At 39.0% G+C, this 144,179-nt stretch overlaps 1 protein-coding gene across 9 annotated transcripts; it reads right to left on the bottom strand.

The window, feature by feature from the left end:
* Positions 1-29,629: 29,629 nt before the first annotated feature.
* On the bottom strand, positions 29,630-128,282 carry ELAVL4 (ELAV like RNA binding protein 4). Of its 9 annotated transcripts, none has more exons than XM_063427792.1 (9): positions 127,848-128,282; positions 81,856-82,096; positions 61,447-61,533; positions 54,894-54,997; positions 50,256-50,409; positions 47,272-47,497; positions 35,910-35,948; positions 32,615-32,692; positions 29,630-32,219 (listed from the first exon to the last, which is right to left on the bottom strand). In XM_063427792.1, the coding sequence occupies exons 1-9, from the start codon at positions 127,893-127,895 to the stop codon at positions 31,892-31,894; spliced, it is 1,305 nt and encodes a 434-aa protein (XP_063283862.1). In that variant the 5' UTR covers positions 127,896-128,282; the 3' UTR covers positions 29,630-31,891. The 9 variants fall into 9 exon arrangements, with proteins under 9 accessions (XP_063283862.1, XP_063283861.1, XP_063283866.1 ...); XM_063427791.1 differs by lacking the exon at positions 127,848-128,282 and adding an exon at positions 127,316-127,445; XM_063427796.1 differs by lacking the exon at positions 127,848-128,282 and adding an exon at positions 120,966-121,051.
* Positions 128,283-144,179: the final 15,897 nt, after the last annotated feature.

Raw genomic sequence — 144,179 nt, 5'->3', positions numbered from 1 at the left:
AATTGTCCTCTATGGCCCATATCAGCAACCTTATCTGAAAGAATGCTAATACTAATACTATTCATTTCTCAGTAAAAGAAATAATGAAAGGGAACGAAAATTGGGATAGTTCATTTTCTTTGTATATTTTTTTTTTACTTTTTGCCTCTTTCTGACTATATTGCATCATAAATATAACTTGAAAAGAAAAACACCTTAAGTCATTACTGCCATTAGTTCCTGTTTTCGTAAAATGGCAACTCTTCTAGATTTGACTGCTGATTGATGAATTTCCAAGTTCTAACTCTTTTGTCCCCCCCCAAAATGTAAGTAATGCTTAGCTTCACCTACTCCACACCAAACCAGGAAGTCCCCACCCATTTTCTACATTGGATAACACTTTTTTCTAAACACAGTCAGTGGCACCCTCTATGTGTCTCTGGCACTAAATTGTGCAAATACATAAATATGTAAATTAACATGTAAAAGAACAAAGAGAGAAAACACTCGTAGTGTAGTATTTAATGCAAAAAAAAAAGACAGACGCACAAAGGCACAGTACAATCCTAGTTGTGGTGAAATAGCTTTGTCCTTCGGGGTCATTTATCTCATTGTGGTCCAGTAAATCTCCAGTAAACAGACAAAGTGAATAACATTGATTAAATCAATGTTGGGATATGTTAGGCAGCAAGTGAACAGTCAGTTCTTGAATTCTTTAATGTGTTGGAAGTAGGAAAGATGGGCAAGCGAAACAATTTGAGTGGTTTTGACAAAGGCCAAATAGTGATGGCTAGACTTGGTCAGAACATCTCCAAAAAGGCAAGTATTGTGGGGTGTTCCCTTTGTATGCGGCAGTTAGTACCTATAAAATGTGGTGCAAGGAAGGCCAAACAGTGAACCGGCGTCATTGTCGAGGTCCACCAAGGCTCACTGATGCATGTGTGGAGTAATGACCGGCCTGTCTGGTCGGATCATACACAATGTTTACTGCAGCTCAAATTGCTGAAAAATATAGTGTTGGGCTTGATAGAAAGATGTCAGAACACACAGTGAATTGCAATGTACTGCGTATGTGGCTGCGTAGGCACAGACCTGTCAGAGTGCCCATGATCACACCTGTCCAAACAGGCCTTCAATGGGAATGTGAGAACTGGACCAGGAAGCAATGGCAGAAGGATGTCTGATCTAAATAATCACATTTTCTTTTAGATCAGTTGAATGACTGGGTGCAACTGTGTCCTTTATCTGGGGAAGAAATGGCAGCAGGATGAACTATGGGAAAAATGCAGGCCGACAGAGGCAGTGTTATGCTCTGTGGAATGTTCTGCTGGTGAATACTGGGTCCTGGCATTCAAGTGGATGTTACTTTGACACGTATAAACTACCTAGAGATTGTTGCAGACCAGATACACCCCTTCATAGCCATGGTGTTCCCTGATGGCATTGTCCCTTTTCATCAGGATAATGTACCATGTCACACAGAACAGAACAAACAGAATGGAACACACAGAACACATAAAACAGAACACACAGAATGGAACACAAAGAATAGAACAGAACACACAGAACAAAACACACAGTATGAAAAACACAGAATGGGACACACAGAATGGAACACACAGAACGGAACACAAAAATAGAACAGAACACAAAGAATGGAACACAAAGAACAGAACACACAGAACAGATGACGCATAGCAGAACACACAGAAAGGAACACACAGAATGGAACACAAATAACAGAACACGCAGAATGGAACACAAAGAATAGAACAGAGCACACAGAACAAAACACACAGTATGGAAAACACAGAATGGAACACACAGAACAGAACACACAGCATGGAACATAAAAATAGAACAGAACACACAGAATAGAAACACACATAACGAAAGACGCATAGCAGAACACACAGAATGGAACACACGGAATAGAACAGAATAGAACAGAACACACAGAATAGAACAGGACACACAGAATAGAACCGAACATACAGAATAGAACACACAGAACGAAAGACGCATAGCAGAACACACAGAATGGAACAAACGGAATAGAACAGAATACACAGAATAGAACAGGACACACAGAATAGAACACACAGAATTAAAGATGCATAGCAGAACACACAGACGTGCACTGAGCAGTTGCTTTTTCTCATTTGTAAAGGTCACCGCTAACATTCTGAATGGTAATGTGTAGCCAGATCATAGATCTTTTATCTATAAATCTATGGCAGGTCTGCTGTGCTTTCAGAATTACATATGATTTTGCATTGTTGTAGCTGGATTTCCAGCAAATGTAAAGATCAAATTACGCAGATTCACAGTTTTCATTCTGTGCCGGGCTGGTTGTGACATACACAATGATCTGGTCACAAAAAACAACTATGGTGAAATTAGACATTTCAGAAAATGTCAACAAAATATACATTTAGTTTTTTACAGAAACCACTTGAATTAACCCGTGGACTGAGTCCTTCTAGTTCGAAGACCCAATAAAGGCCCAATATAAATTAAGGAAGGACTATCTGCCTAATTAAAATCCTCTGTTCACAAACCTTTCTTTCCTCGGTGCAGGATTCTATTGTCAGGCCAGGAGAGCTATACCGGGAATCTGACAACTGTTTTACCTGCTACAATGGATCAAGAGATGGTAATATTGTTAATGAAGAAAAACAACACAACAGTACATTTTCTCTGATGAACCACAATCAATAGAAAGTCATCTACAAAATAAGGTCAATCTGAAAACCTGCACAGGGAACAGTGGGCTTTAAAGTCCTTCAATGTGGCACCAAGATTTTGGAAGCTGCAGTCTTCAAAACCCTTCCTAAAATCCTAGAGTTTGAGGGTGAACCCTCTATTCTACTAAAAGCCTATAAAAGTCTTTAGGGGGGAGCTTGTCAGATACTAATTCAGCTCTCTTCCTGTGTGATATGCTGGGAGAGGAGCTGAGCGGTCAGCTATATTACATTACTCTCTCCCCAGATCCTCTTGCGTTTCAATAGGAGAAGGGCTGGGTTAATTACTACAGCTGCTCCTGGCCTTGAGTGTACCTTTGACTAATCTCAGGTTTGTACTGAGATTAGGGTCCCCGTACTACACAGTGTCAGTCACTCTATACATTACATGTATACATTATACACACTGAACAATCCAAGGGCATAAAGTGATTCTTAACTCACACCCGTCACTCAAACCACAGTCATTCTTCAGTCTCCTATGTCTGGACCTTTATAAAGACCATTTGAGCAAGGAATCTGTGACCTTTAGCACTTCTAAAAATTAGAGTGGACCTCTCCTCTATTACAGTAAAAGCAGTCACAGGGCTTGACGTCATGAGAAGTGTCGTGTCTGTGTGTGAGTATGAGACATCCACTCTTCATCTGACGTATCTGAATTTAAATATTTAGATGATGTTTTATTGTCACATATAGGCAGCATACTCCATTGTTCTGTCTAAACAGGAGAAGAAATTATTGATTGTACGATCCCGTCACCTATATCGTACTCATTCCGTTTCCGTCAGCGGCCTTCCTGTGTTAAGCCCACTACTTTGTGCAGTTTGCAGATATTTGACCTCGAATGATACAGTCAGCGCACCCCAGATATGCACTCGCATGAGTTTTATTAATCAGTCGAGCTTCATTTCGTAAAATGGAGAAAGCAGTGGCCTTTCATTTGGTTGGTTTGTACCCAAGGAAATTCAATTCCGAGATATCTCTAGGAATATAAATCCTGTCTCGGTTATCCTGCAACTGTTTCCTTACTCAATAACGGGACAATTTATTTCAGAGATGTTCTTGGTTTGCAGGTAGTCCCTTTCCTGCTGATCAGGCGAGGCCTTTTCATTATGTTTTTCCATTGCTTCTTTTATAGCCACTCATTTTAATTTTTATCGGAGTTCTGATTGCTGCATGCAGAAATAATCAAAACATTCTCTCTTTCTCTCTCTCTCTCTATATTTAGCAAAAAAAAAAAAAAAAACAGCCTCTCTTGGAATTATCCTAACAGCTGGACTTTTGTGATGTCTTGTGTAATATTTCCCAAAACGATATAATAATAATAATGGTAATAATATTAATAAGATAATGAAAAATGTAATTATTCACAGTGCATGAAAATACACCCTATGTACTCTTCCACCTATCACTAATCTGTCTGCCTGCCTGCCTGCCTGTCTGTCTGTCTGCCTGCCTGTCTGTCTGTCTTCAATGTCCTGGCAGTGTCCTTACTGGCCGGCATAAGAAACACATGAAAAAATTAAATATTTTCTTTCTGTTTTATAAATATCTCAACCCATGGGTAGCATCCAGTTAGTTATTAGGTTGTTCGTAAAGCCCAAAGGTGACAAAATCTCTTTAAATACCCACATTATGTAGGTTACCATCGTAATGGCCTTCTGATCTACACACAGCTTTTCATACACAAGTGACACAATGTCAGATAATCTCAAGAATATTCTATTGTTTTTAAAGAGTTAAACGAATGACAAATCAACATGAACTCAGCAAAACGTAATATATCCCACAATATAATGGCAGTACTGGGAGCTATATGGTTTGGTAACTCATAGTCTTTTAACATTAGGCACTATACTATCCTTTTTTTTTTTTGTCTCTTTTCAAATTATATTTATTGAACAGTTTTAATAAAAACATTTCACAAAACTATTAACAGAAACACAACAATGTGAAACAATGGAAATATGAGTACAATAAAAAGGGGAAGGGTGAAAACATAATAAGGTTTGTCATATGCAGTGATGTATTTAGCATTAGGCTGGCAAGGCATGTGGGCGGCACTTTCGGGGGGGACACAAAAAAGCTGCCCCCCAAACTCCCTGGCAAATGCCTTGCCAGTCTCTCTTTCTGGGGGGGCCCAAGAGCTGGCCGGCTGGCATCCACTGATGATTGAGGCAGCTGTGCGAGGGAGCCCTCTCCCTGCTCAGCTCCCTCGCGAACACGCAGTGATGCCGGAGGCGGAATATGAGTGTGAGTGTGAGTGTGTATATGTGTTTGTCAGTGAGTGTGTATGTGTGCTTGTCAGTGAGTGTGTATGTTTGATTGTCAGTGAGAGTATACATGTGTTTTTCAGTGAATGCCTGTGTCTGTCAGTGAGTGGGTGTTTCTGTCAGTGATCGGTTGTGTCTGTCACTGAGTGGGTGTGTCTGACACTGCATGTATATATGTTTGTCAGTGAGTGTGTATGTTTGTTTGTCAGTGTGTATCTGTTAGTATATGGTTGTCACAGTATGTGTGTCTGAGACTGAGTGTGAGTCTGTGTTGTCATTTCTGTCAGTGTGTGTCTGTCAGTGAGTATGTATTTCTGTCAGTGTGTGTGTCTGTCAGTGAGTGTGCATGCATTTCTGTCAGTGTACGTGTCTGTCGGTGAGTGTGCATGTGTGTCTTGTCAGTGAGTGTGTATGCGTGTGTCAGTGAATGTGAGTGTGTGTGTAACTGTGAGTGAGTGCAACTGTGAATCAGTGAGTGTGTATGCGTGTGTCAGTGAATGTGAGTGTGTGTGTAACTGTGAGTGAGTGCAACTGTGAATCAGTGAGTGTGTATGTCTGTGAATGTGTATGTTTCAGTGAAAGTGTGTGTTGGTTAAACAGTGTGTGTGTGACAATGACTGTATCTGTCAGTGAATGTATGTCAGTGCATGCATTAGTGAGGGTGTGTGTCTGTCAGGAAGATAAATTTGGAAAGGGGGAGTGAGGAGGGGAGTGCCCGAATTTTGCCTAGGGCAGCACAAAACCAGAATACACCACTGGTCATATTGTGTTATATTTACCTGACCTATAGGTAGGCTGAATAGCTGAATAAATACCTTAATATAACTGTTTATCTCTACTCCCTCCCTAGGCCCATTTTCAACACCATCCCTACTGCAAGCCTCTACAATTCTACTCGGCTCAACCCACCCACCCGCCCCTCCTCCTGCCCACCCACCCGCCCCTCCTCCTGCCCACCCACCCGCCCCTCCTCCTGCCCACCCAGGTTCCCCCTAAATTTATAGCATGCTCCTCTAGCTGTGTAAAATTATCACTCACTTACCTCGTCATTCCCTCTATATTCTACCAATAGCTGCAACTCTCTGTTTCCTTGTTTAGCCATCACTTCCAAATTTCCCCTGCTACCTCTTGTCTCAAATCCCCACGGTATCCTTTAGATTGTAATCTCATGGGCTATCTACCTATGCACTTTTTATAAAAGAGCTTAAATGGCTAGATTTCAGCTTACGGGCAGGGCCCTCTCTACCTTTTATATTTGTGTGTGTATATTGTATGTTCTCCACTAATTGTACAGCGCTGCGGAATCTGTTGGCGCTTTATAAATACCAGTAATAAATAAATAGCTAAACATTCAGATGGAGAGAGATGAAGTGGACCATGACTGCTAGTGTGCAGGTTACCTGTGAGGTCAAAACATGTTCAGTGACATGATGAAATAAGGCATGCACTGTGAAGAGTTCATTTGTCTACGTCTCTGCTATGAACAGTCAGGAATCCTGAATAATAGAAAGCCTATAAGTAATTTTTGTGAATATGTTCTTTAAATTGTTTGTTTCCAAAAAGTTTTTGTGTTTTCCATGTGGGACAAGACAAAAACAACTACAATATAATTGTCATTGTAAATATCATTTTAGGACTGGAGTCACGAGTCTATATTTTGTCATAGTACAGATGTTATTTTTTTTAAATGTAATACTGAATTTATTACTTACCTGCTGATATTCCTAAGGGGTTTGTAAAGCCACCTTTAGGACAGCAGGAAGACTGGGTATAAGCCATATTGGCTTTTTTAAATGAAATGCTGTGATGCTACCCCCTCTGCTCCGCTCATATATTGGAGCTGTCATTTCTCTCCAGCATCAAAGAGAGCTATGTGCCTGTTAATCTCTACTGAGTGTGTTCCCCTGGAAAGTAGTTTGTGTGCGAGCTTCACAGTGTGAATTGATGACATTTAATTAGAAGACTGTAAGGAAATGTGTGTATTCCGCCGCAGAAGGCATAGCCCAAACTCTAGTAGAAAAGGAGTAGACAGGAAGGGACAGGAAGACATGTTAATGGTCCTTAGTATGACTTAAAGGGACAGTCCAAGAAGCAATTTCAATTATTCAATTATATGAAGTCCAGCATTATTATGTAAAGGGTGCAGACACTGTGTGTGTACACTGCTATTCTGAGAACTATTGCATTGGAGCTGTGTGTCCTCTGTCTCTCTCTGTGCGAAGCATCTGATCGGATAACAGTCATCAGCATTGCTGACTTCCGAGTAGGATTTATATTTATTAAATTATTGTGTTCCTTTAATGCAGGGGTTCTCAACCCAGTCCTCAGGACCCCCTACCAGTCCAGGATTTGGGGATTACCTGGGTGTGTCTAAGGTGTTTAGAAAAAGGGGGAAAAAACACCTTAGACTCTAAGGTGTTTTTTTTTTCTTTTTCTAAACACCTTAGACACACCCAGGTAATCCCTAAACCCTAGACTGGTAGGGGGTCCTTGAGGGAAAGGTTGAGAACCCCTGCTTTAATGAAAGACCTCTACGTGGAATAAAAAAAGGCAGAAATGCACCCGAATGTTTAAAACTGGTCAACAAGTGGAATTCAGGAACCCAAAAAGTAGTCCCAGCTTTTGTTTAATGCACATATTTGGATTTAAAAATACAAACCCCTCAAAAAAATTGATAAAAAGCACTTTTAGAGAATAGCGGCAATTCTGTCCCTAGGGGTTAAACCTTCCCCAAATATAACCGAATAACCCAAGACCAGCATACAACAGAGCGGGAACTAGGCAGGGGAAGCCTTTATAAAGGTATCTGTTACAAGATGTTTCCATGTGGCATTTCAGTTTGAACAAATTTCGTCCATGCAATCGTTACGGAAAAAACTATTTGAACCAGAAGGGCGTGAAAACTGGCCAATTTATATATATATATCCAGTTTGGGATTTTGTACGATTGCTCTAAGCTGAGACGATTCACAATTGGTTTGAAACCGAATGCACAAGCCTAGTGTGAACTACATAGAGTTCGAAAAAAAAGATCACCAGGCTCTGTAATAGGCAGAAATGCATAAATAATCAGGAATTGCTTACCTAATACTCCAGCCAGAACACAGAGCGAAGGGAGAGAAAGCTCGGGGAGATACATGTATCCGGTTAATAGTAGAATGCCATGGAGAACAGGATAGAAAAAAATACAAAAACTGTCATAGAGTCTCTAGGTTGAGTAATCCAGTCTGCACTATTATTTGTTTTGGTTTGTTTATATATATTTTTTGGTACCTTGTAATTATGCAGTGATATCAAGTTTATATTTTTAGCTAATTATTGTACCAGGTTAGCAAACCTTCTTTATTAATTTGTTTATTTTTTTTTATTCCCATATTTGGGATTGCTTGCCTCTTCCTTCTCCACACCTATAAATAAGAAAAACTTGTCGGTAAATAAGAGTCTAGATGGACTCTACCTTTATAAAAAAAAACTCAAATATAACAGATCTGGTTTAAGGGCTTTTGAGCCAGAGCAACATAAATCCACTGTAATTATTGCAGACTTGACAGGTAACCTATCCTCAAGGGGTTAAACTTCTTCAATCGTATGGTTATTCATCGAAACACAACAGCCGTATCCTTAAACGAAGAAGACACTTTCACCAAAGTTTATCCATCACTAGCAAACACACGGCAACCGCACCTGATAATTCCGCTACTTTTTTCATGTCCTTTTTATTAATGAATACACAATTGTCTCCATATTAAAATCTATTTGAAATAATGAGTCTTTTTTTAGCTTCAGAACTCATATTATTTCAAAAAGAGAGAAGATTTTTTTTTGCATATTTTTTTTTTTCCTGTGATCTTTCAGCGCAAGAACAAAACCACATAAACGAACATAAAATATTAATGTCAGAATCATAGAAAACCTATTGCAAAAATGACATGGAAATCTCTCTCTTGGTGAAACTGAACGGAAACATTTCGAGATTAAATTTAATGGTCATTCAAATAAGTCCAGAAGAAAAATCATATGGGAAAAAAAGCGTGATCAATATTTATAAACATTTACTTTTTCAATATGTGGAAAATCAACACAAAGTATTCTCTGTACTGGAATTAAAAAGCCTGCCTGGCAAAATATGTTTGCCTTCGTTTTTAGTGCTTACGAAGAGAAACAAAGACAAACAGAAGAATGGATTATAATAAAAACACACAGTTTGAGTGGAATTAAACAATATATCGTTTTCATTTGTGGGGTCTATTCACTAAGCAGTGGCTTGTTGAATGACTTTTCAAATTAAAACCGTAATAACAGACTTAAAAAAGAAAGAAGTTAGCTGAAATAAATGTATTATAGTTTCAGTGACTTTTTTATTACGATCTGAATTTCAGGGAATTGATAACCGAAACGTAGCCAATAGCGAAACCTATGTCACATCAATATGCTGTTTAATGTACACACGATGAATCAGGAGGAGATGTGTCCTAATGTGTTTTATATTCCACCTCCTATAGACTGTAAGCTCGTTTGAGCAGGGTCCTCTTCAACCTATCGTTCCTGTAAGTTTTCTTGTAATTGTCCTATTTATGGTTAAATCCCCCCACTAATAATATTGTAAAGCACTACGGAACCTGTTGGCGCTATATAAATGGCGATAATAATAATAATAAAGTGAGATAAAAGAAATGTGATGCAAAGTCCTAAAGGTGGGGATTCCGTTTGAATATTTATTTGGATTCCACAGTGATTGCCCCACTGTTAGAAGGTGCAACATTTTAAGATTAGATGGATACATTCAGGACTATAGCTTCCAAGTTGGGAGAGAATTATGAAAAACAAATGGCCAGGTAAAAATGAACATTGTAATTTAATTGACAACTTGCTAACATTATAAAATAAATCCCAATGTGTCTTTTGCTATCATGTAATGGTGGCAGACAACACTGTTTTATAGATGGACAGTATATGAGACAGAGAGGGGTATTTTTTATATACACCCCTATATACCTATTATCCCTTAATAGGGAACACATGGGATGGGCGGCAGCATTGTAACAAGGCCTCATTAGAGATAGCTTTGCCAGAAGCTCAAGGAAGCAGGCTGAAGGGTCAGTGTAGGACCCGTTTTAGGGGGGTCTGCCTTGACGTTGGCAGGCGGGCATTCCCTCCAATGGCCATTGGAGCAACTAAATGACCTCCATTTGTCTAAATATACATAGGGATTAAGGAGAGAGCGCAGGTAACGTTTTTCTTTTCTTTGGTTTTTACTATATATGGGGGCTGATGTGTACTGTAGTCATTGCTGCCGGCCCAATAGTGATGGGAGTGAGCGCAGGACTTATCTTTTTGTATTAGTATATAGTAGAACGCCTAAACGCAAATGGCAAACTGCTAATAGGGCAGACAGTTCATAGCTCTCTATAATCTCAAATTACATTGCGGGTTACTACAGGACTAGACACGCATAGCCTATTGCCCTGCCCTCTCCCATAGCACAAAACTAGGTTCTAGGCGAGATACTATATACAGGACATATGACAAGTGGTAGCTCACGACACACGAAAATTACTGGATGTATGTCTAGAACAGGGGTCCTCAAACTCCGGTCCCCCAGATGTTGCTGAACCAGAACTCCCATTAATCTCTGGCTAGCTATGTAATTCAAATAATCATGGGAGTTGTAGTTCAGCAACATCTGGGGGGCCGGAGTTGAGGACCCCTGGTCTAGACCTAAAGAAATCTGCAAGCATTACCTATAGGGATAGCAGTGCAATCCAGGCTTATCTACTTAATGGTGCTTTAATTTCCCCTCTTTTACATAATGCTATCTCTACGTTTTTAGAACCGAGTTAATGGCTATTATATAGCACTACTAGAAAATGGGGCAGATTTTATAATTAATTATCTACTTTCCCTATGGGGCAATACTGAATAAAGCCCAGGAGATGGTATTTTCTATAGATATATCTATTAATACTTCCTACTCGGTCTTGAGACACTTTTGTAACACACAAAATATTCACTTTAAATAATGTGTATATTCTTGAATTGCTTGTGATTTAGTCATTTTTTTTTGTTTTATGCAATAATACCAAATAAAGATTAATATTACTTATCCACACATGAACAGGAAGACTCTCAATGGTGAGAATTTTTCTGAGTTTTCAAAAGAGACAAGATGTTACAATAATTCGGAATAATGAGTATGGGCTTCAGGTAGAGGGAGTGTCAAAGGGTAGCATTAAAGGGACACCATAGTCACCAAAACAGCTTTAGCTTAATTAAGCAGTTTTGGTGTATAGATCATGCCTCTTAAGTTGCACTGCTCAATTCACTGCCATTTAGGAGTTACATTACTTTTGATTTTTGTTAATGCAGCCCTAGCCACACCTCCCCTGGCTGTGTTAGGCACAGCCTGCATAAACCCAAAATGGTTTCATTTTCATTTTAATTACTTTAAAAGTTTTCATCTCCTGCTCTGTAAATTGTACTTTAATTACATAGATAAGGCTCCTTCAGGGTCTAGCAAGCTACTAATAGAGCAGGAGATAACACATTCAAAATTAAACATAATGTGCAATATAGGAAGTGTAAACATTAGATGACTCTTTACAGGAAGTGTTTAGGAAGGCTGTGTAAGTAATATACAGGGAGGTGTGACTAGGGCTGCATAAACAAAGTGATTTAACTCCTAAATGGCAGAGAGTAGACCAGTGAGACTGCAGGGGCATGACATGTACACCAAAAAAGCTTATATACACCAATTAAGCTAAAGTTGTTTTGGTAACTATAGTGTCCCTTTAAAATTCAAAGTTAGCCTTGATATAATGGCCCAGCTATTGCAAAAAAACTTTTCATTTCTGTTATGCAGAGAATGTACAGTATAAGCAGATTAATCAGGAGTTGACTGTTTGAAATGTTTAGAAAGTGAATTTTATTGCGAGTTTCATTCAGTTGTGGTTGAGTGGGAAGTTGGAGAAAGTGTCACATTTAAGACCTCTAACAACCACGTGTTAGAACATGCAGTATGTGCTAAATGGCCCGAACGTTTCTCAACCTCTTGCAGATGAACTGCAGGGTTCTCCAGTTCTTTCTGCACTAAAATGAAGGATCTCCTTTCGCAGTGTGGACATCTCATTTTCTGCAGCAGATGGCTCTGTGTGGGAGTCTTGCTGAGGATCTCATACACATTTCTAAGCTTCAAAAGTTAATTGTGTACCTCGTGTTGACTTCGATACAAATCATTTTTTCTATGCAGGCGAATTTTTGTACCTTGTCTGGAACGAAGGAGGATTTTTTTCAAGGAATTTTTTTTTTCTTTTAATTGCTTATAGATAGGGGCACTAGCTGAACTATTCACTATTTCTCATGTGGTTAACCCAATCAGAACGGAAGATTAGCTCAAAGCCCATAATTAATCTGCATCAGAGGGGCTGATATTTTGCTTAGATTTGTATAGAAACCTTTCCTTTACAATTAAATGAGTAAAAATATTGCAGACATATATCGTGTTATGATGAATGCTGTCTCTGAGCAACAAGTTAAAATTAGATAGTATCCAGTCATAATATATGTGGATTAAAGGGACACCAGAAGAACAAAAAGTATATTGACAAAGTGGTTTTGGTGCATAATTGTTGCCTTTTAGATTTAGATTTTTTTTTTCCAAAATGTCAGTGTTTATGTTTGTTGTTGAGGCTGTGGGTTTGAAGACAGTCCTCAGTCTTTCGGAACTTGAAGGACATCACATTCAGAGTCATCGTGCACCTCAGAGCACGGTCACGAACGCATGCACCCAATGCCCCCAGTGCCGGTGTACAAGAAGCATTGGATTGGGTAAAAACCAGGAGACAGAGCAATTTCGGATCACTTTTTTAAAAGGAGGGGGGCAGTGATCTAAGCACATTAAAGGGACATTATAGTCACAATACTATAAGCTTAATGAGGCAGTTTTGCTGTGTAAATCTTGCCCATGCAGTCTCACTGCTCAATTCTCTGCCATTTAGGAGTTAAATCACATTCTATACACAGCCCTAGTCACACCTCCCTCCATGTAACTTACACAGCCTTCCTAAACACTTCCTGTAAAGAGTAATCTAATGTATATACTTCCTTTATTGCACATTCTGTTTAATTTAGAATGTATTTTCTCCTGTTCTGTTAATAGCTTGCTAGACCCTGCAGGAACTTACTGTATGTAATTCAAGTTACATTTAGAGAGCAGGAGATCCAAGCTTTAAAAGTAAGTTACATCTAAGTGAAAATGAAACCATTTTGTTTTCATGCAGGCTGAGTCAGTCACAACCAGGGGAGGTGTGGCTACGGCTTCATAAACAGAAACAAAAGTGATTTAAATCCTAAATGGCAGTGAATTGAGCAATGAAACTTCAGAGGCATGAGATATATACACAACAACTGTTTCATTAAGCTAAAGTGGTTTCTGTGACTATAATGTCCCTTTAAGAAACACTCTGTTTGTGACAAAAGCCTTTTTTTTTTAAATACTTTAGTCATGTGTTCATTTTACCGCAATTTCACGCTTACTCTTTAAGTGCACCCATACATACTATATATCATGTTTTAATATGCTTTCTATTGATACCATACTATATGTATGCATAACTCAATATTAAATAGGAATAAAATATAAACAAAATAAAACAACATATTATTTGAAATGTTTTACATTTAATAATTTGTACACACCACGTGCAAATAAAGCAAACTAACTCAAAATAGATTCACTAATTAGTCCTCATTATTTAAATGCCCAATATGTCTAGGATTTCAATTTATTTGTAGGAGTTATAAAATAAATATTGCAAGAAGTGAATTACTGTTTTAAATCTAAAACGTTGCAAAATGTGGCATGCTGAGATTACAACTTTTATAGTAGTCTCAGAATCCAAAACCACTACACAAAAGTATATATTTGGACAAAGTACATCCCCCCGGCTATATAACTAAGAGCATTTTGACACTTTTCATTTAACTATTTGTTCCGTAACTAAGTTAAAATGTATATATAAAAAAATTACACTGGTTTTATTCTGGTTAAATTCTGGTGACTTGACTCCACTCTCACCTAGGGAGGGTGGGCTACATTTGGCCTAGGGGCAACTACAAACAAATGGGCCAATTTGAGGCCATGCAAGCACAGTGTCACATTACACTCTACTCCCTTTCTTAACCCCTTAAGGACCAAACTTCTGGAATAAAAGGGAATCATGACATGTCACACATGTCCTTAAGGGTTTAAAGAGACACTCCAGGCACCCAGACCACTTCTGCCCATTGGAGTGGTCTGGGTGCCAACTCCCACTACCCTTAACCCTGCAAGTGTAATTATTGCAGTTTTCATAAAATGCAATATTTACCCTGCAGGGTTAAGTCCTCCTCTAGTGGCTGTCTGCTAGACAGCCACTAGAGGGACTACTGTGTTCTTAGAACACGAAAAGTGTTTTAAGCGACGCTGGACGTCCTCATGCAATGTGAGGACCTCCAGCGTCGCCGAAGTCCCCATGGGAAAGCATTGAATAATGCTTTCCTATGGGGAGGTCTACTGCCCGTGCGCATTAGTTCTTCCCCACTGGCTGACGTCGGCGGGGGAGGAGAGTAGGTAGAGCCTTACCCAGCGCCGAGGGACATTGGCGCTGGACTCCGGTAAGCCACTGATGGGGTTTTAACCCTTCAGCAACTTGGGATGGGGGGTGGGAGGGAGAGGGGCACTACTGATTTCCTGGCACTGGAGAATCCTTTTAACTTTATATGAAATGTTGTATGTTACTACTGCAATAACTGCAATCCAATAATAATAAAATAATAACAAATGTCACACTGCATTATAATCAGAGAATAATAAGAGAGATTCGGAAGGGATGTCCGTAACTCAGAGTTGTTGATTCCTACATTTAATTTTATTGTTCACATCTCATACATAGATTATTGTGATACATAGAGATACATATACATAATATTAAAAAGCCAGTGAAGTGACACTTATCACCAGAATCTTCAAATCAAATCGTGACAGATACATTATGTAGTATATATCATATGCCAATGTCAGAATTGAACCCACTGAACGGCAAGACAAGGCTAACACATTTACTACTAAAGGAAAAAGTACTTCAAAGCTCTAGCCAAGAACGAGGCACTAAACCAACACAAGGTCGAAATGCCGTGTTAGTTCTAACAAGGCATTACTTGATTTTGATTGGACGTAAACAGGTTAAACATTATATATTTAGGAAGGTAAAATTATCCTGCAAATGGAGATATTTATTGTCTCTTAGTAAGGCAGTTGGATGACTGATATATCTGTGTATTCACTGGATGTCAGTAGGCAGTTTAAATATCATTAATCATGTTGGTACAGACAGTACAGCCAGGCCTGGCACACTCCACTGCCTTAATGTGATCAATAAATGGGTCAAGAAGGAATATAAAGTGTGTTTTATGCATCCCATCTACCGGCACCAATACACGGACATTAAAACTTTCGCTATTAGAATGGCGGTGACCTTACAGGAGTGAAAAGATCAAGGACCAGCACCGCTGACTGCCGACGGGGTAAGATGAAAAACAATTTAGAGTCTGTAATAAAAGACAGAGGAAGAATCGTGCAAAACATTTGCACTTATCGCTCGTAGAATGGGACTTATGGTACTGTTGTTTTTTTCTCTCTGCTGTGATACATATGTGAAAGAATAGTTACAATTTCCTCGGTGCGCTTTACACGTATTTGTCACAAAAATCATGCATTTTGTAAAAAAAATAAAAAATCATGGATATACTTCACAGACTTTTTATAAAAGCACGCAATATTAGGGTAAAGCCCAATGCAATCTCCTTGGCTCTGCTGCTACACACGCATGTAACTTCTCATTTGTATCATAAATACACTTCATATTCATGAGAGGAGAGAGCTTTAAAAGCAAAATATAAGAATAACCGAAAAAATCACTGTTTATTAAAAATACAACAATTAATATCCTGCATGCATTTAGCTATGCATGTTTTCATTGCGGGTATGTCTAAAAACAGCTTGCACAACTTGTCTCAATCCTTTGCAAGTCCTCACCTTCTAACCCCACCCAGACTTTCTGTGGCTGTCCAATCACATACTTCCCAATGCAGCTCAATGAGAAGTCTTTGCAAGGCAGGTGCTCTGGGAAATTGCGGCCTCTTGAGTTTATCTTCACTGAGCTAAACAAACCAGGAAATAATGGCAACAGTGTGTGATTGACAGCCAGGGGGTGGGGGGGGGGGGGGGGGGGGGGCGCAACAAGGTTAATTGATAAAACTGTCAATTTCTCTTGAAATCTGCACAGAGGAATTATTCACACATGAAGTATACCAGCAAGATAAAGTACTTTAGGGATCTGGAATGTCCCTTTATTTTTTTCTCGAAAATCCATGAGTAATGGCTCTTTAAGTAATGACAAAACATGCATGAAGATTTGTGTTGAACAAAAAAAGCCACCACCACAGGTTGGGGATTTATGGGATATACTAGGCATGTGCATGGGGCAAATTTTTGGTTCGGTTCGGCATTCCGAAATTCTGAATTTTCGCATTTCGTGGCTTCGGCAATTCGGCACTTCAACACTTCGGAACTTCGGCAACTTCGGAACTTCGGCACTTCAGCACTTCGGAACTTCGGCACTTCGGCAGTTCGACACTTCGGAAATTCGGCAACTTCGGAACTTCGGCACTTCAGCACTTCGGAACTTCAGCACTTCGGAACTTCAGCACTTCGGAACTTCGGCAACTTCGGCAACTTCGGCAACTTCGGCACTTCGACACTTCGGAACTTCGGCATTTCGGAACTTCGGAATTTCGGGACTTCGGCAGTTCTATTGCAGCCGCTTAGTAGATAACTCCCTAATTCCCACGGTATTAGGGAGTTATCTACCAAAAGGCTGAAAGACCTAAATTGGTCTTTCAGACAAATTTACTAATACTAAGTAAAAATGACTTAGTATTAGTAAATTTTGCCCCTACTCGCTATACCGCGAGTAGGGGCATGTCTAGTAAAGCCTGTGGCTGCTCACTGTATTTAAAAAAAAAATAGGGGGCCCTAAAGTAAAACGATGGGGGGACACCTATTGTCCTCTCCCCTGGCCCCCACCCCTGAGTGGTGGGTGGGGGCCCTAAATACTAATAAGGGGGGACCTAATGTCCTCCCCCCTGGCCCCCACCCCTGAGCGGTGGGTGGGGGCCCTAAATAGTAAAAGGGGGGACCTGATGTCCTCCCCACAGGCCCCCACCCCTGAGCGGCGGGTTGGGGCCCTAAATCCTAAAAAGGGGGGACCTAAGGTCCTCCCCCCTGGCCCCCACCCCTGAGCGGTGGGTGGGGGCCCTAAATACTAATAAAGGGGGGGACCTAATGTCCTCCCCCTTGGCCCCCACCCCTGAGTGGCGGGTGGGGGCTCTAAATTCTAAAAATGGGGGGCCTAAGGTCCTCCCCCTGACCCCCACCCCTGAGCGGCGGGTGGGGGCCCTAAATACTAATAAAGGGGGAGGACCTAATGTCCTCCCCCCTGGCCCCCACCCCTGAGCGGCGGGTGGGGGCCCTAAATACCAATAGGGGGGGACCTATTGTCCTCCCCCCAGCCCCCACCCCTGAGCAGCGGGTGGGGGCCCTAAATACTAATAAAGGGGGGGACCTAATGTCCTCCCCCCTGACTCCCACCCCTGAGCGGCAGGTGGGGGCCCTAAATACCAATATGGGGGGACCTATTGTCCTCCCCCCGGCCCCCACCCCTGAGCGGCGGGTGGGGGCTCTAAAAAAAATGTGTCCCCCAGGTGACTAGGGGTCCCCAAACCTCTAGTCACCCCCTCCCCCCCCAAAAAATGATCCCCCTACCTACCCCCCTCACCCTAAAAATAATGAGGGGGGAACATTTAACTAAGAACCTGTAAAAAAAAAACTTACCATTCAATGTTTTCTTTCTTCTAAAATCTTCTTTTTTCAGCCCCAAAAAAGGCCAAATAAAAAACCATAATAACCGACACAATAATAAAAAAAAACGAGTGCAAAAAATAATAATCCTCTGCGCAGACTAAGCTCTGCAGGGCGGGGGGAGGCTTATAAAGCCTTGCCCCGCCCTGCAATTAGACTCAGAGCACTCTGATTGGTGGGTTTAAGCCATCCAATCAGAGTGCTCTGACAGGTAAATGAAGAGACTGACAGGTAAGTCTCTACATTTATCTGTCACAGCACTCTGATTGGTTGGTTTGAAATCCACCAATCAGAGTGCTCTGTGTCATTTTACACAGCGTGGGAAAGTTCTTTGGAATTTTCCCACGCTGTGTAAATTGACTCATAACTCTCTGATTGGTGGATTAAGTAACCTTAGGTCCTTAGGTCCCCCCCCTTATTAGTATTTAGGGCCCCCACCCACCGCTCAGGGGTGGGGGTCGGGGGGGAGGACATTAGGTCCCCCTTTATTATAATTTAAGGCCCCCACCCGCCGCTCAGGGGTGGGGGCTCGGGAAGGGGGACCTTTTTTTTTTTTTTTTTTTTTTAACTGTGAGCAGCCACAGGCAGTATAGTGAGTAGGGGTATAATTTACTAATACTAAGTAATCTTTACTTAGTATTAGTAAATTTGTCTGAAATACCAATTTAGGTCTTTCAGCCTTTTAGTAGATAGCTCCCTAATGCCGTCGGAATTAGGGAGTTATCTACTTATTCATTCCTGTCATTACATTGACTGGCCAAGTAACTTACATTTTATATGATGGTATGTTACTTGATTGTTGTAAGTGTTGCAAATGCTTACAGGTGAATCCTGGCTATGTTTGTATACTTTTTATTTAAAATTGTATACAATGTAACTTGTAATTTTTCTTCTTTCACTGGGTAAGTATATTAGTAGGCAATACTGTGCTTCGGAACTTTGGCACTTCGGCACTTTGACACTTCGGAGCTTCAGCACTTCGGCACTTCGGCACTTTGGAAATTCGGTAATTTCGGAACTTCGGGACCTCGGCACTTCGGCACTTTGGCACTTCGGCACTTTGGAAATTCGGTAATTTCGGAACTTCGGGACCTCGGCACTTCGGCAATTCGGCACTTCAGCAATTCGGACATTCGGAAGTACCCGAATGTCCAAATTGCCCGAAATTAGTTTGAATACATATTCAGAACGAAACGAATTGCACATGTCTAGGATATACACAATCCCCCTACTGGTCACAGTGAGAGGACTAGCAATGGCTGAGACAATTCATTTACTTCCTGATCTCTGCAGAATGTGCATATTTGTAGCATTCGAAGAAATTTCAGACTTCAACTTGAGCTTTGGATGCCTTTTTAACATGTTATTTTACTGATACTTAATATATCTATAACAAAACATAATTTACACTGAACATCCACAACATTAAAACCACTAACAGGTGAAGTGAATAGCATTGATTATATCGTTACAATGGCACCTGACAAGTGGTGGGATATAGATAAGGCAGCAAGTGAACAGTCAATTCTTCAATTTCCTTTGTTAGAAGCAGGAAAATGGGCAAACTAAAAGATGTGAGTGACTTTGACAAAGGCCAAGTAGTGATGGTTAGACGACTGAACCAGAGAATATCCAAAATAGCAAGTCAGTGGTTAGTACCTACCAAAAGTGGTTCAAAAAAGGGCAACTGTTGAACCGGCATCAGGGTCATGGGCGCCCAAGGATCATTGATGAATGTGTCTGCTCCAATCACACAGAAGAGCTACTGAAGCTCTTGCTGAAACTTGTAATACTGGCCATGATAGAAAGGGGTCAGAACACACAGTGCATCACAGTTTGCTGTGTGTGGGACTGCATGGCCAAAGACTGGGGCAGAGTGCCCATGATAATCCCCTGTCCAAAAGTGCCTTCAATAGGGATGTGAGTGTCAGAACTCAACCATGTAGTAATGGATTAAGGTTGCCTCATTTGATGAATCACATTTTCTTTTAGATCAGGTGGATGGACAGATGCATGGTTCACAGGGCAAGAGATGAGAGTGGGATGCACTATAGCAAGACGGCAGGACGATCCTGGCAGGGCTATGCTGTGGGCAATGTTCTGGGCAATGTTCTGCTGGGAAACCTTGGGTCCTGGCATACATGTGGCTTTTACTTTGATATGAACAACCTACCTAAAGATTGCTGCAGACCTTGTACACCCTTTCATGGCAATGGTATTCCCTGATGGCAGTGGCCTCTGTCAGCAGGATAATGTGCTCTGCAACACTGCAAAAATTGTTCAGGAATGGTTTGAGGAACATGACAAAGAGTTCAAGCTGTTCTTGGCCTCCATATTCTTCAGATATCAATCTAATTAAGCTCCTGTGGGATTTGAAGAAACAACAAATTCAATTGATGGTAACCCCACCTCACAACTTGGAGAACTTAAAGGATTTGCTGCTAATGGCTTGGTGCCAGATACCACAGGATACGTTCAGAGATCTCGTGGAGACAATGTATTGACACATCACAGCAGTTTTGTCAGCACGAGGGGACCTATATGATATTAGGCAGATGGTTGGAGCGGATCAGTGTAATTTCTGAAACCATATTTAATAAATGTGTTCTTGAGATTTCCTGTACACCTTAAAACACATATAAATGAACTGAAAAACTAAAATAATAATTCATTAACAATTACTTTTCATAAATCAGTTTAAAACAGCATTTTGAACATATTCATATTATAGTATAGTATGTGTAGCAGAAGTTACTAGACTTGTGTATTGTGAGAAAATACAGTTCTATCAAATAATGATTTTTTCCAAAGGTAGAACATTTTTGTGGGACATCTCTATTTCAGCAGGATGTCAGTTCGACTTGGCCAAATATCGATTCAGGAGTCAAGAGAAGAAACCAAAAAGGTGCAAAAATTAGCCAATCATTGTTCTGCAAAATATACACATAATAGAAACATAGAAACGATGGCAGATAAGAACCATTCGGGCAATCTACTCTGCCCAATTTTCGAAATACTTTAATTAGTCCCTGGCCTTATTTTTATATCTAATATACAGGGTTATTCACTAAACACCGGGTTTGAGAAAATTAATGGAATTCTAACCACATTGGCAATTGGCAGATGTATTAATGCCAAAAACTGGTCAGGATTCGGTAAGTCTGACAGATTCTGTATCATTCGTTCTGAAGCATTCGGAAATACAGTGATGCGAACCAAAATAAAGCACAGGAATCTGACATTTATCAAAAAATGCATGGCGACTGACTATGAACCGAATAAATCCAGCAGGATAAATAAATAAATAGTTAAATAGGAGAAAAAACATTTGTTGCTGTACAGGTCTATTTTGACTTTCGTGAATAGTACCGATAATATTATGTGTATATTTTGCAATATTTTCCTGCCATTTGGTTCACAGATTAAGTGAGAAAAAGCAACCAACAGAGGGAAAAACAGGAGGGACAGAAAAAATAAATATATTAATGTATTATATATTTTTTGTGAATTATATATATAAATTATTATATTATAAATATATAAATACATATGTTTAACTGCTCCTCATTTTTTTCATTCTATTGCTCACTTCTTACTTGATCTGTAAATAAAAACATTTAGTGACTCTCCTCCTAACCATCAAACATCTTATTTTCCCATCAATCATCTCAAACAAATCTCTAAGTCTAGTAATTAGCATTTGAAAAGCTGAGTGAAGGTGAATTTTTTGTGATGTAACTTTTCATAGTCTTACTGATAGCAACTGCTAAAAAGAAAAGGAAAGAGAGCATGTGATGTCTGCAGCTAATCAGATTAAATGACTTGCAGATCAGTTCCCCTTGGATTTCCTTTATGCAGGAAACATTCTACATGTTCTCAGCCATATGCATGGACCATCATTATGAGTTCAACATTGCTGTGTTTTACAGTGCAACTCTAAAATAAAATTTATGGTTAACTGTGAACAATTTTTCCTCTACTCTAATTACTCTAATCCCGAAGGAAGGGAAGGACCTGGCCAACTGCTCAAGTTACCGGCCGATCTCCCTCCTTAACACGGATCAAGTGGGCTTTATTCCAGGCAGAGAGGCGAGGGATAACTCCATTAGGGCCCTCAATATGATCCACGTAGCATGGAGTACCAACCGAAGAGCCCTCCTCCTCTCTATTGAGGCCGAAAAGGCATTCAACCAGGTGGATTGGAAATTCATGCTGACGACACTTCGTGCAATGGGTTTAGGACCGAATATGCTGACCTGTATTGCCTCCCTTTACACGACACCCACTGCCAGATTACGGGTCAACCTTTTAATATCCGGAATGGCACAAGACAGGGTCACCCTCTGTGCCGCCTACTGTTGGCCCTCTCCCTGGAACCTTTCTGGTTGGTGGAACCTTTCTGGATGATGGTACATCGGGATTCTCCTGCGGACAGCAAGAACAGTGGGTAGCTGCCTATGCCGACGATCTGCTTTTTTTCCTCGATAGCCCGTTAATTTCACTACCAAACCTGCTTGCCAGATTCCTGGAATATGGTCTCCTTTCGAACTTGAAGCTCAATATAGATAAATCAGAGGGTCTGCCGATCACCCTCTCCAGAAGGTAAACAGACCAGCTCAAGGTGCAGTTCCCCTTTAACCCCTTAAGGACCAAACTTCTGGAATAAAAGGGAATTATGACATGTCACACATGCCATGTGTCCTTAAGGGGTTAAATGGTGTGTGAACCAAATTAAATATCTTGGTATATGCAGTGGTGTATCCTGGTTTTGTGCTGCCCTAGGCATATACGTCATATTCCGGCTCCGCCTCCCAGCTTCACTCTGCGGCGCGCCAGAGAGCTGAGCAGACAGCTCAGAGGAAGTGCTCCCTCGCCGGCCGCACACCAGCGCTGCCTGACCGCCCATCAGCCCGCCGGCAGCCCAGCATGTCTGTTAGCCGCAAGGCTAACAAGACATTTGCCTTGGGCATTTGGGGGCGGCTTTTTTGCCGCCCCCTGGAAAATGCCGCCCAAGGCAAATGCCTTGTTTGCCTCGCGGCTAATACGCCCCTGGGTATATGGCTAACCAAATACATGATGCACTTCTATCAGGAGAACTTTGCACCCATTCTCCACACCTTACAAGCTGAATTGGCGACCTGGGGCAGCCTCTGCATTTCCTGGTTCGGAAGAATCAATGCCTTGAAATTAAAACTGTTGCCGCGACTTCTCTACTTATTTCAGACCATTCCAATTTCTATACCTAAGGAGTTCTTTCAATCACTCATCACTGCGATGATCAAAATTGTCTGGATATCGGAACCACCCAGAGTAAACCGGGTGCTCTTGTCTCTCCCTAAACGAATGGGAGGGGTGGGCCTCCCATCGATTCTTCTTTACTACAAGGCCACCCATCTGCTACGTATAGTGGATTGGCACACAAGGAACCCTGACAAGCTCTGGAGAGGATTGGAAAATGCTCAAGTGGGTCAGAAGCTGCCCTCAGTGGTATGGACGACAAAACCCCTCAAAGACCCCAGAATAAGCTAGAATCCCGTTATATGGGCCACCTTGAAGATATGAATGGCCACGCGGATGGATGGTGCACTCACCACGATCCCGTCCCCCCTTACATCGCTTACTCACAACCTTGACGTAGCAGACAGTCTGATACCCAGAGATGTCGCAGGCCTGGCAGGCTCAGACTGAACTTATATGAAACAGCTCTGCTCCACTATGAAGTTCAAACCCCTTCTGGAATTGGCTCCTCAAGGCACCGCCTCTCACATGAGGAGATTTAGGTACCATCAGATTCAACTCTATTACCAGTCCATCACGGGCAAACATTTGGTCCACAGGGAGTTGACCTAGTTCGAATGTCTATGTGCATGGAGAGACCGCCCCCAAAAAGGGATAACGCTCCTATACTCCCTGTTGTTCACCACAACACCATGCGCTCCCCCGAAATATATGTTCCGCTGGGAACAAGCCAAGGGCTGCACGTTAACAGACCCACAATGGGAAAAAATACATATCCTAGCGCACCAGGGCACAATCAGCACCAAAGTGCTGATTATGGGGGATCTGACGTGATGGTGAAGATGTCTTGTAGGCACTGGACACACTGGTATCTGGAGGTGATGCAAGCTCTGATAGGTAGCGGGATGATGCGTGTAATGTGTTTTTTTTCTCTCTCTTCCTCCCCGGCTTTCCTCCCTCTACTTTTCTACTTTCCCCCCTCCTCCTCTCCCCCCCTTCTTTCCCTTCTTACACAGTGCTACTGGGACGGCCTGGGATCTGAGCGGCTGGGATGGAGGGGGGGGGGGGGGATTTAAACTCCCTTGATTTTTTCCCAGACCAGCCTGCTTTGGCTAGTGTACACTGCTCGGCGACTACACCACCTAACTATCTCACGCAACCCTACCTGACTGCAGGATGGTAGCAAATAATATCGCTCTATACATCAACTTTACAAGGACTGATTTACCAGACAGGCACAGAGGCCCTCTGGGCTGTACTTTCTAGATGGCTCCCTCTCTAGGTCCTAGTGGTTTTTGTAAAGGGTTAGATGTGGGGCACCATAGTGACCAGACCTTCACCTGCACTAAGGATCTGAACCATGTTGATGTTTTACTACTCAACGTCTAAAGCCAGGACCGCGCCACATGAGAAGTTACACATTTAGTTTGAACAAGCATTGTCACAGTTGCTCTACTTCTTCTAGTCTGTTAGTACCATGTGTTTCCCACCTGCAAGTGGCTCAATGTGCATGAACTACGCTCATTTGATATTGTGGCGGAACCAGCCTCGCCACTGGGCATTGGAGAAGACTGATTGCCAGCCTCCTGCCCTGTCACTATGGCCACTATGTTGAAATGCTTGATTTTCCCCTGCAAAGACCCAATAGCCGGGTTATTTGGCACTTTACCTATGTGAGCAGTGTTACCCCAGATAACTATGCCATGGAGCCCATTCGTATAACGAAAGACTATGTGAAAGACTTTGGCTCCATGGCAATTGAAATGTATGTATGTGATCTGAGCGCCATTCAGTAATAATGTGCGCTCAGATCTAAGCTATCTGGGGATATGTTGATTGTACCTGTTTTATGCAATAGCTGCGCAGTTAAATATTTGTATGTATTTTATTGTATTTTGCTACTATGTGGCTAATGGAGTTTTGCCTCTGTCCTTGGAGATAATTGGATTACTTCCCAATTATCTCCAGGATAGAAGACTCTGTGGAACAGGTTTTGGGCAGAAAAGCCATGCTTCATTTGGTCACAAAGGACGTTGATCTAACTTTTGACCCACTGAGCCAATTTGTATGATTGTATGTGTGTATTTGAAGTATGCTGATTCTGAAAATGGAAGTTTTATGTGAATGTGATGCATACTTTTAAAGTTATGAATATTGTGTAAAACTGTGTATTTTCCCAGGCAGAGGGGAGGATTTTGTGTGGGAGTGTCTGAGTGTATTGTACATGTTTATTGGTTGTTTTAAAAAAAAACCTGTGGGTGGTACTAATGTGTAAGAATGTGTATATAAGAACAATAAACCCACAGCTCTGCCAGTTCTACTTCACCCTCAATTTGGAGTGCCGTCTCTTATTGGGGGAATCTGCTACAAGGGATTGCTATGCTCTGCATACTCTCTTGCTAAATCACTGCTAAGCTCTTGTAAGAGCTTGTTCCTGTCTTGCTCTCTGGAGTCTACGGTGCTTATGGTGTCGGCTGGAGTGCTTGGAGCCCTCAGGAAGCGCTAGGAGCATCCTTCAACGGAGGTACCCAGTCGGGGTGCCAGGTGACCTGTACAGATATGTAAATGGAAGAAAGAAAAATAAAGATAGTCTAAAAACATGGCACCTGTCCAGGGGTGGGATATATTAGCCAGCAAAGGAACATTCCGTTCTTGAATTTCCATTATTGGAAGCAGGAAAAATGGGCAAGTGAAAAGATCTGAGTGACTCTGACAAGGGCTTAACTACTGGGTCAGGGCATCTCCAAAACATCAAATCTTATTGGGTGTTCCTGGTATGCAGAGGTTAGTAACTAACAAAAGTGATGCAAAAAAAGGACATCAGGTAAACCAGCGTCAGGGTCATGGGCGCTCATTGATGCATGTGGACAGTGAAGGCTAGCCCTTCTGGTCTGATCACACAGAAGAGCTACTGTAGCTCAAACTACTTAAAAAATGAATGCTGGCCATGATAGAAATGCATTAGACCACCCACTGTGCTTAACAGTTTGCTGCATGTGGGTTTGCCAGGCTGCAAACCGGTTACAGTGGCCATGATGACCCCTATCCACTGCCGAAAGTGCCTTAAATGGGAAATTGATAATCAGAACTGGACCATGGATCAGGTGGATCGCTGGGAGAATGTGTGCATCATTTACCTGGGAAAGAGGTGACAGCAGGATGTACTACAGGAAGAAGGCAGGCCAGCGGAGACAGTGTTATGCTCTGGACAATGAAACCTTGGAAGTGGATGTTACTTTGACACATACCACCTACCTAGAGATTGTTGCAGACCATGTACATCCCTTCATGGCAATGGCCTCTTTCAGCAGGATAATGCACCCTGCCACACTGCAAAAATTGTTCATGAATGGTTTGAGGAACATGACAGCTGTTCAAGGTGTTGCCTCTGCCTCCAAATTCCTCAGATCGCACATTCAGATGTGCTGGAATAGCAAATCAGATCCATTGAGGTCCATTACCTCGCAGCTTGCAGAACGTAAAGGATTTGCTGCTAATGTCTTGATGATAGATATCACAGGTGTATCAGAACTTTTATGGCTGATCAGTGTAACCTTACCTTGATGCCAGAAGAAAGTACATTCACTCATACATTTAAAGTGAACCTGCCATTCATAAACCACGTACATGACATGCTTATATACTTATATACTTTGGGTGCATCTTACTCTGTTACATTGTATATACTTTCTTTCTGTTACATTATGCATTGGATAAGGAAAATTTGTATTTTTCGGGTGGGAAATACAACCATCTTGTGATGAGAGTCCTTTTCGTTTTAGAGTATATTCTCAAGGGTTAGGCCATTGACAGCCGTGTTACTTGTCTTAATGACATTAGGCATTAGGCTTTATTTTTGTCCAAGAGCCTTGTAATTAATTTATTAAAATGCATACTTACCTGAAGATTGATTCCTGGATTGACTGTGCATACATCCCTGAGTAACACAGTTGGCACCACCCATTTTCTACAGTGAATTGGTATACCAAAACAAGGTTACTTGCCATAACGTCAAGGTCATTTCAAAGTGAATTCAAAGTGAATTTAAACATTTAGGCCAAATTAGAAAAATTATCTATGTCAATTCTGACTGCTTAACGGACATCATAGTGGTCAGTAGGGAATGCTTTCATCTATGTTTTTCTAGAACTTTGACAAAAACAATATATAGATCAAGCAGTATGCTCTTTAAATGGAAATACACCCATGTTACGTATGACAGGCATTCTCTAAATTGAAAAAGCACAATAATTGACCAGGGTAAAATTGTATTTTTCTCTATTGGGTTTATTCAATCAGGATTTTCTGGAGAATTGACAAGTGAAATTTTGGGGCTATTTCCCCATTAGGAGGCTTTGGCCAAACCTTCAATTTTACTAGAAAACTATCCGTTCACCTCTAGACTCACCTAATATCTACAAAACATGTCCAGGACTTGTGTTGCATTTCCCAAGAAAAAGGTTACACAAATGTAAGAATGTATGAAAACAAAACATTTGTCGTTAAATAAATTTACTGAGTGCATGTGGCCAATATTTGAATGCTAAATCCTTTATACACATTTCTCACAGTTGCAGAAAAAACATAGCGTATCGTACAAGCTGATTTCCGCAAGGGTATTTAAAAGTTTTGCTTTTGTTAAAAAAAAATGTTGTTAACAATCTTTGTACATTTGGCACAGTTATTGTATTATTAATGTAATGTATATAAAGAAAGATAGACCTTAATACATTAGTGAAAAATTAAGATTAAAAAAAATCGACAGATTAAATATTTTTTTGACGCAATATCTATTATCAATTAAAAATATGTATAAAATAAGAAATGGGAATTGGGTAGTAATAAAAGTTAATTTTAATGTCAAGTGGACCTAATGGATTTAGTTAATAGCAAACCTATTAAATTCAAAACTTCTCAGGCAAGATTAAGATTCCAGGACACGCAAATTGTAAAACTGAGAAGCGAAAAACTGGAAAAAATGCCAAAGAATAAACTCTTCTAGTGTAATATTTATTAATATTGCCTTGAGGAAGGAGGTGCAGTCCTACGAAATGCATAGGCTTTTGATACTGCCATAACCAACAATTGTGGATTTGCCCTGACTCTGTATTTTCAGTGTTCTGCCTGCGGGTGCTTGGTTGTGGGCTCTGCTGAGAGATGCAATAGGCAAACACTGCTGGAGCACAGAGGGGGCATTACAAAGATACAGTGTGATATTTTAACAGTTACCTTCAGGGGGTGGTGGGAATCTGGTTTTTGTGTATGTTCCTGCAATATTAATAAATATTGCACAAATTTTATTGCACTTTTATTCCAGAAATTTGCTTCTAAGTTTAACTAAGTATGAAGGATACACTATTAGGTAGGGATGTGTATGGGGAAAAAATTCGGTTCGGTTCGGCACTTCGGCAATTCGTACATTCGGACCGAAACGAATTGCACATGTCTACTATTAGGACAGGCTGTAAACAATACACAAACCCTGAAAAAATATTTTAATTACCTGGATATAACTCTGATTACATTGCTCTGCTACTGAAAATAGTGATTACTACTATACTAAATAGATTTTTAACATACTATTATTTTACTGAGTATTTTAATGTAAAATTTACTACACAATATTTTTCTGCAGAGTGCATTCAAAAGTTTTTGACCTAATTACTATGCTGTATTTTTGCATGCTCAGATTTTTTATAGTTTTTGCACACAAAAAAATAAATGTTTGCAGTATCCTGCGCCATAAACCTGCCTACTCATGCCAGAAATACTTTCTTATCAAGTGTAAGCATACAGCCCAGCCACTGACAGCACTGAGTGAGCTGCTTTTAATTCGCAGCCCGGCTGCAGACAGTCAGGGAAACTACAAACAGGTAGTGATATCCTTACCATATGCCTTAATGGGTATCCTCTGCTTCTCACGCAAGTTGCTTTGTAGTTTAGATCATTCAGTTATGTTAGTGGCTGCGCTGTGTGCATACATTTTATAAGGAAGTAATTTTTCTGGAGTGAGGGGGCGTGGCTAAAGAGGCAGGCTAATGGTGCATCAATCTGCAAAACATTTATTGATTTTTTTTGTGCAAAAACTATAAAAGATTTGAGCATGCAAAACTATACAGCATATTAATGAGATCAAAACCTAGCAAATGCTTTGTATCGGAGCCTGGAGTGACCCTTTACGTTCCTCTTCCTTTGATAGATTAGCAACTCACCCAATATCATTGTTTAATGAATAAATTCCCTTTATAATAGGTGGGCCACATACATGTTATGGTCACATTCTACGTAATCGGTTATGTGGTAAGACAGAAACTTTGCGTTTTAGCAGGCTGAGAACATTCTAAAATTTGTAAGGACCATGAAAAGACTACCACTCAGAAAACGTGTTCTACGTTAAACAAAACTGAATTTTATTTAAATTATATTTTGCATGACGGTGTTTTTGTTTTTTTTAATGTGTTTCGGCCTAATACGAAGATTTTCGCCTCCAGTATTAAAACAGATACGTGCATATAGTGGGCGGAACACTGAAAAATAAATACGCAAAAAAAGCACATTATATATATAACCATAACAACGTTTTATTACCATTAAGACTAAACTTGTATTGAAAAGATTGGATATAACAAGACAAGAAAAAGCAATAGCAAATTGAAACTATCAACTAGATTATGCATAGCGAGTAACTTTTTCCTAGTTCTCAGGGAAGAGCAGAACTTTTTTTATTTTGTTTTTGTTTTTTTTAAAATATAGAACGGTACAGAGCACAAACATACTAAAATTATCAGTGCACTGGATGTGGGAGAGCTGCCCAATTTGTCTTCTGTTCCCGTAGCTCTGTTTGTTTTTTTTGTATCCATCAGAATAACATTAAAATAAAGACCCAGTATTTTGTTGTTGTTGTTGTTGTTGTTGTTGTTCTACTGTGCATTAAGAAAAAATATTCACGACAAACATGACAACATATCAAACAATATTTCTACACGAGTTACCTTGATACGCTTGTCAATCAAGTATAATAAGAAAACATTTTAAGACATATACAAACATAACTAGCAAAAGAGTACAACTTAATAATGAGTTAACAGAAAGAAAAAAATAACTTTATATATATATATATATTTATATTATATATACACGTACACACACAAGAAATGACACAATAATATGCATCTTCCCATAGTTTAAGTAAACAAATAAATAGACTAGCATACCTGCCATATTTTGATATTGGCTGAATGCAATACATCAGCGATAAATTAAAAATGTGTTGCAAGCAACATAAAAAAAACAAAACAGTGTTTTTTAAAATGTGCCAACGCAGCCCAGGTATATTGGAGTGGGCCATAAAGTGAATTGTAAAACTCTTAACAAATTGAAAGCAAATGTTTCTTGATTCTAAACACATTACATTTAACTATGATTACTAAGATATGAAAATGGTTTTGTAGCACCTACTACTCAAACTAAGGAAGTTTTTGCCCCACCCAAAGAAATTAAGTTTTCTTTTGTTCTGCTGATATCCCATACTGATGACTTAAAGAAAAAAATTGTCTAGCAATGTACCTCTTGCTTTTTTGGGGTTTGACTGTGGTTTTGGGGACCTGTACAGATCACTCTCCCTTATTCAATAAGATTGTTTGCAACATGCTATGAAAAGATACGAATATCAACCGCTTGTAACCCATCTTTCAAAAAACATTCTACTAATCCAATGTAAAACACGTCTTGTTCTCTAAAAAGATACCAGTGCAGTATGAATGACAAAGTCGTCAGTTTCCCCTAAATTAGCCAGTCAAAATATTATTTTATTTTTTTTTTCTCAAATCCAGATTCTCTTGTAAAAATTCTTTATATTTTATAAAAATAGATTTTTCTGGAAACCCATTTTCAGCAAAGAGACCAACTCTTTGGCAACATTGTTCATTTATTTAAATTGTTTTGCGTCATCAGGTATTTTGACCCCCAATAATTCCCCCCACAATTCTCCTTTCAAAATCAATACCCAAGAAACAATACAATTAATTGCAAAAGTAATTATTTTTGTTCCCTTTTATTTGCACAACTATATTGTTTCTTTCTTGTTTTTTTTTTCATTTAAAAAACAAACAAACAAACATTAAAAACTCTTTCAAGTACCGGAACCTTTGCTACATTCCTGCACTCAAAGGGTTACTGGAAAGGAGGGGGGAGTGGGTCATCAATCTGAAAGGATTCATTTTGTGAACAGAAAAGAAAGCTGAAAAGAAAAGAAAAAAATATTTTTTTCTTTTCTTTATTGTGTTACATTTGTAAAAATTGTTTTTGTTTTTTTTTTCAAGTTTTTTTAAATCTTTTTTTTTTTAATTCTTCAAATGAACTCATGGTCATCTTAAAAACAGCCACCTTCAAAGAAGGTGTAAAACTAGCCGGCTGGGTTAAAAAAGCCCTGCTCATTGTAATCTATGTATATTATATTCAACGACGACAGCTATGAAAGAACATTCAATGCATCAAAGTTTTTTTGTTTTGTTTTTTTTTCTAAGCATTATAAAATCCTTTCCGGTTTATCACAGGATATCCAATAGTAATACTTAGGCAACTTCGGCTTATAAAATCCATGATTGGTTATAAGCCATAGAAAGTTTATTTGTTTTTTTTGTTTGTTTTTTTGTCTTCTCTTTGTTCGTGAACAGATTGGTTGACATGGACTGAACTGAAATTCAAGACTTGTGGGTTTTGTTGGTTTTAAAGGAAACTTGCAAAACTCTGTCTCCCAGGCGATATCCATTAAGGCTGGCGATGGCCATTGCTGCTTCATCATAATTGGTCATTGTGACAAAGCCAAATCCCTTGCATTTGTTGGTGTTGAAATCACGGATGACCTTCACATTGTTGACTGCTCCAAATGGGCCAAAAAGCTGCCACAGAACACTCTCATCTGAGTCGGGAGATAGGTTGTAGACAAAAATGCACCATCCAGTACCCGTATGCCCAGGAATATTCATTCCCACCAGACTTGTCATCCCATCAATGGTGATCGGTGAAAACCTAGGTAAAGAGAGAGTTCAAACATGAATAATATTTTCACAATGGTAACACATAGAACAGGGTTAGGGATAAATTAGTCAAAGGAAAGGAAATGGTATGTTAACATGGAACGATTCTTGTGATGGAAACTTGTATCCCAAAGAATAAAAAAATAGCAAGAAACACATAGATAATTCCAGATATAATTTCCATATAATATCTATAATATGCCCATCCACCTGAGGGGCTTTGCAAGTGGCCTATATTAGCAGAAGGGTGGGCAGCTATGATTTAAAGTAGAACCTGCCTCCCAAACTTTGTGGGCTTGTTCCTAGAACACAAAAATCATCCCATAAGTCTGAACATAATGTCTGATAAATGTATAAGTGGTGAGATAAGTAGATTTTAGTTTTTACCTCTTGGCTTCCGTAGTGATGCTCTTCCTCCCAACGTCATATTTTAAGGAAGTGTTGTAGGAGAGGTGCTCAGCATAACTAAAGCCACATGAGATTTGCATGTTAGTAAATATGTCATGTACACCTCTCTGACTACACTTCAACTGATGTTGAGTGGAATTACTTCATGTATAACGTGTAAAGCTCTATTTTACAACCACAAATTATAGATCCATAATTGTGTTCTAGGAGCCTGTCCCAAAACAATTTTTGGAGGAAAGGTTTTTTTGAATCTAATATAGATTGATCAATATGATAATATCAAAATGCTAAAATAAGTGATGTGGTTTTTAATTCCTTCTCTGGACAATGAAGAAGGCTCAGAGCAAAATTATGTTTCACATTTCTAAAGCCATTAAAAAATGTATTTGTTTGCAATATCGATTTTGGGGTCTTGGTTTAAATTAAAATCTGATTTATACTTCAATTAAAAGGAACTCATGATGATCAAGACAGTTGAGACAATGCTGAGTACAGAAATAATATATATAAATTATTAATATATCTGCTAGCCATAGGCATTGGTTTTAATTCTCTTATATGTGACATGGGGTAACTATGACAAACTCCTTCGAAACCGCTATAACGCACTGGTTCCTTCACTTAATAGAGAACTTGAAGGAATTGGAGCTGTCAATCATCAAGAAGATCTGTTAATTCAGGTCTTTGATCTTAAGTAATTCTACACGGAGCACTGGTTGAGTTGGCTAGTGTGTTATGTATCGATGTTACACAATCTATATTGTGTTTGTGTAACTGGTGATCTGACGGTCAAGTGAGAACGATTAATTCATCTTCAAGTCAAAAGCAACAGCTCATTCTACTGAATTATAACAGATGGCCAATTTGATGACAGATCCACTGTTAATGAGTCTGTTTGTGCTATAATAGAGCATTGCTGTCTGTAATGAGAGCGAACACTACTTATATCACTCTCAATCTCAAATGGAAATCAATAGCTAATTAAGAGATATATGTGTATATTTTGGAAATTGGTTAAGGGACATAAAAACATACAGTTTCACTACTAGCTCAATCTTAGTTCCTATCAATTGTTCTCCATGTAAAAACCACCTATTACACATCAATTCTATACTAGAAGTTTGTAATATTACTTTCTATACCACACCATTTTCAATGAAATAGCTAAATACATTCTCTATATAACATATACAGTTATGATACCTGCAAATTAAAGAAAACTCCTGGCCAATTAAGATGAACACTGCTATACTGATCATTTTTTATATTAGACAACAGAAAAAGTGAAAATCCTGTAAAATTATACTGGCTAAATTTAGAGAAATAAAAATATGATTTAACTTGTTAGGCCTATAGGTGACACAACATTCCAATATGGCAAAGGAAAATATCTTAACCCGTTCTATATTTAAAATCAAATATAACTGTTATGTAACATTGAGATTGAGTTTTAATTATAAATTGGAAGACCAACACTGCAAATATATTGCAAAGAGTTTGTAAAAAGACTTTATATGACACAGTTGTAGTTATTGTGACAAGGCAGTGCATCCTCTGTTTATCCAGTCTACACCAAAAACATATGCCGTGGGATGTGGGGCAATCTAAGGTCTCGACTTAATATTGTTGGATAAGGTTTCAAAATGATTTAATATATTCGGATAAACTTTTAATAATATTTTTTCTTCCGCATATTAAAATATCCAAAAATAGGTAATATATAAAAAAAAATATACCAATATATCAAAAAAGACCAAGATTACGTATTTTTCAGAATATTAAATCGTTTTAAATGTTTATCCAAAAATATGAAATCATTTCAAAACACTTATCTGATAATATTAAATTGAAATTTTGCCTTTTAGCTGAAAACAGCAAGGTAATTTGTAAGTATAGGACTCGGCTAAGAGGTTTTACCTTGACAGGGCAGGTGAGCTGATATTTTAATGGCCATTGGAGTGATGCTGAAAGACCTCCAGTTATTTAAATGTCCATAAGGATTTATGAAAGTGTGCAAGTAACCTTTTTGGTTTGTGTTCTTCTGTGTGTTTGGGCTGATGCCCAGGAGGAGTAGCCCAGGATTACAGGTATTCTGAGCACAGGGCTAAATTTTGTTTGTTAATATCAAAATCAATGTCTAAGTCCTCTGGCACAAAAAGGGTATACACATGTATCACCTTAGGGAGCAATGATCTATGCAATTTTTTGCCTAGACGCTGGCATCAGATTAATTCATGCATTTTGTTTAGGTTTTGTTTTCCATATACTTAAGCGATTGGGTATTACATTTACATATGGGAATTAAATGATGTTTCTGATTTTTAAAATGTGTTTCAGTTAAATCCGTGGGAATTTGCATATCTCCAGCTAAGCCGCTTTCATCGGTTTTACAGAGATTTTATGTTTTTGTTTGTGTCTAGTCTCATTGGCACACTCAGGCAACGGAATTTTGCAGTTTAAAACCCTATGCGTTTAAGTCTTACAATGAAATAGGTAATTTGGATATTGATTATATTAGTAAAGAACGGAGGCTGTGAATGAATAATTTATCATTTCCATTCTCAATTAACGGAAATATGTAAATTCTATGACAAAGCCCTTTGGACTATTGATTTTTTAGGGAAATTAGATATTTAAACGATCCTGTACCCTTGAGCTAATTTTCCACATCTTAAAAAGTAGAGGTGGAAGAAAAATCAATGACAAAATGTGAGGATAATTCAAACCATGAATGACATGAATAATTGGAGTATACACTTTTTGCCAACCCTACTTTTTTAAAGAAAGGGTTTTGTGTGAATTTTAAGTGATATAGCCCTAATTAGTCTATCAAATGTTTTAAATGCTCATAATGCAAGAGTCTTATTCTTTATCTCTCTGAACTATGTAAAATCCTTAATTAAAATGTTTTTTTTTTTAAATACTGTATGCACAATTTAAATTATTACTAATCAGTATAGCTGTTTCACCTTAATTCCACCAGGAGCTCACCTGTAAATAAAGGAAAACGGTGAAATTAAAACACACAATGTATACTGCGTCCTCAACAAAACGAAACCAACAGAAGTCTCAACTTAAAAGAACAGAATTAATCGCACATGCTGGTGGGAAAAAAAAGGAGCAATTAAACAAACAAAAATAATTAAAAGAACAAAAACAAATAAAGTTAGTGAATTGAAATAAAATCGATATAACTGAACAGATGAAAAGAAATAAATCGTAGCACCAATCTGTGCCAACATGGACATCTGTCATTCTGTGAAATTCTAATTACCTCTTAACGCCATAGGCCATATTAAGTAAATTGTCCAGCCTGAAAGAGAAGGAGTGTCTTTGGGTTAATGTTGTACAGATGGTAAGAGAGCTCAATGGAGCTGTTATTCATGAAGTTCCTCCTCAACAGAAAGAGAGATCTTCTACCGCTTGATTAGGCTGCTGCACTCTAGCTTGTAAGAGTTAATCACGCAGCATAGAATGTTCTAAAAGAGCCATCACTGAAAAAGTCATTCACTTTTTTTTCTGGTTTAGAATACACAATATAATGCATATAGAAAAGTATCTATATGGCACAGTTTACGTCCAGACCTTAAAGGGCAGCTCTCATCCAATTTTCACTTCTGTTTTTTTTTTTTTTTTTTTAAGTTATTACAGCTAAAAACTAATTTTCTTTTTAATGATGTATACTGATTTTGTTTTTTGAGAAAATTTCCCTCTAACAATAATCAAGCTGAGCAGCCACGTTGGGTCAACTGCTACTCATCTTAACTAGCCAGCTGCGTTAGTTTCACATGGAGTAATCAGCGGGCACGTTAGTCTAGAGTGTGACCCATCATGGCTTCTAAGCCAGATAGAAAGTGACATTATGTAACAAAACACCAATATAGATTTTTTTTTTTTTAAAGTATCATTAAGTTACATTAAATGCAATAAACTGTTAAAAAGACGAAGTGAAAGTTTAATGATAGTTGTCCTTTAAGAATTTTGGGCAGGCAATTACGTGACTCAGTCACTTCTTCTCAGGAGCCCAACCATATATCATTCTATAACAATGTATTCAAGACAAAACTGTGGTTCTTAACTCTCCTTTACTAAAATATGGGCACCAAGGGAAGAAAACTGGACACGAGTACTAGATTCAGTCCTTTCCCACTGACTGGATAGGGCACATATTTTAATCAGAAGCTACTAGGTAGTTGCCCCCCCCCCCCAAAAAAAAACCAAGAAAAATAAATCTGTTTCTTCATCAGAACAGTTTTTTAATAAGAAGGATCATTTTGACTGTAGCAAGAGTCTAATGATCAATGTGTTTTTCAGAATAGGTAGAATAGGTTTTAGTATACATTACACCAGGGCTCAATATGTCCATAGACCCACTAGCCATTGATGAGTAGATAATCACCCCTCGTGAGTGTGCCATGGACCTTCCTGGCTCGGAGTTTCCAATAACTTTTAGACCTGGCTGGTGGAGTAGGTCTTTAATGAAACCTTGAACCTTTCATTGCATTACGTTTGTAGAATGGGATATATAATTTTGATCCGTGCCAAAAAAATATCCCAAAAATATATTTATAAAAAAAACAATATTAAACTTGCCAAAAATGATACAAATGAAGTAACAGTTAAATGCAGCAGATCCAATTTTTTTTGAGAAGTTTATACTTTTTTATTTTTTTTAGACATTGTGACTGTCAAACCACTTTTTGGGATTTGGGATGTCTTTATTGGAATTGTGTTACATTTTCCTAAATTTTGGATAATTGCTATTATATTATTTGAGAAATGAATTGATAACCGCTTCTCCAGTAAATATCCTTTAAGACCTCCTCTTTAATTGTAAGCGTAACTTGTCCTTAAGGGACCACTCTGTTGCCTGGACTTTACTGATCATGCATCAAGCTGGCATAGTGTCCTCATTTAGAACCAGCGTTGCAGTATATAACTGCTATTACAAAGGCATTTTATGCTAGCATACAGTCTTTTAGAAACTGGATTATAATAATGACCTTGGATTTTATTTATCCTTGATGTATGCAATATGTTATCACTGAACTTGCGGAAACGAGTGTGATAGAGTACGGAGAACAGACCAGGGGATATTAGACTTGTGCATGGCGGAATCATATGTTTCGGCCAAAGCATTTTGTCTGGAAATTAAAAACTTTTTTGAGATGGTAGAATGTTGTGCATTGTCAGTGCAGCTTATCAGAATATCGTCCACATAAAAGATCTGGGAAGTCGAATCAGGCGAACCAAAGGGGCATGATAATGGGCCAATCAGCGTACTGCAAAAAATATGCCCAATATAAATTGTATGTAAATATTGCAGTACACCAATAGAGACATTTTTCGATCATTTGGTTTATAGATGATGTGAGTGTAAGTAACCAACAGAGGGAAAAAGAAAAAAACTCCAACAAATAAAAATAAATTTAAAAATATAAATATATGTTTATTTTTAAAATATAATATGTAGGGGGCGTGTCCTGGAAGCGGACCGGAGCAGTCGCATGTAGCTGGAGCTCCGTGCCGCGACGGCTAAATAGGAGTCATATCTACAGAAAGAAAGCCGACTAATATACAAAAAAACGCTATCCGACGACAGCATGTCCCAGACAAAGGGCAGGAGGACCGGGGAGAGGGGAGAAAAGAACAATTTCTTTGCCTCGAGAGCAGGACAAGGAAAGGCCTCAACCCTGACAGAGCACGTCCAAGATGGCGCCGGCGGGGAACTCGAGACAGAGCCCCTGCAAGGCGAAAATGAACAAGACAGCCCTCTAACCCACAAAACCCTGAAAAGGCTTCTAGAAGAAATGTCCGACAAAATAGTGGGGAAGGTGGACAGAGCCATCAAGGACCTAAGTAAGGAGATACAGGAGATTGGTCAGCGCACATCGCGCACAGAGGATCAGCTCTCAGAAATGGCGGAGGCCCACAACTCCCTAGCTGACACTGTGGAGGGCCTGGTTGCGAGAATGGACGCCCAGGACCTCAAAGTTGCGGACATTGAAGATAGGGCACGCCGCAATAATCTGAGGATAAGGGGTGTGACAGAAGAGGTCAAGACAGAAGACCTCACCGCCCACATCACCGGCTTGCTGAGAGAATTGGCCCCGGATCTACCACAAGACCTGCTCCTGCTGGATAGGATCCACAGAACCGCCAAACCGAAATTCCTACCGGCTGACACTCCAAGAGACATCCTACTACGCATGCACTATTACCATGCCAAAGAGGCGATACTCAATGCCAGCAGAAAAAGGAAAGACTTACCCACGGCATATAAAGGGACCACCATCTACGCGGACATATCATCATTTACCTTGAGGAGACGACGAGACTTTCGAGACATAACCACGGCGCTCAGGGACAATCACCTCCCATATAGATGGGGCTATCCCACCAAACTTCTAGTGCTGAGAGAAGGGAAAACTATCGTCATGGGCTCCCCGGAGGACGGCCACAGAATCTTGCGGGAATGGAACCTGGCTGCCATATCGACGGAGGAACAAGAGGGGAATAGGACCAGGGCCCCGCAGGAATGGAAGAGGGCGAAAAAAAAATAAGAGACAGAGACTTTACCTGTGGAGGAGGACTGGTGCTTTAAAGATCGAAATGGTCAACTAAGGGGCAGGGTAACGTACTAAAATGTAACTAGCACATGATATAACTAGTAAACTCGTGAGTGAGTAAGAGGAGCAATAAGGGCTTCTATAAGTAAAGCCATATACGTTTAAAAAAAAATAAAACAAAAAAAAAAAAAAAAAAAAAAGAAAAAATAATAATAATAATTTTAAAATGATAAAAATGAAAATAACACAAAATGATCCCAGAGTAACAGAGGGCCCAGAGAGTTTAGACCTTTATCTCCCACCCTGACCAGCCGTTTGAAATATGCCACCACGACCCATCCACATGGCCGAGATGCGCAGCTAGTCAAGCATCCACAGATGCCTCATCCCCGGCAGGGACTTATTGTAGCGGTAGTTAATCCACATAGAAACACTAGATAAGAATAATTCAAATCTAGTAGAATCAAAAAAAAAAAAAAAAAAAGGAAAGAAGCATATAAATAAAATAAAAAAAAAAAAAAGAAAAAAAAAAAGGATGCAAAATATAAAATAATGGCAATACCTAGAGGAATGCTCAGTGTTAGATTTGGGCCCAAGGCTTTTGTGGAAAGTTGGATTTCTTCACTGTATAAAACCAATATAGCCGTAGAGGGAGACAGCTCCCGCAGGAAGCGAGGCTAGAGCCTCTACCCCCGAGGCACGTACATGCAGTGCCACGCCGATAAAACGGCAACACCAACTAATAGGAATGTTCATGTATATATTGTTGTTTATGTATATATTGTTGTTTATGTTATTGTACTGTTGAATGTTATGCTTCACCAGACTTTCACCCCATATAGTGGGTTAGGTATTACTTTAATGATATTAAGGTTAGTGGGTAACCCGACTCCAACACTTACAGGGGCACCAATGGGAAATGCAACCGGCCAGACCACTGGTACTCAACGCTCCGAAACCTCAGAAGGTAGAATACAACACACACACAGGGCTATACTGCTCGGCTTGATCAAGCTGGGAAGAGCAGGTACCCTCCTAACAGTAGACCAACACGAGAGAAAAAAAGCACAACTCACTCACAAGCCACCGTGAAGATATGCACACTTAATGTCCGAGGCCTCAATTTACCTGTAAAACGTCATTTGCTCAACAGGGAAGTTAGAACCCTAGGAGCGGACATACTATACCTCCAAGAAACACACTTTAGACACAACGATCATCCAAATATATTACCCATAGAGTACCCTCACCAATACCATGCTACGTCTCCCACGAAGTCTAGAGGAGCTTCCATCCTAATACACAAAGCAGTCGCATTTACACTACACTCAGCAGACATAGACCCGAACGGTAGATATGTCATAGTCCAGGGGCTGGTCAATGATATCCTATACACCATTGTAAATATATACTCCCCAAATACGAACCAGAGAAATTTTTTACACAAGATCCTAACCAGGATAAAACAGACCCAAGCAGGGATTACAGTGATAGGGGGAGATTTCAACCACATATTTGACCCACAACTAGACACCACTCTTCCACCCCACCGAAAACACCACCGCCCATTAAAGAGACAATGCAGAGCTATTGTAAAACTCCTACACAGCCACCATTTTTACGACGCGTGGAGAGTATTGCACCCGACAGACAGAGCGTACACCCACTTCTCGGCAGTGCACAACTCTTACTCCAAAATAGACGGATTCCTACTCTCAGGAGCCGCGCTAGACCAACTCTTACACAGTGACATACAGCAGATCACATGGTCCGACCACGCACCAGTGACTATAGAACTGAAAAATAACTATGACTTTAAGCATCGCAGCCCGTGGAAAATCAACAACTCCTTGCTAAAAGATAGGGAATTTGTTAACTCCCTAGAGGGGGACCTAAAAACATACTTTCACCAAAATGACACAAAAGACACCACAGACGCTACATTGTGGCTAGCGCACAAAGCGGTAGCGCGAGGCCTGCTAATTCGCAGGGCATCCTACCTAAAACGAACTCGCCAAACCCAGCTAAGGGCATGGCAGCGGGAACTGTACGAGTTGAACAGCCTAAACCAACAGACCCCAACGGTTGAAACGAAAGCCAAAATACAACAAGTCACACAGCTCATACACAAACAAGCACTAGATACGCTGAACTACCACATGCAGAAGCTCAAGATCTCACATTACACTCAAGGCAACAAGGCAAGCAAATTACTAGCGCAACGACTAAAACAGAGACAGGCATCCCAGAAAATCTCATATCTCACAGACACATCGGGGAAAAAAATCTCTACGCCCAAGGGAATAAGTGAGGTGTTTGCCACTTATTATTCCTCATTATACAACATCCAGAAAGAAACAACAGTAATTCACCCAACGAATGTTAGCATAGGAAGCTACCTAGACGGGGTACAACTACCCAAGCTTACACCACAACAACAGGACACTCTGACGGGACCGATAGAGGCCCAAGAAATCATGGACATGATCAAGACCCTCCCGTCCGGGAAATCCCCGGGACCAGACGGGTTTGACAACCAATATTATAAGCAGTTCACCACAATTCTAGCACCCTACCTAGCCAGAATGTTCACAGAAGCAGCCCAAAATGGCGAACTCCCCAGAGACGTACTGTCTGCCCATATTGTCACGCTCCCCAAACCCAACAAGCCTCCCACAACTCCGCAAAATTTCCGTCCCATCTCCCTCCTCAACACTGATGCGAAGCTCTTCGCTAAACTATTCGCAAATAGGCTGGGAAACATCTTACCACACATCATACACAGCGACCAGGTGGGATTCGTCAAAGGGAGACAGGGAGCAGAAAACACTAGAAAGGTCATAAACATCCTTTACCATCTAAAAGCCCAGCAGAAAGGGGGACTGATGGTCTCCCTCGACGCGGAAAAAGCTTTTGACCGCCTGCACTGGGGGTTCCTGCGTGCAGTGTTAAGCAAGTTTGACATCCCACCTGGCTTTGTGTCAGTGGTGCGAGCCCTCTATAGTGAACCCTCGGCAAGAGTGCTTAACGCAGGGTTTCTGTCCGAACCGTTCAAGCTCACGAATGGTACAAGGCAGGGTTGCCCCCTGTCCCCACTGCTATATGTCTTGGCATTGGAACCGCTGGCGGTGAGGATACGCGACAATGCAGCAATACATGGTATAGAAATAGGGGGGAGGGAGTACAAAACCAACCTGTTCGCAGATGACATATTGCTTACTCTTACACAGCCACACATATCACTACCAAACCTACTGCAGGAAATCAAGAACTACGGGGAACAATCGTACTATAAACTAAATGTCACAAAAACCCAAGCGATGGGGATAGGATTACCGCACAGCTCTATAGAACACCTCAAGCTCTCATTCCCACTGGACTGGAGAGACGACCACCTCACATTCCTAGGTTTGAGAATCCCGAGAGACCCGCAAGGCCTCCAGGAACTCAATTACGAGAGATTATACAGAGAATACAGCGACACACTGAAAAAATGGGAAAACACATATATGTCATGGGTGGGGAGATTAGCGGCGGTTAAGATGATGTTATTGCCTAAGTACCAATACTTACTAAGGACACTACAGATCCCCCTCCCCGTTACATACATAAAACGGATGCAAAATACAATCACAAGTTTTATATGGGCACACAAAAAAATAAGAGTAGCGACATCGATTCTAACCAAGACTGTGGACCAGGGAGGGCTGGGGTTACCGGACATGAGGATGTACTATAAAGCGGCGATAATTTCCACGGCCCTGCAAGCCCACGCAGCCGAAAACCCACCACAGTGGGTAAAAATGGAATCGGCCTGGACAATCCCCAAAGGCATTAAATACCTCTTATGGGTGCCGCACAACCGACGACCACCGCTCCCACACATGCCCACCACCACAGACACCCTACTCAAAATCTGGGACAAGGCTAAATCGCAACTAGGTTACACAAAAGCTTGGTCATTGGCTACCCCCTTATTCAGCATTCATATTGCGTACCCCACCTTCGACCACCGCAAATGGATAGAAAGAGGATGTACACTAGTCAATCACCTATACAGCAAGGGACACATGAAACAATTCCCAGAACTACAAGTAGAATATAACCTACCACTAAACACGATATTCTCTTATTTACAATTGAAAGGAATATTGGCAAACAACACCGACCCGACCACCCCGATAACTGCGAGAAGAATAGAGCACGCATGCATATCAATGACCTTGCCCAAAAAACCTCTTTCACTCATTTATGCAATACTAAATGACCCGAGCCAACAAAAACAGGGTGACACCTTTAGGGTAGCATGGCACAAAGACATAGGCAAGGAATTCTCAGACGACCAATGGTCCAGAGCCTTTACGGCTCACAAAGGCAGGTCTAGATGCTCATCCCATCTAGAACTTATGCGCAAACTACAGTACAGATGGTATCTAGTGCCAACCAGATTGGCGCACATATACCCGGGCTCCCCCAAAACATGCTGGAGATGCTTAACAGGAGAGGGCACCATGCTCCACACCTGGTGGACATGCCCGGCCATTAGGGAATACTGGAGGAGAGTGGAGGAGACAATACAAGGTGCACTACAAGTTGAATTCGAGCTAAGACCGGAATGTGCCTTACTACTCATGACATTAGAAACCTACACAAAAACGCAAGCCAGCCTATTGTTCCACATAGTAATAGCAGCCACCCTCCTAATAGCAAGGAGATGGAAACAAACACAAACACCCAAATGGAATGACCTGATACAACAAGTATCACTTAACTTGACTTATGAAATAGGGACCAACCAGCAATCCCAAATAGCAAAACACATCATGCAAGCTAGACAGGAGTGGGAGGTCTTTGTGGAGAAGCTAAGACCTGTGGACGAGCTGGAGCCGTGAGGGGGAAAAAAAAAAAAAAAAAAAAAAAAAAAAAACTGAGAGGAAAATCATTAACAGTAACGGGTAATCGTAGGAACTAGAGGGAGGCGAGGAGTGATGATTCCGGATAAGTAAGATAGAGGTTTACGGAACGCACCCACTACTATACCTGACCCAAAGCATTGAAGAAACAGAACCCACACTGTACATAGTTGAGGGGAACCAGGCCTAACTATCGCAAAGAACAACAAACACGGCAAGATAGCCGGAAGCTTCGTAAATCTGTAGAAGGGCTCTAGGTACTCCCCATCCCCCACACCCCCCTCTGTCTTCCACCCCCCATATACCCCCTTGTTAATACACCCCATACCCCCATCCCGGAACTACAAGCATCAGATATGTTCACTAACGAACGAACGAGAATACCCGCAGAAATTGGTGCAACCACCTCAGCACGCTCCAGGAGCTGCTAACACCCAATAAGCACAAAGCATAATTGTACCACATTACAGTTAGTTACTAGGTTGGCTAGTCAATCAGCAAAGGTTCCAAGACAAGTCGATAGATGACTCCAAATAGGTATAACGTGACCTATGTACTTATATGTCTGTTGTAATCTAGATGATAATCTGTATGACACCCAAGGAAATTCTCCAAAACACATAAAGTGTCAAGCTGACTTTCAGTGTCGAACGAATCTGTCTACATAGAACGAACATGTTGCACTTATGGTGATGTTGTGATGTTATACCAGGTGAACTATGTCAATTACCAACGTATGCCAGACATGTGTAAAATGTTCATCCTTCCCCCCCCCTTTTTTTCTCTTCTGTATCCCTTGTTGAGAATCATGACAAAATAAAAATTGTCAAATTGAAAAAAAAAATATAATATGTAAATCTAGATTTTTTACTGTTGTTCCTTTTTTCCCCTCTGTTAGTCACTTCTCACTTGATCTGTGAATAAAATTAACATTTAGTGACTGTCCCCTAGCCATCATCTTTATTTTCCATCAATCATCACTTTTTTTTGACACTATGAATAGAACTCTAGACCACGAATCAAAGAAACACGCATGTCTGTTGCGCGAGTTGTTTGTTTTGTGATTAGTCTATATGGCCATCTTCAAATCTGGAATCCTATGTTCACATGTTGTTTAATCTAACTTAATATATTTATTGAAGTGGAATAAAAGTTAGGTTACCAGTGAAGGTTAAACATAATGTGAGATCATATCTGACAATGTCCATGTACAACGCCAATGTCAACGATGACATTTTATTTTTCTAAATTCTTGTAGATAATTGGTAAAATGTTTCAAGTAGCAATGTTTTCATCCTACCACTGATCTTATTTTAATTATTCCCTGGCCATAATTACTGCTATACAATTTCAGCTCATTTTCTTTTTGTATCAAGAAAAATAATAACACCACCCATTTTTTTTACACGTAAAGTGTCTTCTGACTGGTGAGAAAAGGGAATTCTAAAATCTGTTACTCTCCTACACTAGCTACTATTTTGCTATTATTTTGCATAACAATATATTTTCTTTCGGAGGGCCAGGGGAATTGGGCAAGCTGGTCCTTAGCAGTTATACCGAAGACAATGTAAGGATGCGGACTATATATGGATTCTGCATTTTATATAAATAAAAAACTATTATTTTTTTATCACTAAAAATTAGTTATTTGAAAAAAACAAAAACAAAGAAAAAAAAAGTGCAATCATTCATCTTCCCCAACAGTGTCTGTATCCACAGACATTAAATAACAGATTTCAGCTTCTCAGCTCAACCCATCAGCTTTCTGAAGCACCGCATGAGAATACTGGAGAAGCACTGATCAATACCCCCTGAAACTTGGCAAGAAGATTAGTTGTCAGCCTTGAGTAAAATGAGCCTTTGAACAGTTCTCAGTAAATAATCGATTTACTGTACACAGAGACCAGGAGCCACCCTGCATTATGCTACATTATCCCACTGATAGATTGAGATAGTGGCCTTTCTTGAAGACACACGGTTAACCCATTACGTGCTGCAAAAAAATGGACTGAGAATGCTGCGTTGCCAAAAATAGTCTTCCAAACACTTGGAATAATACTGCTACAATTTTTACTTCCTTTCCCCCGACCCCTGCAAATAACCTTGCAGTTCAACAGAGTAGAGATTTTCTCGGTGATGTATATATATTATCATCATTTGATTTGCAAATAAATTACTGTCAAAAAAATAAAAAAATAAATATGCATATATATATATACATATAAAACTACATGTAACCACCAACACTTAATACAGACATCCCTGTAAACATTTCGGCTACAGCACAGAAATCGGCTTGAAATAGCATACCGTTGCCTAGAGCGTAAACTCTTTATTATTGACCTGTTTCCAAAAAGGTTGTGTTATAATGCCAAGCTTGTGAACCCCCTTCTTATGATTGTTGTCCTCTGACATTTAGTCAATTCAATTCAGCATGCATCTAACTGAATATGCTGTAAAATGTTTTTTTTTGGAGACAGTAAATGGCAACCACCTTTAAGTCAGAGTTTACTGTCAGTCCCTCTCGTGTGATTAGATATTGTTGATGGCATCAGGTAAAGAGACACTTACGTGATTACATACTATTAATAGGTCAAACCATCTTCTTCTGATTTGATTACCTATTGTGACTGGGGTCATGAAAGACCCTCCAATAAGATTGTATACTTTTACAGGATCAGACAAAGCATCTCTTAAGTGATTGGAGCAGTCCTTATGATATGATTAGATATTGTTACTGGGGTTAGTAAAATACCTTTTCACATGATTTGACTTTACCCATATTGGGCTGAAAAGAATCCTTATGTTTTGTGCCAGTTTTTGAAGAGGGGTTAGCACATCCAAGGTTTAAATACCACAAAATGAATATCCAACGGACCATGCTGTTATTACATATATTCAAACCATGTATAATTGGTGAAATTACTCTATAAACTCCTCCTACTTTATTTTGGTAGGATTAAAGGTTTAATAACAGTTTGAACAAAGAACGATGTGGGTTATTGATGTTAGACTAATGACTTTGTATCCATCCAAACAGAATTCTATTCTTTGTCTTCGTACAGTGTATTGTTCATATCACATGGTATATCTAATGTCTTTACAGTAATAATATTTTATTTTCTGTATGGCTTGTTTTGATGCTGATATTTACCTGAATCTCTGTGCCTGGTGGTGGAGAGGTCCTGGGTAACGCCGGTTGGGTGACTGGTAGAGTTGAGAGAGCAAGGCTTGACTTGTTTTCTGACTGGGGTTGTTGGCGAATTTCACAGTAATTGGTTCCGTGGCTCCGCTTGGCTTCTGTCCATTCAGACCCTTTATGGCTTCCTCTGCCTCTATTCTCTTGTCAAAACGGATAAACCCCACTCCTCGAGAGACACCTGTAAAAAATGAATTAAAAGGGTTCTCTAAGCCTGGTATTTTTATATGGTTTCGAAGAAACATGGAAAATAATAGGTCTGGACAGAAACTATTTGAAGGACACTTTTTAAATATATTTTATTTCCCTTTAAACAAAGATGTAATCAGCTATAACCGTATAGCTTTTATCCGATTTAAACTGATTTATGATCTCCATAGATCTGCATAAAGGCATGGTTTCAACATAGCACTAGCTAAATTGGGTGTTACACTATCGTAATAATGGAACATAAATTGCATATTTTAAACCTATTTTGTTATCAAAGACTAATGTTATGTCAGTAAAGTACCAGCACAGCTTGTTGTACTTTATATTAACAGACAGATGTTCCTGCTTATAAGCCTTTACTGTAAAAGTGACATTTTATGCAAAATAAAATATTTGCTTGAATATATGCATTAGAACGTGGAGGTGGTAGGGATTATCGAGAATTCTTATTTGAAGAGTTTTGGGGTTTTTTTCACGATATTTCTTTTTACTTTCTAACTTGATTATTGAGGCTTTTGAAAAACACCACAGTGATAAAATAAACAAATTTGGAGATGGTAACAACCCAACCACAGGAGCTAAAATGAGCTTAAAAACAGACCGTTTCCGATTTGAAGCCACAATAGTTATTCTAAGAGTCTCTGTTTCAGCTATTTCTCCATGTTTTTTTTTTGGCTTGATATTCAATTCCCTTATCAATTCTTCGCCTATCCTAATATTAAGTAGGTAATGCAGATGTGTGTGGTACATGTGTATATTTAATATTAACAAACAATGTGCTCTGCATCATTTAGAAAGGACGTGTATCCCTATCTCCTTAAATTTGGATGCCACATGCTCCAAAAGTAAAACAACAAAAAAAAACTGATTGGTATTTAATGTTCAATAGAACATCAATAAAAATACTTTCAACAGACTTCCTGCCGTCCACGAAAAAGCCACCCCAGTCATATCAGCTTTCAGGCAGTGGTACTAAAATGGGTCATAAGCAAATGTGTATCCCTTTAAATAACTAAATGGGGATTTATTTTCTAATATCAAAATATGCTCATCTGAAAAGTAAAAACAAGAAAGTCACCGCCATCTAATTCTCAGCCATCTAATTCCCATAGTGAAGGTTTTATTTTAGAACCTTTAGCTTATTTCCAATATCTATTTTTACATTGCAGCATCATTCACAAATACCACAGAGGGAGATGTTGGGTGATAAAGGATAAACAAACATGAATGAAAGAAATGGACGGAAAAATTAGAGTTATAATTTAATGAAGGCATCCAATGGATAAATATATATTTTTTAAAAATAGTACAAATAAGATTATGGAAAAATGTGATTCTAACAGACTTGTGCATTTGGATTTTAACTGAATTGTGATTCGTCTGAATTTTGGCGATTTGTCTGAAATCTCACACTCTAAAATGCAAAATGGACAATCGTGAAACAAATTAAATGGACAATGAACACAACCATTTCGTTATTTTCGTGATTCGGAGTTCTGTCCTTGGCAACAAAAAAAAAGATGAAAGATGGTTAGAGGAAGGCCTTTTTTTCTTACAGATCAAGTGAGAAGTGACCAATAGAGGGAAAAGAAGGACGAACAGAAAAAAATAAATCTATATTTAAACATTATTGATTTAATAAATATATATTAAATCAATATCTTTTTTTTTTTTTACTGCTCCTACCTTTTTCTGACAAATCGATTTGTACAAACCAATTGTTTTTACTCTGCATTTTAATATCCTTCTAAATGTCCCTCTAACCCTCCACAAAAAAAGTCATTATTTTTAATTTAAGCTTAAATTTGAAAAAAAAAGGGATTTTTAAAAATAGTTTGGACATTTGGAAAACCAGTGCACAAGATCAATTAGCGAATGAAATGCCGTTATCCATCATAAATCTAAATGTTACAGTTTATCCAGACTAAGTAGGAATATATCAATATGGTTTGTATAGTATAGTGACATCAACTAAGTATCCTCTCTGCAATTGCTTTTATGTCACCATACCCAGGTGATCGTGTTAGTTTGGGCTCTTAATGTGACTGATAAGAGATAATAGCAATGACCTATTTGTGACAACAATATCACTTAACTGTTTATCGTTTTTTGCATTGTTTTGCTTTTCATTTAAGCTGCCGGTTCCCCCATACTGAGTCTGTTTCTGAGACAAACCAGACAAGAAAGTGCTGGGTCTATCGATGATCGTCACCAAGCAGTCTAGGTGAGGGTTAAAAGAAAAACGTATTTGCTGCAATATTAAAATTTAAAGAAGTGTGCTTCTGGTGACTAAATCAACCAAAATTGGTCCTCAACTCTATTTTCTAACAGGTTTGGGACTAATTCCAAAAATGTAAAATTTTTCTAACATTAGATTTTCCTGTTGGAAATTTGGCGTAAAATAAAAAAACTCATACATTGAATTTAAAACATTTTATTTTTTTTTTAAACTGGTGCCTATACCAAGCCCAGTTGACCTTGTATTATATAGCTTGCCCTTCAAATTCAAAAGCTCAAATTCTCTATTTTTCTGGGATTTTAGGCAACAGGACTTAAGCATTCTAAAAGGTATATTTTTCTTGTTTTTTTTTCATCTACATTGAATAATGAAACATTTTGTTTGTAACTAAGTATTCATCACAACCCGCATATTTTTAATCAAACTGTACGTTACATTGTCCACATCATCCTTGCAATAAGTATTGGTTTTCCTGTGAGATTGATCATACCTGTGACTTGATCGACTAAAATTCTTGAGGTGATGATGCGCCCGTACTGTGAGAATAATTGTTCTAGCTCCTTTTGTGTCATGGTTTTTGGAAGGCCGCTCACATACAAATTAGCGTCACGTATTGATGCAGAGCTGGGGCGGGCGTAGGAAACCTAGCAATGAAAGGTGCAGAATTGGTAAGCACAGATCAATGTGAAAGGAGATAATGACCCAGAACAATCGAAACCTGTTTACAATACTTTGACCCATTGATACAATGTTTAAGCTCTTTCGTTTTTTTTGTACAGGTGAAAAGTCAGTCCTTGTGGACTTTTCAAGGATTTCGATTTTTTTTCAGAAAATCATTAAGTACACAACCTTATTTATTGCCACAAATATACCTGCCGTAATGTTAGAGCCGTCACAATAAAGAATAATTAATCCGCAAGTATTGATGAGAGCGTAGCATTGTGCAGACCTGAGAAGTCACTTTAACACAGGAACGTAGTAATTTAGGTTGGCAAAAGACTGTCACGTTCAACCTATTGCACATGCCTATTGCTTCTGATTCGCAAGAAAAGCAATTCAAACATCGATATATTTTACAAAGGGAACTTGAAAACAGGCCAGAAAAAAATCTAAACCGTCTTGATTTTTGTGGCTTGACAAGCTATTAATGGGGAATCCAGGTTGTTAGTTCTGGCTACCTATTTGAGAAAGACATGCCTGTCTTTAACTCAGACCTTTACGTTCCAAACACCATAAGCTTGTCCTATAGCAAGAGGAAAGGGGGATTTCTGGATCAGTGACCCACTGATATTGCTATACATGGTAATTTGCAATAGTTTGTCTGCCCAGTGCAACATCTCATTCTAAACCATTAACTTTGACTTGACTCCTCTTTAGCAGCCTCCATAACAATGATGGAAATCATTAAACTTTATTTATTTCTTTATTACTGGTATTTATAAAGCGCCAACAGATTCTGCAGCGCTGTACAATTAGTAGAGAACATACAATATAAAAGAGGTCAAGAGAGCCCTACCTGTAAGCTGATAACTAGCCATTTGAGCTCTTTAATACAAATTGCTTAGCTAAATAGTCCATGAGCTTACAGTATAAAGGATACAATGGGGATTTGAGACAAGAGGTAGCAGGGGAAATTTGGAGGTGATGGCTAAAAGAGTTAACAGAGAGAAGCAGCTATTGGTAAAATGTAAAGGGAATGGAGAGGTAATTGAGGGAGAATGCTAAATATTTAGGGGGAACCTGGGTGGGTGGGAAGTGGTGGGGGTTGTTGGATTTGCTGCAGGATGTTAAATGCAGAGCTCCACTGAGTATGAGTGTGAGATGAGGCCTGAAGGACACAGATGGAACAGTTATATTAAGGTATTTGCAGCTGGGAGGAAAATAGGTAAGAGGGAGAGGTGAGGGAGGGGTAGAGTAGCCATGTGTTATATTCTGTTGAAAAGTTTAGCAACCAAATTCTATCACCCAAAATATTAATAACTGTATACATGAAATATTGGTCATAAACATTAAATTACAATAATACAACCTGCATGCACAGAAAATTACAGTGGCAAACTACAGGGATAAATGGTAACAATTCTGTAGTAACACATGATAATATGGTAGCAATGCAAGAATAAATGAGATGCAGTATCTTCCAAGCTTCAGTCAATACCTGAGGGGTGTTGGATTTGCTGCCGGATGTTAAATGATGTTAAACTTGAACATTTGCTAAAATATGAGCTATAATGTGGATGGGCTAGAATGTCATTGCATGCAGTAATGTAAAGACTTCTCTGTACCTACCCAAACCATTAAAAACAACGCACACCCTTAATTCTCCTTTGTCTAATCCCCACTGATCCAGAGTCAGTAGGCAGCTAACTTCATACCACTGCAGCTGATGATTGGCTATTGTAGGCTTGCTATTTGCCCACTGAAATCCATTTCATTGAGCTCTGGACAAAGTACCTTTGTGGGTCCATGCCTTTTAAATGGCTGATAGTGTGTGTTGCAATGGACATTTTATATGTGTTCCTTGTATCAGCACCCGGCAGTCCAATTCCGTGAGCTTGTGTGGTTTACATCAGTTAAGCTGTTTTCACTTTACAATAAAAGCTTTTACAGGTGACTGGGGCAGCTCTAGTAGGTAGCAATCTTGCCTTAGATATGTAATAGGTGCAATCCCGAGACACCGATCCTGAGAACCACAAGTTCTGTTACCGTACATTCGTTTTGCCACTGTTTGCCCATGGAGATTGCATAGCTCTGTGTTTGATTTGATATACCTGCCAGCAATTATTGAGCTGAAATAATGCAATTCACAAATTAGAAGGGCTGGATTCTGACTACGTAGTGTCAATAGAAAGTCATACCTTAGCAAGGTTATTCACCAAGATGGCAATTTTTAAAAACTTACAAGGAAAATGCCAATTTTTGTCAAAATATCCAAGCTGCAGAAATACAAGAGTTTCACAGTCTTTTTGTTAATAATTTGGTCTTGAAATTTGAACTTTCCTGGCCATTTCACAACTACTCACTGCAAGGTTTAACGTGTACGGGGTTATTTGGCAGATTCCAAATCTCTTTCTACAAAGTTAGTTCTGCTCAGCATTAGGGATTCAAGGGATCTACTTATCACCTATCTACCTGAAAGTTACTAGCTCAACTTCAACTCACAGAAAGCGTTGTTATTCTTGCATTTATTTATTGATTTTATTTAGAAAAATTAAAGCATGTTAACACCCATTGTACAGCGCTACGGAATGTGATGGCACTATAAATAATAAAATAATAATAATAATTTGCCATTTACAGCTATTTATTGTGGACAAAAGCTGTCATGCTTCAGATTTGTGTTGGTACCTGGAGCGTCCCTTTAATAATAGATTTTTAGTGAATGGCACCGTTTACATGTATGTTACAACAGTTAAGCCAACTGAGAGTACTGTCTAAAACAATGACTCATTTGTTTGTAGGGTGTTCCTGTTCCATATTCATTTTAGATTAACTGTTTCTTTAAATTAGGTAACGTTCGATTGCAAAATGGCTGTTTCTCTAAATAATGTGGTTTAGTGCAATGTCTTGCTCGGCAGCTTAGCAGAGATGGCTGCGTTGTTAATTTACTGTCCTTTTGACAAGTTATTCTCCGTGATTTTAATAATTTGATACATTTTTGTGTTGTTGAGAAAAACGTATTTTGCAGAATCTGTTCCTGACAATTTGCAGAAGAGCAAGCCCCCAAGTAACCACACATTGCCCCCAGCCATAAATGATCTGCTTCTTTCTTTATCTGTTCTGGGTGCTTTAAAAATAGCTGTTGACTCAACACAGAAGATGTGACTAATGTCGACTTCAGCAGGATGGATGAGGAACGACAAACTTGCATTTTTGTTGCGATTGGCTGAATATGGGTCTTTCAGTTCAGCAACACTGCTAAATGAAAATATTGCTTGTAAACTGTACTTCTATAAAACACACTCTGGAAATGTCATTTGTGGGTCACCCATGCTTTTATATTGTCAGACTGTCACAAGGTTTGTGGAAAATGCAAGGAGGTTTACGCCGGCAGAAAATAGGACAAGGGCTAGACATTTAATAATAATTTTTAACACTGAGATAAGTATATTCTATCTACAATGGAACACTGGCAACACTGAAATGGAAACATTAAAGCGACTAAGCAAATTCATTCTCAATTTTATATTTTTTAAATGTTCTGGTTAATTTGCGATTTTAGAAAAATAAAAGAAAAAAATAAAACCCAAGTGCAAAAACAAAACAGCAAAAAAAAAAAAAATGGTAACATTACGACTAATGTAAAACATTACAGTTGTTTTCTTTTTTTTAAAATAAGCAATTATCATGATGCCCCTACCTGCCCCCCATCCAAAAAACAAAACAATGGAACATAATGAAAAGAATTATACAGTGATTTTACCTATTATGGTAAGACGGTATCAGCAGCATTTTAATGGTTTGCAATCAGAAAGAATTCTATTTTCCAACATTAGTTTCGATTTAAGTATGTTGGGTAAGCTTGTCAAATGATCACAAACTTTTCAAATCATTTTGAAAATTTGTAGTTAAATCAATTAAAAAGTTTTCTGACAGACTGTAATTATTTGGAGAGCTTATCCAAAAGAATTACATTGAGGCGATTGGTCATACTTACAGGTATGAGATTTTTTCCTTAACAGGGTTATCCAGTAGAGTAAGAATTCAATGTGAATTCAAAGTTAGTTTCAAATTTAAGGTCCAAATAGAGAAACTGGAAACATTCTCCAAATCAGCTAGGCTTTCAGTTTGCCTTCTGTGGCCTTAAATTTAAAATTCACTTTGAATTCTCACTTTAATATATAACTCTGTTGTTATTAGATGTGAATTTCAAATTGTAGTACAAAAAAGGCAGATGGTAGAATTCTGCAAGCAAGCTACGTTTTGAGTTCAGCCATTTTAGATTTGAAATTCCCTTTGAAATCACCTTGAATTTCCAACAATTCACAGTCTAGTGAAAAACCTATACATGTTCTGGGTCCTAAACAAATTGTGTTCCTTTTGTTAACAGTAGCAAAAGAATAATTGTAATTTGTAATACATTTCCCATCAATCCCAAAACAGAATTCAATTTAACACATTGTCTTACCTTGATGGTTTTGGTTTGTAGTCTTAATCCATTTAAGGTGTTAATGGCTTTTTCGGCATCCTTTGGATCAATGTAGTTAACAAATCCATACCCTAGGCTCTGCCCTAGAGGGGAATATAAATGGACAAATTAAGGATCAGCCATGTTATTGGTATGTGGTTTGTATTAACATGATCTGCGTCAAGGTCAGAGCTACCCTCAAGGTCAAAGCCTTTCCTTACTTCTGCAGGCAATAAAGACACTTAAATAAATTGATAATATTGTCCGAATCTTTCAGTGTATGTTTTTATATCTATCGATATACGTCATGCATTCATTGTATAGTTCTCATGAATGAATTTATCTATAGAATTATAGTTTATACATTGTTTCCTATACGTTCCTGTCTGTCGGGCGAGTATTACCTTTTCATCAAATAACACTTATTTACTAAGGTAATAACAATGCAACCATATAAATTAAGAATGGAAATGGCCCAAAACTGTGTGTTCGTGTGTGTATGTGTGTGTGAATTTTTTTTTTGCCAACATTATTCGCAGCGCCAGCCATCTATTTTTAACCAGAGTGCGCTACTTAAGCATGCATATTCTCAATGCTGAGTGCGACAAATTGATATCAATGTAAAATGTGAAATACACAAAGCATCACTTGAAATTTGTTTTACAGGCTGAAAACAGGCCGGTTACATAAAACAAAGCTCTACCGAAAAGCGTTTTTGCTCTGTAGAACACAATTCACAGGATTATCAACAAGCTGACATTTCCTTAGCACAGTTACTTGAAATAGTGCGAGTCGCTGAATTAATACACGTAAGAAATTCAAATTGCTACATTTCCCCCTAGATCCCATTAACGGTCTTGCCTCCCTATGACCATTTATAAAATAGTCCATCAATATAGGATATGGTACATCAATGTTTGCTATTTTAAAGACCCGTTTCCACTGGTGGTTTCCTATGTTTTGTGCTGAGAGCATAATCATTTGCTAAGCATAAATTGTTAATCAGATAATTGCAAATTTAAGGCCAACAAAGTAAAAGTGGATAAAATTACCCAAGTCAGCAATGTTTCACCACAATTCACAGTTTATACATTAAATAGGCTCTGTCACTACAAATAAACTTGATCTAATTTGCATCTAAATAGTTCCTTGTGTCTAAATCTCTAGGGACTACTTTTCCTTACGTAAAGCGGCAGGTTGACAAAACTGGACAATAGGCGGAGTTTAAAGCAAGGTCTGTTTCAGTTGGCAATCAAATATTTACTCAATCCAGTAAATGAATCCCAAAGAAGGCAAACAGCGGCCATCTTGGCAAAGGAGAACAATATGGCCGCACCCAAGTATTGAGATCCAGCACATGGAAGACACCATAATAAATGTAAAGGCAAAGGGGGGAGGGAGGTATAATCATTAAAATACTAGGGATATAAGGAAAGGAAAGTGAAAATAACATGACAGAGTTACTTTAAATGAGGGAATGAATCATTAAAAGGACACTCCATTATTTTAAAAGCGTTTTATAGATAATGCACTACTTGGCAGACATTTCTATGGATCAGATCATTTCCTAGAGGAGGAACAGTGGAGACTGCATCTGTTATCATATATTTAATTTGTGGTGAATCTTTGCATTAAGTATATGGTTGAGGCTTTGATTTAAATACATACAACACATAATCAGTTTCTGCTCTACAATTGTGGGTGTTTTGTTTTAATGTAACGTGACCATAATGACCTTTTAAATAAATATGTTACTCCAGCATAGGGATGTACAAAGACTGTCCCAGCTGTGTCCAAGTGAGCCCAAGCCTTGGGGCCAAATGGTCCTCTTTGTTATCTATTTAAGTCTTTACAGGCACTTATCTGCGAGTTTGGGTTACCTTGTCATGTTTTTGAAGAAAAAGTAATGACAAAATCATTTGTGCAAAACAATTATATTTCCTACCTCTTGTCTTTATTTTGTTTAGACAGTAATTGCCTGTGACTGTACATCAGAACGTAACGTGCAGCTCAAGCTACCTAAAATGGCACAATGGCTAAAACTAAAACTGTAGTCTCTGCCATTTCTGACAGGCTTATTTTAATTAGTTATGATCTGAGATAGAATGGCGTTTGGTTCTAATCATTAAGAGGAACGTTTAAGTAAACTGAAAGCTGAATTGCAAAATTTAGACCAAAATAGCTGATTTGGGGGAAAGAAAATCCCGAACTCAGCCATTGTTACAACTTGGCTGCTCAAGCTTAAAGTTTACAGTTCGGTTTTCAATTCTTCACCATTTGTTGTTTGGTATATAACGCCCATCTGTTTCTAACGTAGCCCAATGTAAGCATGAATAAGATATAAGGTTAAATATATATTTCTCAGTTACCCTTATGTTATATAACGACCAGCCATTGCAATGTTTCGGCCATTCTAAGATTATAGCTAGATAAATAGCTGCGGTTTGTTACACTGTTAAACTGTTAGATTGATCTTGTCTATAATTTATAGAAGCCTGCTTTCTCATGCAGTTTCATCCAATGCCAAACTGGAAAACCTGTAATAACTGAGCATTCTCAAGGTTAAGGGCTGCCATAGTAATGTGCACTTATTTACACCCTTATCCATCTTCTACAGTTACTGTTATATAACTACAGCTTTGTGAATTGTATATAAATCCAGTCAAAGTCTATTACGTTGTGAGGGGGGATCGTTCAATACCCATTTCTTTGCAATATGCTGCAAAATATTCTGCCATTAAAAATTACATTAAACACCTGAAAAAAACATGACAATTGATTTAATATTTTGAGTGTCAAAGAAAAGCACCGATACTACATGGTTGAGAAGGCTTTCGAGGACCAGTACACCCAGAAAAAAATATTCAGTGAATACTTTATTGTGTTGAACAAATAAAAAGCAGGTCTCTTGAGTTTTTTACTTTATGGCTTTAGACAAATTAAAAACCACACAATAACGTCTAAGCACCATAATCTAATGTATTAAACTAATCACTGGTATTGCATCACATGGTTAGAGGTGATTAAACAATGAATTCTGTGCAGTATTGTAATACTGAACAGGACGATATCTCGAGTGCTATATTTAGTTCTTTAAAAAGTGTTGTGTGTTGTGCGTGGTGGGAATGGTTCATTTTAGGTTCTATCTCACCTATGATCTATGATGCCTCTTTTATCTAGTAAGTTACTTTGAATATCTACGTGGATGTGTGTCTGACACTAATGAATGCATTTGGTCTGCTATTTATTATATTCAAGGTTGGGTTATGTCATCATTTGCTGCTCTTGGTCTCTAATCGATGACCAATTCTTGAAACTCAGGCTCTCCAAAATATGACTTAGTTTTTGCACATATCGAACATTATTTTGGTAGCTTTCTTCTGGACAACTCGATAACCATCAACCATACCCCAAATGTTGGTTGCCTTGATATCAATACTAACTCAGAACTGTGCTTCACTTGCACCCAAAACATCTTCTAGATCTTGAAAATCTTCCACCTCTCCTGCTCTAACACAATATACACACGTTGCTCTTTTCTCCTACCAGCAACTCATTCAATCATCCTCCACTTGCCTCCTTGCAGTCTATAATGAATCCTGTGCTTGTGTAACGTACGCATCACTTTTCCAGCATCTCAACTTTCTGAGTGTCCTTACACTTCCTTGCATTGGTGTATATTAGTAAACGTAACATGCTGAATCTCCCCTACTCAATGTACTCTTAATCTCATCTGATAGAATTCAGTTTTACTGTGCTCTAACTCATACCTCCAAATATAGTATAGGAAACCTTCTACTCTCTATGTCCTCTTATCACGCCTATCAGATATTTGTATACCCTCCCCAGTAGAACAACATTAAAATATTAATTTTATGTTTTGTGTAAGCTATAAAAATATCCCTCCTTGCAGCAGTTTACCCAATATCATCTAACTCGACCCCATGATTTGTTTTAAGCCTACTACATCTTCTAACATTTAAATATATATGATACATAGTTCATATAGAAAATGTATTACAAAGAAAAGATTCTTTGAAATCATAGTCCAACCTCAAATTTTAGAGCAAGATGTTACCTACCACAATTATAGTGTATGTGTACATAGCTGAACTATCAGTCCAACAGAACTATAATTCTAATAATCCTGCAAAATAAAATGAGCATTTATACAATCTCTATCTATGGCATCACACCCTGTCTTTGAATTCTGTTATCAGACCAAAATGCAATGGCTTCCTTACTTGAGAACGTAAAGATAATCCACTCCCTCACCTGTGCTCAAGCATGGATATCTGATCCAATGATAATAAAAACATTGAAATCCTCCGAGCCAATAGGACATACACATACATAAACTGTATATTAAACAAATTAATAAAATCTGCCACAAATTCTAACAGTCTAACATAGTCTAACATTGTTTGTTTTCAAATGACCTTGATGATGCAGTACGCACACATGTACTCGTTGCATATTTATATAACCCTGCAGATAAGTTCTGAATATTGTTTACATAAACCATAGGGTTAATGAGTGCTATGTACCCTCTATATCGAGGGACATCTCGCCTTTCATCACACATTGCAGTAATTGTGCCTCTCTAAATTTTCTACCAGCGTGCATCTTGCACAGTAGACATTACAGAGTCCCTGCTCTACAAATGGAATCTGGTGATATGAATAATGCAGATAACTATAACTATGTCATAGAGTGGGAGCAGGCAGCAGATGTGCAGAGAGAAGAGTCAGCAGTGTAATTCTAAGGTTAAAATAATAGAATCCACAGGGATCAAAAGGTAAAAATAACCAGGCTCTAGCGCAGAGGCAGCAGAGTCAAACTAATTCTGCCGGTTACATGTATTTTGCTGATAACACACAGTCCTTGTACAATGTCACCATGAGACTGACGGCTTTGCAAGGCGAACTTCTAACGCTGATAAAAGGGAGATATGGGCACATGCAATGCTTCTGCAGATTTTAATTCTAACATGAATATATCTCTGTAATTGACATGCTTTTTTTCGTGCATCCCTGCTGACCACAGGATAAAAGGCAGCGAATGAGATGAAGCCATGAGATGGGGAATGATGGCTGTTTAACCTTTCACTGCAAAAAATGACAAACAATACACAGAACATGCCTTGTAGGGTGAGCGATGGTGTGTAACAATGTATGCAGTGTTCCATGTAAAATTAGATATTTAGCATTTAAACAATTACAAACACACACTTCAAATAATAACAATCTTAATAAAATACATTCGGCAGCTTGCACACCTATGGGTGTCCACATAAAGAATTTTTCAGGTGCCTGATTTTAACTGTTTCAGAGCAGGGATGCTAAACTTAGAGAGAACCCCAAATAGATTTTCCTACAATATGTAAAATGCTTGCTAATCAGTGCAAGAGTTAATATAATAATGGGATGTCATTACTTCCTAGGCAACTGTACAGATCCTTCCACCAGATCCGGTAAACAACTTGCACCAGTTCAGATGAAAAATGCTTCTCAGCAAATTATAATTTTTTTTTCCTCTCATTTGCTTTCTCAGTAGCAATAAAAAAAAAAAAAATATGCTTACAAAATTCAATTTTATTTTTTTCTATTTTAATTCTGCCTTATATATGCAACTTTAACAGTGGCACACATCTACAGATACAGAGAAGAAAAAAAAATAGCTGGTTTATGGCATAACAAGAAGGTTAATTTTAATAATTTCTGAGGATTTTTTTAAATATTATTAACCCTTCTGTAACAAGCGTTTAGGGAAATACCTTTGGATTTATTGATTAAACTGCCTATTCTGGGGATTTGAAAACTGATTTGAAAAATGTTCATGCTGTAACAATTCTGCAATTCAGCTTTCATTTCATGTCACTACAGTATTTAGTGAAAAGAAACGTACCTTTTTCAAGCCTGGGGATTCACTGATTGGTTGAGAGCGTCAGCTGACTTCTCTCCCGTTTTTTTTTAAAGAACCTTCCTGTTTAGAGTTTTTTTGACAAAGGGGCAGAGAGGCAGGGAGATTCGGCACTGTAACAAAGACTTTGGGGTTAAATCGTTCTAGAGCGGTTTAACCCCCTACGGTGAGCCAGCACAAAGGACCTGCTGACATCATAACAACTTCATTGAAATGAAGTTGTTATGGTGCCCACATTGTTTCTTTAATTCTAGTCTGTTTAGAACCTCTCTCAGTATGTACTGCAAAAGACACTACAACAGGATGACTATATGTTTCATGCAAGTGAATGTTAACCATTCACACTCTAGCTGTTGTGGACTGCAATTCCTATGATGCTCAGTTTTGGCCGTGTGGTGAAAGTAGCCAACAACGAGCAATCACTGCTGTACCAGTTGAATTTTGACAGGTTCAATGCTCAGTTTAAGAACATAACAGGCAGTCTCCCCCCTACCCCCACAGTCACACACACACGAAAATAGTCTATTAACCACTACAGTGCCAAGCGATCTGCAACGCTTCACTGACACGCTGCAGAGCCCTCAGGCACTGAGCTAAATTAAACTAAAAAGCAGTAACAAACACTACTGACCTTTCCCAAAGATAGGGCCCTCTTCAGTAAGGGGTTTCCATTTTGTGCCAGTGGCTAAATCCTTGAAGTGTTCCTCGAATTGAGTGCCTATGGCAAAAATCCTTAGTGAATAGGGCCCAATAAAAAATTATCGCTCTGTATATAAAATATATATTACACATGTACAATATGAAACTAGCACATTCCCACCTAGCAAAACAGAACATGGGAATATTAGGAAAAAAAAGCCCCTAAGATAACGATTATACACAAAATAATTCCACTAAATTTCCAGTGGTAAATCCACTCTGATATTTCATTTATTTTCAATATTTAACACAGATGTAACAACGTAACAAGTAATTAAGAATTATTTAAACACAAGTTCCTACATCCCTGTTGCTGGTGATAACATAAAAGACATCCACCCCCCAAAAATTCAACATTCACCCAGAGCTGATATAGTTTGCTAGAAGACAGATCATCCCCTATATACAGCCTGCTTTTCTCCAGACACAATGGGGAGATTTATAGAAGATACTCGCAGAAAAAATAGGGCAATGTCCTAAAAGTGAAGCAATCACCATAGCAACCAATGTAATCAGCAGGAACGTTCCACTGGTTACCGGGGTGAGAGCTCCAATTTTTAGACCTTTGCCCCACTTTTCAATTTGTGACATATTTACAAATCACCCAACATGTGGGAAACTGGTTTCACCCCATTAGGCTTCCAGCAAAATTATACTCCAGCAAATGCAATTACCTATCCCAAATGTCACCCATAATGCATCTGATATCTAATTAGCATTTTATAATGATGTCACCACAGTAGGAAAAAAAATGCATACTGTAAAACATTTTAAATTACAAGGCTCAGGGTGCATGTCTCCATTGTTTCCCCCACCATATGCTTGAGGGATGCCCCATATGTTGTTTTTTTTTAAATCACTAATATTGCTGAAGAATACAACAATCTGTGAATGAATGCCAGTAAGATTTTTGAATTTCAAATTTTAACTTATGCCATCCTACCACTGACACTGTCTGGGTTATTCAATACAGTGAGAAATTCCAGGAATTCAAAGTCATTTCAAAGTAAATTTGAAATTTAAGGCCATAATACTGAAACTGGATGCATAGCTGAGTTAGAGAAACGTTCCAGTTCAGCTATTTTGTTCTTAAATTTGACATTAGTTTTGAGTTCACATTGAATTTCAAAGCAATTCTTACTTTAGTGACTAACCATGTGAAATATAAGCTACAAGTAAGCTAGCTGCCGTGGCTATCTGAAATGGTATTTGTCACATCTCTAGAATCGACTTTTTTTTTCATGCGAGGCTGCATTTGGTTGTAAATACATTTCTAGAGTTCATTTTATTTTTAAGACTTTTTTATTAAATATGCTGGCTATGAAAACTGGGAGTTATTCTATCTATTTAATGCTCATTCATTGACTTCTGAATGGCTACCAGCAGCATCCCACATACTAAGCTTTGCAGGATATTTTACCCAACGCTACCACCATAATCATCAGGAAAATAGCACAATCCAAATGTCAGGACAATTTAATCCATGCATTTGCTGGAGATTTCACTGGTACATTGTATGGAGTAAATATTTACCTACGTAGATGAATGCATGTGTGGAACGTTTTAACCTAACATGGAATGGCCAGAAGGTACAACCCCAGCAGTCACAGGATTGTAAATCTCACAATACATCCACAAACATAAACATTACGGCTTCTGTGGATCGTCATGAGCGTGTGATCAACCCTTTGGTTAATCGACTTAAAATATCTCTACATTTTATTTTCTCCTTTTGCTCTAATAAGAAGTGCGTTGGTAAAACAAGGACCGATCTTTGGTCTTGATTCCACGGACAAGGGGAGAATAATTGTTTCAAAATGTTTCATTTTGATTTAATTTGACAGAAAACCACTTATGCCTCGGATAAGGACAGATACAGAATTTTTGGAGTTATTTTATACAATAGTTGGGCCGCTTGACATGTTTCATAGATTTGATGGTCTGTCACAGGAGAAGGAATTTTTGTAATCGTTTTTTTTTTTCCTTTTCTGTAATCTTTGCTCTGTGAGCTTGTTCGACAAATGGGAATAAATCGAATTTGATTGTGGGAAGAGCGAAAAAAAGAAAAGACAATGGAAAGCAGAATTTGAAACACAGAAGGAGGTGGAGAAGCAAAAAACGAATAGAAGATGAATGTTAGAATAATACCAGTAATTACTGCTGCCAATCTGGGTTTGCAAACAATACAGTGGTCCTACGCAGAGATTTTGGGCTGAATTGATAAAGAACCAATATATATCTTAACTGTTTCTGATCTGCACAATGCGAGATTGTCCCTGAGTGCTATCACACAGAATTAAAGGAACTCTCCACTGGAAACAGTAAATGGAACTATTTAGTATATATAACCCTGGTGGAAATATGCATGTATTTATTTCAAATTCATGTTACATTTGCAAGTCCATCCCTTTGTCCCCAGCACAGGGTTAAGTAAATTGTCGGGAATTCCAAGTGAATTTTAAGCCAAAATAGTCAAATTGGACACATTCTCCAAGTCAGTTACATTTTTATTTGAGCTCTTTTGGCCTTAAACTTTGAACTCAGTTTGAATTCCCAAAAATTCATTCTTTAGAGAATAACCATGGCAGGAGCATCATTCAGTCTTTCCCAGTGTTGGAGGCAGGGGCAAGGAAATGTGAGAATTGCTTACATGAACCTGCCCCTTGCGGTCACAGCCATTTTCTTCTGGCTGGTCCTCATCTGCTCTTGACAGAGCACCAGAAGCTGACTTGTGCTTGGACAAGAGTACAGCAATGAGGTCTATGGTGGATCCCGCAAGACCGTGGGTCCTCCATAGATACAGCTAATATCTCTGCAGTCGTCACTGGTGACGGTTGGGAGATTGAAATTGCTAGATGATAGTAGCTCCACCCAGTGTCTAGCGTGTCAGGTGTAAGAAAAATACTGAGACAAAGTAGTCCTTACTTTGTCTCAGTATATTTTTGACTGGGTTGGAATTTCAGTCATCTTATCTTTATGGAATACTCATGTTGCGGGGGTGGGAGGGGGTAGGGGTGAGAGTGCTGATTTAAGACTTTGTTTACTAAACTATGTAATGTGGTGACTCCAGAATCAACTAGAGTTGGAGATCCTTTTTGGGACGAACTGCAATTTGTCAGAATTAGGGCTAACTGGGTGACTGCTGAATTCCCGAACTCCGAGGCAAAATGTACCAAAATCATGGACCAAACAAAATGCACAATGCCGAACATGTTTCATTCACAGATCAAGTAAGAAATGAGCAATACAAAAAGGGAGAATCAGTAGAAATATTATATATTTCTATAGTTGTACATTATATATTTAATTAATATATAATACATAAATATATGAACAGAAAAATAGCTTTACTGCTCATCTTGTTTCTTCCTCTTTGGTTACATTTTCTCACGTAATCTATGAACAAACTGGCAGCCTATCATGTTATATAATGTATATATTTGCAGCACACTGATTGGACCATTTATTTTCTTCTTAGTCGGTTTCCAAATTGGAATCTCAGTACTGAAATTCTGCCAAGCCAAATTGACATTCAAACAAAATTCTGGTATCCGGAAAATGCTTGTTTTCAGTAAAAATGTCTCGGACGAGCTGAATTTTTCGATGTGTACAGATCTAGAATATCAACTTGCAAATTAGTGTCTAATAATAATAATAATAATAATTAATTATTGTTTGATTATTTATAAAACTGTAACGTATTTTGGAAATCCTATTTAACTTTACATGTTAAATGTTATAATCCAATTTCCCTGTTCTTAATTTTTTTTATTTAATTTTTTTATTTTTACAGAACTAATGCTTGGTAAGTCTCCTTGAGCTACAATATATAATTGTTCTCTGGGGACCCGTTTGTTATTAAAATATTTGCCATTTTAGCTTACTTGTTTTTCACTATTTTGTGAGCAATCAAATGACTTCAACAAGTGCCGCTGTCACAGCCTGATAGCCGAGTCCAGTTCCTTTTAACTGACAACATGTTGGCAAACTGGTAAGTTTCAGTGGCTGTTGGCACACTAAAACATGCTTAACGCACACACCATTGCAAGATAGCCTCGATAAATATAAACAGGCATCAATCATTTGGAGGGGCCGTGTAAATATATATTGTATTATAGTGGAACAATATAAACATACTGTATCTGGGATGCCCCAAGCAGTTTACCAATTTACACCCTCCCAAAAACAATTCTTGTTTAAATGATTTATATTAAATCAGCCCAGATGCTAAGATAGTGTTTTCCCACCCTCACCACGTTTGCCAGTGTGCACCTAGTCAAAGTCCAAAATTCACTGTCATTTATAAAATGGCTGTATACAGATTGAGATGGTGTAGTATGGTGAGATTTGACTCCGGTTAAGTATTTGTGTTTAGGTAACTAGAGTCTACATGGCTCACTGAGTACAGAGCTTTACTCTAGCAGCTCGGTATGTGTGAGGGTGTCACCTTCTGAAGACGCATGGGGTTCTCAAGTAAATCCACTGTATGCCAGAGAATATTTTAAAGCTCATTTTAAAGTGTGTTAAATCACAGTGAACTGTTTGAATGTCATGTCTTGAAATCTGCACATGCCTACATCGTCTATTTATTAATTTATTAATAGATTAGTTGCCCATTTGATATTGTGGCTGAATGAGAGTTCAAGTAATGTTTTCTAATAACAGGCATTGTTAGTAGAGAGGAAGTACGCATTTTAAAGTGGCCCTAGCTTCACAGACAGAAAGTTACCTTATCATCAAAGGCAAATATGGCAACTTCCTTCATGTAGGCGCCAGGGGCCATTTTTTATTTTATTTTCCTTTTAACAAACACATATTAATATTTCAAGAACCTCAGTGTTCAGTGTATTTTAGAGAAAGCCATTTTAATTACAAACTCCCACGACTACAGTTATACAGAGAAATGATCTATTGGTCCCATAAGGTGGACAGAACAAGATTACATGCCTTTTGAGTTAGTGGAATATATTAATGTCCGTGGTATTCTAATGCTGCTCACGGGCTGTGTTTTATTGTATGTTATTAAGAACGTCTTTTCTAAATTCATGTACGGTATCGGTCTGCAGAACATAATAGGAAGCTCCCTGGTGGAGAACAATACAGTAAATATAATTTGTATTGGAGGATATAGCTCTATGCACCGCTTTAACCCTTTAATATCTTAGAAAACACAGGAACAGCTGACTGAAGATTTAATTATAGGACACTTTGACTACAAAGCAATGACAAGGAGATTTGTTTTTATTGTGAAAAAACAAACATATTGCCTGCTTGGTAGGAGGTAGAAGGGGACATATGGACAGCTATTCACTAAGCTGGGAATTGTGAAGAGTTGAAGATTGTAAGACAAAATAGTAGCTTAACAAAATGTATCTAATTCCACTATTTGCATCTCTGCTACTTTGGTCTAATATTTAAAATTCCCTTCCAGATTTCCGTATTTGCGGAGTTAGTGATTACCGCTGTTTGCGTTATGCTAAGCAAATATACGCTGAACATGGCACTCCTTTTGTATCCCCTGTTTGATTTTAGTCTCTATATTACATTCTTTCTCTTGATTCTTAAAAGGCTTTTCCATCACTAATTGACATTGCAAGTACTGCAACTCCCATCATGCGTAGACAGGCAAAGACACCTCTGTGTAGAGATAATGGGTGCTTCTTCCGCAATCGCCCTTACATCGTAAGGATTAGCTGTCTTTTATTAGACAGCTTGGGTAATTAGCCTTCAGTAATTATTTAACCTATGTTTCTTTCATCACACTACTATTTATTAATAAAGATTGTAATTTTCATACATTTATGAATATATTTTTCAATTCTCATAAGTGGTGGTTCTGCACTGACAAAGAACATGGCTGGTGACTATGGTGGGAACACCCCTGATCCTGAAGGGGCTGTGACTTGACCAGGGCCGGTGCAAGGATTTTTGCCGCCCTAGGCAAAAAATTTTTGCCGCCCCCCCATATGTCCAGCCCACCATGTGACATCACAATGCCCCGCCCATATGCTCTGCCATATGGGCCAACGCCAGTCTTCACAAAGTGTCTTATCTGAAAAGACAGTGTGTTTACATTAGAAAGCCTACAGGCACAGGCTATAGACACCAGAACCACTACATTATGCTGTAGTGCTTCTGGTGACTATAGTATCCATTTAATGTGAGGTAAATTAGAGATTAGTGCCACTAATAATATATTGGATTGCCTACTTACCACCAGATGAGGACAAGAGGCTGATGATGGGCTCAGTCTGGCTCCACAGGTCTGGTGTAGAAGAGGCTCTCTAGAGACTGTTTTTAACAGTGCTCACAACAATTAACGAACAGGAAGCAGCTCCATTTTTTAGGGCCCCTTACACAGCTCAAGGTCTGGGCCCCCAGGGGGCATACGCCTACAATGCCCACCCATAAATCCACCTACATGGCCCATCCGTGAGTTGGGGATGTTTTATGTGTGCAATTTGTGTAAGGGATGTAGTGTGTTTATAGGGGATGTAGTGTGTTTTTGCTTGTAAGGAATGCATTGTATGTTTCTGGGTGTGTGTGTGTGTGTGTGTGTGTGTAAGGGGTGCAAGGTTTGTTTCTGTGTATGTAATTGAATGCAGTGTGTGTCTGTAAGGGGTGCATTAATTATGTAAGAGAACGTAAGGGATGAATTGTGTGTTTCGGGTGTGTCTGTGTGTGAGTAGGAATGCATTGTTTGTTTCTGTGTGTGTGTGGGGGATGCATTGTGTATGTGTGTAGTGTAAAAGAGAGGGTTTGTGGGGTAGGATAGGGTCCTTATCCCCCCCTCCCTCCTATAGTGCTCCTTATCCCCCCCTCCCATAGTGCTCCTTATCCCCCCCCCTCCCATAGTGCTCCTTATCCCCCTCCTCCCATAGTGCTCCTTATCCCCCCCCCTCCCATAGTGGTCCTTATCCCAACCATCCCTCCCCTAGTGGTCCTTATACCCCCCATCCCTCCCCTAGTGGTCCTTATACCCCCCTCTAGTGGTCCTTATACCCCCCCCTCCCCTAGTGGTCCTTATACCCCCCTCCCCTAGTGGTCCTTATACCCCCCTCCCTTAGTGGTCCTTATACCCCCCCTCCCTTAGTGGTCCTTATACCCCCCCTCCCTTAGTGGTCCTTATACCCCCCTCCCTTAGTGGTCCTTATACCCCCCCCTTAGTGGTCCTTATACCCCCCCTCCCTTAGTGGTCCTTATACCCACCCCCCTCCCTTAGTGGTCCTTATACCCTCCCCCCCTCCCTTAGTGGTCCTTATACCCTCCCCCCCTCCCTTAGTGGTCCTTATACCCTCCCCCCCTCCCTTAGTGGTCCTTATACCCCCTCCCTCCCTTAGTGGTCCTTATACCCTCCCCCAGTGGTCCTTATACCCCCCTCCCCTAGTGGTCCTTATACCCCCCTCCCTTAGTGGTCCTTATACCCCCCCCTCCCTTAGTGGTCCTTATACCCCCCCTCCCTTAGTGGTCCTTATACCCCCCCTCCCTTAGTGGTCCTTATACCCCCCCTCCCTTAGTGGTCCTTATACCCCCCTCCCTTAGTGGTCCTTATACCCTCCCCCCTCCCTTAGTGGTCCTTATACCCCCCCCCCCTTAGTGGTCCTTATACCCCCCCCCCTTAGTGGTCCTTATACCCTCCCCCCTCCCTTAGTGGTCCTTATACCCCCCCTCCCTTAGTGGTCCTTATACACCCCCCCTACCTTAGTGGTCCTTATACCCTCCCCCCTCCCTTAGTGGTCCTTATACCCTCCCCCCCTCCCTTAGTGGTCCTTAAACCCTCCCTCCCTCCCTTAGTGGTCCTTAACACCCCCCCCCCTTAGTAGTCCTTAACACCCCCCCCCCCCTTAGTGGTCCTTACCCTCCCCTCCTGCCCATGTAGCGTGGCCGGGCGGCGCGGAATGCGGGACAGGAACCATTGTTTCCTGTACTCGGCCGCCGGCGGAATGACAGGAAATGCTCACTGAGTGAGCACTTCCTGTCATTCCGCCGGCGGCCGGGTACAGGAAACAAAGGTTCCTGTCCCCGTTCCGCGCTGCCCGGCCACGCTACATGGAGACCGGCAGGAGGGAGCGCTCTGCGCTTCCCTCCTGCCGGTCACTCAAACCCGGCCGCCCTCACACAGCAGTGCTGCGCCGCCTGGGGCTTGCTAAAGCGCTCAGGCGGCGCAGCATGAGGAGGCGCACCGGGGACAGGGATCCGGCACCCCCTAGTAAGTTGCGCCCTAGGCGGCTGCCTAGGTCGCCTTACAGGTGGCGCCGGCCCTGGACTTGACAGTAGCGTCCACTGATCTATTATAAACATTGCATTCTAACTAGCAACGTCTGAATATCCCATGCAAACCTTTGTCAAGCAGCTCTTAAAGGATAGTCTTTCATCAATACTCCCAGAATGCAATACTGAACCTGGAAATAAGAATGGACAGCAATCCCTTGTTAAGATTTCCAACACACATTTCTGTGTTCTGACAAGCTGTTTAAAATATAGCTTTCATGGCAATGCATGGTATGATATGGGGGGATATGATAGAAACATTTAAATACATAAAGGAAAAAATCAACACAGTAAAGGAGGAGACTACGGTATATTTAAAAGAAGAAAAACTACCACAACAAGAGGACATAGTCTTAAATTAGAGGGACAAAGGTTTAAAAATAATATCAGGAAGTATTACTTTACTGAGAGGGTAATGGATGCATGGAATAGCCTTCCAGCTAAAGTGGCGTTTAAGCATGCGTGGGATAGTTTATAAGTCCGCCCATTGTAAAGCCCTACGGAATTTGTTGGCGCTATAGAAATGTAATATTAATAACAATACTCATAAGGCTATCCTAGCTATAAGATAAGGCCAGGGATAATGAAAGTATTTAGAACATTGGGCAGACTAGATGGGCCGAATGGTTCTTATCTGCCGTCACATTCTATGTTTCTATGATCCAAATGCAGCAACGACCAACCATGGATTGTGCAGTAGTAGTTGGGAATGCCGTAAGATTGTATTAGTAGTTTGGAATGCCGTAAGACTGCCCCGTGGTAGTTGGGAATGCTGTAAGATTGTATTAGTAGTTTGGAATGCCGTAAGACTGCCCCGTGGTAGTTGGGAATGCTGTAAGATTTTATTAGTAGTTGGGAATGCTGTAAGATTGTATTAGTAGTTGGGAATGCTGTAGGATTTTATTAGTAGTTGGGAATGCTGTAGGATTTTATTAGTAGTTGGGAATGCTGTAAGATTGTATTCGTAGTTGGGAATGCTGTAAGATTGTATTCGTAGTTGGGAATGCTGTAAGATTGTATTAGTAGTTGGGAATGCTGTAGGATTTTATTAGTAGTTGGGAATGCTGTAAGATTGTATTCGTAGTTGGGAATGCTGTAAGATTGTATTAGTAGTTGGGAATGCTGTAGGATTTTATTAGTAGTTGGGAATGCTGTAAGATTGTATTCGTAGTTGGGAATACTGTAAGATTGTATTAGTAGTTGGGAATGCTGTAGGATTTTATTAGTAGTTGGGAATGCTGTAAGATTGTATCAGTAGTTGGGAATGCTGTAGGATTTTATTAGTAGTTGGGAATGCTGTAAGATTGTATAAGTAGTTGGGAATGCTGTAAGATTGTATTAGTAGTTTGGAATGCTGTAAGATTGTATTCGTAGTTGGGAATGCTGTAAGATTGTATTAGTAGTTGGGAATGCTGTAAGATTGTATTAGTAGTTGGGAATGCTGTAAGATTGTATTAGTAGTTGGGAATGCTGTAGGATTTTATTAGTAGTTGGGAATGCTGTAAGATTGTATTAGTAGTTGGGAATGCTGTAGGATTTTATTAGTAGTTGGGAATGCTGTAGGATTTTATTAGTAGTTTGGAATGCCGTAAGACTGCCCCGTGGTAGTTGGGAATGTTGTAAGATTGTATTAGTAGTTGGGAATGCCGTAAGACTGCCCCGTAGTAGTTGGGAATGCTGTAAGATTGTATTAGTAGTTTGGAATGCCGTAAGACTGCCCCGTAGTAGTTGGGAATGCTGTAAGATTGTATCAGTAGTTGGGAATGCTGTAGGATTTTATTAGTAGTTTGGAATGCTGTAAGATTGCACAGTAGCAGTATGGAATAATTTACCCATGATGTGAAGGAGGCTGTATCTTTATATAACATCTGTTTCTTCTTCCTGCAAGATACAGGAGCTAATGTTTGCAGTTTTCTTCCAGTGGGAAAGCTGTTTGAAACGATTCTCCTGCACAATCAGCTATCCAGGGACTTAATGTTCCAGTCAATGATCCCAGATGCTTTCTATATATGCTGTCAGGTTTTCTTCAGGAACCAGTCCTGCTGCTAAGGGGATGGGGGTAACATCATTATGGGCTGATCTGGTGTTTAAACAGCACTAATTCCAGTCCAGCTCTGCATTTTAATGGCAGTCACCTAACCCAAAGACAGCGGTTTTTATAAGAACATTCTGAGTAGTTAATTTGAGAAGCACTCGCATTATTGCATTTGTTTGTTTGTTTGTTTGGTATTATTCACCCATTTATTTCTACAGATTAGGTTTAAAACACGATCAAATAAAAAAGAACATAACACGACACTCTAAAACTATCCACATGTGATTTACGATAGCAGGGTCTTTTCTTGCTAGCTCTCGCTCTTTCTCTGTCTGTCTGTGTATGTCTCTCTCTCTCTCTCTCGCTCTCTCTCTCTATATATATATATATATATATATATATACATTTTATTTAAAGATTTAAGGAGATGTGTTGTGAGTGATCTCTTGGACCTGGAAGAACACAAGTGGTAGTGTTGGTTATACTGCAATAAGAAATTTAGGATAGTGTTTGTTTTATTTTAATAGGATAATGGTTTGAAACTCACCTTATTTTCAGCTCTCCACGGGTCCACCAGCGCTGGCCCTGCCCCCTTGGTGACATCATCAAAATTGCCAATTTCCCCATGGGGAAAGCATTGGATTGGCTAAAATCGTCAAGGGGCGGGGCCGTTTTGGCAAATCAGCACCTCCTCATAGAGATGTATTGAATCAATGCATCTCTATGAGGAAAATTCAGCATCTCCATGCAGAGCGTGGAGACGCTGAATGGCAGGGCTGCTTACTGTGCAGCCCTGAGCCAGGAAGCCCCTCTAGTGGCCATCTAAGGAGTGGCCACTTGGAGGTATCCCTAGGGGCAATGTAAACACTTCCTTTTCTCTGAAAAGACAGTGTTTGCATGAAAATGCATGAAGGGAGCTATTATACTCACCAGAACAACTACATTAAGCTGTAGTTGTTCTGGTGACGATAGTGTCCCTTTAATACATAGTTAAAGTAATTTAAAGTGTCATGCTCGGTGCATATCCCCTGATTGTGCACTCTCTGGTTCACTGATTGTGACAAAAATGCTGGAACCAGGCATCTGCAGCAGTAACTAATATATAGTTGATGTATTTTAAGACACTGTTTATTGTAAGGTCCTTGATTTTACACTCTACACTTATTTTTGTTTTAAGCTTTTTTTTTTAAGGTTTTATAGAGACAAAAGCTTCCATGAAATGTTTAGTCGTTAAGCCTTGGGTTTCAGTTGTCAGACTAGATATCTAAAGCTAAAGCTGTGGGCAACCTGGATTCGACTTGACTCCACCTGGCAGAGTTCAATACTCATCTGCTTGCTCTTCCACGCTCTGCCTAGTAAATTCTCCATCCGTAGAAAAACATAAAAAAAACTAAAAAGCTTCAGTAGCCATCGTAGGTGCTGTAATATCCTATTTATTTCAGGATAACCTTGTAGTTTTTCATAGACTTTATATAGAACTCAGCAGATCCTGAGCTTCAAAGACATTCTACTGAGTTCAGCTGCGAAGCTCTGGAGAGGAAGCTCACGTTTGATTTAGCAGAGATCAGAGATGATAATTCTTGGATTTTTGTCAACAATTATCATCTAATAATCAAACTCAACTCAACTGGAGGTTTAATAATTAAGCAGCTAAATGGCACATAGCCAAGTGTGCTTGTCTGTAAGTACATCTTGCAGGCTTACGTGCCACACTGTACTTTCTTCTGAAATCCCAGACATTGCTCCTTGTTATTCGTGTTCGTGTATGTGGGGTGTTTCATGAACAGCTGCCTTCCCTACCCCCTCCTGTGCAGACAATTCTGAGCTCATACATATTTTGCATCGCCTCTTTCTATATTGATTTCGGATGCAGCTTGTGTAAATATATTGATGCAGTTTCCTACCAGCTGACCGGATCGTTGAGATGGATGTTGAAGGAAAGGAAATTAAAGAGAGGCGTTATTTGTATGCACAGTCTGATTGCACGCAGCCTACAACGTGCATTATATTCTTATTATTTCTCTAAGAAACCAACTTGCACACATTGTCTTTTATGGGAGCTCATAAAATAGATGCATATTTCACAATCCATCTGGGTATCTTTTTTCTCCAATAGCTTATTTCTTGCAGTATTGCAGCATGGGTACAATGCGATAGTAAGTTGCAAAATGTTTAATTTGGACATGAGCTCTAATGGAGAATCTTTCAACACTTCCCAGGTGCTAGAATGAAGCACTGGACGTATTGAGCCTTATGGACAACAATACAGACTTTTAACCATCATAGTATAAAATTTGTTTCTCCGGTGGTTGAAGACCAGTGTTGGAGCAAAGGGGAGTTCAGCAGGCCTTATATTTATTTTGCATAGAAATATAATACAAAACGAAATCCGCCCGTTGTTGACAAGGATGTAGGACAAATGAGGTTTAATACATTTATCTTACCAGCAAGTAAGTAACAATGTTAAAACTAACAACGTTATCACTTACTTCCAAGAGAAAAACCCACGCTCTCTCAGTTCCAATAGTCATTTCTGTCTATAGCGAGTGGGGCTGAATATATATATAATAATATAATATATTCAGTATATATATATTGCCTATTCCTGGATTTATTCTGCAAGCAATGTTGGAGTTTCCTGTTGGTTTCTTTGCTAGTGGAACATTAATTATCACATATAGTAAAAGGAAGATGAATGGGTAACAAAGGTGTATACGATGGGCCTAAAATGACGAGCACGCAGAGCCTATACGTACCACTGAGCCATGTTTTTTTAATTGTGTTTCTGCTGAACAGGTAAGAAAGTTTATCAGTTTCCCTTTTGGCTGCAGTACAGCTACAATGGTTCAGCAGAGACCAGTTTTGCTGTTAATTTAAAAAGCCAGAATTAATTGCATTGTGAACTGGAAGGTATAATAAGCTCACTTTATTACTACATTGTTTTTTTTTCCCAAACTCCAGCCCAGCATCTTTCTAAGGGAACAATAGAGCTGAATATAAAGCAGAGTGTACGATCCTGCATGAAATTAAAGCGATTTTTCTAGAGGGAATGTAATCACGTTGTAGCCAACTCTGATCCGCCTAAAGCAATCTATTTACCAAATCAGGTGAGGGCTGCAACTAAATCCTACATTTGTAGATAGTGGGGATATAATCAGCCAATCAGGATCTACCGGAAGCCAGCAAAGATGCTACTGTCCTTTAACTTTGGAAATTCGACATTGCTGAGTTCACTAGTAAAGGTAATGCTGAACTTGGCAATAACTCACTGTTACTACGTTTGCTACCAATAACTCACTGTTACTACGTTTGCTGCCAATAACTCACTGTTATACGTTATACGTTTGCTACCAATAACTCACTGTTACTACGTTTGCTACCAATAACTCACAGTTACTACGTTGGCTGCCAATAACTCACTGTTACTACGTTTGCTGCCAATAACTCACTGTTACAACGTTGGCTACCAATAACTCACTGTTACTACGTTTGCTGCCAATAACTCGCTGTTACTACGTTGGCTGCCAATAACTCACAGTTACTATGCTTGCTGCCAATAACTCACTGTTACTACGTTTGCTGCCAATAACTCACTGTTACAACATTTGCTGCCAATAACTCACTGTTATACGTTGTACGTTTGCTACCAATAACTCACTGTTACTACGTTTGCTACCAATAACTCACTGTTACTATGTTGGCTGCCAATAACTCACAGTTACTATGCTTACTGCCAATAACTCACTGTTACTATGTTTGCTGCCAATAACTCACTGTTACTACGTTTGCTGCCAATAACTCACTGTTATACGTTGTACGTTTGTTACCAATAACTCACTGTTACTACGTTTGCTGCCAATAACTCACAGTTACTACGTTGGCTGCCAATAACTCACTGTTACTACGTTTGCTACCAATAACTCACTGTTACTACGTTAGCTGCCAATAACTCACAGTTACTATGCTTGCTGCCAATAACTCACTGTTACTACGTTTGCTGCCAATAACTCACTGTTACTACGTTTGCTACCAATAACTCACTGTTACTACGTTAGCTGCCAATAACTCAGTTACTATGCTTGCTGCCAATAACTCACTGTTACTACGTTTGCTGCCAATAACTCACTGTTACTACGTTGGCTGCCAATAACTCACTGTTACTATGCTTGCTGCCAATAACTCACTGTTACTACGTTTGCTGCCAATAACTCACTGTTACTACATTTGCTGCCAATAACTCACTGTTATACGTTGTACGTTTGCTACCAATAACTCACTGTTACTACGTTTGCTACCAATAACTCACTGTTACTACGTTGGCTGCCAATAACTCACAGTTACTATACTTGCTGCCAATAACTCACTGTTACTACGTTTGCTGCCAATAACTCACTGTTATACGTTATACGTTTGCTACCAATAACTCACTGTTACTACGTTTGCTACCAATAACTCACAGTTACTACGTTGGCTGCCAATAACTCACTGTTACTACGTTTGCTGCCAATAACTCACTGTTACAACGTTGGCTACCAATAACTCACTGTTACTACGTTTGCTGCCAATAACTCGCTGTTACTACGTTGGCTGCCAATAACTCACAGTTACTATGCTTGCTGCCAATAACTCACTGTTACTACGTTTGCTGCCAATAACTCACTGTTACTACATTTGCTGCCAATAACTCACTGTTATACGTTGTACGTTTGCTACCAATAACTCACTGTTACTACGTTTGCTACCAATAACTCACTGTTACTATGTTGGCTGCCAATAACTCACAGTTACTATGCTTACTGCCAATAACTCACTGTTACTATGTTTGCTGCCAATAACTCACTGTTACTACGTTTGCTGCCAATAACTCACTGTTATACGTTGTACGTTTGTTACCAATAACTCACTGTTACTACGTTTGCTGCCAATAACTCACAGTTACTACGTTGGCTGCCAATAACTCACTGTTACTACGTTTGCTACCAATAACTCACTGTTACTACGTTAGCTGCCAATAACTCACAGTTACTATGCTTGCTGCCAATAACTCACTGTTACTACGTTTGCTGCCAATAACTCACTGTTACTACGTTTGCTGCCAATAACTCACTGTTACTACGTTGGCTGCCAATAACTCACTGTTACTATGTTGGCTGCCAATAACTCACAGTTACTATGCTTACTGCCAATAACTCACTGTTACTATGTTTGCTGCCAATAACTCACTGTTACTACGTTTGCTGCCAATAACTCACTGTTATACGTTGTACGTTTGTTACCAATAACTCACTGTTACTACGTTTGCTGCCAATAACTCACAGTTACTACGTTGGCTGCCAATAACTCACTGTTACTACGTTTGCTACCAATAACTCACTGTTACTACGTTGGCTGCCAATAACTCACAGTTACTATGCTTGCTGCCAATAACTCACTGTTACTACGTTTGCTGCCAATAACTCACTGTTACTACATTGGCTGCCAATAACTCACTGTTACTATGCTTGCTGCCAATAACTCACTGTTACTACGTTTGCTGCCAATAACTCACTGTTACTTCATTTGCTGCCAATAACTCACTGTTATACGTTGTACGTTTGCTACCAATAACTCACTGTTACTACGTTTGCTACCAATAACTCACTGTTACTACGTTGGCTGCCAATAACTCACAGTTACTATACTTGCTGCCAATAACTCACTGTTACTACGTTTGCTGCCAATAACTCACTGTTAATACGTTAGCTGCCAATAACTCACAGTTACTATGCTTGCTGCCAATAACTCACTGTTACTACGTTTGCTGCCAATAACTCACTGTTACTACATTTGCTGCCAATAACTCACTGTTATACGTTGTACGTTCGCTACCAATAACTCACTGTTACTACATTTGTTGCCAATAACTCACTGTTATACGTTGTACGTTCGCTACCAATAACTCACTGTTACTACGTTTGCTACCAATAACTCACTTTTACTACGTTTGCTGCCAATAACTCACTGTTACTACGTTTGCTACCAATAACTCACTGTTACTACGTTTGCTACCAATAACTCACTGTTATACGTTGTACATTTGTTACCAATAACTCACTGTTACTACGTTTGCTGCCAATAACTCACAGTTACTACGTGGGCTGCCAATAACTCACTGTTACTACGTTAGCTGCCAATAACTCACTGTTACTACGTTTGCTGCCAATAACTCACTGTTACTACGTTTGCTACCAATAACTCACTGTTACTACGTTAGCTGCCAATAACTCACTGTTACTACGTTTGCTGCCAATAACTCACTGTTACTACGTTTGCTGCCAATAACTCACTGTTACTACGTTGGCTGCCAATAACTCACTGTTACTATGCTTGCTGCCAATAACTCACTGTTACTACGTTTGCTGCCAATAACTCACTGTTACTACATTTGCTGCCAATAACTCACTGTTATACGTTGTACGTTTGCTACCAATAACTCACTGTTACTACGTTTGCTACCAATAACTCACTGTTACTACGTTGGCTGCCAATAACTCACAGTTACTATACTTGCTGCCAATAACTCACTGTTACTACGTTTGCTGCCAATAACTCACTGTTAATACGTTAGCTGCCAATAACTCACAGTTACTATGCTTGCTGCCAATAACTCACTGTTACTACGTTTGCTGCCAATAACTCACTGTTACTACATTTGCTGCCAATAACTCACTGTTATACGTTGTACGTTCGCTACCAATAACTCACTGTTACTACATTTGCTGCCAATAACTCACTGTTATACGTTGTACGTTCGCTACCAATAACTCACTGTTACTACGTTTGCTACCAATAACTCACTTTTACTACGTTTGCTGCCAATAACTCACAGTTACTACGTTGGCTGCCAATAACTCACTGTTACTACGTTTGCTACCAATAACTCACTGTTAATACGTTAGCTGCCAATAACTCACAGTTACTATGCTTGCTGCCAATAACTCACTGTTACTACGTTTGCTGCCAATAACTCACTGTTACTACGTTGGCTGCCAATAACTCACTGTTACTATGCTAGCTGCCAATAACTCACTGCTATATGTTGTACATTTGCTGCTTACTAGACTTATACATTCAGTTTTAAACTAATTGCGATTCGTTGAGATTTTGGGTGATCTGCATTTTTTTTCCGAATTCCGTGACTTTGAAGCGCTATATGGATGAATTACGAGAAATAAGAAATGGATGCATAGTTTTGTTAGTTTGTGATTTGGAGTTCTGTCCGTAGCTCCAAAAAAGTGATGACTGATGGTAAAAAGTGTTAATTGAGGACAGCCACTAAATGCTGATTTTATTCACAGATTAAGTGAGAAGTCACCAAAAGAGGTAAAAACAATACTCTATATTTACATATTATATATTACATTTTAATAAATGTATTATAGTAAATATAGATTGTGTACTTCTCCTTTTTACCTTCTATTGATTACTTCCCATTTAATCACTTGACCTGGGAACACAATGGAGTGGAAATGGGTCCTACAAAATAAATATATATGTGTATTAGTTAGTGATCCTCAGGAAAGTCCTCAAGTTTGACTGAAACATCGACCTGTATCATTGTACTCCTTACCACACAATAATGTGAATTTATTGGAACACGGAAACATAACCGATATTCTGGATATAGACGAAACCTTGAGTGTGGCTGGATTTTTGTATATTTTATGAATTGGATGCTAAAGACTAGCTCCCAGAAAGATATATGTAATTTTAAGGAGGAGTGTAAGGACTTTATATATATATATATATATATATATATATATATATATATATATATATATATATATATATATATTTGCAATACTCTGATGTCCCATTTCTGCAGCCTTTTAGTTTGTTTGAACTAAAATTATTTCACGGATAAAATTCATTGGAACCAAAACACCACATGGACGAATTTTGAATTGATTTGAACAGAATATTTGGTCTGTGCCAGTGGCGGAACTACCGCAGTCGCAGGGGTCGCAGCTGTGACCGGGTCCATCACTTCAGGGGGCCAAAGTGCACTGCGGCCATGTGTTGCGCTTAGGGTGGCCCATGCTGTTGGGGCCACCCGAAGGAAATGAATTTCCAGGGGGCCTGGTCAGTGCTGCAACACTTTAACAGCGCGACCGGGACCCCTGCGATGATGTCAGATTCTGGGAGGAAGTAACTGCCAGGTCACTTCCTCCCAGCAACCACCGGGAGCCGTGCAGGAGGAGGAAGGAGAGGAGGGAGTCTGAGTGAGAACTCCCATCAGCCTGAGCCACTGGACCCCAGGCAAAGTCACCCTCCTGCACCCAGAAGGTAGGAAACAGGAGGGTGACAAAGATTTTGCATGTGTGTGTGTTAGTGTATGTGTGTCTGTATTTATGTCTCTGTATGTATGTGTCTGTGTGTGTGTGTCTGTATGTGTGTGTGTGTCTGTCTGTGTGTCTGTATGTATGTGTGTGTTTGTATGTCTGTATGTATGTATGTATGTGCTTGTGTGTTTGTATGTATGTGTGTCTGAATGTATGTATGTGTGTGTGTGTCTATATGTCTGTGTATGTATGTGTGTGTGTGTGTATGTATGTGTGTATGTATGTGTGTATGTATGTATGACTTTATGTATGGGTCTCTGTGTGTCTGTATGTATGGGTCTCTGTGTGTCTGTATGTATATGTGTGCGTGTGTGTGTGTATGTATGTGTGTGTCTGTAGGTATGTGTGCCTACATGTATGTGTGCCTGTATGTGTGTGTCTGTGTGTGTGTCTGCATGTGTATCTGTTTGTCTGCATGTGTGTGTGGGGGGGATGTATGGTGGGGCCCCATGGCAATTTTTGCACCGGGGTCCCGTGGTTTCTAGATACGCCTCTGGTCTGTGCACAAACCTCCTGTCTACATATTTTCTCCACCTTCACAATATGGGGAAAATGGTAGTCAAATGTGCCGTAATACATTCAAATACTTTGAGCTAGGAGACTGTGGGGATATTTTGATGGGGCCCAATATTAGTTACCCAAAGTGTGTCTAGCTGTCCGTCCATCCCTCCTTATCTATCTATATCTATCAGGGCTGAATAAGTCCAGAATTGACAGGTTTCTATCTGCCCATGTACCTTTCACTTCCTGCCTACTATACACACATATACACACAGAGACACAAACACACATACAAATGGTTGACATATTGGGTTTGTAAAAGTAGGTACCTTATGAATTCCACACATAGCCGGCCAGCATAGGATAGATGTGGAATTTACCTAACTGATGGGCCAACTGTGACAGCTTTCTTGAAGAGCTTTGTGAAGTTTCTAATAAGGGTTAATCTCCAGAGTCAAACACGAAAATGAGCACAATCTAAAAAAGGGTTTATTCACTAAACAGTGAACTGTGGTGAAAAGACACGTCAGGTTTAGTACAAAATGACTGAAACATTCTCCATTTAAAATCATTGCCAACTTGGCTAATTTAGTCCTAGTTTTCATTTCACAACATTTCACAGTTTAGAGGATAAACACCATATACACCCCTGGCAAAACGATTGTAAATAAAACTGGAGCTGGCTAGAAATATTAGGGTTTTTATAGACAAAATTAACATGACTTGCCTCATGCCTTGTATATTAACTAATAAAAAAAAGTTACCTTAATAAAACGGAATAAAAGACAGAAAGAAAGGGGGGAAAAAATAAAATAAAAAATAAATCAGATGAACACCCTGTACAAACTATAATAAGGCAATTTAATAAAACAAAACATGTAAAACAATATAAAAAAATATATAAAAATAAATAAATAAAAAGACCCAAAGCACAGTTGTATCAAGTCTTGAAATAGATCCTTTTTTGTGGGGATTTTGAGATATTTCTTTAAACAAAATCTGTCTGTACCAGCTGCCAGAATCTGGCGCGGTGTATCCCCTCAGCTATTAGATATCACAGACATGTCAGATTTTTATATTGCTACCCCAGGGCTATGTATACTGAATGTACCTTAAAGACATTTTCAGACATTAAAGGGCGCATGCTATTTACCTGTGATTTTGTCCCGCACCAATTTGCAAGATTCTATCTCTCCGATGCTGCCAAACAGACTCCTGAATTCCTCTTGGGTCATGTTCTGGGGCAGGTAGTTGACTATGAGGTTAGTTTTGCTGTCATCGGTGGCTGCCCCTGTCTGCATGGGAGAAGGACAATTCCTGCTGTTACTAGATGGTCCGTTGCTTGTATTGGAAGTCGGGCCATTCGACACCTGAGTTTCCATGGTGCTAATTATCTGTAACACAGAACATAGATGATGAAGGAAGCTTTGGTATGGGAATACAGCGGAGAATAGAAATAGCACAGAAAATGAAACACGTTAGATTTTTGAGCGTGAGATACCGGGGGTTGGTTAAGTTTGCGAGCCCCGATGCTTTGGAAATCCATTTTGTATCATCCACAGCCAGTCTTTTTGAGAATAATTGAAATGGTGGTTTCACATAGAGCTAAAGGCTGCGTGAGGATCATAGGAAGTATAATACACAAACATCTGGGGTGAAACGGTTATCTGTGATGGGTAGATAGAAATTTAAGTTTTGGCCTCAGTCCAAAAATAAACACTTAAACACAGAAACAAATAAATTAAGAATGCAGGCCCTTCAGCTAGCTTGACAGCCATCATTTGAGATGACGTGCTATAGGGGGTCATTCTAAAATGCTTCCAATGAGCAAATAGTCATAACAGTACTGTGCCCTAAAGGTTCCAGTATGAGCTCACCATTATTTCTAACATAAACAGTTAAATTAAGAAAAAATGCTGCTTATTACATTTTATTTTTTTAAATTTTGAAAAAGTGCCGATGTCCCAAAGGGGCGTAGGTAATAACAAAGCCTTATCCATTTTTCTCACTGACCTATAATGTAGAAATCAATTTATTTTTGTTAAAATAATAATGATAATAATTCCAGGCCGTCCTGAATTTCAGAAAGTGACCCAGTAGCCCCCCTCTTTCTCTGACCATCCTCTAGATCAATGATTGCCGGCTGCCCACCTGTTCTGCTGCTCAGCCACTGTCACTTAGTGAATCTGCCTCCATTAGTGTGGAAAAAGAAATCTTACAAAGTATGTGTGACACCCGGTGACACTTTGCACCTGCACTGCGGATCTGCTAATTTCACGCTTGCCGCTTCATATCACAAATCCTCACTCGCATTCTGCAGTAAATATCCTATACATGAGCTCTGTACAGCACAGGTCAGACACATCTTTGTTTGCTAAACATAACATCCCAAATGGACTTGAGATTAATTTGTCTTTTAATGCTGGCCCCGCAGCTGTTTGTGAACTACGTTTACCATGATGCTCAGACAGTTATCTACCATCAGATACAACGAAATAAGGCTATAACAGAAAGTAACGCCTCGCTTGCAGGGACAAAAAAACAAACAAACTGAAGGTAACCTAATACTCAAGGTTTACAGGTGGAAGCACAGATTCCTAAGGTCTCAATGAATGGGTAGATTCTTAGGGTATCAGGTTAAAAGGGCAGATTCTCAATGAATCGGTGAATATGCAGTGTCTCAGTGTCTCAAGGTGAATGGGGGAGAGTTCTCAAGATAAATGTTCAGATTCTCATGCTCTCTGTGAATCTACAGATTCTTGGGGGCCTCTGTGAATGGGCAGATTCTGAGGGTCTCTGTGAAGGGGCAGATTCTTAGGATCTCTGTGAATAGGCAGATTCACAGGGTCTCTGTGAAGGGGAGATTCTAAGGGTATCTGTGAAGAGACAGATTCTTAGGGTCTCTGTGAAGGGGCAGATCCTCAAGGTCTCTTTGAAAGGGCAGAATCTCAGTAAATAGTCAGATTCTCATAGTCCCAAGGTGAGAAGATTGTTAAAATTTCAACAAATGATTCCTAGGGTTTCTATGAATGGACAGGACATCAGTGTCTCTGTGAAGGGGCAGATTCCCAGTCTCCCGTGGTGAATTTGATGATTCTCCAAATCTCAGTGTGAATGGAGAGATTCTCATGATCTAAGACTGAACAGGCAGATTCTCACGATTAGAGGGTGAATGGACAGATTCCCATAATCTCACGGAGAATGAATAGATTTGCTGGGAGAACAGGAACACTCTAGGTAAACGATTCACAAGGTCTCGTGTTATAACTAGACACCAGATGATAGTTACTAGGCCTTGACTGGCTGCAGGGACCACCGCGTAAGCTGTGTCCTATCAAGCAAAGTGATGGGTTTTACTTTACTATTCCCTGCCTAGAGAGGTAAACATAGTGGCAGATATCTACTGTTTGATCAAATAGTGAGGCTCGCTGCCTCCTCTACCTTGTTCTGTGTTTGTAATGCAGGGAGAGGCTTGCGTGAATCTAAGTATCTGCGTGCATGTCCATATGTGTGTATCTTTAAATGAGTGCATGTATCTGTGAATTGAGCATGTATCGATTTGTTTGTGTCTGTACCTCCCTGTGACTATGAGTGTGCTGTCTGTAAGCAGAGTAATGAGTATGAGCTGTTTTACTTGGAAAAACCTGGGCCTCGTTTCGGCCTAGTCTGGGATCATGGGAATCTGGTGATTGATTCTGGTTTAGTTAATAAACCCCCTCAAGAGTTAGAGACTCAGACTGAATGGTCAGATTCTCATGGTGAATGCCCCTTTTATTCTGGGTAAATTGGCATTCTCTGGGTCAATGGACAAATTATCATTGTCACATGGTGTTGGGCTTGCTCCTTCACATTCTACAATGGTTTTATTTTACTTGAGTGACTTGAGCCGCATAATTAGGTATTTTCTTATGCACTGCTTGGAAACAGGTGATGCAATTTTTAGATCACTTTCACTTACTATATAGGATCTCTATGGCTGCCCAAATATCAAAACATAGAAGGTTTTTCTGTCTAGATCTAACTGTTCAGCTGCCACTACATATTTTATTTTTACTACCTTTGTGTTCTATTCACGGCTTACCGTGATTCACTAGGTACAAATTATATATCACATTTTTTAATTTTATATAATTTATATCTCTTAATAACATGCAAACCCTTACTATTACAGTCTGCTTACTGCAATTTTGTATTCCCTTTTTGTACTTTTGACAAGAATATTGCTTTTTAGATGGTAAGACAAATTATTCTAACTCTGAAAGCTTTTTTATTTTTTTAAAAAGCAAATTAATTCTAGCAGTTAATGATTTAAATTGTGGCATGACCCCTATCTCTAATTTACACTTGAATTATTTATCCAGGAAACGGCACAGTCAGGAAATCTGAATCATACCTTTTTGCTACTTAAAATGCCAGGCTGATTAATTAAGATAAATACAGCAGAACAAAAAAAAAAAAAACTTACATTTATCTGTGATTATAATTTTGGTGTTGGCAATTGATTTAGCAGAAAACAATGAGCGCATTTTTGCCTTGCACATTTATAATTCTATATCTCATGCACATTTTCAAAGAATAAGAGACAAGGCTTCACTGCAAACAAATTACGAAAATATTCACATTTGACATATTGTTTTTTCTCATCAAATAGAGGGATTGCTCGTCGTATTCACTCACTATCAAGTCATCTTGCTTTAAATAAATGGTGCCGTTCCTTTTTTATCATGGGCTTTATGGATTGTATACAAACAGGGGACAAGGTAGCATTTTTTTTTTTCAATACCACCTAAAAATGTTAATTCCACTTTTTTAAATATTCTTTAATTCACGAAAAGCTAGTGTTTAGAGATTATCCCTTATCTTGCAATATTTCAAAGAGATTTTGAAATCTAGAGTGAGATTTATCAAGGCATAACAGCTCATTTTGTCTGCAAATTGCTAAACGTTGAGAGACATTCTATTGGTTTCCATGGTGATTAGTCCCTATTTAGCACTTTGGCACCAGTTTTGCCATGATAAATCTCTCCCATATTATACAAAACAATTTTGTCATATACAGTAGATGTGACAAAAAAGATAAATAAATATGGTCAAATACCTTGCTTATAAATATTTATAAGGAATCTGCGGACGTTTTGTGAAATATAGATTCCCGTAAACCCAACAAGATGTAAATATTTTGATTGTCATAGTGGTAAAATATCCAAAATACCCCAACATCTTTAGAAACAGACAACAAAAGATAAATGATGTATAAATCATTCCCAAAGAAGAATTATTGTGTGTACCCAAGTGCTTATTGAGAATTTAACCAAAATAAAATGCGGCTCAAAAAACTCTCATGTGGGAATACCTCCTCAAGCTAACACCCAATTTCTAATAAAATAGTTTTAATAAAATATAAGTGATAAATAATGTGCGGAATAATGATACTTCCCATTCGAAAAGTGTACAGAAAAAAAAAAAGAAACAGAAAAAAATTGTGTAGACTGTATCTTGTAACTGAAAAGCTCTAATTTCGTTCGTGAAATTACACTCATATATGTTAGAGCCTCTACGTGATTTGCTAAAAACTGTGAGGAGTTGTGGTTTTCTGGTAGCACCCCATCTTTCTTCTGGTTAGAACTTCTTTAATCTCTTAAATAGCTAAAAAAAAAAAAAAAATAATGCTTGGCTCTGAGGTGTATGAATAAGGTGTCAAAGTGGGATGACATTTTCAACACAATGTTATCACTTGGACCCAGTGGATCAAACCAGGCTTCCAAAATGCCTTCAAATATTTATTGAAATAAAGCCAACAATGTAAAACAAACCATAAAAATAGCTTTGAAAGTCCAGTGAACAATTGTATACTATTACTGGTACAAATCGCACCTACACTGTACACCTAGACTTCTGTCAGATACATTGTAACGTCATACTGGGACTTATGTCTCAACCACTCAAAATTGTCACTTGATGAAGAAGTTACTGGTTATAGAACTGGTAATACCACTGCCTTAGAACCAGACAAATCAAGATCATATCCTGTAAAGTCACCTAACCAGTAAGAGTGACTGGGTAAGACACCATTTTCACCTCTGATCCCCTTTCTATATTTGCAAAAGCACAGTGGAATAAATCAGAATAAAATTATAATGCATCGAGGAATAAAGGAGAGATCTGTATCTCATAATGCAGACAGATACAGATAAAAACAAACATTTATTTGCATGTAGTTAGGATAGAAATAAAGGGTTTACAATACCTTTTATATACCATTTATTTATTCATAGTTATTATTTATATTTGTCTTAATATTTAGTTCATAAACACTATAGTCAAAGATCTAAAACGGTTAATGGCAAAATGCGGTAATCTCTGACGGGCTGGGCAACCCTGGCGATTTTTCGAATGAACACTATCAGGGTTTTTCACTACAGTGAGAATTCAGAGTGAATTCAAAGTGAAATGAAAAATTTAGCAATGGTTGTACTTCAGATATATTGGTCTAAAATGTTAAATTCTCTTTCGTGAAAAACCCTGTAAGCATTGTCAGACCCCAACTTACTAGAGAGTCATCTATGCTGATCTTGGTCACACATATATGATGATCTATTAAACTAAACAGCGAATAATAGTGAATTGAAATCTGAACTTCAAAATTCAGCAACAAATTTTTCAGGCCAAAAACTCTGCAGAAAACAGTGGATTTTTTTTTTCATTTTGGTTATTTTAGAAAAATACTAATAATACTAAGAATAATTTGCTATTCTATGGCTAATTCCTAACAATTTACAGCTTATTGAATAAACCTATCTTTATTCTTTAATGCAACACACTCTCGAATCTGCCTGAGCACCATATATTAAAGCAGGGGTCCTCAAACTCCGGCCCCCCAGATGTTGCTGAACTACAACTCCCATGATTCTTTGAATTACATAGATAGCCAGATAACAGCAGAGTGTGACCAAACATGGCTGCACAGCCATAACAAAGTACAATTTTCTCCAAAAAATCAATATACATGAATTTGGGGCGGGGGGGGGGGGGGGGGGGATTGCTAGATTTCATTAATTGCAATAAAGTTTTAAAAAAATGAGAAGTGAAATTGGAGGAATTGCTAGATTTCATTAATTGCAATAAAGTTTTAAAAAAATGAGAAGTGAAAATTTGATGACAGTTGGACAGATAGGTAGATCTCAACTGCTGTAAAACTGTAGGACTTTCTGTGTTTATTATGAACCATTTAGATCATAAAAGCAAGGTAAGTCAGAATCCCGCTTATGGGGTTAAACATAGAAATATTACAAATAAAAAAACCAATGCATAAAACAACATGATACCAGATCAGGATAAATAATTCAGTTATGCTAAGAAAGAAAAATACATCAGACTTGCAGATCTGCTTTTATATTTGTATATAAAACTGACATTATAATTACTGACTCCCTGCATCCATAGATCACAGAGCTGCAACAGTGTCAATGTCATGCTTGGACTGTATATAGTGCAATGTCAGAATGTAGAGATACATGGAATTCTTCAAATTCCATATCTCTAGAAATCCACACGTTTGGATACATTGTTTAGCTGTATTCCCTCTCTGTCTGACAGGTACGCTCACAGAGGCTGGCTTTATACATGTAGAACAGCCATATGCCATACTTACACATACCTCCCAACTCCTGCGCAGGAGAGAGGGAAGTAAGGGGGCAGAGCAGTGAGGCGATAGCGTCACTAGCCCTCCCTCCAAATGGGTAGCCCCTCCCAGAAAGGTCTTTCCACGTTAATGGCAGGTCAGTTGCCTGTTCATCATTCAGGCCAGCCCACTGAGAGCTAACGCCCCAGGGAGCACTGTTTCAGGACCTTGCAGGGTCCCCTTACCCTGAACATAGCAAAAGCGCGTCTAACCATGTGCTTGTGCTATGCTTGTTGCTTGTTGGGGAAAGGGGGACACCAGGTAATTAAGGCAGAACGGAGGGACAGGAACTGAAAATCGGGACGGTTGTGAGGATTGCTTACAAAGTTAATCAATAAAGTGAGAATTATTGGGAATATAAAGAGAATATCAGGCTAAAATATCTAAACTGAACGCATAGACGACTTCAAGAATTTTTCCAGTTTGATGGTTTTAGCCTTGAATCTGAAATTCACTTTGAATCCCTGACATTCCTCACGTTAATGAATAGCCCTGTTAGATGACTGCCAGTTTGAGCTTTAACAGACTTCAGCAGAATTCCTTAGTCAACAAGCGATCTCTGATGTCACTTCTGTCAGCCCAAGTGCAATTGTGTTTACATAAGCTCCTCTGGGGTTCTCTCCTCCACCTGTGAGACACCTTGGTAACTGGTGTTACTATTTATACATCAAGGGGTTTCCAGAGAGTAGCCATCGGAAGCAAGCACTACAGGGAATGTGTATAGATAGCGTCTCTACACAGTACTATATGGAGCGTTAACCTGGGAATATTCCATTGGTTTCCGTGGCAACTGCTCCAATTTCAGCACTTTGTCTACGATAGCTCTTTATGCATAACTCACACAAAAAAAAGAGAATATCTGATATTCTGAAAGGAGTGAGCTTTGTGTAATGTGGGCACAGTAAATACAAAACTAGTATGATGCATCAATAAAACACTGCACATGAAGCAGAAAGAAAAAATTATATAAAAACATTCCTGTGGTAATTTTTTAACTTTGAGAATTTTTTCAAGACAATAAAATGTTCACATAAACCTTGTATGAATCAAATACGCACAACGCTCTTTCTAATATTTATAAATCAGAGCTTGTCTTACTAGATATAGACTAATGTAATACTGTACATCAAGTGTGTGAGAGTCTTTAACAGTCACATGACAGGATTTGGAACTTTGCACTATACTGAGACAGTTAAAGCTTTATTTATTGCCAATCTTTCATTCTGTCCTAAAGAACGTTTCAGACAAATTGACTCTATGTGGACAGAAAAATATGAGAGAATGATAAAAAAAAAAGAAAATAAACCATAATAACCTAAATGTTGCTTCTTTTAGGTCAATATGAATAAAAATATTCAAATCATAAACAAAAACAATCTATTTCTTTATGTTAAACATCTCCCACCAGTGAATCAGGTGATTAAGAAATTTCTCAAAATAGTTTATTATACAGACAAAATATTTAGGGTTCTGCTCATTCTGTTATGTTGTGGTGAGATGAGAACTGACAAAATTCAATCTAAAATTGCTGAGCGCAAAATAAATATGTAATTTACTAGGTTAAAGAAAGGTTTTTTTTTAGGAATGCTAAATGGCGGCATGCATTTTGTGCCACAGCGTTCGAGTTGGTTCACTACCAAATGCTTTTCATTAAAAATAAAGTCATAACATTTATCTGAAACATGGGATGCATAGCTGGCACATAAACTTAAGATAATAACGATTTAAAGCACAGATTGCTGTACAGGGATACCTAAAAAAAATAAAATTTAAGTGCATTTATGCAATTTTAGTTTTCCATTTATTCGTTCGTCCTTAACGAAAATATTGGGGTTATAAAAAGTTTTAAAGACTATATTACTTGCAAGGAAGCATAAATATATTTTGTCACACATAGCAGCTAATTATGAAAAATACAGAGAAGTAAACGGGGCAAATACCCTGCTTATGGCATTTATAAGGAACATGGTGACATTATACTAGAATGTATAATAATATAACTCACTGCAGGCCACTGTTGCAGCCTGCACATAATCCACATAATGAGCTCAGTATTGGCTGCTACAATGCATTCATGTTGTTTGATCTATGAATGTTGCTACACACTGTAGGAAAAGGAAGGTGTGTGGGCATGGTATTTACAATCTTTTTCAGAGGGACAGAATAAAGCATTGTCAAAAAAAGGTCTAGGTTATCACTTCATGTCACGCAACGATTTGTCACAGTAGCCCACTTGTCATCAGATTGCCCTGGTTCCCTAGCATCTGACGTGGACCTTGTTAATCCGGGTGATGTCCAAGCTAGCATGACTCTATTGGTTCGTATTACTCTCATATTATTAGGTGGGTGGGATAAATATCGTTAGGTGTCTTGCCCATGGACACTTACTGGTGAGGTGGTTGGACCAGGATTTAAACCTGGTTCTAAGGCAATGACATTACCACTGTACTAACCAGGCGGATAAAATATATATATATATATATATAGATTTATTTCTACTTTAACTGAAAGAGTGTAAATGGAAATGTAAGTTGGATTTCATGGGGCAAATTTTGTTTTGTACAGTTTTGCAGGCGTTTTGCATTATAATTATGGGGTCTGTTGTGTTTTGTATTGTTTAGCAAAGTAAAACATCAAAAGTCAACACAAGTGTATTCAAAGGTCTAAATAAATAAAAGTAAAACTCTCAGGGGAACATTAATCGGGCAAGACAGGTGCTATTTATGAGCAAAGTTCTAAATTTTGAGAGACATTCTGTTAGTTTACAGAATAATTGCTCCTTATTTAGAATTTGAAGTTGGAGGACTTCATGGGGCAAATTATGTTTCATACAGTTGTGCAGACAAAATGATAGTACAATTATGGGGTCAATTGTGTTTTGTATTGTTTTGCAAGGTAAAACAAAAGTCAACACAAGTGTATTCAAATGACTCAATAAATAAAAGTAGGGGAACATTTATCAATGCAAGACAGGTGCTTTTTATGTGCAAAGTGCTTAATTGTGAGAGACATTCTCTTAATTTACAAAATAATGGCTCCTTATTTAGAACTTTGTCCAATACAAGTTTTTACCTTCGTAAATCACTCCTAAGCCTTTTAGCTCAACAAATTGAAACTCTATAGTGTACAGAGAATGGAGCAAAACAATATCCAATGATTGGCAGTTCGGGGAAGCAAAAACGCCTTGGAAATGAGGAGAATAGCTAGATTGCTCCAGGCAGAGATGAAGGCGAAAGTAACCACAATACATAACCATGTTTTGCAACATAGCTATGAAGAAGATAATCTCTAAAAGCACCTTGAAACCTTGAAAATTACGGACTTATCAGCATTCGGTTCCATTGTAGTTGAGTAAGAACATTATGCCAAGGATGCTGTGGACACATGCTTACCAAAGATGAAATGTAGAAGATTAAAAAATATATTTTTGATTTATTCTGCGACATGTAGATGGCAGGGTCACTGCCATACTACACATAATGATTTTATGAGCTGATACCAGTGTGATATTTTATTGCTACGTAAAAGTCTATGGGAGGGAAATATCAAGCATCGAGTTGTCGAAATGTTAAAGAAGGTGAAATAAACAGAGACTGTGGGAAATAAAGAGAATAAACTGGAACTCGGATTAGCTGTCTTCAGACAAGGTTACTAGAAAAGTCTTTGTATATTAAAGGGATACTATAGTCACCAGAACAACTACAGCTTAATGTAGTTGTTCTGGTGAGTATAATCATTGCCCTCAGGCATTTTCATGTAAACACTGCCTTTTCAGAGAAACGGCAGTGTTTGCATTGCCTCTAGGGACACCTCCAAGTGGCCACTGCTCAGATGGCCACTGGAGGTGCTTCCTGGGTCAGTGCTGCTGAAAAAGCAGCCCTGAGGTTCAGCGTTCCCCCACTCTACATGCTGACGCTGAATTTTCCTCATAGAGATGCTTTCCAATCCAATGCTTTCCCGTATTTCCCTAGCGCTATAGAGTTACGCATCTTGTACAACTCACCAATTGACCAAAATTCGTACAATACACAATTTGTGTGTGACCGAAATGCACAAGTCTAATTACTAGTAAATCAACAGCTGAAGACCAGTTATGCTAGATATATTACCCTTAACCTAACGTATCCCAGTTTTCCTGTTTAGTTATCCCTGAAGATTACAATAATCTCATTCACCCACAACGCCCACAAATTGCTGCAGAGTTTTCATTTGTGCTACAAGAAGGTATATGTTTAATATAATGAGGGGGGAAAAGCACACCTTGGTAAACTAGATATAGGCAAAGAAAACTGGGTTAAACAAATAAAACAATTTCAGTCTTTCTTATTCTTAGAATGACTATGCTGTGAAAATCTGCAAATGTCAATGGAAAACACATTGCACGTTAGAATCCAGCTGCAATCACTTCGAAATTCAAAAGCTCCTTTTATTTTCTCAATTCCACTTTTTTTTTTTTTTTAAATACAGATTAAAAACTGAAACTCTTCAGATTTCATGCACATTTATTTTATTGTATGTCTCGGATAAAATGAGTAAGCCTGCTCTGTTTGAGGAAAAGGACTCTCTGAACAAGAAGCAGTTAAACAACATGGCTGCCAGACTCTTATTTATTTAATATATTTTGCCTTTTTTTTTTTGGTCTTGTAGATAGATATGAACCTTGATTATACATATTGTTCCAGTGTGTTCTAATGCCACAAAACGCACATCTGCAGTGCCATCAGAATGATGACAAGGATAAGTCTATTTATAAATGCCCAAGTGGCGTTTGTTTGGAAAATATCAACCCAACAGTATTTCGGAGAAGTAAAATATTAGGGGAAAAGATGGCAAACATGCTGTTCTCATTCGATTCCGAGAACAGATTGCTATTCCGAGCAGCGTGAAGAAGTCCAAAATATTATCTATGCATAAGAAACTGTTCACAGCACCTTTGTGCCAGGAAAAGAGATTGTGGTAAATTGTATTTCATAAAGTATTCATAAGCTCTGAATTCATAGTATTTCTTCTTTTTTTTCCATTAACTCTTTAGGCGCCCGAGGGAGGTTGGCATTGATGCTGAATGCACATCCACACAGGTCCCAGAGACAAAAAGAAAATGCAGGTCAATAAAAAGGTGAAGAAATAAGGAAGTATAAACAAAAGAATGAATAAGGACACAACAAATTAAGGTGCCTGATCTCCTGGATGAATATATTGCAGATGTCTTTCACTAAAAATTCTATAGGGCAGGGGTTCCCAACTCAGTCCTCAAGTACCCCCTACCTGTCCAGGATTTAGGGATTACCCCGTTGTGTCTAAAGTGTTGTTTTCTTTTTTCTTTCTTTCTAAAAACACCTTAGACACAACTGGGTAATCCCTAAATCCTGGACTCTTAGGGGGAGCTTGAGGACGGGGTTGAGAACCACTGCTATAGGGCAATCTAGTTCTGTGAAAGTATTTTCATGGAGCAGAAATGGAAATATGACTGGGCACCAGTACTGGATGCGCCTCTGTTAGCTGGAACTAGCATTTAAAGATTTTAGGCATCTCTCACCTTCCCAGTATAGTTTTTGATGCTTTTGTTATGCTTCTGTTTAGGGATGATCTTCTAAACTTCAATGGTTCAAGCAACATAAAATAGTTTTAGTTTGGTTCATAATGGGCGCTTGAAGTTGACCCATAACTACTCTATTCACTAATGGATACATATGGGAACATTTCTAAAAGTTGTGATAAAAACAATTATACCGCCTTGAATGGCCCTGCTATAGATGGCTTGCTGTTATGGAAAGCTTACGTAATGTTCCTCGACAGCTACCCTGAAAAAGTTGGCCGTCATTGAGCACCCAACCAGCATAATTGAGCTGTCCTGGCAGTATTAAGCAGCCTATGTGCTAAGAGTTACTAAAATAAATAGAATTAGTGTCGGCCCTTGTATCAATGTAGCTGCGGCACCAGTCATCAGACCAGAGTTTTTACAGTTTTTAACTTCCGAACATCAGCTTCATGTCACCTAAAATCCAGAACAGCCAGCCTGACTTAGTTTCAGCAGTTGGGTACACTTTAGAAAATAGACAATAGCCAAATGGCTATTTTCGTCAGTTGAAGAAGTTACAGAGTCTGGGCAGTGTTAAACACTTGCAATAGGCAACTTTGTCAATTACTAACCTTTACTGAATAGTTAACCTGGGAGAGATGACTCCAAGAGTTCATAGTCACCCAGCAATGCCCAACACGTACAACTTGACCTTCAACAGATATATATCCACTTAGCAACCCACTAAGAGACTTATTCACTAAACAAAACATGCTTTAAACCAGCTACGTTAAAATAAAATGCCAACTAAAAATCAACATTTCATAGTTTTTCCAATTGTTAGAGCCACACATGCCATTTATATTTTTAAAGTTACTACGTAAAAGCCCTTTACAGAAAGCTTTGGCTTCAATGTCCTGTTGGTAGAGGCTAAGTTGACCAAGTGACGTATTTAAAGGGACACTTTAGTCACCACAACAACTACAGCTTAATGTAGTTGTTCTGGTGAGTATAATCATTGTCTTCAGGCAATTTCATGCAAACACTGCCTCTACAGAGAAAAGGCAGTGCTTACATTGCCCCTAGGGACACCTCCTAGTGGCCACTCTTCAGATGGCCACTGGAGATGCTTCCTGGGGCAATTCTGCACAGTAGGCACAGTAGGAGGTGGATCATGGTTTGGGCCAGCGCCGGCGGACCCGCACAGCGCTGGAAATAAGGTGAGTTTTAATTCCTTTTAAGGGGGATGAGGGGGATGACAAGGGGGGGGGGAGGGGGAGGGGGGCAAGCCACCTAAATGGTGGGTTTAACACTATAGGGTCAGGAATACATGTTTGTATTCCTGACCCTATAGTGTTCCTTTAAGGACACTAAAATCATGGTAGGACTTACAGTATGCTATGAACTGTGGCAGGTATTTTATTTTTTAGATCTGCTTTGTTTCTTAGTCTTTATTTGTTTTGTAACTGGTGCACCTGCAGGTCAGGGGCAGAGGCAGGCTGGGGGGAGGATAGGATTGCGTAGGTGTGACCTCAAACTTGTGTTTTTCTGTGCAGCTGCTTAATTCAAAATAAGTCGCCTTGGGCATCTTTATAATTGGATTTTCAACTTTTTTGTTAAAAATGTTTATGGCTATGGTCATTAATTGAGAAATGTCGATATCACCCTCTATATTGCACGTAAAAAAAGTTATATCCTGCACTGTGGGGGGAGAGAAAATCTGTTATGTGGTTACCTGAGTATATTTTGTGTTTTTTCTTTTCCTCGGCTGAGGTAATTACAAAACTACCTACATTTTTGGATATTTAACCACCAATTATCGAGTTTCATTCACATCCTCTGTTATTGGGTTGATGAACTGTCACTCCGACAGACTGAGTTTTAGAATGCATACCTATGCATCTAAGAGATTATGTATCTGCCTTGCATTAATAACAACACATACTGAGTCCTTCAGATGAAGAGAGGCTGAACTTCATCTGGAAAAATTGTCTTAGGAGACAAATCCCTGTTTGTCCTGTATAAGGACAGAAATAAAGACTGTGGGATAGAGGGAGGAGGGACCTTTTATGCGTACAGTCTGGTTCTAATTAGTTAATTGCTTCCTGTCCTGTACCTGTTGGGGGCAGAACTAACTCATAAGTGATGCTGCCATGATTAGCCAGGAAAACATGTTTTCTCTATTAGTACATTCACATGAAGCACCGGCAGGGTCAGATTTCCAATTAGGCAAAGTAAGCACCTGCCTACAGTCACCTGTTCTGCAGGGGGTGCCTATTTACAGCACTTATCATGTACCTTTTTTGGGCTTACGTGGGCTGGTGAAGAGATACGTACCAGAAACGTTGGCCAGTGTCCTCTGTGGTCCAGTCAGCCTCCTATGTTTGACAGCAGAGCTGCTGGAACAGTTATAGGGGGTGTAAAACTCAGTGCTGTCCCAGATCCTCCAGTGTCTGTGTGTGAGGCTGGACAGGAAGTGGAAGGGATCACTTCCCATCTCTCCTCTCACACAGGAAATGCCTTGCAGGAGGAGCAGACATTTCCTGCATTAAGTACATTGTATAACAATTCTACTATCAGTCATAAGAGGATGGGTATTTTCTAAATAACTCTTCAAACTCCACATGCCTGTACCCTAATCATTCCTTTTTCCCCTAATCCTAAACTTAGCCCCTCCCAAGACATAAACTAACCCTTTCCTCAGTCCCAATAATTCAGGAACTCAGGAATTCAGGAAAGTCTAAACCTGAAAAATAAAACTTTACCTAGACTACACGACTCTTAACAATGAATAGACACCATGTGCAAATAACAAAAATATGCATGTGTATAAATCTGGCCATGAACAGAGGGGTGGCATCCGCTTGCCCTTAGGACCGACAAACAAATATAAAACAGCTCTGCCCAACACAATCCTCTCTCCATCCATGATGACATACTGAGTTGGTGAGTTTTTCCAAATTGTCGCCTAGATTTTGCTATTTGGTTTTCAATTCATAACAAGTAAGTGGTAACAAACAAACTCCATTATTGGGGGGGGAGGGGGGCATGTTCAAACCTCAGGGGTGCAGGTTTTGTTCAATGGTTAATGCAGCTTCCCGTCTGCTAGCGTCCTCTAACACAAAAACAAGGTTTATTATATTATTTCAAAAGTAACACTATACTGTTCTAGCAAGTGAAAATTTATATGTAAATAGCCTAGTAAATTATCGCACATATAACCTTTTCAGTCCATACTAAATTGGGGTTTATTCTCTCAAACTGTTACTAGTAGAAAATTAAAATTAAAAAAATGCTGATTTGGAACAATTCTCCAACTTCGCTATAGTCACAGACTGGCTGTTTTAACTTAAACTTTGCTACTCTGTTTTAAATTTACTGCAATTTTCAAAAGAGGGTTTTGGTTTTCACAATGGTACCTGATTTTAGGTTGTTATGTGCAAAGAGATAAACTGCTCACTGCCTGAGTCTGAACTGTTTAAAATAAACAAAGCTCCTTTAGACCCTTTCAGAATCACATTTGACTTCATACATGTTTCTAAAGTATTTCCATTTGCTGTTTAATTGCCAACAAAAAAGCTGAAAATGGCATTTTCAGTGCAAACTAAAGTATAACGATCACTAAATGCACTTTTGCAGACACTGCAATGTTTACAATGCAGGCTTAAACACACCTTTAAGTGGCCATCTTTCTGACAGCCACTAGGGGCGCTTCCTTTACAGGTTTGTATTTTTAACACTATAGTGCTCCTTTAATAAACCTATTAGAATCCAGATTCAGCTATCGTGATGGCTAACCATAGTTACAGAATGCAAGGAGCTCTGTGCACTATACACATTACAGAAAGCAGGGAGCTCTGTGCACTATACACATTACAGAATGCAGGGAGCTTTGTGCACTATACACATTACAGAATGCAGGGAGCTCTGTGCACTATACACATTACAGAATGCAGGGAGCTCTGCGCACTATACACATTACAGAATACAGGGAGCTCTGTGCTCTATACACATTACAGAACGCAGGGAGCTCTGTGCATTATACACATTACAGAATGCAGGGAGCTCTGTGCACTATACACAGTACAGAATGCAGGGAGCTCTGTGCACTATACACATTACAGAATGCAGGGAGCCCTGTGCACTATACACATTACAGAATGCAGGGAGCCCTGTGCACTATACACATTACAGAATGCAGGGAGCTCTGTGCACTAAACACAGTACAGAATGCAGGGAGCCCTGTGCACTATACACATTATAGAATGCAGGGAGCTCTGTGCGCTATACACATTACAGAATGCATGGAGCTCTGTGCACTATACACATTACAGAAAGCAGGGAGCTCTGTGCACTATACACATTACAGAATGCAGGGAGCTTTGTGCACTATACACATTACAGAATGCAGGGAGCTCTGTGCACTATACACATTACAGAATGCAGGGAGCTCTGTGCACTATACACATTACAGAATACAGGGAGCTCTGTGCTCTATACACATTACAGAACGCAGGGAGCTCTGTGCATTATACACATTACAGAATGCAGGGAGCTCTGTGCACTATACACATTACAGAATACAGGGAGCTCTGTGCTCTATACACATTACAGAACGCAGGGAGCTCTGTGCATTATACACATTACAGAATGCAGGGAGCTCTGTGCACTATACACAGTACAGAATGCAGGGAGCTCTGTGCACTATACACATTACAGAATGCAGGGAGCCCTGTGCACTATACACATTACAGAATGCAGGGAGCCCTGTGCACTATACACATTACAGAATGCAGGGAGCTCTGTGCACTAAACACAGTACAGAATGCAGGGAGCCCTGTGCACTATACACATTATAGAATGCAGGGAGCTCTGTGCGCTATACACATTACAGAATGCATGGAGCTCTGTGCACTATACACATTACAGAATGCAGGGAGCTCTGTGCACTATACACATTACAGAATGCCGGGAGCTCTGTGCACTATACACATTACAGAATGCCGGGAGCTCTGTGCACTATGCACATTACAGAATGCAGGGAGCTCTGTGCACTATACACATTATAGAATGCAGGGAGCTCTGTGCACTATACACATTAGAGAATGCAGGGAGCTCTGTGCACTATACACATTACAGAATGCAGGGAGCCCTGTGCGCTATACACATTACAGAATACAGGGAGCTCTGTGCGCATACACATTACAGAATGCCGGGAGCTCTGTGCGCTATACACATTACAGAATGCAGGGAGCTCTGTGCGCTATACACATTAAAGAATGCAGGGAGCCCTGTGCACTATACACATTACAGAACGCAGGGAGCCCTGTGCACTATACACATTACAGAATGCAGGGAGCTCTGTGCACTATACACATTACAGAACGCAGGGAGCCCTGTGCACTATACACATTATAGAATGCAGGGAGCTCTGTGTTCTATGCACATTACAGAATGCAGGGAGCTCTGTGCACTATACACATTATAGAATGCAGGGAGCTCTGTGTGCTATGCACATTACAGAATGCAGGGAGCTCTGTGCACTATACACATTATAGAATGCAGGGAGCTCTGTGCACTATACACATTAGAGAATGCAGGGAGCTCTGTGCACTATACACATTACAGAACGCAGGGAGCTCTGTGCACTATACACATTACAGAATGCCGGGAGCTCTGTGCGCTATACACATTACAGAATGCAGGGAGCTCTGTGCACTATACACATTACAGAATGCAGGGAGCTCTGTGCACTATACACATTACAGAATGCAGGGAGCTCTGTGCACTATACACAGTACAGAATGCAGGGAGCTCTGTGCACTATACACATTACAGAATGCAGGGAGCTCTGTGCACTATACACATTACAGAATGCAGGGAGCCCTGTGCACTATACACATTACAGAATGCAGGGAGCTCTGTGCACTATACACATTATAGAATGCAGGGAGCTCTGTGCACTATACACATTACAGAACGCAGGGAGCTCTTTGCACTATACACATTACAGAACGCAGGGAGCTCTGTGCACTATACACATTACAGAATGCAGGGAGCTCTGTGCGCTATACACATTACAGAATGCAGGGAGCCCTGTGCACTATACACATTACAGAATGCAGGGAGCTCTGTGCACTATACACATTACAGAATGCAGGGAGCCCTGTGCACTATACACATTACAGAATGCAGGGAGCTCTGTGCACTATACACATTACAGGATGCCGGGAGCTCTGTGCGCTATACACATTACAGAATGCAGGGAGCCCTGTGCGCTATACACATTACAGAATGCAGGGAGCTCTGTGCGCTATACACATTACAGAATGCAGGGAGCTCTGTGCACTATACACATTACAGAATGCAGGGAGCTCTGTGCACTATAAACATTACAGAATGCATGGAGCTCTGTGCACTATACACATTACAGAATGCAGGGAGCTCTGTGCACTATACACATTACAGAATACAGGGAGCTCTGTGCACTATACACATTACAGAATGCCGGGAGCTCTGTGCACTATACACATTATAGAATGCAGGGAGCTCTGTGCACTATACACATTACAGAATGCAGGGAGCCCTGTGCGCTATACACATTACAGGATGCCGGTAGCTCTGTGCGCTATACACATTACAGAATGCAGGGAGCCCTGTGCACTATACACATTACAGAACGCAGGGAGCTCTGTGCGCTATACACATTACAGAATGCAGGGAGCTCTGAGTACTATACACATTACAGAATGCAGGGAGCTCTGTGCACTATAAACATTACAGAATGCAGGGAGCTCTGTGCACTATACACATTACAGAATGCAGGGAGCTCTGTGCACTATACACATTACAGAATGCAGGGAGCTCTGTGCACTATACACATTACAGAACGCAGGGAGCTCTGTGCACTATACACATTATAGAAAGCAGGGAGCCCTGTGCGCTATACACATTACAGAATGCAGGGAGCTCTGTGCGCTATACACATTACAGAATGCAGGGAGCTCTGTGCACTATACACATTACAGAATGCAGGGAGCCCTGTGCACTATACACATTACAGAACGCAGGGAGCTCTGTGCGCTATACACATTACAGAATGCAGGGAGCTCTGAGTACTATACACATTACAGAATGCAGGGAGCTCTGTGCACTATAAACATTACAGAATGCAGGGAGCTCTGTGCACTATACACATTACAGAATGCAGGGAGCTCTGTGCACTATACACATTACAGAATGCAGGGAGCTCTGTGCACTATACACATTACAGAACGCAGGGAGCTCTGTGCACTATACACATTATAGAAAGCAGGGAGCCCTGTGCGCTATACACATTACAGAATGCAGGGAGCTCTGTGCGCTATACACATTACAGAATGCAGGGAGCTCTGTGCACTATACACATTACAGAATGCAGGGAGCTCTGTGCACTATAAACATTACAGAATGCAGGGAGCTCTGTGCACTATAAACATTACAGAATGCAGGGAGCTCTGTGCACTATACACATTACAGAATGCAGGGAGCTCTGTGCACTATACACATTACAGAATACAGGGAGCTCTGTGCACTATACACATTACAGAATGCCGGGAGCTCTGTGCACTATACACATTATAGAATGCAGGGAGCTCTGTGCACTATACACATTACAGAATGCAGGGAGCCCTGTGCGCTATACACATTACAGGATGCCGGGAGCTCTGTGCGCTATACACATTACAGAATGCAGGGAGCCCTGTGCACTATACACATTACAGAACGCAGGGAGCTCTGTGCGCTATACACATTACAGAATGCAGGGAGCTCTGTGTACTATACACATTACAGAATGCAGGGAGCTCTGTGCACTATAAACATTACAGAATGCAGGGAGCTCTGTGCACTATACACATTACAGAATGCAGGGAGCTCTGTGCACTATACACATTACAGAATGCAGGGAGCTCTGTGCACTATACACATTACAGAACGCAGGGAGCTCTGTGCACTATACACATTATAGAAAGCAGGGAGCTCTGTGCACTATACACATTACAGAATACAGGGAGCTCTGTGCACTATACACATTACAGAACGCAGGGAGCTCTGTGCGCTATACACATTACAGAATGCAGGGAGCCCTGTGCACTGTACACATTACAGAATGCAGGGAGCCCTGTGCACTATACACATTACAGAATGCAGGGAGCCCTGTGCACTATTCACATTACAGAATGCAGGGAGCCCTGTGCACTATACACATTACAGAATACAGGGAGCTCTGTGCACTATACACATTACAGAATGCAGGGAGCCCTGTGCACTATACACATTATAGAATGCAGGGAGCTCTGTGCACTATACACATTACAGAACGCAGGGAGCTCTGTTTGCAGGGTGTATTTTTTTACCTATTGCTGTCTATAGTCCATGTAAAAAGACAGCGAGGAGACCTGGTATGAAATGCTACAATGTGTGTTTTCAAGAAGAGACAGAGCTCCATCACACAGACGCATACAATGGAGATTACTAAGAGTGGAAATCTAGTAAGAACATGCATGTGGATATTAATCAGATGTATAATATTGTGATGGTGTATGTGTGTTTACATTTGTTGTCTATCCTTAGACACAGATCAGTGGATGTCAAGACTGGGCAGATTTTAATGTTGCGGTCTGCGTAGTAGATATTTTGTATTCAAACAAAGTATAAGTATTCTACATTAGAATTCTCAGAATTAGCAGATGAAGAGACCCAAATTCATCATTAGGTTTCTATATAAAGGAATGCACCCTGGGTCTTTGGATTCCCACAATGCTCTGAAATGCGCATACATTGCATATACAAATAAAACCTGCAACAGAAAAAAAGACAACAAAAAAAAACAGCTGTGTTACAAATTTTATTCAGCAGGAGCTGTGAGTCAGTGAGGCAGAAGAACTCACAGAGTGTTGTTTATTTAGAGAAAATACTGAAAATCACAGGACTCAACACAATGTTCCATTTTCGCTTTATATTCCTTTTGTGTTTTGTCATGAATCAAGCTATCCTAATTACTCTTTGACAAAAGCTCGGCACACTGTGACAGGGACAACAGCCAATCCAAATGTCCTTATGTGGTACAAATGATGCCATATAAGGCAAGCCTTTAAACTCGAGATGAGCTAAACATTTCATGAATGCTCAAAATTCATCAGAATTTCAGTGTTTTGAGGTTCCAAAACATGATTATCGAAAGATGAACAATCGATCTGACTCGGGATTCATTCTTTATCTTATCCAATAGAATACAGGCAAACCGGCCCAATTTCTCAGAAAAATGCACAAATGAAAAATCCTGTTTCTGAAAATCTTTACTTCCACCCAAAACCTCTCTGATTGCTCCTATAAGGGGTCTATTCAGAAAATACTAAATTGCAGTGAAATTAAAAATAAACTGCTCAAATTAGTCATGAAAGTGAATTTAGAAATTAGAGATTTTTCTCCACCTCCACTATAATAACACGTTTGTTATTAGTATCTAAGTAATAAATTCAGGTTTCCCAGCCCTATAATTTGGTTTAAGTAAGAGTTGTCGTCAATTCCAAGTGAACCAATTGAATCAAAGTACATTTCAAATGTGAGCATTTTAAATTTGGCAAATTGTTTGTACCTGTGCCAAAGCTTATTGCTTGTTGACCAGAAGCAAAAAGACAATTCGGTTAACAAATCATGAGACCAGAATTAAATGATCCTATCCTAAACCTAAAAAAATAACAAAAATATCAAAGAGCCAAGTGAATACAAGTAAAAAAAAAAGCAAAAAACTCCAAAAAAAGAAACAAATTCCAAATATAGAATTTTAATTTACACCTGTACAAGTATTAAATATGGTCATTGCGAACAACTCTCCACAAATGTAATAACAAATAACACTCTAAACATCTCCAATGCTGGTAAATATCATTCAATATGCAACTAGTAGGAAAAAAAGTCACATCAATGGAAGTGTCATTATTTTGGTCCTTCTTGCACCTTTCTCCACTGCCCCGCTACGTCCATGATTTTCGCCCATTCTTCCACCCCAAGTTTTGTCATCTCAAAGAGGAATTTATCTTATTTTTATAAGACATGTTGATCTTTGTAGCCAGCCAGTAGTAGGGCAGCCTGGTCTGTCTGAGATAAGGGCATTTTATCCCCCAATCAGATAACATATTGATTGGTAATCGTGTCACTTGCTCATCAAAGAGTCAACTCAATGATGTATGTGGGGGCAGCAGAAACGCTTTTGAGAAGCATAGCTGAGATATTTCATTCTTTGTGAAGTTAGACTGAGATATCGTATCAATTCTACTTTCTTAAAGCTGTGCTGACACAGTGTCCATCTCGCAGCCTCAGTGACATATAGAGATGAGTCTATGGGTAGGTGATATTTGCTGCAGAAGTACACACGCCACTCAGTCAAGATGCCTTTGGAAGAATGACAGAGGAACGCACTAACTGAAGAATTTTGTCAGATCTTCCACTGATCTTCTAGAAGTACCCTGACTTTTTCTGCACCTGATTTGACAAGCCTACTGTCATTTCCTTCTGACATTAAAAAGTCTCAGAACCATCCTGTGCCTGGAGGGTGACAAGACATTACATCGTGCTTGGGCATCCTTGACAATCGTGATATGTCCACTTGTATTATAAAGGAACAAAATAAAATAAACTATTAGAAAAGGAAAGGAAAGGAAAGGAAAGGAAAGGGAATAGACAAAGTTTTGGGTCCCACAAATATTTGGACAATGGAGTATTTTAATTTTAGTTCATAGCAAAATGTATTTGAATTATCGCACTCACAAATGCTGAAAATACTGCAAAGAAAATTCACTGCTAGGTGGCTTTATGGTTAAATGTGAAATTAAATGTTAAATCTGCTACATTTAACATTTCATTTTACATTTAACATAAACTGCATCCCTGATATGTTGTTGAAATTCTATCAAATAAACTCAGAATGTCGTTGGCATATGACAATAAAGAGACAATTTATATTGTGTTTGTTTTGTTTGTGTTTTTACCAGCACCTTTCACAATTGTATTCTGAGACTTATTCACTAAACAGTTGACATTGATGGTGACAAATGTATTGCTTAATTTAGGCGAAAGGTTTAAAAAATGTACCAGTTCTGCAATTTTTCCAAACCGGCAATGTCAACATGGGTTTTTAAGTTTTAAACATACCATCCTTACCAATATCAATGATAATGAATGAACAATGTTTCATAGAGGAATCGTGGTGGTCCTCCTTTTGCTCATTCCCGTAAACAGAATTTAAGTTTTACGAGGGTAAGGTTTGCTGCTAATCTTTTTATATCTCATTGGATGAATTCTGCCATATTCCCAATATATTCTGCATACACAGCGCATCAGACATCATCCCACAAGTCTCATGTTACATACACGCAATTATCAGCCCAGGACATATGGAATATACATCATGTGCAAGACCTGGCAATCTCACATTTGTTGCAAACCTAAATGGAATAATATTGTGTGTTTTTATTTTCATATAAATATCAAAAGTTAACATTTCCGATGTGTCCTTCGCTGTGTGCTTTAAGGGTTATATAAATATTAACTATGTTATATTTCCTCTAAACAGCGAGGGATAAATGATTATTATTGGTTTGTTTATAATGTGTGAGAGTTCTCCACCGAGCTGTACAATAAGCAGACGTAAATAACATGCATGCAGCAACACAGTTAGAGCCTAAAATAACAGGAAGATTTGATATACGATAAGAAGTATCAACTTCACTCACAGAACAACTCATAGGATAATTTACTATTAAATTAAGAACGTTTATAGATTGCCTGTGCTCTGTAATTTATCAACCTGCTTCCAAAATCATCCGAACCAGCCTGACTGCCCATAAATGTGCATCAAATAGCTCAAGAAGCTACTTCCCCCAAATCAATATGACTTCCACAATCAGCCAGAGAACAAATAGTTAATGAATAAATATAGCAAAATCAACAGCAGCGTGAGGGTTAATTATTAAATAGCCGCCCACCCACTGGATTATTAGAATGAACACCATTGGCCAACATCCCTGGGACCCTCTTAATAAGGAGGCAGGAATGTCTATGTATTTTAACGTATTAATTTCCGATGGAATGATTTGCCCACAGGCTACTCACACGGTTAGTGGCCAAATACGGCAAATCATTTCTACTTGTAGGTAGATTTATTTGGCACATTTGTTACCTACTAGAAGAATGGAGTAAATTTGATATTTTTTTTTTGGTTTTCAACAAATATCTAAATTCTGAACTTTGAAGGCCCAGTATGTTAGTAAAATTCTGCTGCTCATTTGGGGTAATGTAGTAGGTAGGAATACTAACAAAAACACAAAGGGAAGATGGGGAACACGAGACAGACAACAAGGAAATAAAGACAATTACATGAAAATGGGAGAATCAGGGTTTGTAAATTCAGTACTTGTTTGTTCCCTTCCAAAGGAATATTTTGATAGCGTGATACAGGTAGATATAACTTAGGTGATCTGTTTTTGATCAATACATAATAAAGTCAGGTAGGTATTCAGGTATATTATTATTTATATCCTTTACATGAGGTGGGGGATCGGTATAAGGGGGTCACTACAGGAGAGTCTATTTTACAATAAGGTGTATATTCAATCGGCAGCAAGAAGCAGACCATACAACCAAACATGCAAAGATATCACCTTACAGGCTACATAGAACTTGTGATACACACTTCAATGTCAGTGACTCGGCCTGGAATTCCTGCTGCTGGGGCTCAACACCTGAGCAAAGTATTAGCAAAGTTGGTGGTCATTAAGACAAATAAGTATCAACAAGGTCCATAGAAATCACAGGGTAGACAACTAGTGTTGAGAAGGTGGTCACACAGGATACATCGGAATGTGAGGGACAGGTAGGCAGCAGATAAACCGATAAATACATTCTGAGGGCACAGTAGCCAAAAGAAAGCCAGAGGAGAACAGCTGATGGATATGGAGTGGGTGGGGTGCAATAGAGCGAAAAAGAAGCAAATGGAAGCACCAGAGTGACAAGACATGGGGACATTAGAATGAAAGATGCCAGGGGGTAGGAGGCAACACAAGAGGGATGGTGTAGGATATTCGAACAGGAAAGAATCAAAGAATGTTAAGTGGAAGCTTTAATTAGTGTCAAGAAAATGGTTACTAAAAGCAAATTCAACATGATGGTGGCCAATGACTTGTGCATGCCCCCATCCTTGTGGAAGATGACCTTGATGATTAAGGTTATAGGTCCTGTAACCAAGAGAGATGGGTCCAATGTGGGAGGTATTTCATAACCAGAGATATTACGAAGCCTAAGGTTGGCATGTGTAATAAGCTTTGGAAGGGAGGACAAGGAAGTAAATAGATCCCTTTATGTGCAAGGACTGATGGTGAGCAAGTGGAAGCCATTACGGATTATAATGGAAAGAGACAGACAATTGAAGAGCACTTAAGACAGAGTTTCAGTAGCCAAGGCAGGAAAGAATGGAAGTGAACTACGCTTTGGATTCTGATATCACAATATGACCTGAGCTATCAATGTTTTTCAAACAGCAAGAAATTAACCACAAAAACGAAAAGCTGCTCATTTCTCATTAATGATTGATTTTAGCCCATTGAACTCCGGAACAATAAATCGTAGATTGCACTATATCTGGTTAATTGCTTCCATGATACGTGCATTTTGTGTTTGATTTATGTTTTAGTTTTTATAATTTTTAGCAGCTAAAAAAGTAAACAAGATGTCACAAAGGGAAATTAGACAAAACAAGTGCAGATGGTTAATGAACTGCTATATTTATTCACTTATTCACTAATTATTCACCAGAAAATGACTACAAATAAAAAATCACCCCAAAAGAAAAACAAAACTGAGTTTGACGTTATCCTGGTCCTTTTGCAGTATGGCCACGCACCCACACATGCAAATGACGTATGTCAAGGGAAAGTGATTTATTTTTATGCACGAAGAGGGATTACGTAAATTCCTTTATGTCACAAGAGTTCTGGCACATCAATGGTCATGAAGGGGTTAAAACTATTTTTGTCTTGGTCTCTACATCACGCGTGACACGATTCCCAGCATTACTCTACTGGTGACAAATTATCTTTAAACACACTTCTCATAGCCACAGATTCCTTGAACCTCAGTCACAGAAAGCTTTAACTTGCTTCTCTCACACACGCAGTAGCGCAGTGCAGCACTTTGCAGCACTTTGTGAGCTAGCTCTGCATTATCACGCGTGCTGCTGTCCCATCCTTGACGATGTGCATGCACATCCATTCAACTAACCTTATTTCTCACATTCCCTTGCCAAATACTCATTCCGTTTAATTAAAGATTCGGCGCTCTTCTAAACACTTCTTTAGCATTTCAGGATAACCTAATTTTCTAGACATAAGGAATAATGAAGGGTTGGTGAAACGCAAAAGGGATAAATCAGAGCTGCCCATTTTATGGTTCTTGCAAACCCAATATAAATGAAAATTCTGCAGGACATGGTTATTAAAGATATTTCAGCCTTTAAAATCAATAAATAATTTATTTGATATATGGACTAAACAAAGAGTATAATCCTGCGGATTGTAAGCGTTTTGATGCAGGCCCAGATCACCTCTTGTTTCTGTAAGTCAAACTCAACCACTCATTGTACAATGCCATAGTATATGTTGGTGCTGCAGGCATGACAATGATAACGATGGCAAGTTTTAAATATTTACTCCAAGAATTGCGTTTTTGTTCAATTTGATTATATTAGCATCATAAAAACATTCACATGCAATTTAGCATATTCTTAAAAACAATCAAGGCTAGATTTAAATTGTAGCTGCTTGTAGACACAAGATCTTCATGTACCTTACACATATATATATATTTTTTTTAGAAAATCTCTCAATTCATTAAAATGACTAGGTACGTGGTCCTGTCCCGGCTCAAATCCAACAACTGATCTATGGCTCTAGGTATACATGGATGGTGATCTTCACAAACAATAAGTGTACTTTCATAGTGGCACAATTAGCACCGTGACTAGGCAGGTACCTCTAGGCAGTTGCCTACCCTACCTTTTGCAATACTGCTTTATAGCCCCAATCATGAAATGTTTGACAGCAATAGGGAAAGATAATGATTATACTTTACGTGACTGCTAGTTGCGTCTTTGTCTTTCAGGGATATCTAGAATTTGAATTATGCTAAATTTTAATGTATTCATTCCTTTATTACAGACATATTGGAAGTAAGAGTGATTAAAGATTGTAATGTATTCCTTAGCTTGCAAAACGTCAGGCAGCCATTGAATTATTGGCATGCAAACTGAAATGTAATTTTGTATCACATAATAGGTTTTCGAAAAATAAATCTATAAAAATGGTCAAAAACCCTAATTATGGATATTCACTTGATAGCAGTTTTGGGAATGCAGTTTCCTAAAAATGCAAGCAGAATGTGAAAAAAAATGTATAGATGTAAAAATGTTACAAATGGCTGAATGAACTATAATTTAAGTTATCATTACAGGCCAAAGTGGCTTCATTCTTCAGAAGAAAACATGGGATTTCAATTGCTCTCTCTAGATAAATTATCTTAGATTCACAAAGACACATTGCTCTAATTTCTATACCCGATCACCCAAATATATTTTGTTGATTAATTAAAAAAACATTACTTATAAAAGTGTGAAAAAAGAAACATTTGCGTTTTATGGTTTTTAATGTTAGTTTAAAAAAACACAAAAAACTAAGAATGTTAACTGACAGCTACTAGAGGCACTTCGTAGAGACCATTTGAATGGCGCACTAGTCTCCTCATGCTTCCCCATGGATTTGGATACATTTCCAATGGATTGATTTGACTGAGATAATCAAGATTGATGATCTCAGTCAAGGGGGCAGCGTTATATCACAGAGCCCGGCTTGCCATGCCACAGGATGTAAGGTAAATAAACATACTTTTTACATTTCATAGCAGGGGGGCATGGCCGGATATAGGTAGAGGAAAACGATAGCATTAGGAATACATGTTTGCATTTGTAACACTATAGTGGTCCTTTAATTTTCATCTCCCCTCCTAGTAGTGGTTTTGGTTGGAGAAGGGTTTGGTAATTTTTGGTTATACCCCACTGCACACATATTTGTGTGTACTTTTTGAGTGCCCGCTATTTCTGCCCAAGGTATATGACATCGCTCTAGCTGCTCTGGATATATTACTCTCTATCCCATCTCAGCAAGGGCATTAGAAAATTAACGATTAATGCTTGATATATACTATCAAGTACCTCTAAATAAGGTATAAATTCCACTACGTTTAGGTACAATTTTAATATCTCCACACAAGGTGCGACGGAAGTGGTGACATCATGTGTCTGCTCCTTCCTGCATTGCGGGGGTCCTGCTGCCCCCAATAATATTCTAAATGCTCACACCGTTTCTGATGGCATTTAATATGCCACTCCCCTCCCTGCATACATGCATGCAATATGGGTAGAGAGGAGATACTAGTCACTGTGCTACACCCCGGCTATATTATATGAATTTCTGATAATGTTTCAACTATTTTAACAGTTTCCCTGCCGACAGCTTCATGCAGCCATCATGGCTTTCATTTTTACATTACAGTCTCGATATTGATTTGCAGCTGGTATGGACAGGATCGTATTTATCAGCTACGTAGTATCAATAGCCCTACACAAGGTGTTTCAAGTTAGGCATAGCTGAAATTTTCTTGAAAAGTGTCCTGCAAACTGATTTTCATACGAAACTATTCTTGTAATTCGAATTTGTTTCCAGACCCCAAAGTATTGGATAAATTATAAAAAATCTGTACGGTCCCACTTTTCCCATTTCATACATTTTGTTTTGAATATCTTTATTGTTGTCACAATATAAACGCATTTAGCGAACCGAGTCATATTAAAGCAAATATTTGCCCACGCAGGGGCCGAAGCATTGGTAAGTAAAGGTATAAACAGTTTGTCGCTTACGCAGAAGCGAATTAGTCTTAGCCTGTATAACATGACATAACGGATTGGTTCATATTGTCAACTGGCCTATGTACTCAGATTAGTTTTACGGCTGTGTGTTTTAGTTTTTTGTATGCTTATTGTTGCCGTAGCATATGTGCGTGTGGCTCCTGCTTGTATGGGTAGGCATGAGTTGCCCACGCTAGGGCGCATATATACGGTGCTTATGTCAGTATGCATTACGTCGTCTACGCAGAGGCCATCTGGTTCATGTTGGTGTAATACAGTTTGCTTATGCTTGGTCAGTTGTTCACACTTGACCCTGTTAGTGCTCGTGACGTACCATTGTCTTGTCTGCTCTGGTGTCTTTTGGTAGAGTGTGTCTACCCAGTGCCTTCTCTCCTGAGGGGCTTATCTCTAACTTTTTACCGTGTATTGTGTTGCACCAGTTCGTGTTTTGGTATGGTGCCCGTGCTGCCTTGTGTCTCTTGTCGTGTTGTGGTCGTGGTTGGCTGTACCTTAATCTCGTTTGGTCTGGTAATAGGTGTAGTTTGTGTGTATGTCTTGCTATGTTGCCCTACCTACGGCTATAGGTGTCTCGGTAGTTTGTGTGCTCTGGGCGCTGCGGGGCTCTAGGTTCTGCTTTGTGATAGCTTGTTTGGGTATCTGATTGTCGTTGCGTGTTCTAGGCGGATTGGTATCCCCGCCGCCAAGTGTGGCTGCTTCAGTCCTGGGTGGTATTCTATTGTGGTGTGACTGTGTGGCTGATTCGGTTCCCGTGTGCTGTTCCCTATTCGGCTAAGCCGAGGTCTTGTGCCTATTGATGTTCGGTGAGTGGTGCCCGTTCCCGTGTCCTGGTATCTCTCTTTGTGAGGTTCGTCGGGGCTTAGTTGTGTGTATGTGTGTGCGTTTCGTTGTGAAGTGTTGGGTGTCTGTACCCTGTGCGCTTTTTTTCTCCCCTGGGTGGCTTACATTAGTGTCCCCCTCCTTGTCACGGTTGGTCGTGTACTCATATCGGGTGTGGGTATTTTTGGCATTATGTAGTGTTTTGTCGTTCGTACGGTGTCTCCCGTCCGTCGCATTTCATACATTTTGTACAGCAGTGTGTTCTATCTGGGGAAAAAAAAAAAAACGGCCACATTTCAGATTCCTGTTAAAATAGTGCCATGGGTGGAATTGTTAGGCCGCTGGTAATTAAGGAGATAAGAGTCGAACAATCCTGAATCAGGCATTCCATAAGTCTACAATTGTTTCAGCGTGTTGCGCTCGTTACGATTAAGGAAGGTTGCATATCTTATGCTTTTTCTGGTCGAAGAGACACTATAGCATCCATATCACATTATCTAATCACTCATTGGTGTTTATAAACGACTTTGTTTCTTTCACAAATGACCTTCCATGCACTTCTACCTGATTGCCCGAAGAAAGTCCTTTGATAATAACCAGTAAATGACTGGGTGTTTACAATCTACATATCAATGTCAAACTTCAACTGTAGTTTCGTTGGTGCCCATGTGATTCACAGAAGGTCATATTTTAACGGCTGACTAGATCAGTGGTAGCATCACTGCTTCCCAACTTGGAAACCCAGATTTGAAGTTTGTTTGAGCATCCCCTTCCTCATCTCTAAATATCCACTTCCTATAATTTGTGCTGCAGAATATGTCTATGTTGTTTAATAAAAAAGTGTTTAATTACCGAGGAAATAGCATGCATTATATAGACTTGGAATAGATGGTGTCCTGCCAATCGTGTTTGCTTTGGCAATAAAGGCTGGGTTTGGGCCTCTTTTTTATTAGTTCATAAACAAGGTGTAACAACATCTATCTCATTCTGAATTAATGGTCCTGCCATTTTATTTTATACAAACTTACCTTGTGTATTTTTGCTGCTTATGTTTAAAATATACAACCTATACTATGAGTTCAATTTGAGGAGAGAATGAGCTTTTTAACCTGGATAATGTTCTACCTCAGCTATAACAGACAGGAAACACCATAGAGATTAATCACTAAACAGTTTGACGTCTTTTGGGCTCTATTGTGCTTTCTGTTGGGAACCAAGACAGCACAAGACCCCACACACAAAAAAAATCCATAATATTCTTATTTATCTTCCCTACTGCAAAAGAAAATAATTCAGAACTCCCAAACCCTAAAAACAAAGTTGTGCACGCAATGTTGCATGACCACTAATTTAAGAAAAAAACTAAATTGACGTCACATCCAGGAACAACACTGATCAGTACAAAGATCTGAAAATGATCTTTATCTAGATTTAATATATAAATACAAATAAAAAAGACGATGTTACTCAATCTTTGTTAGAACACTTTAGGTCTTAAGGTCAAAGTAGCAGATTTTTAAATGGACTTCTGTTTTTTCTGTCATTCTGAATCTTCAAAGAGTAATCCACGATGAACATGGCATATCTCTAGAACACCATTGTAGTACGCACATGTTCCCTTTTTCCCTGTTCATTTTGCACATATTACCCATGATGCTTTTATTAGGAAAACGCATTTTGTAGTAACACAACGTTTAGATGCCATCTGAATGTTCAACACACTGTGACCAACAAAATGTATTCAGAATATCCTCAATATATACAATAAAAAATGGAAGAAAAGGCTTCAACCAAAACACAAACAACGCCCAACTAAACAACAGTAATTTTAATATGTTGTTAATAAGCAATATTTAACATATAATCACGTATTAAGCATCCCATTTATTAAATAGTTTACTAACTAACTGATATTACTCCCAATCCTATAAATGATTCCACGGATCCCATGGACAATAGTACGAAGCAAATTGCTTCGGAAATTAAGGTACAGGAAAAATAAATAATAAAATAAAAATTCCATCACAATAGAAGTTTAGTTTTTCAACCCTAATCTCAGAAAAATAGACCGGGGATTTATGATTAAATCAAGAAAGTTTGGCCTATGCTGTCCTCTCTGCTTAGATTACTTAATGCCTCGAGGCTCTTTCTAAGTTCAACTTCTTATAAAATGTATCCATACGAGAAGCTATTAAAAATCTGCAATATATGGGATGCTTAGAATAGATTGAACCAGTTCTCTTGCTGGAATTCTGAGAATTATTAACCAGTAAAGTTTTCTAGATCCCAATTGTTGAAAAGACAGCTTTTTATTCACTTGCAATGGAGCGATATATATTTTATATGGCATTTATTTATTTAGAAAATATTTTATCTGACATCACCACTTACTTTTACTATGGACTTCCCACCGAATGCTCCGGGGGGATTATTAGACTGTGAGCTGACAACACATTACAAAATTTATGTCAAAGTAGCAGAGTGGGACAAATTCTCAAACATAGCTCTTTGTATTTTATTTGGAATGTTTTGGCCTACATTTCAAACTGAACAGTCCTCCATAGTAAACCTGATTTTCCACTTCTAATCACCCTTACATTCCAGTTTGATTAATAGAAATAAAAAAATGAAAATGAAAAAAAAAATCTATCTATCTATCTATCCAGCTATTTTCCCGTAGCACAATTGTATAGCAAATCAGTATTAAGCCGGCTAAAATGAAAAACCTTATTACTTATCTGTTCATTGGGAGTTTTGTTGCCTGGTTAAAAATACAATTTATCATAAAAGTCAATTTCAATTACGTTGACGCAGATTTTATTTTTTTTAACTCCCAGTTATTAACTGTCACGTAGCTGCAAATATATACGTCTTAATCATTCCCCTCGACGAGTCTCTCTTTCCGTTTAACGAATGGATAGTTCCAAACGTTTATTTTTTTTATAGGGTACTGAGACTGTTTTTCCTGAAATTAAAATCTGTCATCCCGTAGCATGCTGTAAATGTGACAATGCTCCGGGTGAGAGGTCAGTGAAGCCTTGCTTGTTTTGATGTCCCATTAAATCAATATCACCGAGAACAACTGAGTATGCAATACATGTTTTTTTTTCCCCCTTAAGTAAATAAACCCCCAAAACATTACTGACGTATCTACTGCAAAATAGGACTCGTCTAGGCTGAAAATCTAGTGAAGGTCTTGTAGAATAAAACGTACTTGGTATTTGTTTAGTTAACCCATTTATTTCCATAGGGAATTTTGCAGCAAACATATTAAATCCGTCCTGTATCTTTTTGAGCTCTGATTTATAGCTATCCACCAGTTTTATCTTAGAAGACATCAATTTACTGGGAGCAATTAGAAAACTCAGTGTTCCAGGAACTGGTTGGTTTCCAATATAAACCATCCTCTGCTCTCACCAACTGGAGCCATGGGCCCTGACAGAGCTGCCCTTCTTTAAGGGATGGTTTAAAAATTGCATCTATTTATTTTAAAACGTGTTTATGGTATTTTGACCTCAGGATGCAAGACAATTTAAAGGATAAATCAATTCTGACAATAAAGAGTGTGTTGCAATTTTTCCTATTTGCCTTTGTAGTATGAAGGTAACTACTTTCAGTTACTACTTACTGTGGCAGTGCCTAGACAGATAGACAGACAGATAGATAGATAGATAGACAGACAGACAGACAGACAGACAGACAGACAGATAGATAGGTAGGTAGATAGATAGATAGATAGATAGATAGATAGATAGATAGATAGCTGTATAACTTATTTCGTATTTTATTGTATTTTATACCAGTCTTACGGAGTGGATTTGTATATCTTACGCTTAAAAAAAAAATGGGGAGACTCTATTCAAAGTAATTTATAGCACACGTCTTTGCTTACGTTACTTCTTGATAATTTGACCTACTGTCTTCCATCCCTCTACCCCTGTCCCACCCCCACTATTCCTAGCCCATAATTTTATAGCAATTCATTTTCACCACCAGCTTAACATCGCAACCCAAAACATTCTTTAAATTATTTTCATAGAAAGTCTTCCCATGTCACCTTCTGACTAATTAATCAGACTTGCTAACGTCAGGGCTCCCAATAACAATGGGAGGAGCTACGGTAATCTTTTTAGGATTGGTCGTTCCATCCGACAAGCAAGTTGATATTTAGAGTCTGTTTAAAAATGGTACCCTCTAAAATTCTTACACTGCCTACCCAGAAATATCCTGATGACATTGAAAAAATACTGCATTGCAGTACTCATTCCACACAGTCACATACTTAACTGTCCCATTGACAGACAATTGTTTAAACGTGCGTGTTTTGGCAAAAGGACACGTTTCAGGACCATGGATAATCAAGAGCTCTTTATCGTTCTCTCTGCAATATCCACATGTCATGTAATTCTCTACAATGACTGAGTGCACAGATGAGCAAGGACAGCTCTGTACAAGTTTTCAGTCCAAGAAAATCCACATGTAATGCTACATGCAGTGAATGGGAAAAATTACCACGATGTTGCCTTCTATGCATTTTGTGAACAAAGAGGTATCGGAGGAGGGGGAATCAATGCAAATCAGAGGCTGCTGAGATCCACTGATCTCTCCAGAACAAAGACATTGAGGGGAATTTGATTTAAATTCAGAGAGCTCATTGTATCACAAGATGCAGGATGTCAGTAGATATATGCGCAAGGCACATGGCTGTAAGGGCTGGTCAGGCTCAATCTGGGCCCTCAGTGCTGAAGATTCAGCTGCTAATATGTTGTTTTTTCACCAGAAGAAATAATGACACATTTGGACGATTTCTCTTTAACTGTACGCGGAAAAAAACAAAGGCTCGTTTATAGCAACAACAAAAATAAGATACCCAACGTGAAACACAAGCTAATGCAAAACTTCTCAGCGACACGGTGGAAGCTGTGAGTATAAGATAACATATCCCAGACAATTGAATTTATTGTGGTTCCCTGTAAGAATCATTCAATAGACAATGTCTATTAACATTCCACAATAGAAACAGATACATTATATTTAGAATATAGCTGGCTTTAGTTGTGAATCTATGTAGAGCAGTCCAATATATATACTTGTGCAGCTTTTTAGACTTTTGCTTGTCCTATGCTATATACCACAAGCAATCACACAGTAATAAGACCCAGAGTCACTAGCATGGGCACATGAAATTGTCACAACATAATGTCCTCTTTTTATTAATGCTTCACATTTTTAATCTACCTACAGTTGGATGTATGTTCAAATGTCTTAACACAAATAGTGATTCACCGTTCCAAGCAAGCCAGAGGCAACTTCCCAGCTTCCAAGCTACAAAACAATGTCACTTTGCCATCAAACATTCTTCTAATGTTCTAATGTGCTACTCAACGATGTGGAAAGTCAATGTATTGTTCATTTTCTAACACTTCTACAATTGTGGTAAGAGAGGAAAGGTTAATGAAAAAAATCTCTTTCTGACCGAGTTTATTCATACTACAAGAAAATTAATAAAAGGCCATAATTTGCAAAAGTGACTAAGGGTCGACTACTGGTTTTCCAAAAAGCAGGAAGTGTAGAAGAAGGCACACATCGCCAAAAATGAAAAAAAAACAAAAAAAACAAGAAATGAAAATAAAACCATTGTGCATTTGGTCTTGGAATATATTAAAGCTGTCCGTGAAAGGCAAGTCAGGATCGTATATCAGCTCAAAAAGACCCACAGCACACTGGACAGATTAAATAGCTTAAAAACTGCACAGAATTGAAGGGGATAATCTCTTATTCACACCAGCTAATCACAATAGCATGTAATGGGCCCTGTTGAGCATTTAAAAATAATAATAATATTAATAAAAATAATAAACAGACCATAAACTGCCCTCCAACATTATTAACACATTATATATATGCATATATAAATAAATATATATACATATATATTTACATGCAAATCATATATATATATATATATATATATATAGCATTTAGAAATATATATATATATATATATATATTTCTAAATGATATATGTATATATAGATTATATATATATATAATTATTATATGCACACAAACATGTATATACATACAGTATATATTTATACATATATATATATATATATATTTTTTTTTTTTTTTTTTAAAGCAAACAACCCACGTTCAGTGTTTTACAAGGAGACTCAAAGTCAGATGTGACAGCGAGGAGAAAAGGCATTCATCTAATATATATGCATTTCATTCCTGTGGCTACATGTTTTCAGAAACAAGTCTTATCTCACACAACGCAATTCATTTTTGTAAACAAGGTGAAAATTGAGGTATTGTGTGCAGTGGAGTGAAATATATTGTTTGATTGTAGGTTTGAGCCATTCCCCTATACCGATGCTGAATGTAATTCTCCTTTTAACAAAGAGCAGATTAAGACAAGCTGGTCGCTGTTCAACATTTTCTAACTTTTATCTTAATATTTCCTATTCAGGGTCAAATTACAGAAACAATACAACAGATTTGTTGCTCCCGGAGGGCATGAATAGGAGGATGATATATCTTTACTTATACTTTATGGAAAATAGTATAGAAGTTTTCACTGGGAGAAATTTATTGTGATATTTGTTGAAGTCAGTTTGAATGTCTTATTGTTTTAAATTGCACATAAAACAAATACCAGAGCAATACATTGACGTGTGCTGCTTTGTATAGATAATCCTGGCAAAGGAACGTTTATACATTAAAGGAGGGATTCATTGAAATTCAAGGCACGATCTTTAAAACAGCTAAAATAATGTAAATTAAAATATGTGGCAAGACGAAAAGGTGTGATCTTTGAAATTATGGGACAATATCAGTGCAATAGCCTACTATGTGGTTAAACCCAGCTGGGCTCTCACAGATCTCTCCAAATCTCTACTGACAGTGAACACTCATCAAAACTAACACATCCCCATGGCTGCATGCACAGACATGTTATATATCATTTAAAATGTAAAATAATGTACCGTCAATACCAACGCTTGTATTTTCTTGTGTCCAGTTAAAACCACAGAAGGGTGCGATATGGCCCACAAAGTCTCTTGCTCTCAAATTTGACTTGATGTACATATACTATATAAAATAACACATGGCCATGCTAAAATAAATCAATAAATAAAATTAAATATATATATAGATAAGCCATATGAAAAATATTCTCATTCTACAACTATTTTATTTCAGTGTCTGTGTGAAAGAAAAAAAACACATTCACACACTTCGTGCTAAAGGGCCAGATGCTTTAAAAATAGTATTCGGTGAATCACTGTACATCTGTGGTTGAGATGTAATTAGCACCTATATGTAAAAGATAATTAAAGTTTTGACTGCCACAAAGAAGAGCAGATAATAGAAAGAGCCCCAGTCTGCATTTGACGCTGCATCCTATATTCCCAAATGAGTACCACCTGCTACCCTATCTTGCATCCCTCCCTAGTTGTTTCCTGGGCAACCTTTTTACTGGCTTCCCCTTGAAGCGATAGCTTTCAGTTCTGCTGCTCTGTCTAATCTTGTTTGTTTTACACCCATCAAAACAAGCAGACAGACAAAGACGATTCCTTAAGAATGGATGGGGTTGGGTGGGGAGAAGTGAAAAACCTAATTGTAACAGGAACTAGAAAGTGTTCTGGAGGGGAAAGTGCATGGACGGGATTGAAGGGGGACTACGAATATTTGAGCACGGGGTGTATCTTGTGCTTGTGTCCCCGCAGTGTTCAAAATGACATGCCAAGCAGGTCAAGGCAGTAAGATTCAAGAGTAACACTTTACATCCATTGTACGAACCCCATACAAAAGCAACGCCAAGTAGTTACATGGTGTATCTTTTGAGCAGAAAGAACGGACAGCTGTACCTATTTAACAAATGTGCTTTATGCTGCAGACTTTTTTTTTTGCTTTAAGGTGCAAAGCTTTTAGCAGCATTGTAGGGAAAATAAAATACCCCCACTACAGACACGTCTAAAGACTCGTGTAATTCAAATGAAAATTACACAGCATCAGGTCCTTCAATGACGGACACGCACTGACATTATAGTTGTGAAGGTACCTTCCTAGATTGGCTGTAACACACACACTGAGAAGCTTCAGCGAGGCTCTTGACCAGCCAGTGCGTGAATTTGCATTAAATAAAAATAAATAAATAAATCTATATATATATATATATATATATATATATAAAAACAAAGAAAACAAAATGCAGAGCTAGAAGGAATGTAATTGCTTAGATCCTAAACTGAAAAGGTTTTTGAATTGTGCAAGGATATATATATATATATATATATATATATATATATAGATATATATACATATATATATATATATCTATATATATATATATATATATAAATATATACATAAAGCTAAAAAGATAAATAATACATATATATATGTTTATATATATATATAATGTATATACAATTTACTGGAAGTCACTTACCATCTTTAAACCATTCCACTCCATCTGTGGCTATAGAGATGGAGCCTTCTAGCTTGTCACAGTGTCAAATGCAAAAAGACCGTTATGTAAAAGCTGACATTCCTTCTTACAGTACTGCTGGCAAGCGATGCTACGAAAGACACACACACACACTCACACACACACACTGTGCGCTCAAACACAGTCCAGCCTCCTCCTCTTTTCATGAGGTCACGATAGGAAAGTCTCTGAAATGCAATATGCAGCATTCACCAAGCCACTATAAATCATTCTTATGAAAGATTACTATACTGACCACTTAGACCAACTCAAATTAGCAGAGATGGCAAAAAAAAATTAAATAAAAAAATGTTAAGACATCTTAGTCTTTCTATTGTGGGGTGGGGAGTTCCAGATGTTTTAAGCACAAACACAATAGAAACAGCACAAGTCGGTGCCGCCGAACAGGTTGTAAGATCCAGCAGACAATCAAATCACACTCTATACAACACAAGTGGATGCGCCTTTCGTCTTTTCATCCTAAGGACAATGCTACAGTGTAACATACAAATGACCTTGAAGATCACTTCTATTCTAACTCTGCATGTTTGCATGTGACAAATCACTGACATCGAACAACCATGCTCCCCCAACCCCCAAAAAGAAATCCATCTCTTACCATCAACATTATGACTAATGCTATATTGTCAAAATACGTGAACACATATTAACAAAAGGTACAGACACTGAAAACACAAAACAAACACTGAACACAACTTCAATATAATACCTACCATCACCATTCTCAAGGGATTATATAGATTCTTGATGGGCTCCCACTTTTCTCTTCAATTGATAATTTTCTATTGCTTTATTTATATATATATAAATAAATAAATATATATATATATGGGGTTTTGTTTTCGCGCTTGTTTTAAATTTTCTTTTTTAAATGTTCTCTTTGTTTCCAATCCACAAACCACAAAGGGAGAAATAAATAAATAAAACAATAAACCACAAATTGTTAAATAAAATAACCCCTCCAAAAAATTAACAAAAATGAAAAAAAAAATGTGACGTAAAATAAGTTCAAATTAAAAAAATATATATATATATATTTAAAATAAAACAAACCTGCAAACTAACATAAACCTAAAAAAAAAAAAAAAAAAAAAGGAAAAAAAGAAAAAAAAAAGAAAGGAAAAAAAGGAGGCTATAGACAGAGAGAGGGACTGTGCTGATGCCTCTCGGAAGTAGGATGTAGATATGAAAATTGGATAGAGCCTTGCTTGAAAATTGGCTAGATGCTTGCATGCATTTATGCGACTATCTGTCATATGAAGCTTCCATCTGATTGGCTACAGGGGCTGGGGAAGGTGTGGCTATGTTAGAAGCTATTGAATTTGTCTTCTACTAGGCTGGGGAGCTTAACTCTTTGAGTGCTGCAAATATTTCTTTTTTTTTTTTCCTAACACATTTATTTGACATATGTTGCTGCCAAATGCCTGTGGGTTAATGGCTTCAGGATGGTGGCTGATGGTGCCTGTGCTGTCTAATTAATGACCAGCTGGCCACTTCTGGCTCCAGAATTTCAGATCACAGGTCAATCCCAGCATGCAAGTACAGCAATCCCAATTATTGATTTGCACATTAAGTCTAAGTAAACCATAAAGAAATGTGAATAAGCAAATACACGAAAGGACAAAGAAACACAAGAAAGCCAGTGATTCTTAGAAGAATGGGGTAGATCTTTGATTGACAATGTTTCACAATATGTTAATATTTTAGTTTGCTTTTTGTGCTTCAAGTAAATGATGTGGAAATGAATCACATGGGGGAATTGTCCCTCCACTAGATGCAGCCAGCACATTTTCTGGTGTAATGTACACATGGTATTCTCCAATCTGCATACTGTACGGAATTAAGTTGTTTAATACTTCAGTGGGAGTGGGTGTGAGTCTGACGATTGGAGGGATATTGTTCAAAAAGATGTTAGACAGTTCACAAAAGCTGACATTTCCAGTAGATAGAGGGCGTGATATTGTGATGTTTTATTTTCGCACATGGGTGGAAATGCAAATTTTGCCAACTGGAAACTTTTTGTCCATTTCAAAGAACAGTTTTAAGCTGCAGCTTTGTCCAGCGGAGACAATCCCACCCAGCAAGTGAACATTTATACACAATGGTTTATTTACTAAACAGCATATGTTGGTGGACTGAAAAAAATGAATTGCAAAACTTGGTCCAAATCCATTGATCTGGAAGAATTACCCAGCTCACCTACAGTCACTGTGTGAATATTGCATTTAAAAAAAATCACTGCAATTTTGAGTTTGATGGATAAAACCCCTTAGATGCTAGAATAACGTAAACTTTTTTTTTTTAGATGGAGATAAAATGGACAAAAAGGTTTCAACAATAGAGGCAACTAAGGGTAAACTGCTAGATGAAAGGCGTACAAAACAAGATTTAATTTAAAACACAATATCAAAAGGAATATTGTATTGAGAGGATCCTATATCATCTTCCCTTGTTCACACCATTAATGGTGCTTGGAAAAAATTAACTCCAAATTTCCTGCAGGGGTTAAAAGATAATTAACCAGGAGGAACTAATATTAACACACTTTCTTTTAACACTTGCATTTATGCAACAGTTGGGGGCGTGTAACAAGGTCACAATTCCAAGTTAGCAATATTGGCAGTTTTATATTTTACAACGCTGCCAAAGGATTGGCATACAACAGATACAGTGCCCATATAGAGATCAAATCCTAAAATAGGATATTACAGACCAGTGAGCCTGACAACTGTAGCATGAAAACTATTTTAAAAGGTTTATAAGAGATTTAGGAATTTATTTTGAACAACAGTGTTAAGAGAGAGTGGCATCATTTTATAAAGGATAGCTCATTGTCAAAAAGCTATAATCATGTACCACGAAGAAGTGATTACAAGTATAGATCAGGGATTTGCGGTGTTTGTGATCTAATTTGATTTCGTGAAAGCATTTGGTACGGTTTTATACTAAGGGTTTTTGTACAAATTGAAATCGATGGGTTTAGTGGAGACTGTTTGTACTTGATTCGAAAACTGCCAAAAAGATAGAGTTCAAAGAGTTGCTGCTAATAGAAAAATTTCCAGTTGGACGAAAATACTAAGTGAAGTCCCGAGTCTACTTCTCTTTAATCTGTTTATTAAAAAACCTTGCAGCAGTAAGCCACATGTCTGAGTTTGGAGACGACACAGAATTAGGTAAGGTAATTTAGTCTTCTCTATAGAGGGACGTGGATGATGCTGGAGACAGGTATTACCACGTGGATTTACTGGTAGATAAATGCTTTTGAAGGCAAACGTAAACTTTCAACCCATTATATAAATGATGTTGAATTGATGAAATTGAACTGAACAGAAAAATTCTAAAAAACAAACAAACCAAAAAAACAAACAAAACCACAGACACTGCAAATATGTGCTATATCAGTCAGCAGACACACAGGTCATTAAAGGTATTGTCACATATAAAAAGGGATATTGATTCATAAGATGAAAAAATAATGAACCTCTTTTAAAATCAATTGTAATTCGCTGCCTTGAATATTCAATGTTATTTTGGGGAGAAAGTGCAAAGGAAGGACTTTTTTTTAAAGTGCATTAATGGGCTTCAAATAAAAAAAAATTATGAAGTCTATGTTACATTGTTTGTGCCGGAAAAAGGAAATGTTTGAGGATATGATAAAAGGACCTAAAATTGCTCCATTTAGAGTGGATGGAAAGAGATTTCACCTTCAGATGTTGAAATGTTATTAACACTATGAACAATACATATGGTGGCTATACTGTCTAGAGATAATTTCTATAAATGCATTTAAAACAAGGGACAAATGGGTCATTAAAGTAGTGTGAATATAAAACGACTATAGCATATGTGTATGGCACTCTTAAACCCTCTTGCACATGCATGTATGCATGACTGGATATTTTCGTTTTTTTTTATTTTCCAGAGACATGTGAAACTAGAAACTGAAACTCTGCCACCATTCGGTGACTGAAAGCACTGTAATAGGCGTGCTTAGCATCATGGGAAACGTAGTCCCCACATAGCTGCATTTCCAGTAGTAGCCATCACTGTCATGGGATACATGTTTGTACTGTGCATGATGAAGGTCCTTTCCCATGGAGGTAAATGTAAGAGAAATGTGTCTCACTGGCTCCCTCTCTGGTTGTCCCTTGGAAGAGCACATTACAAACAGATGTTACAACAGATACCTCCATTCAGTCACCTGTACAGCACTCTAATGGATCAAGGGACAGTCAGATTCCTGTTCCATCATCTTGGATTGGAACTTATCTTCCCCAGAAGAATGTTAGTTACATTTTATGGAATGAGAAAAACAGCAAGGGGTAAACAGCAAGTATTGCTGCGTAGCTTCAAAAGTGGCCTCTGAGTCTCGACATACCTTAATTTATGATTATATAGGGCAAGTTTTTTATTTGTCTGTCTGTCTGTCTATCCATTTACATGTTGAATTTTCTAATGGGAAAACACATTAAGAAATGATTGTTATGGAGTACCATATAATTTATGTACGTGCAAATGTAATGGTCACATCCTCCCCGTTTTCTTACAATAAACGTCCTTAGTCATCCACATTTGGTAAATGATGCTATCCTGCTTTTTGCCCTGAAGTCCCTCTTTCTAGAAACTCAGGCTGTTTGTAAAGTGTCAGATTAATGTGTTAATTAAAATATAACACTTTGGGGGTTACCTATAAAACACTATTCTGTGATAGTGATCTAAATGTAAAGAATTAACTACATTCCAGTGGTTTCCATGGCGAAATCTCTACATTTAGAAATTGTGCTTTTCACTTGTCCTAAGTTTCTAAGCCGATCAAAAAGAAACTGCTTGTCATAATATTATTTAAAGATGCCCTTTTCTCCTCGATAAATCTAATGGACACTCCCTATTGGCCCGTTTGGCTCTTTGAAATGTTTGGCTGATCGGAACTATATTCTGAACATAACAGTTATAAATATATTTTTATCTGTAGCGGTAATATATGACATAAGTGTCACTTCTTTCATTGCTGAAAAATATTGATTTTTGGGGAAAAAAAATTCATGTAAACATATATTGTAACATTGCTAAATACATAACTCAACCACTAAAATTCACAAAGAAAATGTAATACATTTTCTGTCTTTATTGAACAGAGTTAAAAATAACTGAATAGACAGAGTTCTCTGAAAAGAATGTGAAACATTGCAGGAAGGAACAAGTGTTTTGACTGAAAAGGTGAGTCACATATTTACGCAAGAAAACGCCTTCCTGCAGTGCTGTGTCACCCATGCACAGGGTGTTTACACTAAAACTCTCATCATCCTCTGCAGGGCAGCTTGTGGGTCAAAGATAATACAACATGTAGTTCAGAAATGGTTTAGGAATGGAGAATTGCCTACATGATATCCACTAATATCCAAGACTCTAGTAATGTGGGCAAACCGAACACTTACGTAGATTAAACTAAAGTCCTTGCAGTTGATTTTACCCAGAATCTAATTGACATGGAAAAGCAAATATATGAACTATAGAGCTCTACAACCTACAGAATCCACACAAATCACTCACAGTTCAAAAGAGTCAGAACATTCACAACTATTCGTGAGTTGTAGGAGGATGAATTTCTACACGAACATGGTATTCACTAACGTGAGAAAGTCAAGGTGAGTTTTAAAGTGATTTTCAAATTTAAGGTCAAAACAAACGTACTGGACAAACATCTAAGTTGTCTATGATTTCATTACAGCTACTGTGGCCTTAAATATGACATTCACTTTGAATTCCCTTTTGAAATCTCTCTTTTTGTAAATAACCCTGAAAGTATTTGAAGGCCAACAGCGGCAAAATGCGGCCAAGTACAGATTTTGTGAACTATATTTCAGTGTTAGGGTATAACAGGCTCATCTAGGTTTGATTCATTTTGAAACTACCTCAGACTGGTCCTATAGCATTAAGCAATGGATGGCATTTTGGTGGGGTTAAGTGACTGTATAATATCTAAACACAAAGGGGTGGCGCTGTCTGTCCAGCATACAAGTAATTAATTAACCCCTTATTGGGAGCTATACAAACAGAGATTTTGAGCTGTTACCAGAACAGTAAGCGTGGAGGTTATTTGATAGTGATATATATTAGAACATAATTTACTTATAAACATTCCCAAATACATGGATATAATAACACATATGGCAAATAAACTCACTGAATGTTGTCCACATTAGTGCACACATGTAGCCAAAATGCATATAATCTCTCAGTATACTGATTATCGACATAGAATTTTAATTTTCTTTTAAATCCGTTTTGAAGTCATATGCTATGTTGCATTGTGGCATTGCTGCACTGGACACACAAACACACACACACACACCTTTACACCCAAGAAAGGCCTGAGATGTAATATATTATATCCAGTACGGTGCATGTTACAAAATTGACATTTTCTAATATTCTAGATACAAATATTATAATAAAACAATAATTCACAAAAAGGAAGAATGAATCCAGTACATCTGTCATCTATGTTCTATGCATCAATCCACCTTCTACATAGCTGCTTAGTGGCTCTCACAGCACATCACACAAGACTTTCTAAACAGCAAACCCTGCTTGACTTTTGTCAGATATGTTGCAGAACAAATGGTAATGATTTCCTACAGAGTACCAAGAACTCTGACTTGCCCCTGCATAGCAAATCAACAGTGCCACTATCAGACTGTAAAATGGGAATCTGTTCCCAACTCCAATATTTGACAAAGACAAAAAAACAAAACAAAAAAAAAACAACATAAAATGCCCCAGTAAGCCTTTAACCCTTTATATGACAGGGGGCTGAATTATGATAAAAACCACTGACACTTAAAGGGTTAAAAAAAAAGAAGAAAACTAACAAAGTTAAAAACTATCAAATGTGCAACACAGGCACAGTATGCAACAAAAAGCAATAACAAAACAACAACAACAAAAACAAACAAAAAAAAAACAACAACACAGAAATAGATAGTTATTTACAAAATGCAAAAGCTTCTCTAAGGCTGATTCTCTCTAAAAATTAAGTCAAAGGGTGATTCGATTTCCTTACCCTAAATGAGGAGCTTTGCAAGTCATTAGCGCCAGATGTATGTACAAAGGATGGGTTCATAGCGAATCTGTCAGCCTGCCTCCAGCACGCATTCCTCCCGAACGATAGGGACATGTTAACAGAGCAAGCTAGGAGCAGGTTCAATTCTAGAGAGTCCAGGGAGAGCTACACCACAATCATTAATAAACACCTACTCTGGGCAGCTGCAAGACATACTTGGCACTACTATAGGCAACAGCAGCAGACTGCAGCACTCCTTAAACCATCTATACTGTTTCTAGGACCTGCAACATTCAGGGTTTGTTTGATGGTCCCTTTAACTGCCAAGTGCTTTCAACACCACAGGAAGCACCCCCCAAAAAAATCAAGATCACAGGAAGCACCCCCCAAAAAAATATCTTGATTTTTTTTTTGTAAAATCACAAAACAACAAACCCTTAAAACGTCTTCATTTAGAGAAAGAAAAATACAGGGAACCAATTCTTCATTTAAAAAAAAATAGATGCTGAATGACAAAGTGTCAAAATGTTACCTCGTTATTTAATAACGCAGCGTTAAGGGTCCTGGTGATTTCAAACATCTTGCCAGAGAGTGACAACAAAAAGAAAGCTTTTGTTTTTTTTTAAGCTCCTTCTGCAAAGAGGGTGTCTGTAGTGTATGTTTCTGTCCAAAGAGAGTCAGTCTGGGTATTCCCTAGAGATGGTACATCAGACCTTGCATGCAGCCACTTGGGATCTCCCCCTGATCAGCCTCATAAAGTGCACAGGATGTTCTGGCCAGGCTGGACCACTGTCGTACAAGGATGCTCTGCTACAAACATGGCTGGTTTCAGAAGTCTTACAAAGTAACAATTCAAAGCATCACCGCCAGGTGGGTAGTGTCAGGGAGCTGAGCCTCACACACAGATAACCTTGAGGAGGATTTCATGAGAAGTGTCTTGGATGGATCTGCTGAAACAGGTATATGAAGACTCTCCTCTCTCACCAGTGCTGTGATGACAAGGGATGCCCAGCCTACTCAGGTCCAGCGGCTGCTGGGACTGCAACTCCTACTGTGCCCAGTCAGAAAGTTGGTTATTTAAATGCATTGGGGCTTGGTAGGAGAAAAAAAGCCCAGCTTGCTTGGATTGCAATACCCACTATCCTCAGCCAGCGCGCTGCTGAGATGATTACATAGGGATTATTTCTGTTTCTTGGGCTAGGATGACAAGAGATGTCCACTGGCTGGAAGCCTGGCTGCTTGGACTGTAACTCCAAATATGCTCAGTCAGAAATCTGCATTATGATGTTTTACTCTCACCAAGGCTAAACTGAACACTGATGGGAAGCCAGCTGCTGAGGACTGCAAATCCCATTATTCCTAGTCTGCCACACAATGAAAGAATGGAGCAGCAGGGTGCATTTAAAGTTCAACTGGTGCTGACCTCAACTCCCATTATGGCCATCGATCCATCTAGTGAACCATATTAGGGGCCACCAGTGCTACTATGAGAAAACTAGCACATTTTCCCTCAGGCTAAACGTCTGCTGACCGCAACCCCTATTATGCCCAGTCAGCCTACAGTTATGTTTAGGATCCTCCTCTGACCCTAGCCAAGTTAAGGCATGATCATCGTCTGCAAGTACAGCTAATGCAACTCCCATTATGGGCAGCCATCTGGTGAGATATTTATACTAGGCAACTCCTCTCACCGGTCTGTGATGAGATGCAATTGCAGCATCCATTAGCATTAGCCAGAGATACACACACACGTTTATTTACAGACCTCTCTCACCCATGATATGACACAGGCTGGCCATTCTGGTCTAGTAGCTGCTGCTAACACAGGGTTTATTATTGGTGAGCAGCCTGCTACAAACCATGGCTTGGGTTAGATGCTTTCTAAGCCTGATGTGAGTTGCAATCTGTGTTGGCTTGCTTACAGCATCACAGCCCTAACATCAGTCCACCCTCCACTAACCTCACATCCTCTGATCAGTCCTCTACAATTCTTCTAATTCATATCAGATGCACTACGCCTAGTGGGAGTTAGAGTCTGCCACTTCCCTTTATGCTCTGAGATTACTGTATGATATTGTAAATCTAGACTAATGTAAATATATAAATATATTCATTTGTGACAACATGGCAAAGGGTAACATATATGTTTTGCCATTTATTTGAGAGATTAATTACAGTATTGCTTGAAATGAAATCCCAAATGGAGCTGAGCATTGTAACAGTACACTTTAATGGAATGTTAACTTGTAAAATAAATCCGGCACAGAAAAAAAACAATAAATATATTCTGGAAACATAATATGTCATTACATATCCCATCCACATGATCAGATCTGTAAATAGTGAGGTCAGGAGACCGAATCAGGATGTTTTGGCCTAAGCTGCGTTTTCACACAACACACTATTTAGTGAATATATTATGTAAAATCACATTTCAGATTGGAGAAAGCTTTTTACTAATATATCTGAACACATCTTGCATATCTGGGTAATTCTGAGCCCCAGAATAATGTTCACTATATGTTTATGCGGTCTGTACCAAAGCAACACACATCCAATACTATAAAGAAATTGGATATCAATAATTGCATCCAAATCACTCCTCAGGAGTAAAAAATGGGTGCTTAGAATAATATCCTGCAAAGGTTACTAATTAGACCCTGCTTACGCCACACACAAGGAATTTTACCGAAGGTTGTTTGAGGACAGTTTCTAAAATCATCTTAACTTGGGTGTCCCCTTATTATATTTCTGGCTAGTTGAAAGGCTACTGCAAGGTTAGTTCTAAAAGAACCATTTCATATAAACTTGAAAACAGGAGAAATCTCAAGGTGTCCTTCCTGGTTAAATATTTTATAAATAAATTTAGATGGGGTAATTGCATTGGGGGAGGTAAACGAACATTGTTCTACCTTAATATCTGACATTGAATGGGTTGCAAATCAGTTCAATATACTGTATAGAAGTTGTTTACGATATGGGGCGAGTCACTATTTATTATTATTACTGGGTATTTAAAAAGCACAGACAGATTCCGCAGTGCTGTACAAATTGACTGTACAGTGTCGACAAACCAATAAAAGGGAATAGAGGGCCCGACCCGTGTGCTGAGATCTGGCATTTAGACAAAGTACTAAACTAGATGACACTGAGCTTACAATCTAAAGACTACAACCAGAAATTGTCAAGAATTGGCAAAGGAACTGCAAATTTCAGGCGAAAACAGACAAATTGAAAACAATTTCAAATTCCAAGTTTTTTTTTTTTTACCAGATTGTCTGTTTTAGCCTTAAATGTACAAATCATTTTTTAATTCCCCACAATTCTGACCATAGTGAATGGCCGCATGTAATGTTTAGTAATTATCAACTTGACCTATAATTTGTTGAAGTTCAACGCATTGCAATGCATTGTTTAGTGATCAGCCCCTTAAAATCTCAATCTATTTCCTTCGTCTTGTATTTGCAATAGCAGGTACCCGCTGAAGGCATTTAATCGCTTAAAATTGATTTGCACTGAATTAAAATCAAAAATGTAAAATCCAAGCGACATGTTTCTCTACTGCAAAAAGAGTCACAAACTATCACTGTACCCATGTCGGCAAATTTTCCCAAATTAGTTATTTTTAGACAAATTTTGTGATTCTGATTTTAATTTGCACAGTTTCGAGTTTAGGGTATAAGCCCATCTAATGTTAAGGTAACATTGTTGCTGCTCGGATTAACTGTATTTGTTTTCGAAGGTTGAAAATAGACAAGCACAGGGACAAGAAAAAGCAAAAATTGAATTAATTCTTCAATTTCTCACCCGTAAACCCTTAGGATGCTTTTGTTAATCAATAATAGCAATTCCCCATTGACATTACACCATCTGCCTTACTGCAGTGCTAAGTGCAACCTAACCCTTATATATGAAAAAAAAGACTTCTCAGCCACTTAAAGCCATAGTCGCACTTAGCAAGTTGCTTTCAAGGCACATCAGCCTGAAAGGATTCCTCGCCTTGTCACTTGGGTCAGGTACTTGTAATATAGTTAGAAGGACACCATTTTTTATTCCTTTGTCATGGCTTTTTTTTAGTTTGATAGTAAATTCAATCAACTTGAGAAATCGACTGCTTTTATACACAAGAACCCCAGTGACAGGTATTACAGTTATCTCACAGTTGTAAAAGTCAAGGTTACAATGTCTTTAGTAATACAGAGCCAAAGTGTCTTTCTAGGATAATGGGACTGCATTGATGACAGCCTCTCTGGGAGGTCGCATATCAGTCCCCATTCCCTGTACATAGCCAATTGAATGATCATATTATGCTTTAGATAAATGTACTTTCTAGACTTGTGCTCAGTGAGAAAATTTGGCTTGGTCGAACCATTTTTTTCTGAAAATAGAATATTTTTAGGATATCCAAATTTTGGCAATACTTCGGTTCGACTTGGCAGAACTTCGACCAAAAAAAAGGAAAGAAAATAGGCCAATCGATACGCTTCAAAATATAAACCTATCATCTTATGTGTATATAAATTGCAGTATACTGCACCATTTGGCTCACAGATCAAGTGAAAAAAGTTAGCCAAGAGAGGGAAACAAACCGAAATCCTGAACCGAAACGAGCATGTTCAGCATTGCACGTTTTGGGTGTTCCGAGATTCGAGTACATCTCGGCTCGGAGGTTGGAAATTCGAACAGTCACTCGGCTGGCCCGAATTTCAGTTCGGACCAATCTGAATCTCCAAATCTAATATTTAACTACCCTGTTGCTACCCAGTCTCGTTCTGTGAAACGAGGTAATTGTTATAATTTATAGAACCATATTTTTCTAAAACCGTATAGAACCGTATTTTTCTAAGAGATAACCATGGGAAACCTATCACAGTGTATATTGTTATATAAAAGATCTATCTAGCAGGTAATAATATTTTAGAACATATGTTTTTTCTTTGTAGCTCTTTTCTGTCCGTGGTGACTGAAAGCTTTTATTCAGTACTTCAAATTGGATCAGAATTTACAGCTGATTAATTAGTTACTCTTACTAAACGTCCAATGCATTGGCAAGTCACATGACCACACATGAACTTATAATTTGTCATTTGTAGCAAACAAATGTGCAAAGTAGTGCATGTCACACATACCCTGCATTGTCCACATTTGGGTATCCTCTTTAATACTGACCACAATCCCTCCAAATCTTCCAAACTAAGGGAAACAATTATTATTTAAATAAGATTTTAAAAAAATATATGCTGTATATATGCACACAGGCACAAAGATTGCATATGCATACGTCTGTGTGTGCATGTAGACTATGTGTGCAGCAGTGTGTATGTGTGAATGTATATGCCAGTGTGTGTTTGTAACAGGGTGTGTGTGTGTGTGTGTAGAAGTGTGGATGTGTGAATGTATATGTCTGTGAATGTATATGTCAGTGTGTGTTTGTAACAGGGTGTGTGTGTGTGTAGAAGTGTGGATGTGTGAATGTATATGTCTGTGAATGTATATGTCAGTGTGTGTTTGTAACAAGGTGTGTGTGGGTAGCAGTGTGTATGTGTGAATGTATATGTCTGTGAATGTATATGTCAGTGTGTGTTTGTAACAAGGTGTGTGTGTGTAGAAGTGTGGATGTGTGAATGTATATGTCTGTGAATGTATATGTCAGTGTGTGTTTGTAACAAGGTGTGTGTGGGTAGCAGTGTGTATGTGTGAATGTATATGTCTGGGAATGTATATGTCAGTGTGTGTTTGTAACAAGGTGTGTGTGGGTAGCAGTGTGTATGTGTGAATGTATATGTCTGTGAATGTATATGTCAGTGTGTGTTTGTAACAAGGTGTGTGTGGGTAGCAGTGTGTATGTGTGAATGTATATGTCTGTGAATGTATATGTCAGTGTGTGTTTGTTACAAGGTTTGTGTGGGTAGCAGTGTGTATGTGTGAATGTATATGTCTGTGAATGTATATGTCAGTGTGTTTGTTACAAGGTGTGTGTGGGTAGCAGTGTATATGTGTGGATGTATATGTCTGTGAATGTATATGTACAAGGAAAGGTTAAAGGATCTTAACATGTTTATCTTGGAGGAAAGACGAGACAGGGGGGATATGATAGAAACATTTAAATACATAAAGGGAATCAACACAGTAAAGGAGGAGACTATATTTAAAATAAGAAAAACTACCACAACAAGAAGAAATAGTCTTAAATTAGAGGGGCAAAGGTTTAAAAATAATATCAGGAAGTATTACTTTACTGAGAGGGTAGTGGATGCATGGAATAGCCTTCTAGCTGAAGTGGTAGAGCTTAACACAGTGAAGGAGTTTAAACATGTGTGGGATATGCATAAGGCTATCCTAACTATAAGATAAGGCCAGGGACTAATGATAGTATTTAGAAAATTGGGCAGACTAGATGGGCCGAATAGTCCTTATGTGCCATCACATTCTATATTACCGTATATACTCGAGTATAAGCCGAGTTTTTCAGCCCATTTTTTGGGCTGAAAAACCCCAACTCGGCTTATACTCGAGTCAGAGTCTGTATTATGGCAATTTGCATTGCCATAATACAGACTGGGGGAGAGGGGGGCTGGCAGAGCTGTGACTTACCTGTTCTGCAGCTCCTGTCAGCTCTCTCCTCCTCTGTGCCGTCCGGTCAGCACCTCGGTCAGCTCCCAGTGTAAATCTCGCGAGAGCCGCGGCTCTCGCGAGACTTACAGTGTGAGCTGATAGAAGGAGCTGCACGGACGGCGCAGAGGAGGAGAGAGCTGACAGGAGCTGCAGAACAGGTAAGTTACAGCTCTGCCAGCCCCCTTCTCCCCCCCACTGAACTGCCACTGGACCACCAGGGAAGGAGAGCCCCCCTCCCTGCCATATATCAAGCAGGGAGGGGGGACGAAAAAAAAAATATATAAATAAAATAATAATAAAAAAATAATAATAATAATAAAAAAAAAGAATTAATACTAACAAAAAAAAGGGGTATAAGGACCACTATGGGAGGGGGGGGGGGTATAAGGACCACTATGGCAGGGAGGGGGGGGTATAAGGACCACTATGGGAGGGAGGGGGTGGGTTAAGGACCACTATGGGAGGGAGGGGGGTATAAGGACCACTATGGGAGGGAGGGGGTGGGTTAAGGACCACTATGGGAGGGAGGGGGGTATAAGGACCGCTATGGGAGGGAGGGGGGGTATAAGGACCACTATGGGAGGGAGGGGGGGGATAAGGACCACTATGGGAGGGAGGGGGTGGGTTAAGGACCACTATGGGAGGGAGGGGGGTATAAGGACCGCTATGGGAGGGAGGGGGGTATAAGGACCACTATGGGAGGGGGGGATAAGGACCACTATGGGAGGGAGGGGGGGGGATAAGGACCACTATGGGAGGGAGGGGGGGATAAGGACCACTATGGGAGGGAGGGGGGATAAGGACCACTATGGGAGGGAGGGGGGGATAAGGACCACTATGGGAGGGAGGGGGGTATAAGGACCACTATGTGAGGGAGGGGGGGGTATATGGACCACTATGGGAGGGATGGGGGGGATAAGGAACACTATGGGAGGGAGAAGGGGGATAAGGACCACTATGAGAGGGAGGGGGTGGGATAAGAACCACTATGGGAGGGGAGGGGGAAGTAAGGACCACTAGGGGAGGGGAGGGTAAGGACCACTAGGGGAGGGGTGAGTCAGGACCACTGGGGGGGGGGGGTGAAGGAACACGGGGGTGGGGAGGTAAGGACCACTGAGGGAGGAGGAGGGGAAGTCAGGACATATGGGGGGGGGAGGGGGCGGCAAAAAATTTTTTGCCTACGGCGGCAAATATCCTTGCACCGGCCCTGCACACACTGCATTCACACACTGCATTCATACACACACACACTGCATTCATGCACACACACACTGCATTCATGCACACACACACTGCATTCATGCACACACACACTGCATTCATGCACACACACACTGCATTCATGCACACACACACTGCACTCATACACACGCTGCACTCATACACACACGCTGCACTCATACGCACACACTGCATTCATTATACACACACTGTAAATAAATATTCAATTAATATATTTTTTTTAGGATCTAATTTTATTTAGAAATTTACCAGTAGCTGCTGCATTTCCCACCCTAGTCTTATACTCGAGTCAATAAGTTTTCCCAGTTTTTTTGGATAAAATTAGGGGCCTCGGCTTATATTCGGGTCGGCTTATACTCGAGTATATACGGTAGCTATATTTATGCTGCATTAGGCCTATTCTGTGACATATCTAATCAACGAGGTTGTATTATTTGTCACATTTGCAGATAGAACTAGTTAAAACATTTTCACTGGGATAAGGTGTTTTTCACAATTCTGAGTGGCACCAACACTCCATTAAAGAGACACTATAGTCAACAAAACAACTCTTACTTAACAAAGCAGATTTGGTCTATAGATCATGCCTCAGAAGCTTCACTGCTCAACTCACTGTCATTTAGCAGTAAAAACACTTTTATTTCTGTTTATGGCTGTGATTGACATAACCTGCATGAAAACAAAATGGTTTAATTTTCAGTCAGATGGAACTTCATTTAAAAGTTTCTCCTGCTCTTTAAATTGAACTTTAATCACATACAGGGGGCTCCTACAGGGTCTGGCAAATCATTAATAGAGCAGGAGATAAAACATAAATGCTAAATTAAACAGAATTTGCAATATAGGAAGTATAAACATTAGATAACTTTACAGGAAGTGTTTTGGAAGGCTGTGCAAGTCACATGCAGGGAGGTGTGCCTGGCGATGCATAAACAATGTGATTTAACTCCTAAATGGCAGAAAATTGAGCAGCGAGGCGGCAGGGGCATGATCTATACACCAAAACTGCTTCAGTATGCTTAAGTTATTTTGGTGACAATAGTATCCCTTTAAGTATTTTGTAGGTTATTGCCAGTGAAAGCAATGCATAGGAAATAAGATTCTATCAATACTCAAGTTTTATGCATTGCTGTAATGGATGTTAATCTAAAAAAGGAACGTGTTCTGCTTTGTATAGGTAAAACCACTGCCACATACCCTTTAATTAAATAGAATCAAACTTAACATAACATTGAGTTGTTGGTCATCTTAATTTGTCACCAGAAATACTACATATCCCATATATCAATTTAAAAAGTGTCTATACTTTGTATTGATTTACAGATCAATAAATATTAAACTGCTGAACAAATTGAAAAACAATCAATACAGAGTTATTCACTACGGTGAGAATTGTTGGGGATTTAACATGAATTTCAAATTTAAGGCCAAAATAGCTGAATTGGAAAAATTCTCCATAAAATTTCTTAAAAGTCTACTTGTGTAGAATAATTGATATTATGTGGGTATTTTTCATATACATATTCCAGTATGGTTTGATGCTGTTTGACTGTAATATAACAGGTCCCCATAAATGTCCTGACGCCGGCTATTCTTGAGTCTCATAGAACACAATATATCACTATGAAATGACCATGTAAGGATACATAATGCTTATTATTGTAGCACACTCACACACATTCACAGAAGAAGACTATCCCTTCCGGAGTCCAGCAAGCTGTATCGGCTGGTGAATTATCCATCACCTTGTAACATGACTAGTATTGTAAGAAGAATAAACCTAAACTCAAAGAAAACATGAATCTTATGCATAGTTAAATATTCTTGACTGACACACAGAAGAATTATAATATGTATTTATCTAACATCTCACCAATCCATCTGCTAAGAAGAAAGAAGTGAAAAAAAACAAACAAAAAAAAACAGATACAATTTTTATCTTGTAATACCTTTTTTATCGGACTAACAGAGTTTTTTTAATGACAAGCTTTCGGGAGAACCTCCCTTTCTCAAGTCTAAAGCATTTCTGAGCAAGACGACACATAGAATTCAAAGTTGAGTTGTGATACAGGGGTTAAAGCGACATGAGTGCAGATAAGACTGATAAGAACTCATTGCAAGATAATCCATAGACAGCATGATTATTGCACAGGTGTGCCTTAGGCTGGCCACAATAAAAGGCCACTCTAAAATGTGCAGTTTTATCACACAGCACAATGCCACAGATGTCGCTTATTTTGAGGGAACGTGCAATTGGCATGCTGACTGCAAGAATGTCCACCAGACCTGTTGCCCATGAATTCAATGTTCATTTCTCTACCATAAGCCATCTCCAAAGGTGTTTCAGAGAATTTGGCAGTACATCCAACCGGCCTCACAACCGCAGACCACGTGTAACCACATCAGCCCAGGACCTCCAAATACAGCATCTTCACCTCCAATATCGCCTGTAAGCAGCCACCCGGACAGCTGCTGCAACAATCGGTTTGAAAAAACGAAAGACTTTCTGCACAAACTGTTAGAAACCGTCTCAGGGAAGCTCGTCTGCATGCTCGTCGTCCTCATCGGGGTCTCGACCTGACTGCAGTTCATCATCGTAACCGACTTGAGTGGACAAATGCTCACATTCGAGGGCATCTAGCACTTTGGAGAGGTGTTCTCTTCATGGATGAATCCCGGTTTTCACTGTACAGGGCATATGGTAGACAGTGTATATGGCGTTGTGTGGGTGAGTGGTTTGCAGATGTCAACGTTGTGGATCGAGTGGCCCATGGTGGTGGTGGTGTTATGGTTTGTGCAGGCGTATGTTATGGACAATGAACGCAGGTACATTTTATTGATGCCGTTTTGAATGCACAGAGATACCGTGATGAGATCCTGAAGCCCATTGTTGTGCCATTCATCCACGGCCAACACCACGGCCAACACCTCATGTTGCAGCATGATAATGCATGGCCCCATGTTTCAAGGATCTGTACACAATTCCTGGAAGCTGAAAACATCCCAGTTCTTACATGGCCAGTATACTCACCGGACATGTCACCCATTGAGCATGTTTGCGATGCTCTAGATCGGAGTATACAACAGTGGGTCCTGCCAATATCCAGCAACTTTGCACAGCCGTTAAAGAGGAGTGGACCAACATTCCACAGGCCATATTCAACAACCTGATCAACTCTATGTGAAGGAGATGTGTTGCACTGCGTGAGGCAAATGATGGTCACACCAATGACTGGTTTTCGGACCAACCCAAGACCTCCCCAGTACAGTAAAACTGCACATTTTAGACTGGCCTTTTATTGTGGCCAGCCTAAGGCACCTGTGCAATAATTATGCTGTTTAATCAGCATCCTGATATGCCACACCTGTGAGGTGAATGGATTATATCAGCAAAAGGAGTAGTGCTCAGTTACACAGATTTAGACAGATTTGTGAACAATATTTGAGAGAAATTGGCCTTTTGTGGACATTGAAAAAGTCTTATATCTTTGAGTTCAGCTCATGAAAAATGGGGGCAAAACCAAAAGTGTTGCGTTTATAATTTTGCTCAGTGCATATATATTTAGACAAACACTGATCATCCACAACATATAAACCATTGACAGGTGGACTGAATAACATATTAACATATAGTAGGCAGTAATGAACAGTCAATAGTGATGGCTAGACGATTGGGTCAGAGTATCTCCAAAATGTCAAGTCTGGTGGGGTGTTCCTGGTACGCAGTGGTTAGTACCTACCAAAAGTGGTGCAAGGGAAGACAACCAGTGAACCGACATCAGGGTCATGTGCGCTCAAGGCTCATTGATACATGTGGGGAGCGAAGGCTTAAAGTCTGGCCTGATCACACAGAAGAGCTACTGAAGCTCAAATTACTGAAAAATTTAATGCTGGTCACATCACACAGTGCATCACAGTTCACTGCATATAGGTCTCCGTTGCCACAGACAGGTTAGGGTGCCATAATTACCCCTATCCACTGCTGAAAGCACTTTCAATTGGGATGTGAACTGGACATCAGAACTGGACTATAGAGCAATGGAAGAAGGTTGCCTGGTCTGATAAATCATATTTTCTTTTGGATCAGGTGGATGGCCAGGTGCATGGGCATTGTTTACCCGGGGAAGAGATGGCAGCAGGATGCACTATGCGAAGAAGGCAGGCTGGCAGAGGCAGTGTTATACTCTGGGGAATGTTCTGCTGGGAAATCTTGGATTCTGACATTCATGTGGATGTCACCTTGACATGTACCACCAAGAGATTGTTATAGACCACATACACCTTTTCACGACAAAGGTGTTCCCTGATGACAGAGGCCACTTTCAGCAGGATAATCAACATCGCCACACTGCAAAAGTTGTTCAGTAATGGTTTGAGGAACATGACAAAAGGTTCAAGGTGTTGCCTTGGCCTCCAAATTCCACAGATCTCAATCCAATTGAGCATCTGTGGGATGTGCTGGAACAATAGATCTCATTCATTTAGGCGCAATTACGCAACTCACAGGACTTAAATGATCTGCTGCTAATTTGTTGGTGCCAGATACCACAGGACACGTTCCGAGGTCTTGTGGAGTCCATGCCTCAACACATCAGAGCTGTTTTGGCAGCACGAGGGGGACCCACATGATATTAGTCAGGTGGTTTTAATGTTGTGACCGATCAGTGCTGTATAGAAACAAATATTTAGGATACGTTTTGTGTTTTTGTATACAATTTTCATTGTATTTTAAACTGAATTATCGTAGAAATTCTCATGTAAATTTTCCACTTTAAAGGAACACTATAGTCACCTAAATTACTTTAGCTAAATAAAGCAGTTTTAGTGTATAGATCATTCCCCTGCAATTTCACTGCTCAATTCACTGTCATTTAGGAGTTAAATTACTTTGTTTCTGTTTATCCAGCCCTAGCCACACCTCCCCTGGCTATGATTGACAGAGCCTGCATAAAAAAAAAACTGGTTTCACTTTCAAACAGATGTAATTTACCTTAAATAATTGTATCTCAATCTCTAAATTGAACTTTAATCACATACAGGAGGCTCTTGCAGAGTCTAGCAAGCTATTAACATACAGGGGATAAGAAAATCTTAATTAAACAGAACTTGCAATAAAGAAAGCCTAAATAGGGCTCTCTTTACAGGAAGTGTTTATGGAAGGCTGTGCAAGTCACATGCAGGGAGGTGTGACTAGGGTTCATAATCAAAGGGATTTAACTCCTAAATGGCAGAGGATTGAGCAGTGAGGCTGCAGGCACATGTTCTATACACCAAAACTGCTTCATTAAGCTAAAGTTGTTCAGGTGACTATAGTGTCCCTTTAAATAATATTAGCAAATGTATTTCCATTATTATAATTAATTCATGTTTCAACACTTTGTACCTTGTTTATCTTTTGTATCATGCAGTATAACACAGTCATATTTATAGCAAATTTCTGGCTGTATCGTTTTGCTAAAGTTTGTCGCTTGGGGCTTTTACATTCTCAGTTTTGCTAAAGAGAGATATTTAATATTTATTTGACAATTGCAGGGTAGCGTTTTTAGAACAGATTTTTCTCCTAGTTTAGGTTTGCTACCAAACTCAATTTCAATTCGACAAGCTTAGTTAATTTCTCATTACTCATAAAACCTCCACTTTAATTGCTGGTCTTTGGGGACACCCGGATCTGCATGAAACAGGCCACTTTGGATGGCAATTGTATCCAGAATTGAAATCACACTTATATAATAATGAAAAGAGAATGACTCTTCAAAAATAAATGCCATGCAAATAATTATGGTTAACCCTTCACTTTATGGAGTTTGGATCTTAATTTACAGACATGTATATTTCAAAGAAATCTGACTCAAAAAAATATAAAAAATACATGGTCCCTTTTTCATTTTTCTTTATTAACAAAGAAAGATTACAATCACAAAATTGTGAAATTAGTAAGCAATGTGCAACCACAATCAAAGCAATCTTGTTTAGGGAAATAGAAGACATGAAAAAACAACAACAACAACAACAAAAGTTTTGGAAAACAAGAAAGATTTAAGAGACAAAATGTTACCTATATATTCGTAGGGGTTTATTCACTAAACAGTGTATGCTGATGAATTTAAATCTGAATCCATTATACAATCTACTAAACACAGAATTATAGTAAAATGTAAACGGAACCACTAGCATGCAACCTTTACTCCCTGCCAACCCGCAATTATGCTACATGGGATGCGTAGATTACAATGTATAAAGGACAATGTCGGAAATTAACCCAGGACTATGGTCTGAATAGTTGTGAACATTCTATAAGTGAGTCACTCACCATGGCAGCCGATGGATTCCACAGGAACATTCCATTGCTGATAAATCTACCTTTACAATGTTGCACCACTTCTAACACTGTAGTTAACCCCTCCCCTCCTCCCCCCCCACCCCCACCCCCCCAAACACTCTAAAGACAAAATAAGTTTGGATATTAAACCTATCAACATTGAACCTGGGATATCGGATTACTAAAAGTGAACGGACATTACCTTGTGTTCCAGATACCACTAATCAATAGGGAAAACAGGGGATAGATTTCATTTTCAGACACAATGGGGGTTATGTTTAAAAAGTCCATTCACTTTTTATGCTGTCTTGTGTGACATTTTTTGATCCTGTTTGTTCCCTTATTAAGATCAAAATATTCCTTACTGCACCACTTCTTTTATTTTTCCCTTCTATTTTGTTTCCTTTTTATTTGGATGGCAAGTTTGTCTCTTTCAATGTATATTAAAAACGTGGTGCAAAAGGGCACTTTTTCTTTCTACTATATTTCCCCAACACTTAGAGAAAGTGCCAGGTTAACCAACTCTCATGATTTCTCTTTATGTCTAATCTATTAAAAAAAAAATAAAAAAAATTCAATTGTAAATGTTTTTTTTATTTCAGTAATAATAATTATTTGTCTTTTTATGTGAAAGTAATCAATAGTTATATTATCAGGAACATAGGAGCAAAAATTTGGAATATAAAATGACAGAAAACTAATTATTTTGGCATATTAAAGAGAAAAAATGGAACAAAGATTCTTCAATGTATCAAGGATGGAGAAACGGTTTGATACATAAGAAAAATGGTGCATGTGCGCAAAACGAGGCCCCTGCTTTTTTTTTTTTAAAACCCCAGAATGTCTCTATCCTTTTGCTAAAGCCCAAACATAAAAATCACGCCACCTTCAATGATACCCGTATCTTCTGAACACTCAAAATGGGTTTCATTGTCTCTGTTCATTGCCCAACCATCAGAATTTGTATGGCATTGTATAACTCTGTATACAGTCGATAGGGGGTGGGTAGTTCTAGCAACGGTAACATACATATTTATTAAACTGGAGCACTCAATGCCAATATCAGAAAAAAATATCACCAAATCGTAAAACATACTGGCAGTATACAGAAGGCAGTGTTTTAATACATTTATGGCTGGAAAATGTATCCACAAGGAGTACGAACATATCAATATTTCAGTCTGCAAGTATTTGCATGATTAAGGTCATTATGTGTCAAAACAATATGCAGACATATCGGCAATCCAGGAGGAATACAGCACAGTATAAAAATACACTAAGCAATTCATATATAATGAGTCTCTGCGTCCAGGAATGGGAGTGTGAGAATGCCCTGCCTCGACCTTTATACACAATTCATATTAACGGGATACAAATTATATGGTAAGAACACTGTATTTTCAAGGTACTTCTTAAGACTATTGATGAGCTAAAGGTAATTGGCTGATAATATTTTATTTAGTAGAATCCTTCAACATTTAAGGCCTTCAAGGACCGAGTTGGCAGCTTCAGGCCTAAGACACAGACAACACGTCTGCTTCTTATGATCTATGGGAACAATGATTGTCTAGTCTCGAACCCAATAATCTGCGAAAATAGTGATGTCTAGCACTCGATTTAAAAATCAATTGTTTGAAAGAAGAAATGTGAAATATTTTTTTGCAAGCTAAATTATTACTTTTATATGCACCGTTCAACCTCAAAATGAAAAGGAAAATCGATCACATGATGTCAACCCCTCCCTCCCCCCCCCAAAAAAAACTCTCCATTAAGGGTTTTGTTGCTGTTTTGGGATCCTAGCATAGGTCCTTTGGGGAGAAGGGAAAGAAGTTTATAAATCAAATTTATTTGGATTTACCAATCACCTAAAGTCTGTTGCTGATTCTGAAAAATGTGAATTATGGTCTGTCTCAATGGTTTCACTTCATGATCATAAAAATTCTCAATACTGAGCGAAGGTGCAAGGCGCATGCATTGGGATTCGAGGTCTATCTTTATTATCGCAATTCACAGTCACGGACATCGTCAGTACTGAGCAAAGAGGGAACATGTACTTCACTGGCCTCCTAACTGATTACATTTATTCACTCATGCCAGCAAGCAGTATATACAATGTAATATTAAAACTGCTAGATATTTTAAAAAAAATGTATACAAGGTGCAAGCATATTTTAAATCTAAGTTAGCTAAAGTATTTTTGCAATGTTGAATTTTTTAAAAAAGAACAAGAAAAGTCTACGAAGATGGTGAGTATTGAAGGGTTACTCCAAGTGGCATGTTCCATGACCATTTCACTGATTTGAAGTGATGATGGTGCTTGAAGTCTGTATGTGTTGTGTTTCAGCTTGAGAAGCCGCACATACAGAGAATATGCACCTTGCTGACAACTCCACCTCCGGCAGCTTATTTGCAGGTTTAGAGCTGGCAAACGTTTGTTCTGTGCATATTGTTTAATTGTCATCAGCAGGTATAGCATGCTGATGGTAGACCACCAATGGCGGCATGACCCCCTTCCATGCCACTCAAGTACTTCCCTTGGCCCATCCTCCTAGATGCCCCTCCCCTTGCAGTGGAGGGAAATGACGTAACCAGAAAAGGATCATTGTGGGTTTCGAGATACGTTTTATTTTTTCATTATATATCTATATTTTTAACATGGTTGGGAGGAGACCATGACAGCAAGGGCTA

Source organism: Pelobates fuscus, chromosome 7 (assembly GCF_036172605.1).
Source record: "Pelobates fuscus isolate aPelFus1 chromosome 7, aPelFus1.pri, whole genome shotgun sequence".
Taxonomy (NCBI): Eukaryota; Metazoa; Chordata; class Amphibia; order Anura; family Pelobatidae; genus Pelobates; species Pelobates fuscus.
This window is presented reverse-complemented; position numbering and strand designations above follow the sequence as displayed.

Excerpts from the sequence above, each read along its gene's own strand:
- ELAVL4 (XM_063427791.1), bottom strand. The coding sequence starts at position 127,429 with ATGTCCCTATCGTTCGGGAGGAATGCGTGCTGGAGGCAGGCTGACAGA. Across the intron at positions 47,498-50,255 it reads TTTAGTCGATCAAGTCACAG|GTGTCTCTCGAGGAGTGGGG; the intron begins GTATGATCAATC and ends CATTTTTTACAG. Across the intron at positions 32,693-35,909 it reads ATGGCCTATGGCGTTAAGAG|TTATGCTGAGCACCTCTCCT; the intron begins GTAATTAGAATT and ends ATGTGGCTTTAG.